The sequence below is a fragment of the Alnus glutinosa genome, chromosome 6 (genome assembly GCF_958979055.1).
Source record: "Alnus glutinosa chromosome 6, dhAlnGlut1.1, whole genome shotgun sequence".
NCBI classification, from domain to species: Eukaryota; Viridiplantae; Streptophyta; class Magnoliopsida; order Fagales; family Betulaceae; genus Alnus; species Alnus glutinosa.
This window is the reverse complement of record NC_084891.1, coordinates 11,827,302-11,952,157: the sequence shown is the minus strand read 5'-3', so window position 1 is coordinate 11,952,157 and position 124,856 is coordinate 11,827,302. Positions and strand designations below refer to the sequence as shown.

General features: G+C 38.4%; 3 protein-coding genes across 6 annotated transcripts; all 3 read right to left on the bottom strand.

Moving 5' to 3' along the window:
* Positions 1 to 60,890: 60,890 nt before the first annotated feature.
* LOC133871746 (uncharacterized) lies at positions 60,891 to 70,248 on the bottom strand. Its single transcript, XM_062309159.1, has 6 exons — positions 70,007 to 70,248; positions 69,470 to 69,597; positions 69,050 to 69,153; positions 68,824 to 68,911; positions 68,482 to 68,543; positions 60,891 to 61,458 (listed from the first exon to the last, which is right to left on the bottom strand). The coding sequence occupies exons 1-6, from the start codon at positions 70,117 to 70,119 to the stop codon at positions 61,306 to 61,308; spliced, it is 648 nt and encodes a 215-aa protein (XP_062165143.1). The 5' UTR covers positions 70,120 to 70,248; the 3' UTR covers positions 60,891 to 61,305.
* Positions 70,249 to 86,263: 16,015 nt separating this feature from the next.
* Positions 86,264 to 88,845, bottom strand: LOC133871301 (uncharacterized). 2 transcript variants are annotated; one of them, XR_009900842.1, is made up of 4 exons: positions 88,656 to 88,795; positions 88,380 to 88,486; positions 87,303 to 87,375; positions 86,264 to 86,690 (listed from the first exon to the last, which is right to left on the bottom strand). XR_009900842.1 is itself a non-coding variant. In XM_062308718.1 (4 exons), exons 1-4 carry the CDS (start codon positions 88,828 to 88,830, stop codon positions 86,630 to 86,632), a joined length of 405 nt encoding a protein of 134 aa, XP_062164702.1. In that variant the 5' UTR covers positions 88,831 to 88,845; the 3' UTR covers positions 86,264 to 86,629. The 2 variants fall into 2 exon arrangements, 1 of the variants encoding a protein (XP_062164702.1); XM_062308718.1 differs by having other exon boundaries at positions 88,380 to 88,475; positions 88,656 to 88,845.
* Positions 88,846 to 100,634: 11,789 nt separating this feature from the next.
* Positions 100,635 to 106,290, bottom strand: LOC133871954 (sulfite exporter TauE/SafE family protein 3-like). Of its 3 annotated transcripts, XM_062309432.1 has the most exons (12): positions 105,648 to 106,290; positions 105,132 to 105,291; positions 104,409 to 104,609; positions 104,210 to 104,274; positions 103,453 to 103,480; positions 103,219 to 103,301; positions 103,061 to 103,147; positions 102,899 to 102,949; positions 101,778 to 101,999; positions 101,276 to 101,369; positions 100,992 to 101,132; positions 100,635 to 100,875 (listed from the first exon to the last, which is right to left on the bottom strand). In XM_062309432.1, the coding sequence occupies exons 1-12, from the start codon at positions 105,858 to 105,860 to the stop codon at positions 100,790 to 100,792; spliced, it is 1,431 nt and encodes a 476-aa protein (XP_062165416.1). In that variant the 5' UTR covers positions 105,861 to 106,290; the 3' UTR covers positions 100,635 to 100,789. The 3 variants fall into 3 exon arrangements, with proteins under 3 accessions (XP_062165416.1, XP_062165417.1, XP_062165418.1); XM_062309433.1 differs by lacking the exon at positions 104,409 to 104,609; XM_062309434.1 differs by lacking the exon at positions 105,132 to 105,291 and having other exon boundaries at positions 105,648 to 105,825.
* Between the last annotated feature and the right edge of the window lie 18,566 nt (positions 106,291 to 124,856).

Here is a 124,856-nt window from a genome sequence, read left to right as displayed (position 1 = left end):
TATGCCTGCGGACTTCGTCCATCTTCATAGCAGCGGACAAAACGGTTCTCTGAAACAACTACGTGTTAGGTTGTGATTGGCTACATTCTGATTGGACAAAATCACTTATATGTAAAGATATTTTTTAACAGGGTTTCCGCTATTCAGAAGTGCTTCAGAAGATTCTGCACTGTTTGCAAGTCAGAGATTTCGATTCCATGCCAGCCGTCCGGACGCCCAGCTGTCCAAAGCTTCAGCCGTCCGGACGCTCATTTGTTCATAATTCCCAGCCGTCCGAACGACGTGACATACCGTCCAGACGTCCTTCAGACTAAAACATCATCCGTCCGGACGATGTGGTTTTTCGTCCGGACACTCCTCTGTATCGAAAAGCTTCTGTTCCAGCTTCAATCCGTCTGGACGTTTCAACAGCCCGTTCGGACGACCCTCAGTGTTCGATCAAGCTTCAGATTTTCTTTCCAAAAGCAAATATGGGAAGATTGCTGCAACTGTCCGGATGACGTGGATTCTAGTCCGAACGCGCTACTCCTTAAGGCAAGTTCGCAATTCAAACTCAACCGTCCGGACACCGGTCTTCCATGGCTTGGACGAGCGTATGACAGATATGGAAATTGCGTGCAGCAGATCACTCATCCGGATATCCATCCTCCTGGTCTGGACGCGTGAAGTCTTTATAAGGAAATTACTTGCAGCGGACGTGCGACCGTCCGAATGACAATGCCTCACCGTCCGAACGCGGCTCTCAAACAGGAAAGATTTTCATCGAAAATTTTAGAATTTTGGTCGTACAGTTGTCTGTCCGGACGGCCCATGACCACCGTCCGGACGGCGCCCAGCTTTATCAAGCCAGACGCTCATTTGAGTCCTCAGCCTATAAATAGAGGCCCCTGTGCTTGAGAACTGCAAGAATTCGGTATTGAATTCCACTTGAGCTTAGAGAGTTATTTTGTAAGGTTATTGAGTTGATTTGTTCTCTCTGAAGTCGTTGTTGTGTGTGCTGTTGCTGCGCTTAAACTGAAGTCTATCTTAGGGGTCGGCCCTAAGGTAAAGGATTCTATTGAAGACCCCTTCAGGTATGAGACCTGGTTGGGAGGTATTCGTGTTGGGTTACACGTTAGAGAGCAATGTACGACCACTACATCAGGGGTATGTGAGTGTTACTATCTTGTATCTACTCTTGTCTTATGAATAGTGGATATCCTGGGTTTGGCTGCCCCAGAGTGGTTTTTTCTCATCTTGAGTTTCCACTTCATTAACAAAAAACTTGTGTTATTTATTTTCCGTATTATTTTGTTAACACATTGTGCGCACACACCTGTTATTTATTTTAGAAGTCAATTTCATTTTTCAATTGGTATCAGAGCTTGGTACACTTTGAGAAGATGAATTTCTTGAGTGTTATTTTTTTGACTTCTATCATGTTTGATTTGAGTGTGGATAAAGTTGCTTCTATTTCTCATGCTATGTCTGTTCATAGAACTATGTTCATCAAGCCTAGCATGTCTCATAATCATACTCAAGATAAAGGGGCAAGTCATTCTGTACCTACATGTCACCACTGCAGTGTAAATGGTCCTATTTGCCCCAATTGCTTCCATATTCATTCTCAAAAACCTTTGAATAAATCTCATGCTCCTAGAAAAGATGAACCAGGTTTTGAAGAACAAGTAAAGAAGTTAAGTAATCAAGTTAAACTCATTAGTGAAAAGTTAGCTTACCTCTCCCCTAATGAACAAAGATATGTCCTGGTTAATAATCATAAGAAAGCTTCCAAACAAGTCTGGGTCAAAAAGGAAGATAATCTGTGTTTAGTTTCTCATACTGCACTAAAAGTTCTTGATACTTGTTTGTGGTATTTGGATAGTGGCTGTTCTAAACACATGACAGGTGACAAGACTTTATTGAAAGAGATTCAGATGGGCAAGGGTGGACGGATCACCTATGGAGATGGGAGCCAATCCAAAGTCATTGGAAAAAGAATCATCGACATTCCAGGTCTCAGAACATCTCAGGAAGCTTTGTATGTAGAGGGGCTTAAGGCAAATCTCCTCAGCATCAGCTAATTTTGTGACAATGATTTGGTGGTGCAATTCTCCAAGAAGGAATGCAATATATTTGACAGCAGTGGCAAATGGCTTATGTGGGGAGAAAGAACTGCTGACAATTGCTATGGTCTTCCCGGTCTTACTACAGATCCTCAAATTTTCTGCAACAAGGGAACCATAGATGACAGTGAACTGTGGCACCAAAGGTTAGGGCATCTAAATTTCTCCGACATGTTAAAGATTTCAGGCAAAGACATTGTTAAAGATTTGCCCAAAATGGAGAAGACTGGAAAAGGAATCTGTGGTTCTTGCCAACTAGGGAAACAGACTCGAGCCGCTCATAAGAAGACCTCAGGTTTTCAAACTTCCAGAAATTTAGAATTACTGCACATGGATCTCATGGGTTCCACTAGAACTGCTAGTCTAGGTGGGAAAAGGTATATACTGGTAATTGTGGATGATTTCTCTCGATATACATAGGCTATTCCTCTTCGGGAAAAATCTGATGCTTTTGATGCAGCTCAGCACTTATTCAAGAAGATTCAGGTTGAGCAAAATTGCCAAATTATGAGAATCCGCAGTGATCATGGAAGAGAATTCGAAAATTCCAAGTTCGAAGAATTTTGTCTCTCGTATGGAATCAAGCAAGAATTTTCTTCTCCTATCACTCCTCAGCAAAATGGAGTTTTCGAAAGAAAGAATAGGGTAATTCAGGAGATGGCTCGTGTGATGATCCACTCAAAGAATCTTGCTCAACACTTCTGGGGAGAAGCAGTAAACACTGCGTGGCATATTATTAACAGGGTCTACTTGAGGCCTGAAACAAGCAAGACTCCTATGAAATTTGGCGAGGTAAAAAGCCCACGATAAAGTACTTTAGAACTTTTGGAAGTAAATGCTATATCCTTCGTGACAAGAAGAATCTTGGGAAATTTGATCCAAAAAGCGATGAAGGCATATTTTTGGGATATTCCTCAACCAGTCGTGCTTACAGGGTTTTCAATAAAAGAACAGAGACTGTGATGGAATCCATAAATGTTGTCATTGATGATGAAGAGGTTGAAAGACCAAGTAGCGGGGAAGAAAATCAGCTCGTTTCAGTTGAAGTTACAGACGGATCAACTGATAATATGAAGGCTTCTCCAAGTGTGTCTCCGGATGAGCCTCCTTCCCCTCCCACAGCTTCGGATACAACTTCCAGTGCTTCCGAAGATGAAGATACTCCTGCAGATCCTCCCAGGCGGTCATGGGTGAAGCACAATCCTCCTCCTCAGCAGCTTCTTGGTACCATAGATGTAGGGTGTAGGCTAAGAAGCAGAGTCATTCAGCCTACCAGTGAAGCAGCTAATCAAGTTTCCTACAAACTGCTACCTTGCACAAACAGAGCCCAAGAAAGTTGATGAAGCACTTCAAGATGAGGGCTGGGTTTCTGCCATGCATGAAGAGCTCCATCAATTCACCAGAAATGATGTTTGGACCTTGGTTCCCCATTCTGCAGAACAGAATATCATTGGTACCAAGTGGATCTTCAAGAACAAAACTGATGAGCATGGTACTGTGGTCCGAAATAAAGCTCGTCTTGTTGCCCAGGAATATACTCAGATAGAGAGAGTAGACTTTGATGAAATATTTGCCCCGGTTGCCAGGTTAGAATCTGTCCGAATTCTTCTCTCCATTGCTTGCCATCTTGGGTTCAAGTTGTATCAGATGGATGTAAAGAGTGCATTTCTGAACGGTGTTCTTCAAGAAGAGGTTTATGTAGAACAACCGAAAGGATTCCAAGATCCTCATCATCCCCATCATGTGTACAAGCTGAAAAAGGCTCTATATGGGCTTAAGCAGGCTCCTCGGGCATGGTATGAGCGTCTCACCACTTATCTCCTGGTTAAGGGATTCGTAAGGGGACAAGCTGATTGAACCTTGTTCATCAGAATACAAGGTACTCACAAACTCATTGCTCAAATATGTGTGGATGACATCATTTTTGGAGCTACCTTAGACTCTCTTGCCCATGAGTTTTTAAAGAAATGAAGCAGGAATTTGAGATGAGCATGATTGGGGAGTTGAACTATTTTCTTAGCCTTCAAGTCAAGCAAACTGCTGAAGGCATTTTCATCCCCCAGTCCAAGTATGCTAAGGATCTGGTCAAACGGTTTGGTTTGGATGGGAAGAGTCGTGCCCGAACCCCTATGAGCACCAGTGTCAAGATTAGTAGTGATCTTGCAGGAAAATTCGTTGACCCATCCCTTTACAGGAGTATGATAGGGAGTCTCCCATATCTTACAGCCAGCGACCGGACATTGCCTTCAATGTGGGAGTTTGTGCTCCCTTTCAGGCAAATCCTAAGGAATCTCATCTCACTGCAGTCAAGCGTATCATCAGGTATGTAAATGGTACCCTTCCTTATGGCATTTGGTATTCTAGAGAAACAAATCTTGTTGTTGCAGGATACTCTGATGCAGACTGGGCTGGAAATGCTGATGATAGAAAGAGCACCTCAGGAGGATGTTTCTATGTGGGAAACAATCTTGTAGCTTGGATGAGCAAGAAACAAGCCTCTATATCTCTCTCCACTGCTGAGGCTGAATATATTGCTGCGGGTAGCTGTTGTACCCAATTACTGTGGATGAAGACACTACTAGGCGACTACGGATTCTCTCAAGATACTATGATTATCAACTGTGATAATACTAGTGCTATCAACATCTCCAAGAATCAAGTTCAGCACTCTCGGACCAAGTACATCGATATCAGACATCACTTCCTGCGTGATCTTGTGGAATCCGAGGTAGTATCTCTCTCTTTCATCCCCACTAACAACCAATTGGCTGACATTCTTACCAAACCTCTAGATGGTAGCAGGTTTGAGTCCCTCCAGAAAGCCATTGGTGTTTGTGCCATGTCCTAGACATGATTTTCCATGCTAGGATGAGATTTTTGTCTTGTCCTCTGATAGCATGATGTTGCTTTTGTATTATTAAAAAAAAAAAAAAAAATTGGGTTTTTGTAGCAGGTTGGTCCTTTCTAAGGTATGTCAGCTATCTCATGTATTTTATTTGGGTTTTTTAGTTCATTATGCATTGACGAATTATTCTTACATATGGTTGAGAACATAAGTCTGACATATGCAAAGTTTTCCTACTCATTTGTAATGATTGATAGTTCCTTTTCTCATGCAATGAAAATGTGCACTATCTACGACTCCCCTAAAGGTACATCTTTCCTTCTCTGACTTTTTGTTTCAAGAGTTTTTGGATAAGAGAAAAGGTCTTTGATAAGATAGCCAAATTGACCACATGCTAGTTGAACCTAGAACCTAAAAACTCTGGCATTCTTTCTAGGTTGCAGCACCATAAGAATCAAGCAGTAAGACTTATGAATTCTGCGCTCTCATTTGTGTATTCACTGCTTATGTGCTGATTTTGCAATATGCCTTGCCCTCTATGTGTAAGTAAAAATTTACCTTGTCCTTCATGGTACAAGTAAAACAATTGTGTGCTGCATCTTAGGGTAGTGTATCAGATGAGGGTGACTAGGCCCTAGTAAGTTATAAGGTTTGACTTTTGACTTATCTGTCATTGATTTTCTCTCTTGTTTAGAAAATCTGGTTGCTCTTTGTCATATCAGTGATAGTCATACCTTATGGAAAAAGTCTTCACACACCCACACATTGCATGAGCTGAGAAAGCTATTTTCATTATTATGTTTGCAAGGGAATCTTTGCCTATCTTATCCTTGTCTATCGACTATATGTTTGCATAATTCTGACATGCTCTTTGACTATTTTCTCAAGACAAGGATACATGCGTGTGCTATTATACTTGTGAAGGACCTAACCATGCTGCTCTTCTTTCTATAGTTCAGCTTGATGTTTCCTTATTTTAGTCCTTTTCTTTGTTTTTAAAACTTGTGGACTTTATTACTCTGTTTACCCTGGCCCTTCTGAGACCGTTAGGGGGAGTAATTTTTGTTATGGTTGGTTTTCTTTACTCTATTTTACCCTTTGTCCCTTTGTGACAAAAAATGGGGAGTAATTTTTATTTTTGGACCGGGAATGTATTTTCAAACCGGTCAAGTATTTTTGTCCCAGAATGGCCAAAGGGGGAGTTTGTTAGGTTGTGATTGGCTACATTCTGATTGGACAAAATCACTTATATGTAAAGATGCTTTTTAACAGGGTTTCCGCTATTCAGAAGTGCTTCAGAAGATTCTGCACTGTTTGCAAGTCAGAGATTTCGGTTCCCTGCCAACCGTCCGGACGACCTGTCATCCTGTCCGGACGCCCAGCTATTCAAAGCTTCAGCCATCCGGACGACGTGTCTTCCCATCCGGACGACGTGACATACCATCCAGACATCCTTCAGACTAAAGCATCATCCGTCTAGACGATGTAGTTTTCCGTCCGTACACTCCTCTGTATCGAGAAGCTTATGTTCCAGCTTGCATCCGTCCGGATGTTTCAGCAGCCCGTCCGGACGACTCTCAGTGTTCGATCAAGCTTCAGATTTTCTTTCCAAAAGCAAATATGGGAAGATTACTGCAACCGTCCGGACGACGAGGATTCCTGTCCGGACGTGCTACTTCTTAAGGCAAGTTCGCAATTCAAACTCAACCGTCCGGACTCCGGTCTTCCACGGCCCGAACTCGCGTATGACAGATATTGAAATTGCGTGCCGCAAATCACTAGTCCAGACAGCCATCCTCCTGGTCTAGATGCGCAAAGTCTTTATAAGGAAATTAGTTGCAGCGGACGTGCGACCGTCCGGACGACAATGCCTCACCGTCCGGACGCGGCTCTCAAACAGGAAAGATTTTCAGCGAAAATCTCAAAATTTTGGTCGCACAGTTGTCCGTCCGGATGGCCCATGGCCACCGTCCGGACGGTGCCCAGCTTTATCAAGCCAGACGCTCATTTGAGTCCTTAGCCTATAAATAGAGGCCCTTGTGCTTGAGAACTGCAAGAATTCGGTATTGAATTCCACTAGAGCTTAGAGAGTTATTTTGTGAGGTTATTGATCTGATTTGTTCTCTTTGAAGTTGTTGCTGTGTGTGCTGTTGCTGCGCTTAAACTGAAGTCTATCTTAGGGGTCGGCCCTAAGGTAAAGGATTCCATTGAAGACCCCTTCAGGTAGGAGACCTGGTTGGGAGGCGTTCGTGTTGGGTTACACGTTAGAGAGCAAGGTACGACCATTGCATCAGGGGTATGTGAGTGTTACTATCTTGTATCTAGTCTCGTCTTCTGAATAGAGGATATCCTGGGTTTGGCTGCCCCGGAGTGGTTTTTCTCATCTTGAGTTTGCACTTCGTTAACAAAAATCTTGTGTTATTTATTTTTCGCATTATTTTGTTAACACATTGTGCTCACACACCTGTTATTTATTTTAGAAGTCAATTTCATTTTTTACTACGGCATCCCTTCATCGGTACGTCTCCACTTCCCCAGCGCAAACTCCAATGCTATCCCAAATCCAAGATCTGGGGATGTCTGCATCTATGAGCATATGCTTCCCTCTAGCTTGAACTTCCCGTTCCAAGATATTGTCCGGGAGTTGCTCTGCTACCTTCGAATGACTCCGTTCCAGATAATGCCTAATGGGTGGAGGTACTTTCTCGCTACATATCTGTTATGGCCGACGATGAATCCCGGGCACCAGATGGCTATCCCAGAGTTTTTTGCCATCTACCACTCTCGATAAAAAAGAACTGTAAGTATTCACTGCTTTGTCTATCCTCAGTTTGTCATTTCAATTGCCTTTGTTCTTCTAACTTTCTTGGTTCTTCTTTGCAGAGGAAAAATATCCTGATTTGACCCGGGAACAGAGGAAAAGGGTCAAGACAATGCTCAGGTTATACCTGCTTCTAAGAACATGATGAAGATGGATTTCGATGCCATCGTCACGGATCATGCTCTCCAAGAGAGTTTTGGCTATGATATTCCTGAGGAGAATGTCCTCCTGGATAGGAGGGGGAAACCAAATAAGGCTCTTAAGAGTAAGGTTGTCAGGCCTTCAAAACAGAAGACTCCCGGAATTGTCCCCACAAAAAGGGCACCAGAAAAGGAGCGGGCAAGGAAGATAATTCCAACCTCAAGGGAGGATGTTCCAATAGAATCCTTCGAAGTTGCTCTTGCGGCCTAGGCAGTTCCTTCTTCTGCCTCAGGCTCGGGTGGTGAAGTTTTTGAGGCACCTCGGGCGATGGGACCTTCTGCGCAACAAGAGGAAGCTGCACAACCCACTTCTGAGGTTTTTGTGGAACCCTGGTCCGACAGCAAGCGATTGATGGGAGATGCCATCTGAGCTGCTGGAGGAGATATTGAAAGCTCGTCCCTGGCGGTCGAACCTTATCCAACCAAGAAGCGCAAAGCAGATAAGAGGAGGGCTAAGGTAGAGGAGACTTCAAAGAAGCCCTGAATCAAAGCAAAAGGGAGGCAACTCCTGAGCTTCCTAGGGAACTCCATCACTTCCTTCCCCACATTGAGGGAAGTTGTTCAAACCATCACCCCCCCATTCGACAGAGGAAGTTTTGCATGTGGCCCCGGTGTCCACTCTTTACTGCATCTTAGATGATTCCAAGCCTGAGGAGCCTATCCTAGTGACTACCTCGGAGCCAAATGCAGGAGAGTCTATTGAATTCCCGGTAACTACTGCGAAGCTAAATGCAAACAAGTCTACTAAAGTCTCAGTAACTACCGTAGACCCCTTGAGGGGTTTTCTCTCTTCTTTCGGGCCTTCCAGGGCTTTCATGCCACAATTGACCGCGCCCTCGAGTTCTGTTTATAAGGTCCCCTTATAATGGGTCCTTCCAGGAGGAGGGTTCCTCTGATCAGATCCCTTAGAAACAGTCTTAAAGGGCATCCTCTTAAGGCAATTTCTAAGCTCCTTCTTGAAAATTACACCAAAGGGGTGGGGAGAACCATGCCCAAGTGGTTCGTGGACATCCTTATCCACCATCACTACTGGTAAGTTTTTCTGATCCTTCTTAATTCCTTTTTGAATTTGCCCTTAACTTTGTTTTAGTTTTTAGTCCTCAGTTACAATGGCAAGCCTGTATGGCGAATTCCTCGAGGGGTTGAAGGGATACCCCTCAGAGGTAGTGGAGCTCCAGCGTATGCTTCGGAGAGTGGATGCTGAGGTGGAGAACCTAAACAAACTTATGGAAGCAAAAGCCTGAGAGCTTCTAGAGAGCAAGCAGAGGCAATCTGAGATGGAGGAGAAGATTGCCAAGGTTGATGAACTGGCCGCCTTGCTATATGAGGGTGAGACTAGGGCTGTAAACAAGCTGAGTTCGGGCAAGTAGTGCCTGCCCGAACTTGGATCATTAAAAATTTTCACTAGCTCGAGCTCGTGACAAGTACATTTGAGCTCGGCTCGGCTCAGCTCGCCAAGGAGAATTCCTTGTGCGACCTCGAGCTCAAGCTCGACTGCTAGGCAAGCTGAGTACTCGAAACTAGGTTCGCCCAGCTTGACTAATTAAGAATTTATAGATTTTTTTTTTTAAAAAAAATATTTAACTTAAAAAGCTCATCTTCCTAACCATCAAATTAGATAAATTGAATTAAATAACATTAGTAAAAAAATTTAACTTCCCAACCATCAAATTGAGGACAACTTTGTAATTAAAATTCAAAATTACTTTTTTTGGCATGCGTGATGACACACATGGCTTGGTTCAAAAGGAGAGACTTGCATTCCTTTTTATAGATTACTTGGGCAATGAATTCTCCCTGTTTTTTCCATGTGGGACAACCGAAGCCTTGGCTTAACAAGAGAGGCTTGCATCCCTTTTATAGATTACTTAGGTGAGGAATTCTCATTGCTTTTTCCATGTGGGACAACCGGACAAGCTAACTATTCTTGTGAGGGGTATGTGTTTGCTTTTATTTTATTGGTGTGGGACACTTGTGAGCAAGCAAATACAAGGAAAATCCAAAAGAGTTTACTCTTAAAAGTAGCAAAAAAAAAAAAAAAAAAGGTTTTAATATACATGGTTAATATATAAAATTGACTTTGACATTGAGATTTAACCAAAACACAACCATACCCCTGTTTTAAATTTTGAATATTTTACTACTTTCTTTGCTCTACTTATTTATGGACCAAAAGCACGTGACATATGCACGATAAGAACATTGTTCAATGTTCATAGTGTTTAGTGTTGTATAAGGTGGGATAACTTATTGTCTTCTTTAATGAAAATTGTAGCAGTGGTGGTGTAAGTTGACAACTTGTGTTGATGGATTATCCATACACACCGTTTTTGTCTTTTTCACTTTTTGAAAATTGAAATCTTGGATTAAAAGTTAAATTTTGATACTTGATTAGTTTTTTTATATTATTAACCTATTAAACCACAAAAATTTAAAATTAGATTTTATAAATGTCCTCTTATGCTGATTTTTTGAACAACTTATAAACATAAAAATTGTTTAGGTGTAGTTTTTTTACCTTAAACTTAGGTTTTATGGGCACTCATACGTATAATAATCAAAATTATGTAAACTATAAATTATGAATTAGATGATTAATATTAATAAAATTATGTAAACTCATACGTATAATATACTAATAATAATGTGATTATGTGAACTCAAACTTATAGCTTAATTTCTAATTTTATATATATATGAATTATGATATAACAATTCTTAATATATATACCTACATACTTAATATATATCTAATTATCCTATCATGTGATCATATAATCAAACAATTCATATGATCTTTAATCTTAGATCATGTCATCTAATGTGTTAGTTTGAGATTGGCTGCATTCTGTTTGACAAAATTATTTTTATGTAATGTTGCTACATATTCAGGGATGCTGTTTATATTCAAAGTCTTCAATTTAGATATGTGCTTCAAAAAGATTATGTGTAGATTTCAAGACAGAGAAGTCGGATCCCAAGCATCCGTCCAGACGGCCCAGTATAACGTTCGGACGCTCATCGGCCAGCAACATCTGTCCGAACGACGTGGCAATACTGTCCGGTCGCCCAGTGTCCAGAAGTTTCGAACTGTTCAAGGTCGCATCTGTTTGGACGTCTCAGCAACACGTCTGAACACTATTCAGTGTTCAACAAGTAAAATGGTTTCCTTTGCAGACACATATATGGGAAGACAGCTGCAACTGTCCGAACGACAAGTCTACACCGTCCGGACGCTATCCTTGATAAGGCAAGACGTGGAGAAGATTTGAAACCGTCCATACGTTAGGTCTACACCGTCCGGACGCCAGTCGTTATTATGGAAATTATGTGCAGCAGAAGTGCAACCGTCCGGACGCTAGGACAACATCGTCTGTACGCTGTCTTTGGAAAGCCAATTGCACAGTTGTCTGTCCGGATGGCCTTAGCTTGAGTCCGGATGCTGCCTAGAGAAAATTGTATCAAACTCGTTTTAGGTCTTCTGTAGCCTATAAATAGTGAAAATAAAATATGATTTCTAAACAACCAAGTGTGTGTTTGTGTGCAACAAAATATCTTAAATGCGGAAAATAAAAGAGACAAGATATTTTGACGAAGTGGAAACTCTGTGAAGAAAAAAACCACTCTGGCAGCCAAACCCAGGAAATTCACTATCCAAAGACAAAGCAAGTTACAAAGCACTCGTCCTCACAAAAACTATTGCAGTAGTCATATCTTTAACTATAACATGAAGCCCATCGTGAACACTTTCCAACCAAGTCTCTTACTTGAAGGGGTCTTTGATGAATTCCTTTAACTTAGGGCCGACCCCTAAGATAGACTTCACACGAACAAAGGTAGCACACACCGGCAACGGCTAGAGAGCTAGCGGATCTTCAATTCTCCCTAAACACCCTCTCTAAGCACTATGAAATTCTTTACTAAATTCTTACAAATAACAAGCCTAGAGCCCTCTTTATATAAGCTTTAGAAAACCTAATTTTAGACAAATTCGGACTCTGGCTGTGGAGCGTCCGGACGGAAGATAGCCTCGTCTGGACGGTCTTCTGCTACCGTTTTTCCAGAATAGCACCACATCCTTGGCCGAGCGTCCGGATGGTCTTCACTGTAACTCATTTTTGCACTCGTAAAGGAAACCTGAAATATTCTGGAATGCTGGATATCGTCCAGACAAGTTGCCACGTCGTCCGGACATCTTGCAGAAACTTCCCAAATAAGTGTCGACTGACATCCAACTCTAAGTAGAAATTGGAGAAGCTTGACCTAGAGTCCGAATTGTGTTGCCCTGACTTCCGGACGTCTTCAACGCTGAAGCTTCTAGACACTACGGGGCATCCGGACACCTTCAAAGGCCCGTCTAGACGGTTGCACAGGAACCAGCTAGCTGACTTGGAATTTGCATGGAATCTTCATGAACATCTTCTAGAAAACTTGTGTCAAGGCACAAGGCATGAAATAAACACTATCTGTTAGTATATTGGCTACATTTTGGATAACAAAAAACACTTTATGTAATGGTTGCGAATTAACAGGATGGTCGGTTCTCAATTCAGAATTTTCATGTATTCAGATAGTGTTCAAATTAAAGCATGTGATTGATCACAAGCTTCTAGAAAATGTCCATGAAGAGTCCTTGCAAATTCCAAGCCAAATCAACCGGTTCTTGTGCAACCGTCTGGACGAGCCTTTAAAGGCGTCCAGATGCCCCTAGTGTCCAATAGTTTTGTTTTGAAGATGTCCAGATGAGAGCAACACCGTCCGGACGGTTAGGTCAATCAGTATTCAACACGGAGTTGGATTTCAGAAGTCGACACTGTTAGGGAAGTCTCTGCAAGTCCTCTGGACGACGTGGCAACACGTCCGGACATTGTCCAGCATTTCAGAATATTTCAGTGTTCCGTTCGAACGCAAAAAGGAGTTATAGCGAAGATTGTCCGGACACTTGGCCAAGTTGTCCGGACATGGACCTAATAAAGATAGATTTGCGCTATTTCTGAAAGGATATCACAGAAGACCGTCCGGACGTGGCTAACTTCTGTCTGGACGCTCGACAGCCAGAGCCTGAATCTCAGCAGTTTTAGGTTTTTTGTAAGCCTATAAATAGAGGGCCCTAGGCTTGTCAATGGTACATGATTCGGTGTTGAATTCTCTTAGCTTTGAGAGGGTATTTAGGGAGAATCGAAGATCCGCTAGCTTTCAAGCCGTTGCCGGTGTGTGCTCAACAGTTCGTGTGAAGTCTATCTTAGGGGTCGGCCATAAGGTAAAGGAATCTATCAAAAACCCCTTCAGGTAGGAGATCTGGTTGGGAAGCGTTCACGATAAGCTTCGTGTCAGAGTTAAAGGTATGACTACTGCATAAGGGTATGTGAGCATGAGTGTCTTGTAACTAACTTTGTTTTTGGATAGTAGAGTTCCTGGGTTTGGCTGCCCCAGAGTGGTTTTTCTTTACACAGAGTTTCCACTTCGTAACAAATATCTTGTCTTATTTAAATTCCGCATTGAAGATATTTTGTTGCACACAAACACACACACTTGGTTAAATTAGAAGTCATTATTTATTTTCAATTGGTATCAGTGCTTGGTACACTTTGTTTTAGATTTATTTCTTGAGTATAATCTCTTGACTTCTATTTTGTTTATTTTTATAAATGTCTCAAAATCTTAATTCTGTTCCGCCCTTTGATGGGACGAACTATGGCTATTGGAAAGCCCGCATGCGCTTCTTTTTAAAATCAATTGACGTCTGGAAAATTGTTGAAACTGGTTGGATTAAACCAGAAGAAACAGACAAAATTACTATTACTCAAACAAGCGCACAGCTCTCCAATGATAAAGCCCTCCATGCACTATGTCAAGCACTTTCACCATCTGAATTCGCAAGAATTTCAAATTGTGAAGTTGCTAAAGATGCATGGCAAATTCTAGAAACAACATATGAAGTCACAAAACTGGTAGGAAGAAATTAAATTTGAAAAATCTGCCAAGCTTCAAATGTTGATTTCTAAATTTGAAGAAATTAAGATGCTAGGAAGAAGAGACCTTCGGAGTGTTCTACACCAAGTTTAGCGACCTAAGAAACTCGATGGTGAGTCTTGGGAAACAAATCTCGGATGTAAAACTCATCCAAAAAATACTAAGATCTTTGCCTGAGTGTTTCAGGATTAAGGTGACAACTATAGAAGAAAGCAAAGATCTGGAGGAGATGAAGATCGAAGTGCTGGTAGGATCTCTTCAGACATATGAATACTCCTTACCTCCAATTAGAAAGGCAAAGACATCTGCCCTCAAAGCATCTAAGGCACCTAAGAAGAAATCCAGAGTCTCATCTAACGAAGACTCTGATGTTGATGAAGACGCAGTGGCAATGTTAGCCAAGAACTTCGAGCGGTTCATAGTTCTCTGACAGACTAAGAAAGGCTCTTCACACAGCTAAGTCAGAAGAAGTAGAGAAGAAAGATCCGAGGGGTCCATAATGCTTTGAATGTTCAGGTTTTGGGCACATCAGGATTGAATGTGCAAATCTGAAGAAATTAAAAGGGAAAGCCTTTAATGCAACTCTAAGCGATGAGTCTGAGAAGGAAATAGAAACTCCTGAGGAAGAAAAATTCTTGGCCTTCGTGTCCCCACATGAAGAAAATGAGGATTCTCAATCTTACTACTCTGAGAATAGTGAAGAAGAAGATATGCTGTCAGCCTATCAACTTCAATATGTAGAGTTCTTAAAACTGAGGGAGAAATACAAGCAACAAGTACTAAAGCTTAACAGCCACAGGACTGAGAAGACCGCCATGCTCATAAAGATCAATAATCTAGAAGAGAGGCTTCTGGAGACACAGTTACAACTAGAGAGAGTCTTAGACGAGAAGCTAATTCACATGCTCTCTATTCAGAAGTGCCCAACCAACAAGACCAGATTCGGGTATGTTCCTCCTTCTACTTCTGATACTCCTTCTACCTCCTAGACTATTTTTGTGAAGCCGGCTATTCCCGAGTCTCCACCCTCAATCGTGGATAAGGGAAAAACTTTTATGGATGGGGAAGTACCAGTCATCCCTCATCCTCCGGCCAAGCTTCCTATCAGAAGAAAGCCTCCTACATGCCAACATTGTGGCGAGCCAGGGCACATCAGACCTAAATGCCCACATCAGCAAGTTCAGAGGAAGAAAAAGTGGCAGGCTCCTAAAACTCCCATGTATCACCAATGTGGAGTTAGCAGTAATATCAGACCTAGGTGTCCTCCACCTAAGCCACCCAGGCATCATAGATCTCCACCCAAAAATCATGTTCCATGGCATCAGCAGCTGCAGAAGCCTACTCAAGCAAGAAAGACTTGGGTCCCCAATAAACTGTATATGAGGAACAAAAGACTGTAGGAAGGGAAATCTCATATGAAGGAACATCTTTCGTCAGTTCCTTCATGCAAGATCTGATCAGATTTTTGGCATTACAGCTAAAGAAGGAAGGACAGGACAAGAAAGAGGACATCCAACCCCCAAGGGGGAGCAGACCTACCCAGTAGGTGAGGTCACACATGCCTAGGATTTTGGTTCCTAAATCCTAAAGCATGACAGGTACACTTGCATAGCATTTTTATAGCATCATATGAAATCTTTGCATGTTGTTATAGAACCATCTTTTCTATCCCTATATTCCCTCTTGTTTGTCTTAAGGAAATTCTGCAGGTATTAAATAGGGATGATAGAAAAAGCACGTCGAGTGGCTGCTCTTCTATCATGATTCTGTCAAATCTCTCTCCCTAAGATCATGTTTGCTTTTATCTTACATGCTTGTACTATACTATCCTCTTTATTATGAAGCATGTTTTTGTTTTCTTTTTAATAAAAAAAATAAAAAATAAAAAAAGCGAAAAAGGATGCAGAGTTTTTGTTGTTCCATTTTATAGCTTCCAGATATCTTATGTATGTTTAATTGATGCCTCAATTTTTGATGCATTTATTCTTTTGCCTTTATATAACTGAGAGTTTTTCTTGATATCTGCAAAGTTTCCCAGTTGCATCCATACTAGATAGTTGCTTTTCTCATGTGATGAAATTTGTGCACTTTTCAAGACTCCCCTAAGGTATTTTTTCTCTCTCCTCTGACTTTTAGCTTCTGAAAATTCTATATGAGAGAGATTTTTTTTTGCTAAGATGGTCAAATTGATCAACTCACTAGTTGAACCTAGAACCCATAAATTCTGGCATTCTTTCTAGGTTGCAGTACTAAGTGATAAAAAACATTCAAATTTGAACAAATATGGGTAAATAAAAAAATCCACTACTTATATGCTATAAATCTGTTCTTGAAATTTGTCCCTATAGAAACAGTCAGTGACCAAATCATTACGGAAATAGACAGTCAATAAAGGACGATGTAAAAGAAAAAGTGCTGCAGCTTAGGGGGAGTGTATCAAATGAGGGTGGCTAGGCCCTAGTAAAATAAGATTTGACTTTTGACTAATCTAACATTGATTTTCTCTCTTCTCTAAAAAATCCGGGTGATTTAAGTCATATAAGTGAAATTCATACTTTTTTTGAGAAAGCCTTCACACACACACGCATTTCTTGAGTTAAGTTTACTATTGAAAAATGTCTTTCTGCAGGGAAATTTTTGTTCTTATTGACTCTTAACTCTCAATTATATCTTAGTATATTTTTGAATTGCTAATTGAACTGGGATATCAGCTTTATATACATGCGTGTTCTGGAAATTATTTGGAAAATATTTTTCTGCTATTTTTCCTCTCTTTTTCAGATTTTTTAGTGAAGCGTCAGGACGGTGGTTCTAGCTGTCCGGACGGGCATGTTTTTGCAATCTCTTACGTGGCACTACGTCCAGATGTCACTTAAGTTCCGTCCGGACGGCGAACCCTTTAGGGTTATATCGCATTCCCCCCGTGCCGCAGCCGCCTCATATCATTTTTTTTTTGGCTTCTTTTGTCGTTTTGTGCCTTTTGTTGTGCTTTTTATGCATATTTCTCACGTTCACGTGTCATTTGCAATCTATCTCCAACCCAGGTATGTTTTTATACCCTTTTACTGATTTATTTTAAGTTTTTATGCTTAAAATAGTTTTTTTTTTTTGGGTTTCTCTTATTTTGAGTTTAATATGTATTATTGCTCAAAAATTCTTTATTGATTGGGATGAGATTTTGCATATTTGGTATCTTGTTATTGTTTGGGTTGAGTTTTATGTAGTTGTAATCTTTGGGATAGTCCATTTTACAGCCGTCATAATGCCCAATTTGTTTTTTGGACTAACAGGAATTAATGCTTTCAAGGATTTGTTTCTATGATTTTTTTTAGCCCAGGAAATATGTCTTCAGATGACTTTCCTCCTCGAGTCAGGCAAAGAACTGAAGAGTCAGTTGCTGACAGGCTGCACCGCATGCAATCGCGGCAGGTCCTTTCAGAGCGGAATCTTCTCCGTACAGATCTGAGGGATCCCGTTCTACTCCCCATTGCTCAGATGCTTCTGGAGAACCAATGGGAGTACCTGTACAATTGTGCCTGCCTGACCTTTCCCAGACTGGTACGAGAATTTTATGGCAACATGATCATCATCCAGGATGATGATAGATGACTGATTATGCAGACCATGGTCAGAGGACAGCTGATTCAGATTGATCCACAGCTTATCAGTGTTGTGATTGGAGTTCCTAATTTACCAGTCTCAGGCGTTCCTTTCCCAGCTGGTGATGAGGCACCTAGCATTGACTTTTTACATGATTTCTTTGGGACGAGACCATAGAGAGAGGACAAGTCCCACTCCCAGATCAACATCTGTGCTTTTGCTCCTATGCACTGATTTTTAACAAAGGTTGTTGTGACAAACCTTTGGCCTCAAGCTCATCGGAGTGAGCTTACTCTCAAGAAGGCCACCATTCTCTATGCCATAGTGATGCAGACTCCTTTTTGCTTGTGCAAGCACATCTTGTACATTATGCTAGAGGTTCAAGACGAGAAGAACACGAGTCTGTCTTTTGGGTGTTTAATCACTCAAATTTGTCTTCAGGTCGTGACAGATATTTCAGACTCTGAGCCCAGATCACGGATTCTAGATCCTCTTGGCATTCAGACCTTCATGAAGTCGAATGCGCAGTTGCGACATGAGGCTCAAGCCGGTGTTCCTCAGCCTCCACCAGTTCCCTCACCAGTAGCTGCATCATAATCATCACAGGCTGTGCCCCCTTCATTTGATTTAGAAGCTACATTTACTCAGCTTATGTCATCCATGGGAGCTCTCTAGCGTGAAGTTAATCTTATTGGCGAGTGTGTTGAACAGTGTCATATTGACATCAGGGAGTGCCTGCTATATCATCACCCCAAGCCTGATGATGAGGACTGATTTGTTTTACTTATTATTGTTTTGTTTTAAAACAATTTTAAATTTGTGATGACTTTTTGTATTTCATTAAACATTTATGTTTTTATTAATACTCTGTTTACCCTTTGTCATTGTGTGACAAAAAGGGAGAGTATTTTTTGGATGGATTATGTTTTCGTATTTAGACCGGGCATGTATTTCCAAACCGATCAAGTGTTTTTGTCCTAGAAAGGCCAAACGGGGAGTTTGTTACTATATTGGCTACATTCTGGATAACAAAAAACACTTTATGTAATGGTTGCGAATTAACAGAATGGTCAGTTCTCAATTCAGAATCTTCATGTATTTAGACAGTGTTCAAATCAAAGCATGTGATTGATCACAAGCTTCTAAAAGATGTCCATGAAGAGTCCTTGCAAATTCCAAGCCAAATCAACCGGTTCCTGTGCAACTGTCCAGACGCCCCGTAGTGTCCAATAGTTTTGTTTTGAAGACTTCCGAATGACCGAGCAACACCGTCCGGACGGCTAGGTCAATCAGTATTCAACATGGAGTTGGATTTCAGAAGTCGACACTGTTAGGGAAGTCTCTGTAAGTCGTCGAGACGACGTGGCAACACGTCGGGACGCTATCCAACATTTCAGAATATTCCAGTGTTCCGTTCGAACGCAAAAAGGAGTTATAGCGAAGACCGTCTGGACGCTCGGCCAAGCTGTCCTGACATGGACCTGATAAAGATAGATTTGCCTTGTTTCTGAAATGATATCACAGAAGACCGTCCGGACGTGGCTAACTTCCATCCAGACGCTCGACAACCAGAGTCTGAATCTCAGCAGTTTTAGGTTTTCTGTAAGCCTATAAATATAGGGCCCTAGGCTTGTCAATGGTACAGAATTCGATATTGAATTCTCTTAGCTTTGAGAGGGTGTTTAGGGAGAATCGAAGATCCGCTAGCTCTCAAGCCGTTGTCGGTGTGTGCTCAATAGTTCGTGTGAAGTCTATCTTAGGGGTCGGCCTTAAGGTAAAGGAATCCATCAAAAACCCCTTCAGGTAGGAGATCTGGTTGGGAAGCGTTCACGATAGGTTTAGTGTCAGAGTTAAAGGTATGACTACTGCATAAGGGTATGTGAGTACGAGTGTCTTGTAACTATCTTTGTTTTTGGATAGTGGAGTTCCTGGGTTTGGCGGTCCCAGAGTGGTTTTTTCTTTTCACAGAGTTTCCACTTCGTAACAAATATCTTGTCTTATTTAAATTCCGCATTGAAGATATTTTGTTACACATAAACACACACACTTGGTTAAATTAGATTCATTATTTATTTTCACTATCCATAAAACTTGAAGATTCTGAATAAAACCGATAATCCTGTTTAAATAGCAACCATTACATAAAATATTTTTGTTATCCAGAATGTAAATACTAACAAATAGAGGCCTTTAGGCTTGTACAATTTACAGAATTCGGTATTGAATTCTTTAGAGCTTAGAGAGTATATTTTAGGAGATATTGTGCTGAACCGCTTGCTCTCAAGCCGTTGCCGTTGTGTGTTATAGTTGTGTTCGGCAATTAAAGTCTATCTTAGGGAGGAAGCCTAAGGTAAAGGAATCCATAGAAGACCCTTTCAAGTAGGAGATTTGGTTAGGAGGCGTTTACGTTGGGTTACGTGTCAGAGTGCTAGATACGATCGTTGCATCGGGTATGTGAGTGTTACTTTCTATGTACTAGCTTTGTCTTTTGATATTGGATTTCCTAGGTTTTGCTGTCCTTGAGTAGTTTTTCTCTTAATTGAGTTTCCATTTCCTTAACAAAATAATTGTGTTATTTAAATTCCACATTTACATTATTTTGTTATACGTTGCACACGCACACGGTTAAAATAGAAGTCATCTATTTTTCAATTGGTATCTGAGCTTGGTACACTCTGTTTAGATTTATTTCTTGAGTGTTTATCCTTTTGACTTCTATTTTATCTTGCCATGTCTCAAAATCTTATGACTGTTCCTGCCTTTGATGACACAAACTATGGCTATTGGAAAGCTCATATGCGTTTCTTTTTAAAATCCATTGATTGTTGGAAAACTGTTGAAATTGGTTGGACTCAGCTAAAGGATACAAATATTGAGCTTGTTACTGAAAAAAAAAAAAAAAAAAAAAAAAAAAAAAAAGACCCACGACTTGCCAATGATAAAGCCCTCCATTCTCTATGACAAGCTCTTTCACCATCTGAATTTACAAAAATTTCAAAATGTGGAACCACTCTAGAAGCATGGCAAATCTTAGAAACAACATATGAATGCACAAAACTTGTTAAATCTGTCAAACTTCAAATGTTGATTTCTAGATTTGAAGAGATTAAGATGCTTGAAGATGAGACATTCAGAGAGTTTTACTCTAAGATGAGCGACCTAAGAAACTCGATGGTGAGTCTTAGGAAGTCCGTCTCGGATGTAAATCCCATCCAAAAAATTCTAAGATCTTTGTATGAGTGTTTCAAAATTAAGGTGACTACCATTGAAGAAAGCAAAGATTTAGAAGAGAAGAAGATTGAAGAGTTGGTGGGATCTCTTCAAACCTATGAGCTTTCCCTGCCTCCAGTCAAGAAGGTGAAGACTATTGCCCTCAAGGCATCTAAGAAGAAAGCCAAAGTCTCATCTGAGGAAGACTCAGAGAATGAAGAAGATGCAGTGGCAATGCTAGCAAAAAATTTCGAGAAATTAATGAAGAATGATAAATTCAAGAAGAAATTCTTCGAAAGAGCGAAGAAGGCCCCCAGAGAGTCTAAACCTAAAGAAGCTGAGAAGAAAGACCGAAAAGGCCCCAGATGTTTTGAATGCTCAGGCTTTGGGCATATACAGGCTTACTATGGGAATCTCAAGCAAGGTACAGGGAAGGCCTACAATGCGACTCTCAGTGATGAGTCCGAAGAAGAAGAAACTCCTGCTCAAGATCAATTTCTAGCCTTTGTGGCTCCACATGAAGACAATGAGGTTTCTTACTACTCTGAGCACAGTGATGAAGACGGGGAAGAACTCAAAGAGGCCTATAAAATCCTCTATGTAGAGTTCGAGAAGTTGAGGGAGACTCGTAAGCAGCACATCCATGAATTGAATAGTTTACAAACTGAGAAGAGTTCGTTCCAGGTCAAGATACAGGATCTAGAGGAGAAGCTACTGGAGACACAACTACAGTTGGAAAGGGTCATCAATGAGAAGCTAACCCATATGTTTTCAATCCAAAAGAGTCCAACAGACAAGACCGGACTCGGGTATGTAGCTTCTTCCTTTGATATCCCCTATACTTTTAGGATTGTTTTTGTCAAGCCCACAGTCCTCGAGCCTCCAACCACCGTCAAGGATAAAAGAAAGGAAGTTATTGGTGGAGATATTCCAACTATTACAGAGGCCACTCAGAGGCTCCCTACCATTAGACGGCCTCCTATATGCCACCACTATGGTTTAAGTGGTCACATCAGACCCCAGTGCTCCCTTCTCAAAGCTCAGAGATCACAGGTCAAGAAAAAGTTACCTAGACAAGCTACATTAGGCACTAGACCTCTGGCCCGACATTAGGCTCCCCAGTATCAGGCTCCATAGCATCAAGCTCCCCTGCATTAGGCCCCATGACATCAGTCTCCTCAGCATCAGCGGCATCAACAATGATTTGTTTCTGCCAATCAGAATGGCAAACCTAAGACTAACAAATCAAGGCACTACATGAAGAAGCCGCAGAAACTTGAGGATGATCAATTCTATATGGTGCTGCCTATATGGATGCAGCGTATGATACGGTGGATGGATCACCAAATGAAGTCCATTCACCCCTTAAAGGGGAATGGACTCACCTAGTTGGTAAGGGTACATATGCCTAGGATTTGGTTCCTAATCCTAGAGCATCAAGTTTGATTGCATTGCATTATTACCTGACAAATCTTTGTTTGCTTTGCAATCCAAGAACCATTTTTATTTTTCCCCTATTTCTCTTGTTGTTTTTGAGAAAATTTTGCAAGTACTATTTGGGGATGACAGAAAAAGCATGTCGGGTGGCTGCTTTTCTGTATTGGTAATTTTAGTCCTTTCTCTTTATGGCCAGGTTTGATCTTGCCACATATGCTAGGTTTAGTTTTATTTTCTTTACCGTTGAAGCATGTTTTTGTTGTTTTCCATTAAAAGAAAAAAAAAATTGGCGGAGAAGATGCAGAATTTTTAAAATAGCTTTTTAGATATTGCATGCGTTTTTTCCTGATATCTCAGTTCATTGTGCGTTAATTGAATATGCTTATATATGATTGAGAGTGTATGCCTAATATCTACCAAGTTTTCCTGTGCATCTTAATGGTAGATAGTTACTTTTCTCATGCGATGATTTTGTGCACTATCCAAAGCTCTCCTAAGGTACATTTTTTTTCTCTCTCTGAATTTTTGCTTCTGGAAATTTTGATGAGAGAGATTTTTTTGCTAAGATGGTCAAATTGACCAACTTGCTAGTTGAACCTAGAACCTAAAAATTCTTGCATTCTCTCTAGGTTGCAGCACCAAGTGATAAAAAACATTCAAAAATCAATAAATATGGATAAATAAAAAGATCCACTGCTTATTGTACTATAAATCTATTCTTGAACTTGTCACTAAAGAAACAGTCAGTGATTAAATCATTGTGGAAATAGACGGTCATTAAAGGACTAAGTAAAAGAAAAGTGCTGCATCTTAGGAGGAGTATATCAGATTAGGGTGGCTAGGCTCTAGTGAAATAAGGTTTGACTTTTGACTGATCTATCATGATTTTCTCTCTTGTTTAGAAAATTCAGTTGCTTTAAGTCATATCAACGAACTTCATACCTTATTGAGAAAGTCTTCACACACACACACACACATTGCATGAGTTAAGTAATCTGTTTAAAATTTCTATCTATAGGAAAATTTGTGCTAATTGAACTCTTAGTTCTCAATTATGTTTTTTCATATTTTTGAAATGCTATTTGACTGCTATATCAATTGATTATACATGCGTGTTTTGAAGCTAACTTTAGGAAAAATAATATTTCTGCAAATTTTCCTTCAATTTTTGTTTTTGAGTCCGGACAGGTGCGGTTCAGACGGCCGGACGGTCATGTGACACGTCCGGACGCTTGCGGTTCTACCGTATGCTTATGTGGCACCCCGCATCTAGATGGCTTAAGTGATGCATATGGACGGGTACCCTACAGGTGTAAGAACGCATTCTTTACTCCCTAGCCTCTGCACCTCTTCTTTTTCCATCTTGTTTTTGTCGACTTTTGGTGTGATTTTCTCGTGTTTTCTCATGAGTTCTTAGTTCGTTTTGTCCTTTTATGCATTTTCTCTCCATTTCAGGTACTTTATTAGTTTCTTTTATATTATTTTCAGTGTTTTATTAATTGTTAGAATATTGGATCTTTTGTGGAACAAGTTTGAGATGGAGTTTGCATAGTATTGATTAATTTATCTACTGCTGAGATTGGGATATTTGTTCTGTCATTTATTTGGATTGTTTTGGGGATATTAGTGTGTATGTAATCTTTAGGAAGTCTATTTTACTGCCGTTATAATGCCAAAATTTTTGGGGACCAATCAAATTTCTTTGGAATTATTTTTTTTGGAAATATTTTTGAAAATATTTTTGCTTATTCTTTGCAAAACCATGTCTACTGGCAGTTCACAGCATAGTGTCAGACAGAGGATAGAGGAAGGCATTGTTGCCTTCAGAGCCAGAATTGCAAATTGGCCAGCTATTCCAAAGTGGAATGTGGTTCGAGCTGATGTCTTAGTGGCACCTCTGGATGTTATTGATGACATCATTCAGACTTATCACTAGGGCTGCCTTTACAATTGTACTTGCATTGTGCTCCCCAAGCTGGTGAGAGAATTCTATGCGCATCTGGAGGTTGTACAGGATGAAGACAGTGGCATTGTCCTTCAGTCCACTGTAGAAGGGCATGTATTTCAGATTGATCCACATGTCATCATCAGGATTCTTGGTGTACCAGTGCTACATATTTCAGCCAATCCCTTCAATGAGGTTGTAGAGCCTCCTACTTTGGAGGTGCTTAGGGAGTTCTTTCATGCTGTACCAAAGGGTGAGGAGCGAGCTCAAACGAACATCAGAATTGGTGCCTTTTCTCCCCCACATTGCATGCTCGCGAAGATTGTTCGGTACAATTTATGGCCCACTGTTCGTAAGAGTGACTTGATTTTGAAGAGGGCTCAGTTTTTATACGCTATTGTCATGAGGTTTCCATTTTCCCTGTGCAAGCACATCCTCAATATTATGCTAGAGGCCAGAGATGAGCATACTACAGGGCGTCCTTTTGCATGCTTGGTTAAAAAAATTATCCTTCAGTCTGGGATAGACATCTATGGAGAGCCTAAGATGAAGATACAAGATCCACTTGGCAATTAGACCCTGATGAAATCAAATGCCCAGCTGAGGCATGAAGGCTAAGATGAAGCTCCTCAGCCTCCTCTTGTTCATGTTGAGCTGCCTATTGGAGCGTCCTCTTCTTGGACTACTCCTCTGCCTCCACAGTTTGATGTAGGTTTTGCTCAGATTCTAGTTGCTTTAGAGTCTCTTCACGGAGATATGAGTTCTATGCAGTGGGAGGTACACTCTATCAACCTCCGAGTGGAGCAGTGCCAGCTTGACATCGAGGAGTGTCTCAAGCACCATCATCTGTCCCCTAATGATGAGGATCATCCATCCCTTGGTGATGAGGATTGATTTGTTTTGATGTTGTGTTGGTTTTTATTTCGAGACGTTTTTATTTTCCTGTTTCGGATAAATTGTAAAACTTTATAACTCTGGATTTTATTTACTTTATTTAACTTTATCCTGTTGAGACTTTAAGGGGGAGTAATTTTTTTGTTAGTTTTTCTCTACTCTATTTTACCCTTTGTCCTTTTGAGAGAAAAAGGAGGAGTATTTTTTTTTCTTTTTGTTTTGGATTGGGATTGTATTTTTAAACCAGTCATTTGATTTTTGTCCTAAAATGGCCAAAGGAAAAGTTTGTTAGTTTGAGATTGGCTGCATTCTGTTTGACAAAATCACTTTTATGTAATGTTGCTACATATTTAGGGATGCTGTTTATATTTAGAGTCTTCTATTCAGATATGTGCTTCAAGAAGATTCTGTGCAAATTTCAAGACAGAGAAGTCGGATCCCAAGCATCCGTTCGGACGGCCCAGTATAACATTCGGACACTCATCGGTCAGCAACATCCGTCTAGACGACGTGGCAATACCGTCCAAACCCCCATCAATGTCTAGAAGTTTCGAACTGTTCAAGGTTGCATCCGTTTGGACGTCTCAGCAACACGTTTAGACGTTATTCAATGTTCAACAAGTAAATGGATTTCCTTTGCAGACACGTATATGGAAAGACAGCTACAACCATCCAGACAATAGGTCTACACCATCCGGACGCTATCCTTGTTAAGGCAAGACGTGGAGAAGATTTGAAACCATCCAGACATCAGGTCTACACTATCAAGACGCCAGTCCTTATTATGGAAATTACGTGTAGCAAATGTGCAATTGTTTGGACACTAAGGTAACATCGTTCGGACACAGTCTTATTTAGGAAAGATTTTCAACGCTGTTTGGAAAGCCGATTGCACAGTTGTCCGTTGGGACGGCCTTAGCTTGCGTCTGGACGCCGCCTAGAGAAAGTCGTATCAGACTCGTTTTAGGTCTTCTCTAGCCTATAAATAGAGGCCTCTAGGCATGTACAATTTACAGAATTCGGTATTGAATTCTTTAGAGCTTAGAGAATATATTTTAGGAGATATTGTGCTGATCTGCTTGCTCTCAAGTAGTTGTTGTTGCCGTTGTGTGCTATTGCTATGCTCGTTAATTAAAGTTTGTCTTAGGTAGGAGCCTTGAGGTAAAGGAATCCATAGAACACCCCTTCAAGTAGGAGACTTGGTTGGGAGGCGTTCACGTTGGGTTACGTGTCAGAGTGCTAGATATGATCGTTGCATCGGGTATATGAGTGTTATTGTCTATATACTAGCTTTGTCTTCTGATAGTGGATTTCCTGGGTTTGGTTACCCCGGAGTAGTTTTTTATTAATTGAGTTTCCACTTCGTAAACAAAATAATTATGTTATTTAAATTCCGCATTTACATTATTTTGTTACACGTTGCACACGCACACAGTTAAAATAGAAGTCATCTATTTTTCGTAATGATTCCTAACTATTATCACATGGTTATATGATCTAACAATTCATGTGATCTTAGATAATGTGATCTAATGATAATACTTTGATCATATGATCATATGCATATGACTAGTGATTATATGATCATATGGTAATATGTATCTAATGGTAATCCTTATATCATATGATCTATTAATTATATGGCACAATGTTAGATTATATGGTCATATGATCTTGTGATCTAAATTATAATGATAATACATATGATCATATGATCTAAATTATAATGATAATTCTTAAATTGTGATTATAAAAAACACATTGTTGATCCCAGTGCTAATAATCTAAGTTGTTATTATATTGATCACATTGTCATTGTATATAAACAATATGATTAAGTATCAAAATCATCATTAGATCATATGATATAACATATACTTAATCATACTTATAAAATATAACACATAGCATTATAGCATATATTTATATTATAAACTTATAACATATAACATATAACATAAATTATTGAATATACTTATATCATTTACTTATATGCTTATAGTATGTGGTTGTGTGTGTGTGTGTGTGTGTGTGTGTATAACCAATTAATTATTGTTACTTAATACATATAAACTATTGTTATTTAATTTATGCTTTGATATTTATAATATATATAATTAATATATAATTGATTATTGATACTTGATAAGTAATGGACCATATAAGCTATTTTTATTAATATATATGTAAATATTAATTAATATATACAAGTCGAGCCGATTTTTAAACGAGTATGTGTCGTTTAATAATTGAGCACAGTTTTGTGTTCACGAGTAGCCCATTTAATAATCAAACCGAGCGCAAGCCGATCTTAATTGAGTCGAGCCCGAGGGAGTTCACGAATAGCTTTGTTCATTTACAGCCTTAGGCGAGAGACATAATCGGGAGCTGGTGGCTCGTGCCACCAAGATTGATTCCCTGGCCGTCCGGGCTGCTGAGGAAGATGCCCAGGTCCTCAATGAGTTGCAGCAAGCGAGAAGAGCCTCGGAGGACTCACAGAAGTTCTCAGAGGACTTGAAGGCCCGACTAGAGGACTCATGAAAATTCTCAAAGTACTTGAAGGCTTGACTCGAGGACTCACAGAAGTTCTTAGAGGACTTGGAGGCCCAGCTTGCACAACCCAAGGAGAGAAAGAAAGATGCTCAGAAATCTATGTCCACTGCCACTACTATGCTTAAGGAGTCTGAGGAGAAGTGTGGGAAGCTTCAGAAGAAGTATTGACACTGGAAGGCTAGATCCCTCAGGTATCTAAAGGAACTTTCCTGTGCGCCTTGGCTCTGAGACCAAGTCTGGGTCCAGGGTTTTCAATATGGTTTTGAGAACTTTAGGACCTTCATCCTGCATCCCGAGAGGTTTCAGATCAACTCAAAAATCGTTCTCTTAGATTACTTAAGTCTTCTAGTGAGGGTTGTTGATGAGATGCTGGAGATAGGGGTAGACCTCCTGCTGATGCCCCCGAGGAAAATGAGCACTATCTTTATCCTGTGGATGCTGACCTGCCTGCCTTGACTTTAGATTCCGATGAGCCTTTTGAAAATGAAGCTATTGAGGGTGATGCTCCTCAGTAGATTCTATAGGAAATACTTGTAAAAATATTTGTTTCTTAAACTTTTGTAATATTTTCCCTGTAGTGGACAAAAGAACTTTTTTTCTTCAATTTCTTCCAAAATTGTGTCATGCCTTTGTATTTTCTACAATCAAACTTATTAATACCTAATATAATACATGTATCCCCACGACTAGGGCTAAATCCTGGTTTAGTCGCGGGTATAGATGAAACTTGAAAGCTTGAAATCTGAGGGTGAAATCTGACTCTTCCTTCAAGACTTGGTTTTGAAAAAACAAAGTTAAAATCTGAAACCGGAAAACCTGAAATTCGAGGGTGAAATTCGACCCTCTCTTCAAGACTTGGTGTTGAAAAACCCAAGTCAAAATCTAAAACCTGAAAACTGGAAATCTAAAGGTCAAATCTGACCCTTCCTTCAAGACTTGGTTTTGAAAAAAACAATTTAAAATTTGAAATTCGACCCTCTCTTCAAGACTTGGTGTTGAAAAAACCAAATCAAAATCTGAAACCTGAAAACTGGAAATCTGATGGTCAAATCTGACCCTTCCTTCGAGACTTGGTTTTGAAAAAACCAATTTAAAATCTGAAACCAGAAAACCGAAAATACGAGGGTCAAATCTCACCATTCCTTCAAGACTTGGTTTTGAAAAAACCAAGTTAAAATTTGAAATCGGAAAACCAAAAATCCAAGGGTGAAATCTGACCTTCCCTTCAAGACTTGGTTTTGAAAAAACCAAGTCAAAATTTGAAACTTGAAAACCTAAAATTTGAGGGTGAAATCTGATAATTCCTTCAAGACTTGGTTTTGAAAAAGCCAAATTAAAATCTGAAACTTTAGAATCTGAAAACCTAGGTTGAAATCAGACCCTCCCTTCAAGACTTGGTTTTGAAAAAACCAAGTTAAAATCTGAAACCTGAGAACCTGAAATCCGAGGGTGAAATCCAACCCTTCTTGCTTTCTTGTTTTTTCTCAGGTAGTAGTGCCTTAGATTTTTCTTCATGCCTTGTTTTTCCTTTGGGTTTTCTCCCTGGATTTACCTTAGGATTTTCTCCTTGTCCCCAAGGGTAGCTCCATGTTTTCTTGTTTTTCCTCAGGGTTTTCTCCATGTCCTTCCTTCCTATAAAAGAAACGGCATCAACGAATCCCCGGTCTCTAGACCGAGGACACTCTGATGCTTAAGTCAATTTTATCATTTTATTAAGAATATCTGTATTCCCAGAATCTTGAGAATTTTCTGTCTTTATTAAAATAAATCTGGATTATTGGAATATAATAACATAGTTAATGAAAATAGACGGAAAGAAAAATACTTAGAGATACTACTGGTAGTATCTTTTCAGGTGCTCTGCATTTCATGGCCTTGGTAGGGGTCTTCCTCTGCTGGTCAGAGGTGATAGGCGCCCTGCCTATGATTCTTGATGACCTGGTAGGGTTCTTCCCATGTAGGTCCCAGCTTCACTCCATTGGGGTCTCGGGTAGCTATAGTTACCTTCCTCAAAACGCAATCTCCAAGCTTGAAGTCTCGGTGTCTGACCTTCATGTTGAAATATTGCGCAGCTTTCCTCTGGTATGTTGTCACCGTAATTTGGGCTTCATCCATTTTTTTTCTTTTTTGCAACAAATCTAGATGTAGCTACATCCCTTCATCATTCAATCACAGGTTGTAGTGCTCAACCCAGTAACTCAGAGACCCTACCGCAACTGGCATTACGACCTCGGTTCCGAAGGCTAAAGCAAAAGGAATTTCCCTAGTAGGGGTCCTAGTTGTTGTTTTGTAGGACCACAACACATCTGGGAGTAACTCTATCTAAGCTCCCTTCTTGTCTTCAAGCTTCTTCTTCAAAGTCTTCATTAGGGTCTTGTTAGTTGCTTCCACTTGCCCATTTGCCTGAGGCTGTCCTAATGAAGAAAAGTAGTTTATGATGTATAGCTTTGCACACCACTTCTAGAATGGCTCACAGTGAAATTGCTTGCCATTACCTATTACAAATGCATGAGGAATTCCGTAGTGACATACCACTGACTTCCATAAGAAATTCCTAATATTCCTGGTGGTAATGGTTGCGATAGCTTCAATCTCGGCCCATTTTGTGAAGTAATCCACTGCAACCACCAAGAATTTGAAGCCTCCTTTTCCTAGGGGTAATGGGCCAACAATGTCTACCCCCATTACGCGAAAAGCCACAGTGCCGAGATTAGACTTAACTTTTCTAGGGGATTCTTCATTACCTTGTCAAACCTCTGGCACTTGTCGCAGTTCCATTCAATTTTAGTGGAATCTTTATTCATCTGAGGCTAGTAGTAGCTAGCTCTGACCGACTTGTGAGCCAACATTCGACTCCTTGTATAACTGCCTCAGATTTGGAAATACATTTAAGAAGAGGCAGTGTGTAACCTCTCCGGAAAAGAGTATCACCGATCAGCCTATACCTGGTAGACTATATCCGCACTTGCCGGGATTTCTTCTTATCCTTGGGGAGCTTCCCTTCCTTCAGATACTGAATGATCTCCTTTGCCCAATTTGGGGCTTCAACACCTTCTTCTATCTGCAAGACTTTTGTTGGTGGTATAATTGAAGGCTCGATTAGGATCTATATTTGTTGATCCGAGGCTTTAATTTCATCTTTAGTCCTTGATTCGAGGCACGCCAATGAATCCACCTGTGCATTGTCTTCCTAGGGCACTCTTGTCAACACCATTTTGTCGAAGAAAACTTGGAGTTATTGCACTCTTGCCAGGTACCGCTTCATTTTCTCTCCCCGGGATTCATAGTCTCCTCGGATATGCCCCACTATTACCTGGGAGTCACTCTCACTTCTAGGTTTTTGGTTCCCATATCTCGAGCCATACCAATTTTGGCAATAATAGCTTCATATTCTGCTTCATTGTTCGTGGTTGTGAAGGCTAACTGTAATACAAACTCAAGATTCTCTCCTTTTGGACTGACCAACACAATTCCCGCACCACTTCTTTTATGAGTAGATGGCCTGTCCACATATGCCACCCGAGTCTCCCTTTCAGGAAGCTCATATAGTTTTGAGAAACCCCAGAATTCTACCAAAAAATAGCCAGCATTGTCCTTTGATGGCTGCCCTCAGGTGGAATTCAATGTCAAATTCCTAGAGCTCTATTGCCTAGTTAACCAGCATGCCCGAAATATTTGGTTTCCGCAAGACCTTCTTCAGTGGATATTCCGTGAGGACTCTGATGGTGTGTGATTGAAATTATAGTCTTAGCCTCATTGATGAGACTATCAAAGAAAAGGCTAGCTTCTCTATCCGAGGATACCGCTCATCTACTCTGTGGAGAGCTCTACTAGTGAAGCATATTGGCTTCTGAACTTCTTGATCTTCTCGTATCAAAGCTAAACTCACAGTCGAAGGTGACATTGCTATGTAAAGGAAAAATATCTCTCCCTTGGTTGCTCTGCTGAGTAGTGGGGGACCTCCCAACTGTTCTTCAATTGATTGAAGGCTTCTTCAGATTCTTCATCCCAGGTGAAGGCATTCCCCAGATCTTGAAGAATGGTAGGCACTTATCTGAGGACCAAGAGATAAACCGGTTTAGGGCCGCAATCCTCCGGTAAGCTGCTATAATTGTTTAATGTTCCGAGGTGCTTGAATATCCAACACCGCCTTCACCTTCTCATTTAGAGGGGTTTAGTTTCATACTGCAGCACCTTAATGTCTAGAACGTCTCAGTTAAGTCATTGATGTGTTTGGCTAACTGTATGCTTTTTACCAGCATGTCATCCACGTAGACCTCTATGTTTATGCCTATTTGTTCCTGGAACATCTTGTTGGTTAGTCATTGGTATGTAGCCCCGATATTCTTCAAACCGAAAGGCATCACCTTATAGCAGTACAACTAGGCATGTATACGAGCCAAGCTCAGACGAGTAGTGGTTACCCAAGCTTGGCTTGTTAAGAATGTTTATGAGCTCGAACTCGTGACGGGTATTAAATATGGATCTCAGCTCAGCTCGCCAAGTATAAAATCATGTCCAAGCTCGACCTCGATTGTGATTTTTTGATGAGTTGAGTGCCATATCAGGCACTTAGCTCACTTGGCTCGTGAGGACAAAAATCAAGCCTCAAAATCTCAATACCCGCAAGAACAAAAGCCTCAAAATCTCAACATAAATCAAGTCTAAGAAAATTCTACAGAATTAACATGATTTTCAAGTTCTACTCATGGTGGGTACATCGAAATCGTAAGTAAGAGCTTGAGATTTACTTTTCTTGATCCGATGACAGATTCTCACACATTGTTTCACCATCTTCTTCTTCTTCTTGATCTCTCACTGCCCCTGGTCTCTCTCTTGGGTTTTCTTTCTCTCAATCTTTGAATCTCTCTCTCACGTTCAAGTCTGGCCGTAGGAGGAACGAAAATGAGAAGAAAAGAAATGGGAGAGAATAGAGAGTGGGAGAAATAAGAGAAATGTGGTGTGCCATTTGCGTGTGTTGTTGGAGTAAGAACTAAGAAGTATGCAAGAAAGAAAAGAAAGAGGAAAGGAATGGGGTGCTCTGTGTGACTGTGTAGTGAGTGAATGGAAAAGGTGATGGGTTACATGGATAAATGGAAAAGGTGACTGCTGATGTGTGTTTTAATGAGTACTCGCAAGCGCGCGAATCGTTTGCAATATAGTGTGTGCAAGTGCGAGGTCGAATCCACAGGGAAATGGTCAAATATTGGTGTCTTGTTTAATCAACTTCATTTTAACCTAATTCCAAAGGTTTGATGATTGATTCAAGAGTAAAAGACTAAATAAAAGAGATGGAATGAAATATGCAAATTAAAAGGAACTAAGGCTAAGGAATCTACCAAACCAAATCCAACAACTCATATTCTTGGTTTCCACTTGAACACCCAAAGAACATTAAGCTTAGGGTGTCATTCAAGTTTCTCAACCACATACTCTAGAACCATTAAATGAATCCAACTCAAAGATAAATCACAAAGAGTACCCATTTAAAATCAAATCATCCAATGTATCCATTCAATGAACAAATCACAATGGATATCATCATTCAAACCGATAAAACAATGTATCCATCGGTTGAAACACATTAAATGTCCTATATCTACCAACAACCACATTCATTGCAAAAGATAAAGCATTTAAATGAATGGAACTTGAATAACAAATATGATATATCATCAAATGTGCAAGTATTATAACAAGAGTGTGAGTGTCATCAATGGAAAGGTTCCATCCTCAACCTTAGTTGAGGTTACTAGCCTTCCATGACTAAGAACACCACAAGAAAATGAAGAACAACCATGGAAATAAAAGGAAAGCTTTTCAAAAAGAAAGTGTCTAAGAACAAAAGCTACTGGAATACACTACAAAATGCACGAAATCAAAACCTATCTACTGTTCTCTAAACTCTCTCAACAAGGAGGTATGGCTATGGCTTTTATAGAGGGAAATTAGGGCTAGAAACCTATGTAAAATGACTCCTCTAACCCCCTCTAGGGTTCCTCTCTTGCTAGAGACAACCAAGGTCATGCAACCAGCGTGTTCTGCTGCGAAAATCAGAGGGAGAACTGCTTTTTGTCATGGAGAAGCTCCTGATTGGGTGTTCTGGCGCGCTTCTGCAAAAGTAAGTTCTGGGAAATTTCGATCGATCGACTTCGGGTAAAGTTCGATCGATCGACTTTTAAGTTCGATCAATCGAGTTCTTCAGAACTTCCGAATTTTCCAAGCAATTCCACATGAATTTTGCCATTCCTCACTTATTAACCTACAAAACATAAAAACACAAAAACTAACCAAAGCATCAGAAAATAACAAGGCTAAAGGTCTAACTTATGTAAATCAAGGGGTCCAAATAGACAATATTTGGCACTCATCAACTGCTGTTATCACATGGGTAGCCTGCGACTCTGCATCACGCACGCGAGTCCAAAAACAAGAAATAATCTTGTACACGTTACTTGCCTTTGATCAGATATAGCGACGCGATAAACAAATCTTGGGCGTTGACATCAATTAGCTATTGAATGATTCAATAATAGTCGTTGAATTTGATGAATAGCGTGCGTGCGAAATACTGAATAATTTCTAGTGTTAGTCGTGCTCAGCTGGAATGCACATTAGCCATCCAACGACTTAAATTGATTAACAAGCAAATCTAACAGTCCTTTTAATTAGTTAATATGATGATTCCAAGTATCAAAAAAAAAAAAAAAATCTACTGACTTTTGGTGAAAAACGCACCGTTTTCTCATTTCTGCAATAACTTTTAACTTTATAAATTATAAGGTCTATATTTATCAGTTAATTAAAAATTTTAAAAATTATTATTCATACATAAAAATAATTAATTCTAACTTAAACGTTACATATTGTCATATTCATATAATTATACATTTATATTTAATTAGTTAATCTGTTAAATGTTAATCATAAATCCATAATTAGTAATTACACATTTACACAAATTACACTTAATCATAATTCATAGGCTCAAGAGTTAAAGCCTACAAATTATTAATTATATCTAAACTATAATAATAATAATAATAATAATAATAAATTAATAATCATATTTAATCATTATTTTATACTTAAGCTAGAAGTATCAAGTATGTATCAAAATTATCTAAGTAACTAGATACTTAATCATAATAATTTACACTAATTACTTAATGTGAATTATATACTTACGAGTTATGAACTTATAAATCATGAGTCATGACTTATATAGTTATGTAACTATGTCATTATGTGGCTATAATAATTTATTGGTATAGCTTAATTTTTAATTATACATAGTTATGAATTATAATTCATATTATATGATATGAGATTATTTATAATATGATACGAAAATTATGAATGATACTTAGCCTAACTTCCTTAGTATCTAATAATAACATTTATATGATATAATATAACTAAATAAGCATTATCATTATAATTTAGATACATAGGAGATAGGACTATAGGACTATTTGATTCTATAATAAATATACATTGTGCCATGTGATATGAGATTTAATATCATATAAATTGTTAAATCATACTTAAATTTAATCAAATGAATTATTAGATCATATCACCTATTATTGTTAGATCATACATTGTTAGAACTTAGATCACACTTAATTATACAATGATATAAAATAAGTATTGTTGATATAATTCTTGCATTATATAATAAAGATATAATGTGTCATATAAATTGTTAGATCATATGCAATTCATATATATTCTAGTGATTATAGATATGAGCATATAATCTATTGATATGAATTATAATGATTATACTTAATTTGTGATTATAAGAAACACATTGATTTTAATGCTAATATTTTGATTTGAGATTATACCAATTACATTGTCATTATATATGATATGATTATTTGAATAATATGATTAAGTATCAAGATTTTCATTAAATCATATGATTAGCAGTTTATTGTTAATTCAACAAGCATTAGATACTTAAGTATTAGACTTAGAGTTTTAGTCTCTTAGATCATATAAGATATAACCATCTTAATTATTTTTTATCATTAAATTATATATTATATAGATACTTATAGATATAATTAATAATGATATACTAAATAAGTTTTATATATATGTGTGTGTGTGTGTGTGTGTGTGCGCGCGCGCGTGTGTATTAATAAACATATATGAGTCGCACTGATAAGCAAGCCGAGCCTTTTACGAGTATGTTTGCGAACTTTAAACAAGCGAGTCGGGTTTTACAGGTATATATCATTTAATAATCGAGTATAGTTTTATGTCCACGAATGGCTCTTTTAATAACCAAGTCGCACACAAGCCGAGCCCGAGCGAGCTCACGGGTAGCTTTGCTTCGTTTACATCCCTAAGTACAGCCCCTGATCGGTGATGAAGGTTGTCTTCTCCTGATCCCCTTCATGCATACATATTTGATTATATCCCAAGAAGACATCCATGAAACTGAGGATTTCAAGGCCCGAAGTTGAGTCCACCAAAAGACCTATCCGAGGCAGGGGAAAGTTGTCTTTCGGACAGGCCTTGTTGAGGTCAGTGAAGTCAAATACGCATCCTCCACTTGCCATTAGACTTCTTCACCATTACTATATTTTCCAACCATTTCGGGTAATGCACTTCCCTGATAAACCATGCATGGAGTAGTTTTTCCACTTCATTCGCAACTACTTGATTTCTCTCGGGAGCATAGCTTCTTCTCTTCTACTTCACTGCCTTGTGGTCCGGATCCGCATTCAGCTTGTGGACCATTACCAAGGGATCTGTCCCTGTCATGTCTTCATAGCTCCACGCAAACGCATTGTCATTGTCTCGAAGGAAAGCCACCAACTCTTCCTTTACCTTCCAAGACAGCTGTGATCCAATTCTAACCTTCCTACCAAAGTCACTGATCAAGAATTCCTCCAACTATTCAACCAGCTCTCTGTCCTGTAGCTGCTATTTCTCTTCTTCTTTACACCTTGTCTCGAGACTAGCCTTGTCGGACAGGCCTTTCAAGGTCACATTGTAACACTGACGAGCCGTCCACTGATTTCCTCTAACTTTCCCCACCCCACTTTCTATTGGAAACTTCATCTTCAGATGTCAGGTTGAAGTTATTGCTCTGTGCTCGTTAAAAGTTGTCCTACCAATGATGGCATTGCATGCTGAGGGTCGGTCTATCAACAAAAACTTTACCATAATTGTCACCTTCCTGGGAACGTTGTTTGCTGTTACAGGGAGTTCAATTGAGCCTACCGGCTAAACTTACTCACCCGTGAATCCCATTAATGGGAACTAAGTTGGAACTATCTTCTCTCGGCCTAGATTCAATTGCTCGAATACTGACCGGTACAGGATGTCAGCCGAATTGCCATTATTGACTAGGATACGATGAACATTGTGATTCGCTATGGCTAGGGTGACAACCAAAGCATCATTATGGGGAAATGAGACTTCTGCGTAATCTTCATCCAAGAATCCTATCACCGGGAGTTCCTTCTTCTAGAATTTCAAAGGCCTTTCGACCGTGTAGACCTCCCGACTCTTCGCTTGCAGGGCATAGGCTTTCCTTGCTAAACTGGACTCTCCTCCACCAACAAACCCCCCGAATTTCAGCTATGACCTCCTGATTCCCTAGTTCTCTCCGTCGTCAACTCCTGTTTCGCTCCTACCTCTGGTCATCCCTTCTTTCCATATTCTCTTGGAGACCATTCGCCCAACCTTTAAAATCTTGGTGAGGTCGCTCTCAGGGGCAGTAATCCCGAGGCTGATTGTCCCGGGGCTAATATTCGTGACGACTCTGTTTCGGTTACCTCGATCATTCTCTGGTTGATTCCTTTACTCTCCTGTAAACTGAACTAGCTTTTCATTCTTGATGAACTTCTCGATTAGCAACCTTTGGGGGATTACCTGGTATCTTCGGTAGTTTGTGAAAATCAGGGTCTTTCTTGATCCCCATGAGGACCTCTGATATCCCGAAATTCAGAGATGTGAAGTCGTAGTTGATGAGTGCCAAATATTGCATATGTGGACTCCTTAATTTGCATTTACTAAACCTTTAGCTTTGTTATTTTCTAATGTTTTTGGTTAGTTTTGGTATTTTAGTATTTTGCAAGTCATTGAGAGAAAACAATAGCTTTAAGGTGACAAATGCAAAGTTTGAAAGAAAGCACACTTTGAGAAGACCTAGATGATGTGATTATGTTCAACCAAATCAAGGAGAGGACTAAATTGGAATTTCTCTAATTGGAGTCAAAATCGGATTAGAATTCAGATTCTGCATATATTATAGTATTTTGGCCATAACTTTCCACTCAAGTATTGGATTAAGGTGAAATTAGCGGCATTGGAAACTTAACTCAAAATACTACAAATAATTGTGAAATATAATTTTCCTAATTCGGATGTCTAATGTGCTAAAAGTGTCCCGCAATATAAGAACGCAAATTTGGACAAATTCTATTCCGATTTGTACTATGATTGCTTCTAAATTTGACTAAGAGATTGAAGTCCAATTTTTTTAGAAATTCTAGGGCTTCTAGGGTTTGTTTTCTTCCTATAAATAGACCTCTAAGCCTCAAGAAGAAGGAAGGTGAAGCTAGAAACAAAATATATTTTCTTCTTTTTAGTTTAGTTTTAGGGTAGGTTTTTATTTTCAATAATCATGTGTAGCTAGATTTTCAACTAAGGTTGAGGATGAAGCCTCATCAATGAAGAACAACAGCACTTTCATGTAAGTTTTTATTATCCGATTTTATTGGGTTTTATATTTCAATTGTTTTACTTCTTTTCAATTTGTGGAATGATTTTTGGATATCTTTTGTGATTCAATGATACATTTGATGATTTGAGATAATTTCACATAATTGATTGCTTGATTTTTATTTACAAAACAATTGGATATCCCTTGTGATTTATTCTACAGATACATTTGATGATTTGATTTAAACCGGATATCTTTTGTGATTTGTGTAAAGAATGGATACATGAGATGTTTTGATTAACTGTTTGAAGCATTGTAAAACATACCTACGATTTTAATTGTGAGAACTTTGAATTAATATTGATGAACATGGAGTATGTTGTTATGATTCGGTGAGTGTGGATTCCAAAGCCTTAGTACTTTTGTTTTGTTTTATTTTATTTATGTTTTCTTTTATTCACCAAAATCAAACCTTTTTTTGGAACTAGGTTAGGATTTGATTAATTTAGTCATAAATTTGTTTTCAAAAACACAATTCCCTGTGGGATCGACCACGCACTTGCAATCCATTAACTGCAAACAATTCGTGCACTTGCGAGTACAATTAAAATTCACATCAGTAGTCCTTAAACTTCTTTGCCGGCTTATGTTTATCTCTTTCAGCTTTCCTGAACTATTTTCTCCTCTTTTTCAGGACTATCTCCTAAAGTTGTCTCGAACTGACCATAGCCTTCAAAGTCTCCTCCTGGTTGATAAATTCCTCTATTTTATCCATTAGTTAGAGTAACCGGTTGCTTCCAAGCCAACTTCTTCATCAGAGCCCCAAGAGTGACAGGCCCTGATAAAGGGCAGCAAAAATCATATCATCGGTTGGATCATCAACCACCATCTTCTCCAGGTTGAATTGGGCTATGAATTCTGAAAATAATTATTGACTTCTAACAACCAAGTGTGTGTGTTTGTGTGCAACAAAATATCTTAAAATGCAGAATTTAAAGGACAAGATATTTGTTGACGAAGTGGAAACTCTGTGAAGAGAAAAACCACTTCGGGGCAGCCAAACCTAGGATATCCACTATACCGAAAACAAAGCTAGTTACAAGACACTCGTACTCACATACCCTTATACAGTAGTCATACCTTTAACTCTGACACGAAGCCCATCGTGAACGCTTCCCAACCAAATCTTCCACCTGAAAGAGTTTTTTATGGATTCCTTTACCTTGTTAGTATTTTGGCCTTATTCTGTGTTTGGACAAAATCACTTATATGTAATGATGCGGTAAATAGGGATTCCACTTTCAGAGTGATGTCGGAAGATTCTGCCTGCGAGTCAGAAGAATTTCAAGTTCCCTGTCAGCCATCCAGACGATGTGTCATCCCGTCCGGACGCCCATCTGTCTACTGTTCCATCCGTCCGGACGACTTGTCATTCCGTTTGGACATCAGACAAACAAGCATCATCTGTCCGGACGACGTGTTTCTTCCGTCCAGACACCTACATCGTATCGAGAAGCTTCTGTGCCAGCTTGCTCCGTCCAGACGTTTCAGCAGCTCGTCCGGACGCCTATCAATTCTCGAACGGTTCACTGATTCTTTCCAAGTTCAAGAAAGGGAAGATCAATCAACCGTCCGGACGATGTGGTATCCCGTTCGGACGCGTATCTCCGTAAGGCAAGAATCGCAGTTCAAAATGAATCGTCCGGACATCTGACAGCTGTGGTCCGGATTCTGGTGCATCGTATATGGTAACTGCCGATTCGACTTCAATCGTCTGGACGTCTCCCCCTCATGGTCCGGACGCACGCGCATCAGATATGGAAATTGTGTGTTGAAGTTTAGCCATCCGGACGCTCCTGCCCCATGGTCCGAACGCGCGAAGCCTGTTATGGAAATTACTTGCAACGGACGTGCGTCCGTCCGGACGATCGAGCCATCCCGTCCGGACGATGTTCTTATACAGGAAAGATTTCTCTGCGAAAATTTTGAAAAATCCTGTTGCACAGTTGTCCGTCCGGACGGCTCCCAGGCATATTTTGCCTGACGCCCATTTTGACCCCCAGCCTATAAATAGGGGCCCCTGGGCACTTAGAGCTGCAAGAATTCGATGTGAATTCCATTAGTGCTCAGAGACGTGATATCTCATCTGAAGCCGTTTTTCAAGTGTGCTGTGCTGTAAACCGAAGTCTATCTTAGAGGTCGGCTCTAAGGTAAGGAGTTCCATTGAAGACCACTTCAGGTAGGTGAACCTGGTTGGGAAGCGTTCGTGTTGGGTTACACGTCAAAGATCAAGGTACGACCACTGCATCGGTACATGTGAGTGTTACTGTCTTGTATCTAGCTTTGTCTTCTGAATAGTGGAATTCCTGGGTTTGGCTGCCCCGGAGTGGTTTTTCTCTTAACTGAGTTTCCACTTCGTCAACAAAAATCTTTGTGTCATTTACTTTCCGCTATGCTTTAATTTTTGTTGACACTTGTTGCACACACTTTACTTTTAGATGTCATTTCAATTTTTCAATTGGTATCAGAGCTTGGTACACTCTGAGAAGATTAATTTCTTGAGTGTTTTTATATTTGACTTCTATCCTTATTATGTCTCAAACTCTTAATTATGTTCCTGCCTTTGATGGCTCGAACTATGGCTATTGGAAGGCACGTATGTGTTTCTTTTTGAAATCTATTGACTGTTGGGGTATTGTTGAGACTAGTTGGACTAAACCAGAGGATACAACACCTGAACTACTCCCTCAAAAGAATGCTCGTCTTTCAAATGACAAAGCCCTCCATGCTCTATGCCAAGACTTTCTCCGTCTGAATTCGCCAAAATTTCAAATTGCGAATCAGCCAAAGCAGCATGGCAAATTTTGGAAACAACATATGAAGGCACAAAACTTGTAAAATCTGCCAAACTTCAGATGTTGATTTCAAAATTTGAAGAAATTAAGATGTTAGAGGAAGAGACATTTGGAGAGTTTTACTCCACAATATGTGACCTGAGGAACTCCATGGTGAGTCTTGGGAAACCTATCTCGGATATAAAACTCATCCGAAAAATTCTCAGATCTTTGCCCGAGCGTTTCAGGATCAAGGTAACAACTATTGAGGAAAATAAGGATCTTGAAGAGATGAAGATTGAAGAGCTGGTTAGATCTCTTCAAACATACGAGCTGTCTCTGCCCCCGGTCAAGAAATTAAAGACCATTGCTCTTAAGGCTTCCAAAAAGAAGGTAGAAGCCTCCTCTGAAGAAGAATCTGAGGATGAAGAAAAGGCTATGGCGATGCTAGCCAAAAATTTCAGAAGACTAATGAAAGATGATCGGTTCAAGAAGAAGTTTTCTGAAAAAGCTAAGAAACCTCTCAGAGAAGCTGAACCAGAGGATGACGAGAAGAAAGATCCCAGAGGACCCCGATGTTTTGAATGCTCAGGCTATGGGCATATCTGGGCCGATTGCGGGAATCTCAAGAAGGGCAAGGGGAAGGCTTACAATGTGACTCTCAGTGATGAGTCCGAAAAAGATGCTTTAGAGTCTGACAAATTTCTGGCTTTTGTGGCCCCTTATATTGAAGAAGAAGACTCATATTATTCGAAGCATAGTGAGAATGAGGTAGAGCTCAAGGAAGCATACAAAACTCTCTACAAAGAGTTTGAGAAGCAGAGGGAAGGCCGAAAGCAGCAAGTTAATGATCTGAACAGTCTGCATACTGAGAAGAGTTCATTGCTACTCAAGATACAGGAGCTCGAGGAAAAGCTACTTGAGACACAGCTCCAGCTAGAGAGAGTCACTGATGAGAAGCTGACTCGTATGCTGTCCATCCAGAAGAGCCCACATGACAAGACTGGTCTCGGGTATGTAGCTTCCTCTTCTGATATTCCTTCTTTCTCAAAACTGTGTTTGTGCCTCCTACAGTCCCAGAGCTTCCTCCAGTTATTGAAGATAAACAGAAGGAAAAGGTCAATGATGATGTTCCAGGCACTCAACTGCCTCATTCCATCAGAAGACCTCTTATTTGCCATCACTGCGGTCTCAGTGGGCATATACGGCCTCAGTGCTCCCTCTTGAAAGCACAAAAGGCCAAAGCCAAGAAAGAAGTTGTAACGTCCGAGATATTTTGTAGAAATTAAAATACAAAATTTAGGTAAATAATTAATAGAAGTTAATGTAATGTTATTATAATGCAAAGAAAACATAAAATAGAAAAATAAAGAAATAGAAAAGGAAAATAAATAAATAAAATAATGTTATTTATCTAAATACAAAATTTAGGTAAATAATTGATAGAAGCTAATTTAATGTTATTAGAATGCAAATAAAATAGAAAATAGAAAAATAAATAAATAACAAAAAAAGAGGAAAATAAATAAATAAAATTTAAATAATATATATATATATATATATATATATATATATATGGTGGGGCGCACACAAAAGAAAAGAGAAGGGCCATGCGGCCCTTCTCAAAAGAAAAGAAAAAAAATATAATATAAAAAAAAGAAAGAAGGTGAGGCGCCAGTGCGCCTCACCTTAAAGAAAAAAAGAAAGGAAACAGAGAAGGGCGAACGATCTTCTCAGTAAAAGAAGAAAAGAAAGAAAGAGAGAAGAGAGGAGAAGATTTTTAAGGGTTTTCCAAATCTAAGGAGATCTAAGCTCTCAATCTGAAAGCTAACTTCAGAAACGTGATCTACACGCGTGGATCTACGTTTTGACCGATTGTTTTGAGGTAAATTACTAAATCTATATTTTTGGATTTTTGAGTAAAACCTCATAAAATGTGAGCTTAATCCTATTGTTCTTTAGGTATTTGGCTACTAGAAGGTTGTTTAAGGCTACCCAAACCTCGGATTTTGGTTTGGTGAACTTTGGGTAAGATTTCTCTAACCCTAACTTTTAGGTATAACCATTTAAGTAGTGTTTTATGTGATTAACTCTATGTGAATACCTATGAGATAATATTATTGCGGGTAGATTAGCATATTTAAATTATGAGTATAATCCTAGAATTTTATGGGTAATTTACGACATAGCCTTTGAGTGATTCAAAGTACTACTTAGTGCAATTAATAAAAAAATGAAGCTAAATTAGTGCAATATATTGTGTTTTTAGTGGTACTTTGCGAGTTAAACCTAAAGTCGTCGGAATTGGTGTGCGAACAGCCTAAGGTGAGTATTCTACTCACTGAGGAATCCTAGGAACTTAGATTTACGTATTGTTGCATTTGTTTGCGTTTATGATTATAGAATTTGTTGGTGAAGATATATGTAATTGAATTGTGAGTTATTGGATTGGGAATTAAAATGATAAGTTGATATTGATAATGATTGGTTATATTTATGATTATGAAATTTATTGAGAAAATTGTTTATGATTGAGTTGAGATATATTGGTTTGTAATTGTGTGGATAAATGGATATTGAGGAATCTTGGTTGTTTATGATTATGGAACTTATTGAGAAAATTGTTTATGATTGATATGGGATATATTGGTTTGTAATTGTATGGATAAATGGATGTTGATGAATCTTGGTTGTTTATGATTATGGAACTTATTGAGAAAATTGTTTATGATTGATATGGGATATATTTGTTTGTAATTGTATGGATAAATGGATGTTGATGAATCTTGGTTGTTTATGATTATGGAATTTATTGAGAAAATTATTCATGATTGAGTTGAAATATATTGAATTGTAATTGTACTGATAAATGGATGTTGACGAATCTTAGTTGTATATGGTTATGGAATTTAGATGAAGATATGTATTGATGATTGAGTTGTAAAGTGTTGAATTAAGAATTATGTTGAGATGGTTGAGATTAATATGCGGGAATTATTGAGGATTGAATGACATGATGTTGAATATATATATAGGGTGGAATTGTGGATGCGTGTAGATGGAAAAATTGTTTGGACATACATGTGTAACAATAGGGGTATGATAAGGTAATTTGGATTTATGAGAACTCGGTAGTTGATAGATGGTAAGTCCAGTGTTGTAGTGTCTGGCACAGTGGTAGGTCATAGTGTAGCAGCTCTTGGCTGAGATGAGTGGTAGGCCAGAGGGTAGCAGCTCTTGGCTGAGATGTGTGGTAAGCCTAGCATTGAAGTGCTAGCATTAGTGAGATATGTGGTAAGCCTAGTATTGAAGTGCTAGTTCACGTGAGATGTATGTCCTGCGGGTTGTAGCTTTACGGGCAGTGTTGATGGTAAGCCTAGCATTGAAGTGCTAGCACTTGTGAGATGTGTGGTAAGCCTAGCATTGAAGTGCTAGCACACGTGAGATGAATGCCCTGCGGGTCGTAACTTTACAGGCCGAGTTGACGGTAAGCCTAGCATTGATGTGCTAGCACTTGTGAGATGTGTGAAATATTTTTATGGTATGCGTGGAATATTATTAGTAGAAACCGTGATAATATATAAGTGTGTGAAGAACAACGTGACTTGTACCTGATAATGTGTAGTGGTGTGAACTTAATGATTTGTGAATGACACTGTTGAACCTTGTATGTAATTATGTTTGTGTATAGTGTATACTTAGTGAGTTTTATACAACTGAGGCCTCGGCACTTCTTATTGAGGTGGTGAACTCACACTTTCACCTATACGGATGTGGCTACTACCACAACCGTATAGATGGAGCTTCTTTGGATGCAGGTATTGATGATGCGGAGGAGGACTCCATTGCACACTATGTAGAGTACTACAACTAAGCACGTTGCTTGAGTCGTAGGAGTGTCGGATTCGGATAGTCCCTTTTGTGTATTTTGTATATGGCTAGTGTGACTTATAACACGTAGATGTAGCCATTCTTTTGTATGCATAATTTATGCTTAAGTTCCCTTTGTGTATTTTGTATATGGCTAGTGTGACTTGTAACTCGTAGATGTAGCCATTCTTTTGTATGCATAACTTATGCTCAAGCCTTAAACAGATAGACATTAACAGGCTCTTTTGTGTAATGAACAGTTTACGATTATAATGTTGACTTCCGCAGTTAGACTTTGTATTTCACTGCATATATTATGTAACTCTGATATATCAGGTATATGTTAAGGAATGTGCACTATGAGTTGGCTTGGTGACACGTAGTCATGCCACTGTGATGACTCATTGTATGTTTTCAAAAAAAAAAAAAAAATGGGTCGTCACAGAAGTGCCTAGACAAGCTCAGTATGGCACTGTACCTGCAGCTCAGCATCAGACTCCTTGGCATCAGGCATCCTATCAAGCAACATGGGGACAAGCACCAAGACATTAGTTCCAAGCCCCTTGGTTTCATGCTCCTCAGCGTCAGCGGCCTCAACAGCGGTTTGTACCAGCCAATCAGAGTGGCACTTACAAGAGCAAACCCAGGCAATTGAGAAGGCCTCAAGAGCAATACACCGGTGAGCCTCCTGTTTGGATGCAAAACATGGATTGGATGATGCAGTCTTGTCAGCAACCACCCACTGGAAGGCAGACTTGGGCTGAGAAGGACAGTTACACCAGGAGGGGGAACCGACGCACCTAGCAAGTTCGAGTGTTCATGCCTAGGATTCTGTTCCTAATCCTATGGCATCAGGTTTGAATGCTCATTGTATTTGTTATATTATATGCAATCTAGGAACAAGTTATGTTTGCCCCCTTGTGTTTTCTTGAGAAAACTTTGCAGGTATTTTTGGGGAAGACAGAAAAAGCAGGTCGAGCGACTGTTTTTCTGTAATGGCATCATTGAGCGTACACAGGTTTGATCGTGCCTTAGCATATGATGTCTTTTCCATATTGCTTGTTGTTTTTTTTTTTTTTTTTTTTTGGGAGAATTTGCAGGATTTTTTTTTTCTCTTGGCTTATTAGATATTGCATGTATTCTTACCTGATATCTCAATTCGTTGTGCATTGATTAAATATGCTTAGATATAATTGAGAGTTTTGACAATATTGGCCAAGTGTTTTTCCTGTTTATGCAAAAGTAGGATAGCTTCTTTCCTCATGCGATGAAAAAGTGCACTATCCCGGGCCCCCCCCTAAAGGTACATCTTTCCTTCTCTGACTCTTTGCTTTTGGAAATTTTGAATAAGAGAAGAAGTCCTTGATAAGATGGCCAAATTGACCACAGGCTAGTTGAACCTAGCATCTATAAACTCTGGCACTCCTTACAGTTTGCAGTTCTATAAGATTCGAGCAGTATCTCATAAAAAGTGTTGTGCTTTAAATCTGTTTAATCACTGCTTATGTGCTTAAATTCACCTTGCCCCTTATGAGCAAGTAAAATTTTATCTTGTCCTATATGGTACAAGTAAAACAAACTATGTGCTATATCTTAGGGAGAGTGTATCAGATGAGGGTGTCTAGGCCCTAGCAAGTTATAAGGTTTGACTTTTGGCTAATCTGTCTTTGATTTTCTCTCATGTCTAGAAAATCTAGTTGCTATTTGTCATGTCTTGGAAAGTCTTACCTGGTGGGAAAAGAGTCTCCACACACACACGCATTGCTTGAGTTGAGTTGCCTATTTGATTTTTATATGATTAGGAAAAATTATTTGTGCTAATTGAAATCTCAACTTCCTTTTATATCTCTGTTTATTTTTTAGATGCGTTCTGATTGTGTTATCAGTTGATTATGTATGCGTATTCTAACACTGACTTGAGAAAATTTGATCTCTGTAAATTCTTCTCAGTTTTTCTGGTGTTTCAGTGTGGACTGTCTGGACGGTATTCCTTGGAGTCCGGACGGGTGTAGCATGGTAGTCCGGACGGTATTCTCTGGAAGTCCGGACATGTGCAGTGCCTCGTCGTCCAGACAGGTCTTGTTGTTCGTCCGAACTCACGTGCGCTGTCACCATCGTTGGGACGGGTAATTTATTTCGTCCGGACGAGCATGACCGTTTCGCACGTTCCCGAGGCCCACGAGTCCAGACATCTTGAAAACTCCGTCCGAACGGGTGACCTACAGAGGCTATAAATAGCCCAGTTCGACCATTTTCTCCATACCCCACAAAATATACTTTTTGACTTTTTTTCCCAACGCCGGGTCCGTCAGAGGACAGAAGCAAAGCAAAATGAAATACAAGCGAAGATTATGGACCGGACTGTCATTGCTGAACGGAACGTGGTCCGTGTAGATATCATGGTGCCTCCGCTAAACAGTATCCATGAGACTATCCAGCATTATCAGTGGACCTACCTCTATACCTATGCCTGCGTCGTCCTCACCAAGCTGGTCCGACTTTTTTATGCAAACTTGGAGGTTGCTCAGGATGATGAGCGTGGGACGGTACTGCAGTCCACTGTTGACGGACACATAATCACTGTTGATCCCCAGATCATCAGCCAGTTTATCGGGGTACCTGTTCTCGATCTACCTGCCAGTCCATTCAACGAGGTGGTGCTTCCTCCTTCTATGGATGAGCTCCGAGAGTTTTTCCATGCTGTTCCACAAGATGAGGGGCATCAAACCTCCATCAAGATTGGTGCTCTAGGTCCAGCTCATCGTATGTTGGCCAAAATTATTCTGTACAATCTGTGGCCGGTTACTAGGTGCAGTAATCTGATATTGAAAAAGGCCCAGTTTGTTTATGCTGTTCACTTTCGCTTTCCTTTCTGTCTCTGCAAGCATATTCTGGGAGTCATGCTCGAGGCTCGTGATGAGGGCACTGCCGGTCTTCCTTTTGGCTGCCTCCTTACTCAGATCATCCTGCAATCCGGTATCAATGTAGATGGTGAGCCTAGGATGAAGATGAAACAGCCCCTCAGCAAACAGACTTTGCTGAAGTCAAATGCGCAGCTGCCGAGAGAGGATTCTGATGAGGATATGCCTGCTGCGATGCATGTTGCTTTTCCGGACGTAGCTTCATCCTCTCACACTGTCCCGCCTTCTGAACCAGAGGTCAATGTTTCTCAGATTTTGGAGGCTCTTGCTGCTCTTCAGGGGGGGATGAGCAATATGCAAGTGTCGATGTCTTCCATGCAGCAATCTGTGTCCTCCATGCAGCAGGAAATGCGGTCCATCAGCAAGAGAGTGGAGCAGACCCACTTGGACCTTAAGGAGTGTCTCCAAGTCCATCATCCAGAGAGCAGTGATGATGAGGCTGCTGCACCAAAGGCTGCACGTCGGACTCCCAGAGCTACACCTCTGGCAGAGGATGTTTGATTCCCTCGTGTTTCTTTGTTGACTTTTTATTGTTTTTTTAGTTATTTTGAGACAATTTGTTGTTTATTATAACTCTTGGATTTATATTACTCTGTTTCCTGGGTCCTTCTGAGACCGTTAGGGGGAGTAATTTTTATTTCAGTTGGTTGTTTTATTACTCTGTTTACCCTTTGTCCCTTTGTGACAAAAAGGGGGAGTAATTTTTATTTTGGACCGGGAATGTATTTCCAAACCGGTCAAGTGATTTTTGTCCCAGAATGGCCAAAGGGGGAGTTTGTTAGTATTTTGGCCTTATTCTGTGTTTGGACAAAATCACTTATGTGTAATGATGCGGTAAACAGGGATTCCACTTTCAGAGTGATGTCAGAAGATTCTGCCTGCGAGTCAAAAGAATTTCAAGTTCCCTGTCAGCCGTCCGGACGATGTGTCATCCCGTCCGGACGCCCATCTATCTACTGTTCCATCCTTCCGGACGACGAGTCATTCCGTCCGGACATCAGACAGACAAGCATCATCTGTCCTGACGACGTGTTTCTTCCATCCGGACACCTACATCGTATCGAGAAGCTTCTGTGCCAGCTTGCTCCGTCCAGACGTTTCAGCAGCATGTCCGGACGCCTATCAGTTCTCGAACGGTTCGCTGATTCTTTCCAAGTTCAAGAAAGGGAAGATCAATCAACCGTCCGGACGATGTGGTATCCCGTCCAGATGCGTATCTCCGTAAGGCAAGAATCGCAGTTCAAAATGAACCGTCCGAACATCTGACAGCTGTGGTCCGGACGCTGGTGCATCGTATATGGTAACTGCCGATTCGACTTCAACCGTCCGGACGACTCCCCCTCATGGTCCGGACGCACGCGCATCAGATATGGAAATTGCGTGTTGAAGTTTAGCCATCCGGACGCTCCTGCCCCATGGTCCGGACTCGAGAAGCCTGTTATGGAAATTACTTGCAACGGACGTGCGTCCGTCCGGACGATCGAGCCATCCCGTCCGGACGATGTTCTTATACAGGAAAGATTTCTCCTCAAAAATTTCGGAAAATCCTGTCGCACAGTTGTCCGTCCGGACGGCCATGGTTCACCGTCCGGACGGCTCCCAGGCATATTTTGTCTGACGCCCATTCTGACCCCCAGCCTATAAATAGGGGCCCCTGGGCACTTAGAGCTACAAGAATTCGGTGTGAATTCCATTAGTGCTCAGAGACGTGATATCTCCTCTGAAGCCGTTTTTCAAGTGTGCTGTGCTGTAAACCGAAGTCTATCTTAGAGGTCGGCTTTAAGGTAAGGAGTTCCATTGAAGACCCCTTCAGGTAGGTGAACCTGGTTGGGAAGCGTTCGTGTTGGGTTACACGTCAGAGATCAAGGTACGACCACTGCATCGGTACATGTGAGTGTTACTGTCTTGTATCTAGCTTTGTCTTCTGAATAGTGAAATTCCTGGGTTTGGCTGCCCCGGAGTGGTTTTTCTCTTAACTGAGTTTCCACTTCGTCAACAAAAATCTTTGTGTCATTTACTTTCCGCTGTGCTTTAATTTTTGTTGACACTTGTTGCACACACTTTACTTTTAGAAGTCATTTCAATTTTGCATTTACCTTAGGGCCGATCCCTAAGATAGACTTCACACAAACTGTTGAGCACACACCGGCAACGGCTTGAGAGCTAATGGTGTTCGCTATAACTCCTTTCTGCATTCAAAAGGAACACTGGAATATTCTGAAATGCTGGACAGCGTCCGGACGTGTTTCCACGTCGTCCAGACGACTTGCAGAGACTTCTTTAACAGTGTCGACTTCTGAAATCCAACTCAGTGTAGAATAATGATTGACCTAGCGTCCAGACGGTGTTGCTCTGTCGTCCGGACATCTTCAACTCAATCTGCTGGACACTGCGGGGCGTCCGGAAGCCTTCAAAGGCTCGTCCGGACGGTTGTACAGGAACCGGTTGATTTGGCTTGGAATTTGCAAGGAATCTTTGTAGACATCTTCTAGAAACTTGTGATCAGTCACATACTTTGAAATGAACACTGTCCGAATACATGAAGACTCTAAATAAGAACCGATCATCCTGTTAATTTACAACCATTACATAAAGTGTTTTTTGTCATCCAAAATGTAGCCAACATAAAATACTAACAAACTCTCCATTTGACCATTCTGGGACAAAAACACTTGACCGGTTTGGAAGTACATTCCCAACCCAATAAACAAAAAAATACTCCCCCTTTTTGTCACACAAGGACAAAGGGTAAACAGAGTATTAAGAAAAACCATAGCCAAAAATAAGAGAAAAGAGCAAGGTTAAGGCTTCAACAAGAAATCAGCACACACATGTATCTAAACCTGAGAAAATAGTCAAATAGCTCGTCAAAAATACCCAAACATATAAAGCAGAGTCAAGTAATCAATGAGCATAAATTTCCTTGTAGACAGAAATTTTTCAATAGTCAACTAAACTCATGCAATGCGTGTGTGTGTGTGTGTGTGAAGACTTTCTCAATAAGGTATGAAGTTCACTGATATGACTTAAATTACTTGGATTTTCTAAATGAGAGAGAAAATCAATGTTAGATCAGTCAAAGGTCAAACCTTATTTTACTAGGGCCTAGCCACCCTCATCTGATACACTCCCCCTAAGGTGCAGCACTTTTCTTTTACTTCACCCTTTAGTGACCGTCTATTTTCGCAATGATTTGGTCACTGACTGTTTCTATATGGGCAAGTTCAAAAACAGATTTATAGCACAAAAGTAGTGGATCTTTTTATTTATCTAGATTTATTCAAATTTGAATGCTTTTTATCACTTGGTGCTGCAACCTAGAAAGAATGCCAGAATTTATGGGTTCTAGGTTCAACTAGCGAGTTGGTCAATTTGACCATCTTAGCAAAAAAAAAAATCTCTCATTTAGAATTTCCAGAAGCTAAAAGTCAGAGAGGAAAAAAAATGTACCTTAGAGGAGCCTTGGATAGTGCACATTTTTCATCGCATGAGAAAAGCAACTATCTAGTAAAGATGCAGCAGGAAAACTCAGCACATATTAGATTTAGAATCTTAACCATATAAATGTATATTCTATCAAGACACAGAGAACTGTCAAAACAAATAAATATACATGAGATAGCTGAAAACTTTAGAAGAAACCTTGCATCAAATCCCCCTTTTCTTTTTTCTTTTCTTTTTTATTAAAAACAAATCAACATGCATAAAAGAAAAAGAAAAGACAATCAGTCCAAGCATATAGGGTAAGGACAAACCTGACCTCACAGAGAGAGGTTTACCTATACCAAGATAGAAAAGTAGTCGTCCGACGTGCTTTGTCTATCATCCCTATGAAATACCTGCGGAAATTTCTCAAGACAATAAGAGAAACTATATACGGATAAAAAAAAAATGGCTCCATAGCATGCACAAGATATGACAATATAAAAGATGCAATGCAAGTGTACCTGACATGCACTAGGATTTAGGAACCTCATTCCTAGGCATGTGTGACCTCACCTACTAGGTGGGTCTGTTCCCCCTAGGGAAGTGAGTGTCCCTATCCTGTCCTCCATCCTTTGGCTGCAGATCCATATATTTGATCAAGCTCCACATAAAGCTGCCAGCAATGGGCAATTCTTCATAGGATGGATCCTTTTTAGGCTTTTGCGGCTTTTCCTCATGATGCTGAGATTTGTTCTTCTTTGGCAACCAGGCCTGTTTTACAGAAACGAACCTTTGTTGTTGTCGCTGATGCCTTTGAGCATGATATCTTGCATGAGGTCCAGACTTTCTAGGTGGGTATTTTTGAGGCTGAGGACCCCTGGGTCTGACATGACTATTAACTCCACATTGGTGACATATGGGAGTTTTGTGCACTGGTGGAGCATACCTTGATAATTTCCTCTGAGCCTGATGCTTCCTAGGAGGTGTGGTTCTAGCAGAATCTTTCTTTGGCAACTCCTTCTTCACTTTAGACCTCTAAACAAGTACTTGGGGGCACTTGGGTCGGATGTGACCGCTCAACCCACAGTGATGGCAAATAGGGATAAACTTTTGAGTGGGTTGTCTCTTATGTGGAGGAACATATTTTGTCTTGGAATGTTCTTCAACATCTTTTTCCTTCTTAGGAGCATCCTTCTTATTCCAAGTTCTTGGGAATTTTAACTGATCACAATTTGGTCTAATATGTCCCACCATCCCACAATGATGACATGTAGGTAGGCTTCTCTCTGTATAATGCTCACACTTTGCAGGAGTAGTATTATCATTCTCACAAGAAACCATAATAGTCTTACCTTTGTCATTCTAAGGCTCTGAACCTGAGGGCTTCAAAAACACAATTTTGGAAGTAGAAGCAATGTTGGAGGAATTAGTAGCTACATACCCGAGACCAGTTTTGTCAGATGAGCACTTCTGATCTGTCAGCATCTGAGCTATCTTGTTGTCTGAGAACTTCTCCAACTGTAACTGTGCATCCATCAGTTTATCTTCCAAGTCCGTGATCTTTTGAAGTAATGTGTCTTTCTTTGTCTTCATCGTGTTCAGCTTTATCACCTTCTTCTGATTGAACTCTCTCAGCTTCATGAGTTCCATGTACATGACACAATATTCCTCTTTTAGTTCTTCATCACCATGCTCAGAGTAGTAAAGATCGTCCTAGTTTTCACGTGGAGCCACACGTGTTAAAGACTTCTCAGGAGATTCTTCTTCTTTCTCAAACTCATTGCTGAGAGTTGCAATGTAGGCCTTCCCTTTAGCCTGCTTAAGATTTGCACATTCAGTTCTCATGTGCCCAAAGTCAGAGCACTCACAACATCTCTAACCTCTTGGATCTTCTTCTGGCTCGGCTTCACTGGGAGTTTCCCCGGCCAACTCTTCTTCATTGTCTGAGTCTTCATCTGATGAGACTTTGCTTTTAGTTGCTTTAAAGGTCATCCCTTTTGCTTTCTTGACTGGGGGTAGGGAATACTCATAAGTTTGAAGAGATCCCACCAACTCTTCAATCTTTATAGAATCTAAGTCCTTGCTTTCTTCAATGGAAGTTGCTTTAATCCTGAAACGCTCTGGCAAAGACCTTAGAATCTTTTTGATGAGTTTTGCATCAGAGACCTTCTTCCTAAGACTCACCATCGAGTTTCTCAAGTCGTTGATCCTGGTGTAAAACTCACCGAATGCCTCATTCTCTAACATCTTAATTTCTTCAAATCTAGAAATCAACATCTGGAGCTTGGCAAATCTAACAAGTTTGGTGCCCTCATATGTTGTTTCTAAGATTTGCCATGCTTCTTTAGCGGATTCACAATTTGAAATTCTTACGAATTCAGATGGGAAAGCGCTTAACATAGAGCATGGATGGCTTTATCATTGGAAAGTTGTGCACTATTTTGAGCAACAGATAGTTCGGCAGTTGTAGCCTTTGGCTTAATCCAACCAGTTTCTACAATTTGCCAAACATCAAAAGATTTTAAAAAGAAGCACATACAAGCTTTCTAATACCCATAATTCGTGCCATCAAAGGCAGGAATGCAATGAAGAGATTGAGACATTATATAAAAAAAAATTAAAGTCAAAAAGATCACACTCTAGAAATAAATCTTAAACAGAGTGTACCAAGCTTGATACCAATTGAAAATAAATATTGACTTCTAACAACCAAGTGTGTGTGTTTGTGTACAACAAAATATCTTAAAATGCAGAATTTAAAAGACAAGATATTTGTTGACGAAGTGGAAATTCTGTGAAGAGAAAAACCACTCCGGGGCAGCCAAACCCAAGATATCCACTATACCAAAAACAAAGCTAGTTACAAGACACTCGTACTCACATACCCTTATGCAGTAGTCATACCTTTAACTCTGACACAAAGCCCATCGTGAACGCTTCCCAACCAAATTTTCCACCTGAAGGGGTTTTTGATGGATTCGTTTACCTTAAGGCCGATCCCTAAGATAGACTTCACACAAACTGTTGAGCACACACCGGCAACAGCTTGAGAGCTAACGGATCTTCGATTCTCCCTAAACACCCTCTCTAAGCACTATGGAATTCATTACAGAATTCTTACAATTTACAAGTCTAGAGCCCTCTATTTATAGGCTTAAAGAAACCCTAAATCTGCACAAATTCGAACTCTGACTGTCGAGTGTCCGGACGGAAGCTAGCCACGTCCGGACGGTCTTCTGCGATTGCCTTTCAGAAACTGCGCAATTCTATCCTTATCAGGTCCACGTTCGAACGGTCTTCGCTATAACTCCTTTCTGCATTCGAACGGAACACTGGAATATTCTGAAATGCTGGACAGCGCCCGGACATGTTGCCACATCGTCCGGACGACTTGCAAAGACTTCTTTAACAGTGTCGACTTTTGAAATCCAACTCAATGTAGAATAATGATTGACCTAGCGTCCGGACGGTGTTGCTCTGTCATCCAGACGTCTTCAACTCAATCTGCTGGACACTGCGGGGCATCCGAACGGTTGCACAGGAACCGGTTGATTTGGCTTTGAATTTGCAAGGAATCTTCGTGGACATCTTCTAGAAACTTGTGATCAGTCACATGCTTTGAAATGAACACTGTCTGAATACATGAAGACTCTGAATAAGAACCGATCATCCTGTTAATTTGCAACCATTACATAAAGTGTTTTTTATCATCCAGAATGTAGCCAACATAAAATACTAACAAATTCCTTAAGAGTTTCATTACTGCGCTGCTGCAATGTTAGCAAGTATCCCAATGACCTCTTCCGTGTCTGCGAAGCCAGAAATCGTGTCAAGAATACCCTGCCCAAATCCTCGAACTTATCAACGGGATTTGAGGGCAAGTTCCTAAACCAGTCTCGGGCACTCCCAGAGAGAGTAAGAGGAAAAGCCCGACACGCCACTTCATCGAGCATCCCATGAAGGGCAAGGATAGCTCGAAAATTCTCTAAGTGTTCAATAGGATCTCCAATTTCAACATAACTTAGGATCTGAGGGACCTTGAACTTCTCGGGTAGCCTGTAGTTTTCTACCAGTTTGGTGAAGGGTAATCTAGTACCCAACAAGAGCTTGTCCACTATCATGGTTTTGCTTTTGTCCCTCATTTCTATCTCCTAAGCCATGTACGTGCATCTCCTCTCCAAATTATTGACAATCCTACTCAAATCTCATGCATTCTCCGGCCGATCCATACGGAAATTATACCCTCTATTCTCATATTCCCGGCAGTTATCCTCTTAGTGATCGTGCTCCTAAAAGCTGTCCTCCTGGTGATCATCCTCCTGATAATCACAACAGTTGGCATGGTTATTGCGCTTCTCCTCTTCGTGCTCATCTCGAATCATCTCGAGGTGGGATTGTTCCGGGATTCAAAGTAGCAACTCTGCATTTTGTTGTGCTAAGACTTCGATCTCGGCTTCTAAAGCTGCTATGCGGTTTTGATCTCCGCCGCCCAAGGGATGGAACGGTGGAGGTGGTGGATTGTTTTGAACTTCTGGGGTCGGGTTAGGCTAAATAATTGTCTTCGGCTGGTATCTTCCTTCTTGGTTGGCTTGGCTGCTAGAACCCGTGTTCACCACCATGACAGATTATTATTATTATTATTATTATTATTATTATTATTATTATTATTATTATTATTATTATGATAAAACGAATAATCGTTCCCACAAACGGCGTCAAACTGTTAGAACAGTTTTCAGTACGATATGAACGACACGTTCTCACGATTGCTGCAAAACAACTAAAATCAAAGAGAACTCGTTGGAGTGCCAATGGGGTCTCACTCCAATGTCTAAGTAAGGGTCTGTTTGGGTTTGTGATTTAAAATAACGATTTTAAAATGTGCAATTTGAAAAATTGATTTTTAAAAACGCAGTTACGCATTTAAAAAAATCGCAGTTTAGTCTTTAAAATCGTAAATTAACCTTTAAAATTATGTGTTTTCAAAAAAGCACAATCTTACCCGCGATTTGAAAAGACAGATTTTCTGTGTTCTCAAACAGCAATTTTTAAAAACACAATTCCCAAACAATTTATGTTCTGCGATTTGATTTAAAATCACACTTATTGTCTACAAAATCGCAATCCCAAATGCACCCTAAGTCTCTAAGAGAAAAGTATTTCCAAAGCACAATAATTCAATCTAGGGTTCTTACCTGGTATAAAGCCTATTTATAGGTTATGATGTGGAGTCAGACTTGAATTAGGTCTTCTACTCCAACTTGACCTAGGAGTGGGATGCAAGGAATCCAACTTGGGCCGGGAATCATATTAGGGTAGGCCCACTCAGGGGTCTTGCTATCTTGGTTTGGGGCTCACAATTCTTCATGGGCCGGTTTTGGCCTTAAGGCCCAGGACTCTTCAATTGGGCCGGTGCTGGCCTTGAGGCTCGGGGCTTCTCATATGGGCTGGTTTGAGTGGGATTATTCCCAACAAATATTGTTATATATACTTCCATTCCCCCCCCCCCCCCCCCCTTAATTTTTCTTTAAAAAAAAAAAAAAAAAACAAACAAACAAAATAAAAGGTGCGAGTTTCTTTAATTTATTTCAAGTATTTGATCAAATCTCGAGATTCTAAAAAAAAAATTATTTCGAGGTAAAAATGACACAAAATAAACCCATTTTCTGTTGTGATAAGCCCTCGGAGGCTGGAATGTATAGTGAGAAGTAGGGGTGTACAAGAGAGTGGTTATTAACCGTCTAATAACCGCTAACCGTATAATCGTTTTTGTAGGAGGTTGGAAAAAATGCTAAACGCCTAGGGCGTGAAGGTTAGTAGTTCTAAGGGTAGGCGAATGCGGTTAATAACCGCTAACCGCCTACCCTTATAATAATAATAATACACAAAACGATGTCGTTTTGGTGCGTTTGATATAAGATTTTCGTTTTGAGTTTAATGAAATTGATCTTTATTCATAAAATAATAATAATATTCTTGAATTTTGCTATAAACCCTTCTAATTATTTATAAATGCTCAAAACCATCTAAAATATATTGTAAAAAGAGGTTCAAAGAAGGCAAAAAATGCTCATTTCTAAAAGCAGTTATTTATGAGTTTTAATAACCGCTAACTATCTAAAGCAATTGCAGTTAGAAACAATAACTGAAAACCCCTAATGAAAAGTGTAGAGCATCGAAACGAGGAGATCAATATGCTTTTAATGGAGACAAACCAAAGTCTTTCCAAGATATGCAAAACATGCGCAGCTGAATAGAAAGATCTTTTGCACCCAATGTCCAGAAATCTACAATGCTGGCAAGTATGGATCCAGCTTCAATGTTGTAGTTAAAAACTACAACACATCTACTGTTAAAAAATGAAGGGTCCGGATTTCACTCAACTTAAAAGTTGTTGTTTGAGTCCCACAGCAAAACAAATGTCTGACGCCATTTAGATGTGTTGTTTGGAATCAGGATCCCCTCAAATTCTCAGCCCGAATTTGAGAGAATTCAGGCAGGTGATTGTGAGAGAGCACATATGGAGCCCACTTGACCAAATAAAATTTGGGCTGCCCAACTACTTATCCAGTCAGGTGGGTCCCATAAGTGCTCTATCACAATCAGCTGCCCAAATTCTCTCAAATTCGGGCAAAGAATTTGAGGGGATACTTATCCAGTTGTTTGAGTCCTGGAAAAAATAAATAAAAAATTGTGTTTGTCCCTCTCTCACATACTTTTTTCTCTCTACTCTCACTCTAACCTGAACCAGATATCTCTCTCTCTCTCTCTTGCTTGGTTTCTCTCCTCTTGGAAAATGACAACATGGTGCAAAGGGCTGGGCTTCGGATTGGCAGGGTCATCGTCGTTGGGTCAGTGACGACATAGAAGTAGCCATCAGGGCCACCAACTACATTCCTGCCAAAACCAATGCCACAGTCTGCAGGACGCTTGCGGTTTTTGTGCCAGTTGGAGTCATAACGCCAGCAGTCATCAATGGGATTGCCGGTTCTGCATAAGAAGAACCCCAACTTCCTCCTCTCAGTGCTGTTGCGGATGCTCCTGCCACATGCCCACATCAATCACATAGTTGCCATTAACGTCATAGTTTTAAGCATAGGAGGCAAATTTGTGTCTTACTCATCAATTTGTTAGTTATTGTGTACCCAGTTGAAGATAACTATGGAAATTCAATTATTTGTTCATACCCATTACTATACTCTTTGTAACAAAATTATTCTAGTGTGAAAGACTATCAATTCCTGTGAGATGCATGGAGGCAGCATACACCGACGAAAAACCAAAGGGTCTGTATATTAGAGAGGACAATTGGGTTGTTTACAGTAAAACACATAATTTTTTACTGGTCATGGAATAGAAGCAAAACAGAGCCTTTCTTGGTTTTGTTTACCTAAAAGAGAAACCAAGCAAGAGAGGAGGAACAAAACAACGTTGAAAATGACGAAATAAGAGTATACATGTTGAAATCAGATTGGAGAAACAAAGAGAGAGTTGAAAAAGTGAGTAGAACTTTAGAGTTCAGGTTTACGTTATATAGTGTAAGAACGACATAGACAACTCAGATAAGAGAGTGATTTACCCTTATTTTTTAGCAGCAAGTATGCTGTAATTTTAACTACAGTACTAAAGCCGGATCAGTCAAGTATAGGACCTCTTAAACTACTCTCAACCGGAGTTCGAAACTTCTTGAAGATATGTTTTGTTTGGTGCAAAAGAATCAGCTACTTTGGTTTTAATTGTAAATGGTAACCAATTGAAGCTCGCGCTTTTATGGACAAAGGTTTAGGTCATCACTCGAACTCCTTGAAGATATGTTTTGTTTGGTGCAAAAGAATCAGCTACTTTGGTTTTAATTGTAAATGGAAACCAATTGAAGCTTGCGCTTTTATGGACAAAAGTTTAGGTCGTCACTCTTGCTTTATTCTACTAATAAGACTGTAAAGACTGCAAAGCCATATTTTTATTTTATATATATAGATGTTTTGATAATGGATACCACATTATCACAATCAGTAAGAGCACTAATAGCATATGCCCTATAAGTAGTTATATTCCCTAAAATAGAGAAAATTTGAAAAAAGTCACAAAAAATCAAGCCACAACAGTTACCCTATTTTAGACGATCACCCTTGGGAAGCTACATTGCTTCCCAACGTTGGGAAGCAATGTAGCTTCCCAACAAGTTATTATAATCCAAAAATAAAGACGGTCTCTCTCCTCTCTCCTCTCACGATTCCCAATCGCCTCCCTTCTTCCTCCTCGCGCATCTCTCTCTCATGTTCTCTGCTCTCTCATTCTCCGGTAGAACTATTGGAGAACATAAATATAATCAAACCAAGCAAATTAATTAGAACTCCCTGTACAAACGACAACAATCCTCAATCTTATGAGAAATGCCAAAAATCAAACAAAATCACTACAACCCAAACAAACAAATAAACTCAAAGCAGATACCCAAGACTCTATCTCTCTCTCTCTCTCTCGGATAATCGTGCGACTCCTCCCTCTCTCTCAAGCACGCTTTCGCCGGATCTCGGCCACCTGCTGCCCTGCGCTTCCTCTCCAACCTCTCCTTCGCCACCAACCAGCTCTCCAGGCCATCCCAGGCGAGCTCTCGTAGGGCTCCGTCCTCCGCTTTGTCTATTTAATCTCTTGACGCTCCCCGAGCTCTGAATCAATTTGGGAGGTGGGCTGTGCGTGAGGGGAGAGAGATTAGGTGGAGAAGAGAGGGGGTGAGCTGGGGGATCATTAAATGAGAAAATCTGAGAGAGAACTAGAAGAGGAAAAAAAAGTCTCAGAGAGAAAAAGAAGAATAAGAGGAAAGTGAAATCTGGAATATGAGCGGATGCTTCTGAATCTGCAATGAAGTTAAAAAGAAGAAGAAAAAAAAAAAAAAAAAAAAAAAAAAAAAAAGAAGAAGAAAAAGAAAAAAGAGTAAAAGATAAAAAAAAAAATATATATATATATATATATAGGGAAAGATAAAGAGAAGCTGCTGGAAGGTGTTTTTGTATAGGAAAAAATAAAAATTGGTTTGGTTTCCTAAATTTTTCCCTAAAGTAAGAAAAATGATTGAAAATCTGCTGCTAGTGCTCTAATAGGTAAGAATACAATGCAATCCCTTAACTGTTGAGTACATTGTTGGGAGGCCTGCTCATTAGAAATTTAGAAACGAGGACAAACATCATCACAATATCCTCAAAATAAATAAATTATTTTTAAAAATAAAATCTAGCTTTGGTTGGTTACCCCTGTTTTCTTCCAATATTCTCTCATACTGCTGCACCACCAATTCAAACCTAGTAGCAGCAATAAAGAACATGCAATTCTTGCTTTTGTAATATATACAACGATTTTACAAGGGCACCAATTATAAGTGGGACAAGGACTCCATTCCCACTCGACCCATTATTTTCAACAGCAAGTGATCATCATATAACATATGCCTGTCTGCATGCATGAGTTAACATAAATAAATGAGACAATCTGAACCTAATGCAAACTCTAAACAAACTAGAAATACATGTACATATATATATATATATATATATATATATATATATATATATATATATATATATATATATATATATATTATAGCAAGTTTTGTTTTTAACGTTGACAGCAATAGCACAGGTTTATCACCCATTATCCCAATGCAGATGCAAATTAAGTTTATCCTCATCATCCAATTATACATATGGAAAGGAAAGTAAAAGGAGATTTCACCACCCACCACCCACCTAGGCCTTCTTCCTTCTTCCCTTCTCTCCCCACTTCTGTTAACACTGCAGATGCTCTCTCTTTTATTAAAATCCACAGGAAAACAGACTTGGGAATCAGTTATTCAATCACAAGGGAAATAAAGTTGAGGCCTAGAGGCTAGAATCACAACCTGAATGACTAACACCTTCTTGTAGGCCGGGCCCATTGACTTTGGCAGCTACAGACATCTACTGAACATTTAAACAAATTATGCGTTCACATGAAGTCTTCTTCCAGTTCCTGCAACGACTTGCTTGTGGCTGCAATCTGTTTATTGGATGTCATGTTTTCAGAGACCATTAAACCCTTGTAGCTCCTAAGCTCTGCTTGTCTCTCCTTTTCAAGCCTATCCATCTCCTCACGTCGTTTCTGCAAACACAAATGTGAATCACTTGCATTATTAAATGAAGATTCCAATTAAAATTTTATATTACATTAAAACCAAGATAGATTTTGTTAGGAACTCAAAACAAAGGAATAAAATTGCTTTACAATCTAATCTAACCCAAAAATGTAACCAAAGATTTTAATTAAAAAAAAAAAAACCAGATGCATCATCAAAAAAAAAAAAAAAATTGCCTCATTGTTGATCAAATATAAAATTAACAACTTTTGGTGCATTGTTTGTCCTTGATAAAAACACTAACAGAACTGCAAAAGATTGGCAAAGGCACAAAACAGTCTAAGAATTAATTATTAAGTTGCTATTTTAAAAAATTAAAATAAATAGGTTTTTTTTTTTTTTTTTTTTGGGGGGGGGGGGGGGGGGTTGGTTTACAACTCGAGCTTGGGAGAAGTAAACAAAAAGAAACGAACCCACTAATAACCTTAAATCGAGCAATGGATTGAATCTAGAGCAACTAAAGCTTATGAAATTGAACCTCTACACCATCAAAGGATTGACTATTCCCACAATACATCACTCAATTGTCATCTAAATATTACAAATAAGAAAAGGCACTCCAAGTTCTGCAATTTAAAACATCCACTCTACATCACACAAAGTACCCTAAAGTATTTGACAAGATTGCAGAAGACGACAAGATGAACAAGCTGACCGTGATGACTGATGACATGCTACAGGAGGAAAATAAAACTTGGATTGAAAATTTTGTGCACTTTATATAACTGGAAGTCTGGAAATGCGTAGTGAATTTCAAATTTAGAAAAAGGATAAGGCTTGAACAGATTCTTTGTTTTTTCCAAATTGATATGTATCACAAATGGCACAACCTAGGTATACTGAAAATAATTTAGGGGTGACAATTCGTGTCTGTGTGTCAGGTTCAGGTCATGTCGAAGCATGTGTATAAGATTATATAGGTAAACTTTAACCCCATTAAATTAAACGGGTTTGACCCTTCAACTTTAACCTCCTAATTTCGAATTAGGTTCACGGGTCATGTCAAAAAATTTCAGCCCTAAATATCGGATTTTGGTCGTGTCAAGGCATGAGAATAAGACTATATAGGTCAACCCTAACCAAACTCATTTAATTAAACGGGTAAGACTCTTCAATCCCAACCAGCGATTTCATGTCAGGTTCACAAATTGTATCAAAAATTGCTAACCCTAAAAAATATACACCCCCCTCCCCTCGACGGGGGAAGAAGAGCAGCTAATTGCTTTTCAAATTTTGTAATCTGAAAAGCATCATGGGGATCAAAAAGTTTCCAGTAAACCTTGTGCAAAAACCCTACTTAAGAAAATTAAAAAAAAAAAAAAAAAAAAAAAAAAAAAAAAAATTTTGAGAGCTCCCTGGTGCTATTAAAATTACCAGAGAGGATGTCATCCAAGTTTAGTCATGATATGGGTGGGCAAGGATCTAATAGAAAAGCCAAACACTGTGCTTATCCTGTACCAGAATAGCATTTTTTAGATGCAATTTTTTTTTTTTTACAGCAATGAAATGGTTGTCCATGTGCAAGGGTGAAATGAAAACCACCAACCATAACATGATAACTAAGAAACAAAATTAATTTAGCAAAAGAACCTTGTTTTATTGAGGGCTTTCCACCCCTTCCCACCCTCTTTTCATTCTCTCTCTACTTATTTTTTATTTTTATTTTTATAAGTAATCGAGATATCATTAAAAGCGTAAAGCGCCCCAAAGTACACAGAAAGTATCCATGAAAAACACAATGCTAAAAGGAGAAAACAAAAAACAAAGGAATCATGATAACTAATCACTAGGAAAAACAAAAGCCGCTAGTCAAAAATATAGAGTACAGAAAAATAACGACTTCATCTCCTCCAAAGTCCTTTCACAGTCCTCAAAACTTCTATCATTCATTTCCCTTGAGAGAGACCACAAAAGGCACGAAGGCACAATCTTATACGCAACAGCATTCCAAGCGGTACCAGCAGTCCACCAACACAGGCATAACCCAAGATAGACCAAATCGATTGGAAAAAAAGGATATAAGGCACCAACAACTTCACAATGGAGAAGAAAATAGTCTACGGGCTCCCCATTCCTTTTACACATATAGCACCTATGACATGTTTCCTTATATTGTCCATGGTAAGGATCTTTCCTAGGGCCACCGGCTAAGTAAAAAAGACCTCAAAGGAACCTTAGTTCAACAAATACTCTTCCATGGGAAGCGAAAGCCATCAATGCGAACCAAGACAATGTAGAATGACCTAACAACGAACAAAGCTCTTTTGAAGGGGATCCACCAAAGCTTGTCTTCACCTTCTCATCTCACTTTAGCTTAATACAACACCCTGAAGAATAAGGCAAAGACATCCACATTCCAATCATGAGCTGCTCTAGTAAAGCTTACATTCCATTGAGTGGAGCCGCCCAAAAGCTTCAAGTGAGCAGCAACAAAAGCATCCTTCACACAAGCAATGCCAAATAAATCTGGAAAGGCTTCCTTAAAGGGCCAAATCCTCACACCACAAATCATGCTAGAAACTAAACTTGGAGCCATCTTTCACCTCAAATCTAGTATACCTAGAGAATTTCCCCCGACACCGCCTAATATTTTTTCATAAACCCACCCCGTATGTCCCAAGAGGCTCATTAGAGCATCCCTAACAGCTTCCCTACTACATATAGGGAAAATGTCAAAAAAAATATATAAAAACAACCCCCAACAAATTCCCTAAGCATTAAGAATACTACAGTTCTACCCAATGTGTAGGGAATCAAAAGAGCTTCCCTATCCATTATTTTAATACAAAATATTCATCTTTCCTCTCTCATCTCTTCGCCTTTTATTAGGGATTATGTTGTAACTTTATGAAAAATGTGAGGGTATGTAGGAAATTATATTTGTAAGGAAATAATATTTAATTGATATAGAGAAAGATAAACGAAACTATTCTGAAGTGTATTTGGATAAGGAAGCAAAAAAAAATTTTATTCCCTAAATTTAGGGAAAATCAAAGAAAAGCTGCTGTGAATGCTCTTAGAACACCACCCACCCCACGAACTGCCAAATTTAGATTCCTTCAGAACTCTCTACCAAGCCTCTCTCTCATGCACAAAGCACCTCAGTCATTTCCCTAAGAGAGCTCGATTGAACATCAGCATGTTCCGAACCCCCAATCTCCTTCAAAGATTGGAGAACAAACCTTGGACCAGCTTACCAAATGATATTTGAACTTTTTGCCAAGCCCACCCCATAAGAAATGACATAAATTGCCAACTTCTAATAGTGACATGTGAGAAGCACATATTTTTTTAATTACATGTACTTCTCACATGCTTTTTTAATAGCTTAAATGACACGTCGCTTTTAAAAATTAGTTTATATAGTTTGTAGGAAATTTCTGTTCCATAAGAAATCACGTTAAAGCTTATCAATGCACTTTGCCACTTGCAGGGACAAGAAAGAGGGACATGAAGTACATAGGTAAATTGGAAGGTGTACTCATAATAAGGGTAACACTACCACTCTTAGACAAGTACATCATTTTCTAACCAGCCAACTGATGCTCTATCTTCTCAATAACGCCGCGTTCCAAATAGACTTGGCCTTGTAGGAGACCTCCAATGGAATACCAAGATACTTCAAAGGCAAAGAAACCCCACAACCCATGATACCTATCAATCCATCCACATTAGCAACATCACCCATAGGAACCAATTATGAGTTAGCCAAGTTAACCTTAAAGCTTGAGACAACTTCAAAGTATAAAAACAAGCACCGCAGATGATGTAGATGATCTGGGTCAACCCCACTGAAAATCAAAGTATCATCCACAAACAAAAGGTGAGAGATATCAATCATTGTCCCTACAGAGAAGCCAGATAACAGTACCCTACTCACTGCAACAAAAATCATCCTACACAATGCCTACACCACAATGACAAATAGCAGAGGAGACAGGGGGTCCCCTTGGCTCAAACCATGGGAGCTAATAAAAAAAACAATGGGAGTACCACTCACCAAAACTGAGAACCGCACTGTGGAAACACAATGAGCAATCCAGGAGCACCACTTCCCACGAAAACCACCTCCTCAACATGTTGATAAGGTAATCCCAAATAACATGATCATAGGCTTTTTCTAAGTCCAGCTTGCAAGGTAGACAACTTCCTTGATCCTATTCTCCTATCAAGGCATTCATTGACAATAAGAACAGAATCAAGGATCCGCCTACCCTAGATAAAAGCATTCTGCGACTTAAAGATAATCTTCTTCAACACCATCTTCAACCTGTTAGCTAAAATCTTAGCAATAATTTTTTAAATGACACTCACAAGGCTAATCGGGTGGAAGTCTTTAGGATCAACCACTCCTGGATTCTTCAGAATGAGGGCAATGAATGTAGCATTAAGGCTCCTTAGTCCATCAAACTTACCTCTAGCATGGAAGTCACGAAAGACTATCATAATGTCTTCTTTCAACACAACCCATTAAGCTTGGAAGAACACCATAGAGTAGCCGTCAAGTCCCGGTGCCTTGTCACCATTCATTGCTTTCACTACCTCCAGCACCTCCCTTTTCTTAAAAACTCTCTAACCAAATAGCCGCAGCCTCACCAATAGAATCAAAGGAAAAACCATCCAACAAAAGCCGCCAGCTAAATTGATTGTATACAACTTTTTATAAAACTGGACAATGTGCTCATAGATCTCCCCACCCAATTAGTAGAAAGTGTGCCATCAATAAACAAGGTGTCAATGGACATCTTGTTGTAATTAGCCACTGTAGAAAAACTTCGTGCATTTCTCCCCCTTTCTTAACAATAAAACCCTAAATTTCTACTGCCAACTCACCTCCTCCATGAGAGTGGATCTCTCTAACTTGCTTAAAGCTTCTACCTTCTTCATTCTCTCATCATCGCCTAATGTACTCTCTTCTTCAATGGTATCAAAAGCACATAACTCTTCCTAGAAGATCCTTTTCTTTTTCCTTACACACCAAACACCTCATTCCATTTCTTTAAATCAACTTTCAAAGCCTTGAGATTGCCAGCCATAATAAGGCTCTGTGATAAGAGTCTCACCACTATTTCACCCTATCCACAAAACCCTCCGACTTTAGCCACATGTTCTCAAATTTAAAGTACCTACTACCCCTATGAAAGTCACCACAGTCAAGAAGAATCGGCAAATGGTCCGAGCATAGCCTAGGAAGCCGTATCTAGGACAAATCCGGAAACTGAGCTTCCAAAGCCGGAGATACATGAAATCTGTCAATCCTGGACCAAGAGGGAGACTCCAAAACACCTTCGAGCCCCCCCTCTCGCAACAGCTCTTCTATGGTGGCAAGCAACCACCGACTATCAACTCTATCCAAGAAAACAGCAAACAACGCCCCGACAACTCTCAAAAATCCAAACCCCAGAAGAATTTCCCTCCACCACAAACATTTTGGATTCAACTGAGCACCATCACGCAACCCCATAACTCAAGAGACCAAAGCAACACAAAACTCTGACTCAACGGACACGCCATAATGGTCCAAAAGAACCTTGTACAGGCCCACATACTATGGAATGATGAAAACCATCAGAATACTTTCTTGAACAGCATGCCCCCTTCAAAAAAAAAAAAAAAGCACCGATCCCTAAGGGGCCCCTATCTTATAAGGAAACAAAAAAAATCTCAATTTTACGAAAAATCTGGTCCAATGTCTGTTCTCCACTAACCACAATAGGGGCTCTATATTCTATATTTGGTGCCATTAACGGAGTGATTGGCACATGCTTCGCAAAACTGATTCATATGGAATTAGCACAACCAGAGATCATATTCTTGGTGGGAATCATCAACTTTATAATGTTTCGATAACAACTCATGCTTTTTCAATGATCTTTTTTTATGATTACACCCATGATAGGTGGATCTGGTGAACTCAAGCACAATTTCATGGTAAAATGAGGAGACACTTCAAGCAATAGAACTGAAAACTGGACAAGCTCAGTACCTCACAACTCCATTAAAAGGGTTGTTGGCATCTTACTTCAAGCAAACAAGCTCTTTTGTGTAAAGATGGAATCAACATGCCTTCTGCATATGGTGATCGACAATCAATACATACCATGCACATTAAAGTATTACTAGTCATCAAATTCCAGGAAGAGGAATCATATTCCCTCCCTAAAGCCAGCCTATGAAATCAAATGGAAGGGCTACAAATAATTGGATAATTAGTTGGAATTTTTGGACTTCAACTCCACCGGAGGTCTGTCCAAAAGTACGCTGCAAGCATGCTAGAGAAGCAATAACTGAAAGATCTGATATCTGGACGTAGAGAAGTAATAACTAAAAGACCTGATATCTGAGTGTTAGGCTTTAAGTGGAAGGAAGATGACATTGACAGTCAAACATGATCTTCCAGAGGAAAACATATTTGAAATGGAAGAGATCTTCAGCACAATCAACCCACAAAACCGTAGTGGTTTTTGTTCTTTTTTTTTTATGATGAATTTTGTTAAGATTTAAACCTTAGACCTACCAGAACCCCAACCCCGTCCCTTGCCACTTGAGCCAAAGCCCAAGTAGCACCATAGCAGTAATTTGCACATCTTAAAAACCATACGAATCTGTTGTTAATAGGCAGCCAAAGTGAATTTGAGCTCTATATGGGCTACAAGAGCAAAGCGTAAGCATCTCATTAAATATTTTCCCAAAACAAGGTTACACCAACAGGAAACACATATGCCAAAATTCTACCATCCAAAACCTCAATTTGAGTTAAATTGCAAAATGCATCTTCAAGGCTATTCCTTTGATACATGTAAAATTCAGAAGTGTATGCCAGAACAGGTTTTAATAGAACAGTATACTTATGTTACCATAAGCTCTATGAGGCTACTATTGGCTATTCAGGTCCTGTGTTCACCCAAATAGTAAAGGTCTCTTGATCTTAGTGACCTCATATGGGCCAATGAAGGCAAACAATCATCAACAGAATATATGGTACTTACTTTATCTCTCAGCTGTTGTTTCCTTTCCGCTCTTTCTGCTGCACTAACCGCTTCCCGCTCGGCTGCAGTTACATGATATAAATAAGAGACATCATGACAGGATAATAGAAGATGAAGATTAAAGTAAGACTTAAAATCAGAATAATTCATATCTAAATTCCATGCATATAAATAAATTTAAAAAATAAAATAAAATAAAAAGTGATACAGGAGAAAATTGCTAAATATCATAATGGGGAAGAAGACCCAAAAGTTGCACCCCGTGTTCATCCACAAAGAGCAACTAGAGTACTAGCTTTAGAATAAAAGAATCCTGAAAGGACACAGAGATCATAATTGTACCTTTCAAATCAGGTTTCCTTTCCACTTTTGTCCTGTTCAACCTATTAACTACCTCATTAATCCGCTTCTCCACTCTCACAGTCCGAACCTATATGCAGCATCAAATCAGAGAAAGATCTATTTCTCATGCATGCTCAACCAAAAAAGATTAAAAAAAAATAATCCACAAAGGAAACTAGCATCCCAAATAACATATGCACATGCTACAAAAAAGGGGGGAGCCCACCATTTTTGTATTGTGAAAACCAACTTGACCAACATCCATGGAAGCAGTTTTCTTCAAATTGGACCAGGGAGTGTAAACAACATCAATATTGTTCACCTTGTTGCCTGCCATACAATCAGAAAAAAGTAACTCATCTATAACACCACAAAAGTATAACTCAAATTGGAAGAATGATTGATAACCATCTATAGTGTTAGCTAATTTTAAAGTATATATCTCTGCATTGTCTGGTAGGGGATCTTATTACATCCGTGTGAACTTTTTATTTCTATACACAAAAGCTCATCAAGTATCAAAATACCCACTTCATATTGATGAGGTAATCAGTAATTTTTCGATAACATATAATAAAAGTAAACACACAATTAAATGAACTGTTTCATAAAAACAGGAAGAATCTGAATCTGGTTTAGATTTTGCCTTGGATGGAATTTGCTTTGACAAGCTGAGCACAATCCTCCAGTAACCCTTCACTTATACCATCAATAGTCTGACCTTTGTGCAGTCTCACATAAACATGGGCTGAAGACATTTTATCCACATGGAACCTGCAACAAAGAAACCCTGCTAAGAAAAAGGTTCATAAGCTGAAAATGCAATAACCCTACAAACTTATAAGCCAGGTAAAGATCAGACAAGATTTAGAAAACCTAATTATGCACGTCTGTCAAAAAAGAAAAACCAAAACTGTTAGCTGTGTGGACATGACCTAAACGAAACAAATACGCACGTACATGTTGAACACTTCATTCTTCTTCATTTTCCACAATTTGTTAAAATATATATATATATATATATATATATATATATATATATATATATATATATATATATATATATATATATATATATATATATATATATATATATCCCTTCAGTTGCATAAATCGAAATCAAAATAAAATATATGAACAACAAATTGGGGAAAATAAGAAACAGAAATATGTGGAAGGGTACCAAATGTCTTCGGGAAAGCCGTATTTGATGAGCTCCTCGTTCTCGAACTTGTCGAGGCCCATGAAAATGGTGTAATCGCCGACCTCTGAGCGGGCTTTGAAGTAGAACACCATGGTTGGGATGCCTTCTCTTTTTGCCCTTTCCGGAGTGAGCGAGCGAGCGAGATTCGCGAGTTAGGGCTTCACGAGTTTTTATTGAGAGACAGAGAGAGAGAGAGAGAGACCTCAGAAACTCGTTCAGGTTTAGAGATGTGTTTGACGAGACTAGTGGATGTCCACGTGGAAAAATGTAAAGCCAAACTGGCATGGACTTTGGACCGAAACGCTGGTTGGGATTGCGTTTTCTTTACGCATTCACTTTTTCAGGTTCTCTTTTTCTGTTTTTTACTTTCTGTTTTTTTCTTGTTTAGGCTCTTACTTTTGACTAAAAATAATTTTTGAGATAAAAAAATGTTTTCAATCAAACATTTAAGGACAAATTTTTCAAAAACCTATTTTCCGTGGGATTTATATTCAAAAAAGTGTTGCCCATATGGTACTCAATTTAAGGGTATAAACAAGCTAAGTTACTCGTGAACTTATTTAAGATCGGCTCGAATAAACTCGACTCGTGCTCGAATCGATTATTAAATGAGTTACTCGTGAACAATAAATCAAACTCGATTATTAAACGATGCAAACTCGTATAAACTTGGTTCGACTCGATTAAAACTCGTGAACCCGTTCATATAAAGATTGACTCTTTATGAAGGCTCGACTCATATATATATAGTATAGTAATAAATAATATACTATATGTAAGCATAAATTAAGTAACAAATATCTATTGGTCAATATATATGAATTGGTTATATGTATATAAAATAGTAAAAGTGAATAATATTAATATTTAATTGCTAGTCATATGATATAATGACAATCAATATACTTAATCATATTATTCATGTAATATAATATGACTATATGATAATATAATAATATAACATTGTGACATATGACATGTAATCACTTTATTATATGTTATAAGTATTATTATTAGATATTTAGTAATCATTACATCATGTAATCAAATATCTAAGATCATACGGATTGTTAGATCATGTTAATATGTTATCATATGATAGTACTTAGATCGTATGATCATATGATATTAGTATTATTAGTAGATAGTTTATGAATCATAATAATTATGATTTATGACTCATAATGATAATACATATCATAGATTCGTAGATAATCTAATAAATCAAGTGATATGATATGATTCATAATTAATAGTTATATATATATATATATGTGGTGGGTGACTAGAAGAAACAACTGTGTTATCTTCCTTTACCCATTCTCCCTTAGTGACAGTTTGTACCTTGTTTTCAACAGGGTAAAACTCTTCAACAAAATCGAGATAGAAGATTTCTGTCTCGGTTTGTATAACATGTTTCTTGAAATGACTCAGGATTTCCTTCTTTTGCTCAAGGTTGAACCTTTCGCGATAAACTTTTCTTTTTCAATGTTGGCTTCAGATATAAGATCATTATTGATCTTATCCCAATCTAGCTTGAAAATGTTTCCTTAGGGTACTTAGTTGAGGGTCTACGACATTTTCAACTATAAAGTCAGATTCCGTAGGGGAAGCATTTCCTCCTGGGGATTCTTCGTCTTCAAGTTGGCTTCCTGCCTTGTAGCAAGGGTGGCTCACTTGAGAACTTGTTTGAACTCCCTTTAACTTAAGGTTTCGTAATTCTTTTTCCAACTCTAGATCTCTTCGTTTTAATATATATATATATATATAAAAATTTATAAGCATAAATTATAGCTACATAATGTCAAATAAGTATACAAATTCATACTAATACAATGATTTAAAATTTTAAGTATTTAATAATTATTAGTAATATTTATACGGTTCAGAAGTTTCCGAATGAGAATCATTGGGTCGAGGGATACAATGACTAGGTATATAGATTACATACGTAAGTTAATAAGTATGAATTTACATTAATCATATGATATAATGGCACTTCTGAAACTTAATCATATTATTCATATTTAATAACAATGTGATTCATATAATCCCAAACTAAGTTATTAGGATTGGAATCGATCACTAATATATTAATTGTAATCACAAGTTAGGTATTAACCGTATGATCATTAGAATTTAGATAATATGATCTAATATTGTGATATATAAGTATATAACCGTTAAATAAGATCTAATTACTATTATCAATAGACTTAAAAAAAAAAAAAAAAAGTTCTGGTGTATTACTCCGATCGATCCTAGTGCATTAGTTTAATCGATCGTGATACGATCAAATGTGAAACAATTAAAGATTTGATCAAATATCTAATTCATCCTAGTGCATCGGTCCGATCTACTGTGATACAAATGTCCGATCAATCAAACTTGAAACAGTGAATGTTCGATCTAACGTGCGATTGATCTTAATTAAGTATTAGACAGATCAATCATGACAAGATCATAGGATCGATAGAAAATCTTATCGATCCAAGTGTATTACTCAAATCGATCAAACATCCAATCGAATCTATTGCATTAGTCTAATTAATCATGGTAGAGTTCGATCGATCAGACTTGACATAATGAAGGTTCGATCGAACGTCTGATCGATCCTCATTGAGAATCCTATTCGAGTTCATAAACTAACAGTATATGTATAATGTGGGTAAGCAGTAAGTCTAATATATTTTATATAACTAAGTAACTGTAGTATAAGTATAATATATATATATATATATATAATTTTTATTAATTAACCATGTATGATGTGATATATATGTTTATACTAATTAATATATTAGTTTAACATACTATACAAATATTATTATCAACATATTATAATTAATATACACACACACACACACACACAATATCTTTTATAAAAAAAAAAAAAACTGATTAAAAAATAAAATTTGTCCCGTCCACGCCACACCCCAAAAATTTCCAAATTTTTTTTTTCCTTCTAGAAATACCCCAAATCTCTCTCTTGTTAGTACTTTTTGTCTCTTTTAGTCTCTCTAATCTCTCCATCACTCTCTCATTTCAGATTTTTTTTTTTTTTTTTGAAAATCATCTTCTCTTAACTAACATGCCATTAACAAAAAAAAAAAAAAAAAAAAAAAAAACTGACATGCCATTAACTGACGCACTGCCCAATGCCCCAAAAAAACACTTCCTCTAGAATTCTTATCCCTTCTCTAATGTGTTGATAGCTTAGCTGTCCTCAAAACTTCAACACACACTGCCCCACGTTTGAAACACACAACTTCAAATCACCACCTCCTGCTACCAACTGGCGTTCCCCAAACACTAGGTACTATCAACACTTCTTCTGAAACAACCCACTTTCTCTTCTCATATCTGGACTGTCCAGTTACCCATTTAATTTTCAGTTACTTGCACAACATCCTTCTCTCTACACTTCATCACTTTTGCTAAGAGCTGTCAAAACCGGGAGACACAACGATCCACAACTCTGAAAAAAGGACTTGCTCCAAAATCATTTCTTTCCCAACTTTCAAGATTGAGAATGGCGCTTCTGGCTTCGATTCCATCAGGTTTGCACTCTATTTTCTTGTCCTTTGCTTTTTTGAATTTTGTGAATAGGATTTGTTGGTTGATTATAGGGTTTTGATTTTAGGGTTCTTGATCTTGTTTTTGTACTAGGTTTTTTTTTTTTTTTTTTTTTTTTTTTTTTTTTTTTTTTTTCACTCGAGTCGAGTACTTGAGCTTGGGATCGGCCAAAATGATCAAGCTCGATCGGTAATTCTTCCTTAGCGAGCCGATCTCACACACCAAATTTAGGCTCGTGTCGAGCTCGCTTCACTGTTATATAAATGAGCCGATCCCGAATAGCCAATACCCGCTCAGGATCGGCTCGTTTACACCCCTAGTTCTCATATAACAGTTATAAAGGTAAGAAAAGTTTTATAAAAATATTTTTATTTTTATTTTAAAAGAATATTTTATAATTTGTTTTCAAAATTATTTTAGTGGTTGGGTAACATCTAAAAACCCTTATCTTAAAATATATTTTAATTTTTAAAAACCAAAATTAATTTTACGGGCGTGTACCACAACGCAACTAACTTTTTTTTTTTTTTTTTTAAAAGTGAATGATCCCTTTCAATAGATAGAAACGAAACCAAATTGGTCTAATGTTCAGGGTTACAAAGATTCCCTAATAAATTAAGTCAGAGGCACAGTGACAGAATATCCTCCACCCAGGCAAGGTCAGACTTACACCACCAATACAAACCACAGCTACTACAAAATAACATAGACGACAGAAAATGCATCTACGTATACATAAGCCTCTACTTGATCGAGGAGAAGGCACACATTCTGAACTATACAATAGCTTTTACAGACTAGGTTTGATCTAAAAATATAGAGCAACTGCCTTACAATATTACAACAAGACTGAAACAAAAATAACAGGGAGCAACGACAAAATCGGAACAAAATTAGGGCCACGCCATCAAACTGTCCAAAAGAATCCGGACCCAAACTCTCGGCAAATTCGCCCCCACGAGCACACCCGAAAGAAACCCATATACCCAAAAAAATACGCCCTTTGTGCAAGGAAACGGTTACCTAGGGAAAATAACTGTCACCCGAACTAACGGTCCAATGCCGACAAGACCATCGAGAAAAACAAACAGGGGCATCATCAGGAAAAGTCGCCGGAGTGGTAAATCGCCAGGTTCGGCACCGGTATCCACCAAACGAAATTAGAAATCCAAGAAATAAAGCCATTCCCTTCAACAACGCACCCAAAGCACACCCATAAAGAAAAACACCCTGGACCCAAAAAAGAAGGCCCCTTTTGCAAGAAAATGGTAACCCAGAGAAGGGAGTCGTCACCCGAACCACCAATCTGTCGCCTGCGAGGCCATCTAGAACAACAGGGCAACTTCAGGCATAGCCGCCGATATGGAAAAACCTCCAGATCTCAAATCCAAAGTCAGCACCGGTGGCCACGAAACAGTCCCAATCGACCGCCGTTAACCCCAACAAACCAACAAAACAAACCTCCTCAACCCAAAAAAGGGTAAGGGACCAAATCCTTTCACCTCTAGGATGCCGACGACGCCCAAAGAGAGAAAAACTTTTATTTAGATACAAAGCCTAAACAAACAAACGGGCGAGAAGGGAAGCGTAGGGCTTCCCTCCTTCAAAACACGGTCAAAATGTGGACGAAGCCCTCAGAGGAAGAGAACTCTCGAAATTGCCAAGAGAGAGATGGACTTTGGAGTTGCAACGCAACTAACTTAATTGTAGTACAAATTTTAGCCAAACAATTAAATAAGAAAAAAATAAATTAGAGGGCTCTTTATTAGTTACAATGTCATTTTTATCTCCAATAAAAAAAAAAAATAAATAAAATTGATGGTCCAGATTTAACAAGATTTTTTATTTTTTTTTTATTTTTATTTTAAGTAACAACAGTTTGTTTTAACGTTGAATATAGAGACAAAACATTGAAAGAAATCGTTTCAAGGGAAGGGAAAAATAGGTCCATGTACCAACTTCCATGGTCACGTCATCCTCTTCTTCTTCATGGTTGTTGGATTCATGCGGGACCTTCAAACTCTAAATACAAACCCATGCATCTTTCATAGTCTCAAAAGATTTGGGACTTGTCTTTGTTGCTTCATAGCTCATGAGGTTGTATGCCCCGTGTTAGTTTTATGTCTTGACTACATTCATGTGACAAACGCTTATTTATTTGTTGAGAAGAATGGTCTCAAAATGCTTTCAGAATTTTCTCCTATCCGGACAACCAAAAACTGTGTCCAGACATGATTTACACAAAGTCTATATTTCTTCATGTGTCCGGACAACCAGAAGCCGTGTCCGGACACGAATTACAGAAAGTTCAGAATTGTTCATGTGTCCGGAAGCCAGAAGTCGTGTCCAGACAGAACTTACAGAAAGTTTGTTTTTCTACTTGTGTTTGGACAGATGGTTTCCCTGTCCGGTCCGATGTTATAGAAAGTTGGCTTTCTTTATTGTGTCCGGACATGGTATTAACCTGTCCGGATGCCGCAGCCTAGAAATCTGTTCATGACTTGTATTAGGATTTATAAAGCCTATTTAAATAGGTTTCTAGGCAAAAGTTTATTAAGAATTCTACTCTGGAATTCTATGTGCTAAAAGAGGGTATTAGACCTGGATTGATTTATGTTGTATCTTTCTTAGAGTTTTTAGTTCAAACATCAACCTTAAAAAATTGAAGCCAACTGAAGTTCTAGTTAAGGAAGATCAATAAGAAGAACTCTCCACAGGTTTTGGGAGAGAAGCAGATAAGCGGGTAACTTGTTATAATTCAAGAGTGTGACAAAAGGATTTGTAAGTATGAACATCTTGTAATTCGTTGTTTCTTCGTATTAATTGATTTATTAGGTTTGGCTGCCCTAAAGTGGTTTTTCTCTTTGAGTTCAAAGAGTTTTCACTTCGTAACCAAATATCTGTGTTAATTACTTTACTGCTTTACATATTTGGTAAATGATCCTAGACTCATTTCTAAGATGTCTCTATCTCTTAATTATGTTCCTCCTTTTGATGGATCTAATTATGGCTATTGGAAATCTCGCATAAGATTTTTTAAAAAAATCAATAGACGTTTGGTATATTGTCGAATCTGGATGGATAACACTGGATACGACAATAGCTGAATGGACTGTTCTCCAAAAACAAACTCGTGTTGCGAATTGATGAGTGCCAAATATTGTCTATTTGGACCCATTGATTTACATAAGTTAGACCTTTAGCCTTGTTATTTTCTGATGCTTTGGTTAGTTTTTGTGTTTTTATGTTTTGTAGGTTAATAAGTGAGAAATGGCAAAATTTATGTGGAATTGCTTGAAAAATTCGGAAGTTCTGAAGAACTCGATCGATCGAACTTAAAAGTCGATCGATCGAATTTTGCCCGAAGTCGATCGATCGAATAAAAGTCGATCGATCGAAATTTCCCAGAACTTACTTTTGCAGAAGCGTGCCAGAAAACACCCAATCAGGAGCTTCTCCATGACAAAAAGCAGTTCTCCCTCTGATTTTCGCAGCAGAACACGCTGGTTGCATGACCTTGGTTGTCTCTAGCAAGAGAAGAACCCTAGAGGGGGTTAGAGGAGTCATTTTACATGGGTTTCTAGCCATAATTTCCCTCTATAAAAGCCATAGCCATACCTCCTTGTTGAGAGAGTTGAGAGAACAGTAGCTAGGTTTAATTTCGTACATTTTGTAGTGTATTCCAGTAGCTTTTGTTCTTAGACACTTTCTTTTTGTAAAGCTTTCCTTTTATTTCCATGGTTGTTCTTCATTTTCTTGTGGTGTTCTTAGTCATGGAAGGCTAGTAATCTCAGCTAAGGTTGAAGATGAAACCTTTCCATTGATGACACTCACACTCTTATTATAATATTTGCACATTTGATGATATATCATATTTGTTATTCAAGTTCCATTCATTTAAATGCTTTATCTTTTGCAATGAATGTGGTTGTTGGTAGATATAAGACATTTAATGTGTTTCAACCGATGGATACATTGTTTTATCGGTTTGAATGATGATATCCATTGTGATTTGTTCATTGAATAGATATATTGGATGATTTGATTTCAAATGGGTACTCTTTGTGATTTATCTTTGAGTTGGATTCATTTAATGGTTCTAGGGTATGTGGTTGAGAAACTTGAATGACACCCTAAGCTTAATGTTCTTTGGGTGTTCAAGTGGAAACCAAGAGTGTGAGTTGTTGGATTTGGTTTGATAGATTCCTTAGCCTTAGTTCCTTTTAATTTGCACATTTCATTTCATCTCTTTTGTTTAGTCTTTTACTCTTGAATCAATCCTCAAACCTTTGGAACTAGGTTAAAATGAAATTGATTAAACAAGACACCAATATTTGACCATTTCCCTGTGGATTCGACCTCGCACTTGCACACACTATATTGCAAACGATTCGTGCGCTTGCGAGTACTTATTAAAACACACATCACGAATGACAGAGCTATGAATAGTGGCAGCGCCAGGATTTTTGTTCAGGGGGTCAAGAATTTTTGTTATGAATAAAAAAAATTAAAGTTGAACAAAAATTAATTAAAAAATATATAAAAAAATTGATTATGTGCACTATTGCGAGCCCCCACATGATTTTATAACTTCTCTTAATATTTTATTTTTGTTTTGTTTTTTTCTAATTTTTAAATCCTTATGTAATAAACGAGTCTCCACCTACTTGATTTCTAGTGTCTGGTATGTAAAGATAACAAAACAAGCAATACGCATCATCTTTTGAAATGTTGTCTTCCAACCAATCATCATATTCTTTGAATCATGCTAATTTAATACAATGCCATGTTTTTTCAAATTGTGTTTGTGAAAAATTATGGTTAATTTGTTGGCAATGTCCATATTTTGTAGATATGCTATTCAAATTTGATCTAGATCACTACGATGGTAATCATAAGCCTTTTTTTTTTTTCCTTAAACAAGGATCTGCTGGCAAATTTATTGAATTTACATCACACGAACTCGTTTAGAATTTGATTGAAGTTCAATATAATCATTGCTCTCCATAATATTAGGTAACTACAATTATATATTTTATACAATTAAAATATGAAGCAAAAACTATATATATTCATAAATAATTAAATTAAAACAATGATAAAAAAGAGCAATCTAAATATAAAAAATATTAATTTAAAAAAACAATTCAAATATAAAAACAAATCACTACAAAAGTTTATTACATACGTAAATGCTGAAATTTTTAAAGAAGAAATTGTGCCTTATGAATTTTATTGAACCATTCAATTTTTTTTGTGCCTTATCACTTTGCAAATGAAACTATCAGAGTTTAGAAGAAGACAAAAAACTATCTGAGACTGAGAGTTTAGATGTGGCTTGTTGGCTTTTTTCATCGTAAGTTGTGCATTATAAGTTTGGGCCTTCAAGAGCTTTGTTTAAATGAGCGTTTCAACATTGCAACTTAGTTAAATGGCACGTTTTGAAGACAAAACAAAAAAAGTGAAAAAAAACCCTCTTTGTCTTCAACTTTCACCCTTCTTCAACGTCTATAATTTTCTTTGACCTAATTACTGAAACATGAATTTGTGACAGAAAAAATCACGGTAGAGGGTGGGCAAATTTGCCCCTTGATGAATTTCTATGGGGGAGGGGAGGGGGGGGGGGGGGGGGGGGGGGAACTTAGACATAGAGAGAAATTTTACCAAAGGTATGGAGAATTTGTAGGAGGTGAGGGGGGGCATTTGACCCCCCTCGACCCCCCCCCCCCCCCCCCGCACTTTCACCATCAGAATTTTCAAGAATTTCTCATTATGAAATTGCTCAAGAAGTATGGGAGATCCTAAAAACTACATATGAAGGAATAAAACTGCAAAACTTCAAATGTTAGTTTCTCAATTTGAATGAATTAGAATGTTGGAAGATGAGACATTTAATGAATTTTAAGCCAAAACAAGTGATATTCGTAATTCTATGATTAATCTTGGAAAAAGGGTTTCAGATGCTAAATTTATCAAGAAAATTTTACGATCCCTTCTTGAAAGATTCGGGATCAAAGTAACTACTATTGAGGAAATCAAAAATCTAGACACCATGAAAATTGAAGAGCTAGTTGGTTCGCTTCAAACCTTGAATTTTATTTGCCTCATCTCAAGAAAAATAAGTCCATTGCTCTCAAGGTAGCTAAAAAAAAAAATCCAATGACTCCTCTAATGAGGAATCAGCTGATGATGATGGTTTTGCCATGTTTGCTAGAAGTTTTAGGAAGATGATCAACTCTAGTAGAGGAAAATCTAGGAGCAAGAATGTTAAATTTTTTGAAAAACCTAAAGGTGATTTCAAAGGGAAAAATGAATCTAACAAAAAGGATCCCCGTGGTCCTAGATGTCATGAGTGTTCAGGGTATGGTCATATTTGAGTTGATTCTGGTAACCTAAAACAGTCCAAAGGTAGAGCTTTTAAAATAGTGGTTAAGGTTTTTTAATTCCTTGTTGCTGCTGGTGGATTGTAGTTCGGTGAGTATGGCCCTAGTCCCGCTGACCAGTCACAAGATACAGTCATAGGTACCCCTGTGGCATCCAAACAGTGCATGTCTCATGGTGAACTGTAGTCATCACTCTGTCACCCATATAATGGAGTAGCTCCCATCTAAGTGCTCAACCCACTAAACGCTACCAATCAATTGAACCAATTAAGTTGTGACTTAGCCCGCACTTCAACAACTAAGTCAAAACACCATAATATCCTCTCTATTCCTATGCTCAGATCAACAAGTGTGGTCTGCAGAGTCGAATGCTCTAATACTATACTTTACGCTCCCAAAATTAAATAATTAAAATGCTTAACTTGGAGTGTTCCTTGTAGTGTATTTATACTAATTAATTGTCGATTAGCTGAAATCACTATACAATTAATCTATCAAAGTATATTATAGCAGAAAGCGGAAAGAAATTATCTGAGACAAACTAAAATATATGTAAACAGTATCATTTATCATCAATACAGACTCAGAGGATCCAAATAAAAATATTATAACAAAACTACTACCGAACAGTGCGGGTCATTCGCTTAGCCTCTTCATCCCAGTGAAATGCTCACTTTACAGCTTGACAACCTGTTCATCTGCAAAACATCGAGATGTTTCACAAATGGAAGAATAATTGCATAAGTCCACGACTTAGTAAGTAAATTGTTATGAAACTTGTTTTATGCAATGAACATTTGGTAACAAATCAAATTTCTCAAACTTAAGTAACAAACAATGCTATGGATGTTATAAAATGGATCAGTGTTGCCGTCATTATTATGCCGATTTGAAAATTGGTTTGGTTTAAAGTAAGGTATGCATAATTCTGATAACAAATCATTTATATTTTAATGCAAGAAAAATGTATAATCTGTAGATTATATTTAATAGTCATAGCTATCCTCCATATGATCTATCCAAGCCTTTAACCCCCTTCTTGGTAGGGTTGATGTTATTCTGAGGGACCAGTAGTACAATACTGATGCCCTGGATATTGCTATGTATCGTTATTTTTAGTGGCCCAACCGAGTCCAAACCTAAGTGATCCACGTCACTAACAATGTCATAGTTGTGACCCCATCCGTACATGATGTGCTAGTCACCTATAAAACTATTGGATCCAAGGCCAAACATAAAAGTAAATATCTTGACCATAACGCTGGGCCCATATATGTGTTTGTCATCCGAACATGATGATCTACACCATACATTCAATTATTATAAACCATATAACAACTAAATATTCATTTGAAGCATTTATAAACATTTGATAAATAAAAAAGACTCATGGCATATTTCCATACTGAAACATGGAATGGTAGTATGCTTAGTTCGTAAACATATCGCATAGTGAAAAAGAACAGTTTTGAAATCATTTACTTACGTCGGACGATTCTCCTCACTCTTAGACATCTTATCCTCCACGTCACTACAATCATACTTTAGTATTATACACAACCCGTACTAGAACCTTAGTATAGTACGCAAAACTCTAGTCACGTAATAAAACCCTAACCATGTATATTAGTGCTTTTGTCAAACGTTCGGCATCAATCCTTGTTCGTTTGATCCTGAGACTGGAACGTTCGATGATTCCCATAATGCATGAACAACTTAGATCTCCTACACAAACCTACTACCCAGCTCAACCATAACTCCTAATGATCCTAAAAGGCCAAATATACAGTAATGACACGTTACAAACACATCCAACCATACCCATGTTATACCCTTGTTTGATTAAACATAAATCCTTAAGATGGTAAACTCAGATGCTTTAAATCTACATGATGCTTGTTAAATCATAAAAACAGTAACTTACAAGAAAGAGATTTGGCTTAAGGGTACCTCATCTTGAAGATGAAGTCATCCAAGGGTCATCTTCTCTCTCAAGAACTCTCTCTCTCTCTCTCTCTCTCTCTCTCTCTCTCTCTCTCTCTCTCTCTCTAGGTTATGGTGTGCGAAATATGGCGAAAATGGGACTTAGGGTTTATCTTAGGCCCTTAAATAGGACACAAGGTCGCACAAGAAGATAAAACTCTTTTAACATTTTCATGCAGACTGACATCAATCATTCGATAGGAATGGTTGAATATTCAGGAAGAAAGTCCGTTCGTTCGAGATGAAAGTCGAACGCTTGGGCGGAAACCTAGATCGTTCAGGACGAAAGTTGAACATTAGAAAAATAAGGATTTTTCTTCAAAACATATATTTTGCTAAAATATTGATGAGGGTTTTAATTAGAGGATGATTATAAACACTTTATTAGAAATCATTTCTATGTGATTTAAAACTAAGAGTCTTTTAGTTTTGTAAATTACCATTATTGTTTAAATAAATGCATTTATTTTCGAGTTATACAATGACTTAGTAAGTAACTTGTTAAAAGAACTTAGCCCATACAGTGAGTCTGGTTTAGTTGGAAATAAATAATAAGATTGAGCATTTTAGATATGTTATGATCTCTGAGTAAATTGGTGAGTGTTCTCTCTTTTATCACGCCATTAGAGAAAAATAGTGCATTTGCAAAGCAGTTAGGGCATAATTTCGAGGACAACACACATATAGTAGTTCAATGCAGAAAATCATGTTGATAAAGTGTGCAATATAATATTCAAAATCATTACAGTCCATAATCATTCCCACGTTGTCTATCCGTACGTTTTAACTCTATTATTGTGAGGTTTTTGCGTCCCATGTGACCTCTGGTACAAGACCAGTACCTTAGTGAGATACATAGATAGCCACCCCTAGTAATCAGACCAGATCTAACCCAGGTGATCCACACCACTAGTGATGCCGTAGGGTGTGACCGCCATCCGTGGATGGTTGCACTAGTCACTCTGGCCAATGGATCCAAGACATCCTAAATCTACTAACTCTGGGTCATAGGGTCAAGTCTATATAATAGTGTGTACGTATTCGAGATTCAGCACCTCTTTTTCCCATGGTGGTACAACCTACAATAATTTATAAATAACTAATTGAAAGGTATAATTTAGCTCATGGTAAACAATAAATAACAATGCCGTATTAAATCATTCCTTATAAAATGTTAGGCTCACGACATAATTTTACGGAAGGCATGATATCAAAATGCACAATTTATGGATAAAATATTCATGTTCAATGACAAGACATTTTTGGTGTTTTCATGGACGATTATTTATCTCGAATGCTCAAATCCAACCTCTGATGTACCAAAAGGTTAAGCTTCTCGTATCTATAAGTCATACTCCAATATTAGTCAAAACACTAAGCAAAACCCTAATCTTGCACTTAAAACCTTAATCATGTACATTCTGCCCAGAAAGATCAATCTTTTCTCGAGGACCGTTCGATTGTTCCTTAAGATTGTTCGATTGTTATGACCATAACGTATTTTTCCCCATTTCATCCTACTATATTTGGATATATCTCTTACCCAAGACTCCTAGGAATTACAGCACTCCTAAAGGATACCATACAACATGTATAAACTTTTAAAACAACCTAAGTCACAAACACAACTTAAAAACTTCAAAGATCCTAACTTTCTTCCTATAGTCACATCTCCCTTGTTAAATAACTAAGGAAATGCTCCAAAGTGTTGAAAAGGTAGGTGCTTTAACATTGCTTTTAATTAATTATTATTATTATTATTATTATTATTATTTTTAAAAACTAGTCTAAAAAGTTCACACATTTCATGCAATGGTCAATCTTATCTACTTAAAAGACTTAACTTTAAGTCATTATCCAAGGAAAGACAACTAGCATGCGACGTAACACGTAAAACACAACTTAATCATATATTGTTCGATCGTTAGGTATCGATCGTTTTAAAGCAATGATCGATCACTCTACACAATCATTGCACTATTCGATTGTTCTAAAGCAACGATCAATCATTATGGTTGAAAACCCTAAAGACAAGTGTATTGAAAACAACAATTTACTACTTCTTCAAACCGGGCATATTAAACACCTTAAAACTTGTTTGGGCGTTTTTACAAATCCTCAAATGATCAATTTACCCATGTATGAAAATAGGGTATATAAAAATACGTGAATATTTGTGTGTTTAAAGTAGCATGCACATGTGTCGTTTAAGGACCATATTACCATTACGAGCTTAAATCGGTGATTTGTAAAATATTTGTCATGTATTTGGGTAGGGTGTTACAGTATCAGATGCTTTACAAGTGATATTATCGCTTATCTTTGTAGATTCAACATCAAGAGTACGATACAAGATTTTGTATCTAGTTTATTAGCTTATAGGACATATGAATACAAATCTGAGGATATTATGTGTATCTACACGTCATTTTATTGTATACCTCTTTTTAGTGGCCGATGTTTCTTAAATCACATACTAACAGATGTCAAAAGTTGTACATGTAGCATTACTCTTATACCAAATAGGCCATTGTGGTTTCAAGAGTACCCTAAAGGTCCCTAGGGTTTTTAGACTGTCCAAACTAGTCGCTGCCATCCAAAGGCTTGACAAAAACGTTAGACATTGATGTGGCTCCGACCACGTTATAGCCAATCAGATGGTTTGAAAACCCCATGGACTTTTAGAAACTTTTGAAACCATAGGGACCAGCTTGGTATAAGACCAAACCGCAATGACCAAAAATGATATTTTTCTCTAAATACTATGGTAGAATTCTAATAAAATAATAAATAAATAAAAAAGATCCCCAAAAATAAGTTGAGAATAGTAACTAAACAAACAAAATAGTCTTTGAGCCTCCTATCGGATACACGAGTTAATTATCAAACAAAAGAAAACAGACAGATGAGTTACTTCAAATTTCATAATTGAGTATTGTTATCATTTTATTCGCAGAAGTCTTTTCTGGTTTGACTTACTGTGGGTGGACAACTGGAGATTGTTCAGGCCCATTTGGTAAGGTGTTTTGTTGTAAATTTTTTGTTTGAATAGTAATACGAGTTATTGAGTGATATAAATGTGAAAGGAGATTTAAATTTTTTATGAAAGAAGATTTGAATTTTTTGTGAAAGAAAAGTGAAAAAAATTGTTTGGTAATAAGAAAAAAAGAAGTCGACTTTTTTTGAGAGAAAGAAAGAAGAAGGGAGGAGCGCATTGCCAATGATCAAGTAATTCTACACATACAGCTATTTTATAATTCTTTTTTATAACTTTTGACACATGTTAACATGTAATTGAAGACATATTTGCCACAGGAAAGAAATAATTTTAATATCCTCTAATCAAATGTTGACACATGTCAAAAGTTATAAAAAAAAGAAAGTAAAATAACCGGAAGTCTAGCATTTTTTTTAGAGATTCGAGTAATACTACAAGTACAACAATTTAAAAAAATGTTAAATGTACAACCCATCTATAACTCTTTTACAACTTGCTTATGTATATTGGTATGTGATTGGAATGTTCTATTTATTTATTTCTTTACTAAGTGGCTTACGTTGCTCTAATCACATGTTGATACGTGTTTATAATTTGTAAAAGAGTTGTGAAAGAGTTGCTTAAACTATTTTACAACTTTTGACGTGTTATCATACGATTGAGATATGTCCGCCACGAAAAAAAAAAAAAATTTTAACATTCTTCAATCACATATCAAACATTGTAAAATAGTTGGTAGTCTAGCATTTTCAGTAGAGATTAGAGTAATACTCCACATATAACCATTTTACAACTTTTGATAGGTGTAGGTATGTGAATAGAGACACATCAGCCACCGAAAAGTAAAAAATTTATCATTTTCCAATCATATGTTGACACATGTCAAAAGTCGTATAAGGAATTGTAAACTAGTTGAAAGTCAACATTTTTCTTGATACAAAGCCAAACCACACGGACCAGAAGTGATATACTTTCCCAAGTATTTATGTTTTTTTTTTTTTTTTTTACTTACATTGCTTGAGATGATCTTTTTGTACTTTTCCAAACTTGTTTCTCAATTGTATAAGTGAAAATTGAGTTTAAAATAAATACATAACAAGAAATTCCTATTCGAATTCGGACTCAAAATCAGATTCGAATCTTTAATTGAATTCAAAAACAAATGCAGTATTTTAAGATCCTTCAGCTTTGGGTTCGCATTCAGATAAAAGTTTCAAAAACTGCACTTGAGTCCGCGTTCATTTCAACCCATTGACAGCCCTAACTAGAGGCAACTTCAGAAATCGACCAAGAAAATAAAAGGCATAGCAGAAAATTCTTACAAGAAGAAACATGATTTGACAACATTATTGTATGACCTCATCTGTCTCGTGGGCAGCCAAATGCAACAAAAATTTCTCATCAAACGATGTTATGACAATGAAAGCAAAAATAACAAGATTCCACGCAATACAAAGAGGGAATAGACATCTTTCATCCAGTGTACCCAAGAAATAATATAAAGCAGAACCAAGATTTTGTAGCCTTAGGATATGCTATAACACCAGGAAATCTTACACCTAGGAATCAGGAAAGAGAAAAGAGGAAAAGAAAAACAAAAGGGAATTTGAAGAAAGAAAGAACGAAAGGAACACTCAATGCATTGTGTACTAGAAAAGGTTCTCAAATCCCATGTATTTGTGCTGCTGAATCCTGCCAATCATGTTTGATATGCACACCCCACCTAAAATATAGGCACAAAAACATTATTAAGGATTCAATTCACCAACTTTAATTGCAGAGAACAATAATTATCATTTTCCCCTGGCATATGAGTAGAAAGTACAGAAGAATCATCTGTGAATAGAACAGAGGCAAACACAACAAGAGCTAATCTGAACCTAGAGTCCAAGACTCTCTTATGAATGACATTCCAACCCATTCAGGCAAAAATTGACACTATCAAGTGATTTGCTTGTACAGATTAATAAGCCCTGGACGACTTTAGTTGTACGAACATGAAATAACTAACAAGCTTCTTCAAGCTCGTTTTTATCATTTTTATCTATGCTTTATTTTCTTCAACTACTTCTAAGGTAGCAAAATGGTTATTATCAAAAGACAGTATCAATATTCATCATGCTGAACCAACATGAACTGAACACCAGAATCTACAATCATCAAATCCCAATCACGACATATGCTTTGCAAATAATTCCATAAAGAATGAAAGAAAGTCATCACATATAAAGCTGCAACAAAAACTAGCATTAGGCGAATAAGCAACAGTAACCAAGTGCAAAGCGACTAATTTGTGAAGTGGTAGTTATGCTAACAGAAAAGGTTCATTGGTTACCTCTTGCAGAACTCAGTTACAGATCGCGATCCATTGTAAAGAATGAACCACATCAAGACGATCACCAAAGTATCTGGTAAAAGATTTAGGAACTCAAGTGCAATATCATATAAGCATATTACGGAGGAAAGTCACTTCCTGTTGAGAGGTGGCAGGTGAAACCAACAAGACCAGAAAAATCACTTTTGTTTTTTTTACCTCATTAGATAACTATTTGTTAAGAGTACACTAGGAGTATTGCAAGCAAATTGACTAAAGGTTCACAAACTAAATTGTAAACGAAACTGTTAGAACATTAACTAAATCATTAAAATCACAATTTCTTATCAGGCTAAATTTTTGGAATAACTCGTAATTAAATGATTAAAAATTAGGAACTCAAGTGCAATATTATACAAGCATACAACGGGGGGAAATTACTTTCTGTTGAGAGGTGGCAGGTGAAACCAACAAGACCAGAAAACTCCTAGTAAACCAAGGCCTCAAATTCACTTTTACCTTTTGCCTCATTAGATAACTATTTGTCAGGATTACACTAGGAGTATTGCAAACAAATTGACAAAAGGTTCACAAACTAAATTGTAAACAAAACTGTTAGAATATTAATTAAATTATTAAGATCCTTATTTTCGATTAGTACAAGCTTGTGGGATAACTGGTAATTGATATGGTATAAGAGCAATGATCTTGATTTTAAACCCTAACTCACGAAGAGTTCGAGCTCATATCTGAAAAGAGAGCGTTACAATATTATCTAAATGATTAAATCCATAATTTCCTATCAGCTTAATCTTTTGAGCCAAACTTCCACTTAAAAACCTGGTTCTTACTCAAGCAGCTCATTCGATGAAAGTTGATACCAAATCGTTAAAGCAACCATAATCACCAAATAGCACCTGCAAATTTTTTTTAATTTTTTTTTTTTGGCAAATGGACAAATTTGTAAAAGTGACCCAAATTTGAACATCGTAAATTCCACAGGTGCACTATTTATGAGCATACAACACTACATCACAATCTAAGAGGCACATATGAAGCAAACCAGAAGATTGGAGAAAGGGAAGCAATAGAGGATACTGAAAAGATAGCGCTCCCACCAATCCAACATGTAGAGCCCAAAAGTGACATTGTAAAGATAGATCTTGCGCTGAATCCAGTTCATAACTTCGAAGCCTAAGAACCCACTAATCGTATAATCAAAAATCAAGATCAGAAACACACGAACAAGGCTGGATGATTCATAAAAATATACAGACATATATTTTTTTACAAAATAATTAATTGTACAATTAAAGAGGATAGCATGATCTCAAATCTCGCAATTATCTATAGGAGTGCAAGAACGGGGAGTACCTATTGAGAGAGGGAGAGAGGAGCCGAGGAGTCGTCTGGCAGATGGGCAAGTCGTCTGTGTCCAGCTCAAAACGGCACCGTGCGTGTGGTCAACCGTATTTGAGAGGAAGAAAATGGGCGAAAGTTCAGGGCCAGAAGAAAATAAGTGAGATGAGAACAAAGAAAAGTAATTCATACTAGGGGTAAAATCGTAATTATGGTGTTTTTGTATTTGATTTCCAGAGCTGCATAGGAGGACAACGCAGGCTACACTACAAAGCTGAAAAAACTCTACTGTACTGTGTTTGGAAACAAGTTTTTCCTCTCCTTTTCTAATTGTCTAAAAAAAAAAAAGTACACCTTCTTTATTTTTCTGTCACAAAAATTACACTTTCTTTATTGTTAATATTTTTTTAATAAAAATTTAAATAAAGCCTTGCCAAATACAAAGGAAGTTACAAGGAATAAGACAAAAAAGGAAATTAAAAAGTTTAAAAAATAAAATAAAAAAGTTGTGAGCAACAGCCCCTTAACAACAATAAAGTTTGCTTTCCTTCCCACTTTGCAGCTTCTCAAACCGACAAGAAAATAATAAAATAAAATGTATCTATATTATGATTTGAGGTTGATGCATGATTCTTTATTTTTAAAGTATCTAGTCTTTTAGAAATTTCTTCTAATAAGTTTCTATTATTATTTTTTTAAAGAAAATTATAAATTTGGAGGGGTTTCATAAGGTATAAATAAAGGTCTTTCAATTTCTTTTTCTTGATTTTTTATTGTTAAAGGATTTACCTAATTTTCTATTCTTTCTAATTTTTCGCCAAGAACTTTTATATAAGTGTTAGTAAAATTATTTTATTGTATAATATTATCCATATTTTTATTATCATCGCTAAGATTTACTTTTTTAAGAGGAGAAGCAATTATTTGCGATCCTCTATGTGAAAAGGTAATAGATTCATAAGGGGGATATTCTTCATGAACAACGTCATTAGTTTGTACTTTCATCCAATTATTCTTAGCTCTACTGACTGTATTAACCTTGCTAATGTTAATTTTGGCATAATTACATTCAAACCAAGGGAAGAAATACATATCCGTTTTAGTTTCATTCATATCATTATACCATCTAGTTCTTATTTGATTTTGTAAATATTTTGAAAATGTATTAAAAAATCATGTTCTCTTATCATCATATTCAGGAGACATAAAGTCTTTTCGTAATTTTTCTTTATTTATCTCATAATTTTCATAATTTCTAGTTATCATCATAATTTGTGGATCTTCCATTTGAGATTGAGTTGGAGAGTTTGGATTATTCATTTCATTAATACTGGCTGCTAAGGCTACAGAGTAAAAAGGAGTATCTACAAATTTTCCTTTGTTAATTCCTTGTAGATTTGTTTCTAATTGACTTAAATTATACCTAGGAGGGTAAACAAGTTTATCTATTATTTCATTATACGAAGTTGGAATTCTTGAGTCAGAAGCTCTTGAGTATGATTTTGATTTTCTATAAGGCTGTAAATTTAATCCTATAGTACCATCTCTTGTTTGAGTAACATAATCCAAATCTGTAACATTATTCTCTATTTTTGGTAATGGAACTAAATTTTCTAAAGTCCACTTATTCGGTAAGACTATATCATCCCAACAAATTTGTTTAGGTATACAAATTGTAGAATTTTGTGTATTACATTGTAATAATAAAGTTTGACCTTTTGGACTTTCTAATAATGCTTGAGGTTCTAAAGTTGTTTTCATAAGCTTATAATAAATTCTATATACAATATTCAAAGGTACAGCATTTTTCATCATACTATAACCATCAGTTTTAACATTCAATTCTAAGGCATGTAAAAGAGTAGGGTCGAATAATAATAATGAAAAATTCGGGTAACAATTGAAATATACAGGGCCTTCATATAAAGATGATTCTATTGATCCTAATAATGAGTCTTTAAATCTTAAATGTCTACCATCTCTTAAACATAATAATACACTATTATTCAATCATTGTCTTGTTAATGGTTTAACAGCTACTTGTACTAATCCTATATGTATAAAAGAATATTTTTCCTTATGCTTTTCAATTCTGTCTTTTGAAAATAATTTAATAGTTTCATATTCATTATTCAAAGAAACTGTTCTTTCCATAGTTTTGATTGTATAATCTGATAAAAAAGATAGATTTGAAAAAGTTGATTGCTTATAAATATTTTTTGTAGGGACAGAAGGTAACTTCCATTCTTGAAGATTTAATTCTTGATCCATAATACAAATTTCTTCATTATTAATGACATTATCACTACTATCAGAAGAAGAAAGGATATGAGATCTAGAGGAAGAGCTCATAAAGAACGAATTCATAATATGCTTTAAAACTCTAAGTTTTCAATAATCAGTTTCGAACTCTATCGGGACCACTGCCGGGACCACCCTAAACGCTCTCCTGGCAACCGGGCTGACCAACGGACTCACGCTAAACCAACGCTAGCAGTTTGGACTTATCTTTGCAGAAACAAAATCCTTTTTCATTTTCTTCACTTGAATCAGAATATTCATCTTGGGATGTAGTATTGTTATCATCAATTTGTAATAATTCTTCATATTCTGTATCAGATTCAGATAATATATTTAAAAGTTGAGATTTTAATTTATCATCAATATTAAGTTCTTTAATTTTATCTTTTACTTTGCAATTATTCTTATAATGACCAGTTTGACCACATTTATAACATACATGTTGTTTTTTATTATGCTTAAATTTATTTGGTTGAAAACTTTTAGAGTTTTTTGATTCATAATATTTCTTATAGGGTTTATATGATTTCATTTTCTTATTACTATATTTTTTATGCTTATGTTTAGTGGATGATGCTATCAAAGGGGGAAAACCATATTGTTCACAAAAAGATCCTAATTCTTGTTTGGCATATTTCATATCCTTTTTTAATTGATTTGTTAATCTTAAATCATTACACAAATTCAATTCTATATGTTTGATTGCATTAATAATTTCTCCATATGTAAGATTTGTATAATCATTATGACCATCATTATTTAATTTTTTTCTAACCTTATGGGCAAAATATTTGGGTAATCCTCCTATAAATTTTTTTTTTTCAATAGGGGGCTCTATTATCCGTTCTGATTAATACTCTTGAAAGAAAGACATCCTTATACCACCTAAAATCCGTTAAAGTAGGGCATTTTAAATGTTCTAAACTATCATAAATATTTTCTCTATATACTGATGGATTTCCTGCAAAATGTTTTGTGATTGCAAATATTAAAGTATTAACAGCATCTTCTATAAGTTGCTTATGCTCATTTTTTATAATATTCCCAGCAACATCAGTTTTATAAGCTATTTTTAAAAATGATCTTTGTTCTTCTGTTAATGTATTATCCTACCATCCTTTTAATTGACCTGTAAATCCTGTTATTAAACTACTTGCTACTTGATGATCTGATCTATTAGCACATTTATAAACATTTGCTACCATCATCATTTCATGTAAGACATTCAAAATTTCATATTCTGATAAACCATCTATATTTCACTCATACAAAGCATCAGCTGTGTAAGCAGCTCTTATTCCTAATTCTCTTTCTTCAAATTGTATATCTGGAGGTGTGGGTTTAGGATACCAATTACGAGTTACAGAAGTATGTGTTGCATAATTTCCTTTGTAATTATTCCTAGGTGTTCTTCCTGGACCATTATTTAAATCTAAATTTTTGAATTGAGATTGTAATTCGTCAATGTAAGATTCAGTATCATTATTTTTTGTTTCTTTATGTGAATTTTTTATAGTTAAAATTTCTGCAAAGATAAGAATATGTGTACCTGTAGAAAAGAAATAAATACTTTAACAAGAGAAGAAAAGAATAATATTAGAACTAATAGATCAAATTGAAGATCCAGAAACAAAAATAAAATATTCATCACAAATTAGTCAAAAGGAAAAAATTATTACTAATGGCATAAATTATAATTTTACTGATGTTTCTAATAGATTTAAAAAAGAAAAACGTCCTATTACTATACAAGATTTACAATCAGAAATAAGTAACATAAAACAAGAAATAAAAGAATTAAAATTTAATTTTAATATTTCTAATGAACAATTAGTACAAGAAATTATAACACTAAAATCAGAAACACAACAAACAAGTAAAATCTTGAAGAATGATAGTGAAATTAAACCTGAAGAAATAATATTGCAGAATGATAGTGAAATTAAAATGGAAGAAATTCAAAGTGATAATAAAGCTAATTCTGATAATAATAATTTATTCATTAATCTTATAGATAAAATAATCTTTCAAAAATGGTATGTTAAAATAACATTAATAATTAATGCTGAATTTCTTCAAATTACAACTGTAGCTTTGATAGATTCAGGTGCAGATATGAATTATATCCAAGAAGGAATTATACCCACAAAATATTATGAAAAGACAACTGAAAAATTGCATCAGGCTAGTGGAGCAAGATTAAATATAGAGCATAAAATATCTAATGCTCATGTTTGTAATAATGGAATATGTTTTAAGACTACATTTATTTTAGTAAAAAATATTAACTATAAGATAATATTAGGAACTCTATTTTTAGCATTACTTGACCCTTTTATAAAAACAGAAGAATGAATTAGCACTGGAATTATGGAAAGAAAATTTTATTCAAATTTATTCTATCTCCTATAGCTAAAGATATTAACATGTTAAAAAATATTTCCATATTCCAAGAAATTAATATTATTTCCAAACAAATAGAAGATGTAGAAAATCATGAATCAAATTATTCTAATTCTATTCCTTTTACCAATTTCTCTTCAAATGATGATCATGAATCAAATTATTTTAATTCTATTCCTTTTACCAGTTTCTCTTCAAATGATGTTTTAATCTTCTCAAAATATATTCGAATAATAGCTTCATTTATTGGAATAAAGGTATTCTGCAAATTTTTAGAAAGTCTGAATTTTATAACTAACACTTTCAATGACAAGTATTTAACCTTGCAGATTTATAAGTTCTTTGTATCAGGAATAATGACATATAGAAGAATTCAAAATCCTAAGCACTTTACTTCAGCGGAGAAAAGAAAGGCTAAGGTGAATGAGAATGAAGAATTTCCAGCGGAAATTCAACAGAAAATTCCTAAACGGATTGAGTTTCTTAATCCGGATAATTCTAATAGTATCATCCTGGAAGAAGTTCTTCAAACTTCTGCCAAATTTTTAGGGGGTAATTCCAATTACCCTTTTCATACTCAGATACTATTGGATAATCTAACTCGAGATTTCATTAAAAAATACAGAAATTTTCATATAAAATCCATGAAAGCCCTCGAGTATCATTTAATCTGCAATGAGATTTTGTTACAATCCATTGCTTCTCATAATAATCATCCAGCGACAAAGATTATTAATCGGGCCAGATCTCTCACTGAGATCTACCAGATCCAAAGAATTAGTCTTAAGGAAATGGGAAAAGCTGTCAAAAGATTCTTGACCTTCTTGGGAAGATCCAAAATCTTATTTTTCATAATCCTTTATACACTGAACATTTTGATAAATGGATTCAGAGGACGATGCTATTTGTCAATAGAGAAGATATAGAATATTCAAAGCATGATATAGAATATTCAAAGCATCATTCATCTCCTTCTCCTTTTAATATATTTCCCCCTAAATCTTATTTCTTCCTTCATTTCAATATTTCTTGGATCATGTCTTGGAATTATAATTTCTTTTCCCCAGAAGCAAATGTGTATACTCCCCAGTATTCTTATGATAGTATTATTACAAAAGTCACCAAATTATGTACAAATAAGTTTTTAGCCCCGAATCAGTTTCTTTTAAAGAAAAGTATTAATCAAGCAAAAATAGCTTCATCCAGTTCCAAGCAAGAACTCAGAAAGCATTTGTTGGAAAAACTATCACAATTATCAGATGATGAAAAAGAAGATGAATCAGTGCTACAAGGGTATTCTCGGGATCCTTACCCAGATCTAGAATGATGATAAAAAGAATAATGAAGAATCACTGATCTTTGAAAGTAGACATGCCAGAAGACTTTATGATTATATGAAGATGCATTATGATAGACTTAATAATGACACAAGACTTTTGAAGAAGCGCATTATGACATGAAGACTTCGTGAAGATGCATTATGACAAATGACAGATGATGACAAGAAAGCATTTATGAAGATATAAAGACTTTATGAATTATCAGCTACTCGCCGACGCAAAAGACAAAATAGAATTATTGCTGCATTCGCCGACGCAAAAGACAAAATAGAATTATTACTACTCAGAAGACTGAAGAATTATTGCTGCTTTTACTGTTCAGAAATCATGACCGAATATTGAATTATTGCTACCTTTACTGTTCAAACGAATATGCGGAATATTTACTACTGTTTATATTTGTAGTTTTCCTTTTCTTTTAGCCTATAAAAGGCATGTAAGTTATGTTAGAAGGTAAAAGCCATTTAAGAGGAAACTTGTAAGCCATCTTGAGTGCCTATCTCGCCTATCAGCCTTTCTATCTTTTCTATCCTTTGTATCCAGTACTATTTCCCTTTCCCTTTCCTTGTATCTTGAATCTTGTATCCTTCAAGCCTCTGCATCAAGGCTTTGTATCTATTTCAACTTTGAATCAATACATCCAAGTAAGAATTTTTATTACATCGTCTTTCTCTTAACTTAATGATTCTCCTTTGTATTATGTTTTTGAATTATTTTAAATCATTACTTTAAATTATCTTTCATTACTTTCTTCATTTTCTTTCTCTATCTTTCATAATACTTCTTTATCTTCATTATTATACTGTACTGCATCATTACTATCACCTGGTCAGTTTATGGTATCAATCTAAAATAAGAGAAGAATTGTTGATAGCCACAGTAACAATCAAAGAATTCCCTTCATGTCGAGAAGAAAGTTGGCATAGGAAGTCACTATTACTGGTGTTTTTATTACTTGCTCCATAAATAAAAAGATACGGTCTAAAAAAATAAAGGATAATGCTATTTAATAGGTTATTATATAATTAATAAAAAAGTGAAATGATATAATATGAAAACTTTTAAACTAATAATAACTTGTAAAAATAAGGCTCATTGTTTTGGATCCGGCTTTCATGCGGTAAAAAAAAACTACCGGACATCTGCTGTAAAAAAAAGTAACGGTCTCGATTCATTTGAACATATTTTTACTCACACGACGTCGTGGAAAAGCGTTCGATGAAAAACACCTTAACGCCGTTTCAAATGGAAGGAAAAAAACACATTCACAATTTCTCCCTCTTGATTTGCTCCATCATGCCCACCTTTATCACCTTCACTTTCGATCTCCACCACCTTCATCGCCACGGCCCACACCACGCTCTTCCCGGTCTGCAAGTTCCTAGCGTAGTACACTTCGCAAAAATACTGTGACCCAGAAGCCGACAACTTTCAATGCATGTCTAAGCGTCAAGGTAGCTCTTTTAGTTATCCTTTAAAACTCACAAAAAGTAGAAACAGACAATCGTGGTTGGCTCTCAGGCCTATGCTCCCAAACCAAGTCTGAATGAATTTGCTCTCAATTTTTTTTACTCCACTCTCTCAATCCCTCAAAAACAACAACCTCATCTCTCTCTGCTGACTGGCCTCAAAGCGCTCCCAAACCAAGACTTTATGTTGGTCTACGATCCCACTTGTCTCCATAGAGATCCAAGAGATAGGAGTTGACCATGACCTGTCCAAGCCAAGCAAGATTCAAATCCAACCTGTCCCATTTCTTGAACCAGACCCTAAACCCAGTTCGCGAAATTAAAAGGCAAGCCCTGCTGCCACTACATCTTTTACCCGGATTGACAAGGGACGTGAAGCAGGAAGCTCCAGCTTCATGGGGTGACCTCTGTTTAGATTGTGAAGAAAAGGGGAGAACAAAGCGAAGGTTGTGGAAGGAGGCAACGTGGATGTGTTTTTTTAACTTCCTTTGAAATAGTGTTAAGGTGTTTTTCATCAAAACGTTTTTCCATGACGTCGTTTGAGTTAAAATATATTAAGATGAATCTGGACCGTTACTTTTTTCTGTTGCAGATGTCCGGTAATTTTCTTTACCGCATGGAAGCCGGATCCGATTTTTTTTAACTTTCAGAACCTTTAGAGAGTTTTGAATTTGCAATTTTAATCATTCGGCCATTAAAACAAGCACACAACCCAATGATTTAACAATCGGTAACAAAAGTAAACCAAAATATTACAACCTTAAACCTTCAACAAAACCAAAAAAATCAAACACAAGAATCACATAAAACTCAAAACACATTATCATAAGGAAAAAAAAAATGTAAAATTAGTCATGGTGGTTGATCTGATTTATAAATCACTTTGTGGTATATAAATTAGCTAAGAGATCCTTATAGTAGGTGAAATTGACAAATTACTTCCTGAATTCAATTTTCGTCCACTAATTTGACAGAAATCGTTAGATTGTTACACCATGTCCAAATAAAAACGAGACATGTATCAATCTTAATAAAAAAATTTATATATTAAAAATTAAAACTTAAAACTTAAAATATTATTAATATTTTTTTTAAAAAAAAAATACAAAAGAACAAGAAAAACAAAGGAAGTTTGAGAGTGGCTGCCACAATTTGGGGAGTGGGTGGCCTGTGAGCCATCCCAGAGTTAGGGGTGAGCTTTAAGCCACCTTAGCCTATGGGGTTGCCTCGCGGCCATCTCCATGGGTTGGGGGTGGCTTGTGCGCCACCCTAAGCCCTATATGTCATCTATAGTGTTTTGTGCGCCATCTTAGAGCGAGGTGGTGGCTCGCAGGCCACCCCCTTTCCCGGTGGCAACCACCCTGAAAGCTTCATTTTTTTTTTATTTTTTTCCTTCTCTTTTTTTATTTTTTTTAACAGAATAATAATAATATTTTTAATTTTTAATTTTTTTTTATTAAGAGTGAAATATGTCACGTTTTTATTGGGCATGACGTAGCAACTTAACGGTTTTTGTCAAATAGTAGATAAAAATTGACTTCAGGGATTAATTTGTCAATTTCGCTTGTCACATGTATTTCTCAGTTAATTTTTATACTACATGACTAATTTGTAAATTAGACCAACCACAAAAACTAATTTTGCTTTTTTTTCCTTAGATGATGAAACACCATCCGGCCAATCTAAGAGACACCCAATTTGGTCAGGGCTCAACAACCAGAAGAAAATCGAAATCAAGCCCCCTCATCACCTGTTCAACGTTTTCCAACAGAAAACAAGAGACACTAAAAAATTTCTTCTCCATTCATCCACTCAGTTCCAGCTTAAAATTAACCAAACCAAAAAACAACATCTCCAACCCCCTGCCCATTCGGTCATTCTTTGTACAGAAACCACACAAAATCCACAATAAACCCAAGAAAACATGATGAAAGCAAGAAAGGAAATCATCTACCCAAACTGAATTTCTCCTTGATTGGATACCGAGAAAATCATAAGGGCCCAAATCGAGTGGCTCTAAGCTCACCGGCATTAGGCCCGTGGCCCATTAGCCTAGGTGTTGCTTCACTGCCCTAAACAGTGGCTAGCTCGTGCCTCAACCTTGTCTCCTACTCTCTCTCGCTCTCTAGTAGGGGTGGGATCGGGACGAATTTTCAAAATTTTTGTCCCTGCCTCGCATCCTTATGGGTTGAGAATTTCTCACCCACAGTCCGCATAAAAAAAGTGGAATCCTTTGCGGAGCGGGGGCTACGGGTTCAATAGGGTAGGGCGGGGAGTGAAGAAGATGAAGATCTATTGCTGCTTTCCACTAAGGTTTCGCAACTTGATAACCAAAAACACACTCAAAGTCAAAATCAACCACAAAAACCTAGTAAAACTGAAACAATTCAAAAGTTCTGTTTTGCCGCTAAGAATGGCGAAGAAAATTGATAATAACGTATATCCCCTCAAACTATCCCATCAAACTACTACCTTATTGTCAATGTCTTCCCTTAAAAAAAATCACCAATTGTGTCAATGTCTTTCATAAAATACTAAAAATTGTTAATATCACCCAAAAAGACAAAAAGACCCCTTATAAAATTATAAAAAAAAAAAAAAATTAAAATTGGGTTTTCAATATATATATATATATATATATATATATATATATATATTTTTTTTTTTAAATACTAGATTTTTATAACTTTCAAAGTTTGATGTTGCAATTTTGCCTGAAGCTTAGATTCTCAGGCAAGATTATAACGACAATGACGGTAGTTTTTTTTAAAGTACAACAGAGTCATAATACCAAAAAATAAAAATAAAAATCAAGGAAGCCGAAAAAGGGAAAGAAGAATCCATTTTTAAAACAGGGAGGAATGGTTGAAGAACTAAAAGAAAAAGAAGAGGTGAAAATGCAGCTAGAGTTGAATTTAGTCGCAGTCCAATTTGCCACATTGTGAGCACATAAGTTTATACTTTGGTTAATATTATTAGCTGAACAACTAGCGGTGGAAGGGATGGTAGCTGAAAAATCCAAGATAATTGACGAGATACGCCGATCCTATGTGATCGTCGGATTATTGATTACAAGGTTGACTGTGAGAAAGTCACCTTCAAAAGTGACTTGAGACAGCCGCAATGACAAACAGTGTTGAGCAGCTAGTAGAGCTGTTGTTGCTTCTCCATATAATGGGGTGCAAGGTGGACTAATCCTTGAAAAAGATTGAATAATAGCTCCAGTAGAATCCCGAAGAATAGCTACTTGCGCTGAAAAATTGCTTCTGATTGCTGTATCATAATTGATCTTAAAATAATGAGATTCCAATTTTTTCCAAACCTGCCGAACAGAAGCAGTTTTGTTTGTCCAAGTTGAAAAGTGGATTCGAGATGTATGATTAACGGCCGCAGATATAGATAAAGCATTAGGAATCCAACCATCATGATGAGCTTTGTTGCGAGAGCACCATATGTGATAGATTATCCACGGGGGCTCCACATGTCTTGGAATGTTTTAAATGAAGAATTGCAACAACAATAACTTGGCCCAAAAATGACAAAATTTGGAAGAAAAAAACCAAAACAAAGCTTATTATGACCGACAGAAATACCAAAAACCAAGTAATGTATATACAAACATATAGTTCCAATGACCGACAGAAATCCTGGTCCACCTGGACAGACTAATCCCAAACTGGACCAGATCATAGGTACGTACGTGTTGCATATTTTTAAATGCCATTTTTTTTTACATACACATAAGAGGAGAAGAGGATTCGAACTAGTGACTTCCGCTTAATAAGGCGTGGTTCCCAACCAATTGAACTATCTCTTGAAGACTTTAAATGCCATTATTAAATTAGAGTTTTATCCCATTTAATAATATTACTTTACGGTAAAATGTAAAAAAACCCCACTAAACTAACCGTTGATTTTAAAATAGTCCATTGAGTTTTTAAGTGCGGTAAAGTGATTTATCAAACAACTAAAGTCTGCAAAAAAGCCACTTTTTTTTCGATAATACATTTATTCTCTTAAAAACTAAAATACGAAATTAATAAAAAAAATTATTTTTTAGGCAAAAAAAAAAAAAAAAAAAAAAACCTAGAGGATAAAATAAAAACAAAAAAAAAAAAAGAAAAAAGAAAAAAGAAAAAAGGAAAAAAAAAAAATACCAAATTAGTTCCTCGGATTTACAATTAACTCTTTGTGATATCAAAATGAACTCAAAGGTCTATGTGGTATGCCAAAAATATAATTCATTCCCTCTAGTCAAATTCTGTTAAAACATTTGACATATTTCATTAGCATGCCACATCAGCACCAATAAAATGATTACACGTGTCACGCCCAACCGGCAGCCACCCCTTTCCTCCTTTTCTAATTTTTTTTTAATTAAAAAATTTTAAATTTTTTGTTGATTGTGTAGCCTACTAAAGAAACCTTCTACTCATCTGTGTCTCCCGCAGCCAAATTTCTCATGAACAGACTTAATAACATGTGAACAAAAGGATTTTGAAGAACTGAAAACAAGCGAGGGTCATCTTTCATCTTCAGAACCAGTTTACAAGGAGGAAGGCATTTAATACATAGCCTTCTGGGTGGGTGGATTGGAGGGTAAGGAAAAGGAAATATGGTAAAGAAAAGAAACACGCTATGCATCATAGTTGCAGAGGTTCTCAAATCCCATGTATTCGTGCTGTTGAATCTTCATAATCATGTTTGATATGCCAACCCCACCTAACAAACAGAAAAATCTTTTGAGAAGTCCAGTTCACATATTTTGAAGTTTATTGGAGAAGCGTAATTCAAAAATAAAGTTTATGGACCAAGTAAAAGGGAACAATGATGCTCACCAAGTGAAATTGCACTAATAAATATAGTGAAGGCAAGAATAAAGATGATTAGAGATGCTCTTCCACATAAAATGATCAACTTTCTCACAATATGCTGCCCTACTAAGGCTGCAATAGTAGCCACGACAATGAAGTAGAGAGCTGCCACAAAAGTTGCAAATGATCAAGAATCAGAAATTTAGACGAATCAAAGTCCCTTTGCCTTGTGAAGATGTTAGTTGATCAAAAGAATGAGAAAGCACAACTAAAGAGAATTAAGTGGGTGTTGTGTGGTACTGAATTACCATAAGGGACAGGAAAACGTTTCAGAAGGTAGTATTCCACAACGGACATAGATGAAGAGAAGGTCATTCCAAAGGTGGCACTGGCACTTGAGACCTGCACAGAAGAAATCAAGAAGTTATAGATGATATAATTGTAAACAACGAGATTCTTGTTCATCTTTATTTTCTATTATTTGCCCAAGTAGATATGCATGCATCTTAGAATAATAGCAATTCTACATCTATATACGTTTTCAGTTTTGAGGTTCCTTGAGACCCCAATTATCCAAAAAGCTTTAACTTTCTAAGTTTGTCCAGCATACTCAACCTTCCCCCCCTCCCCCCCCCCCCCAAACGACCTGCTTAGGCTTTTTCTTTTTTCTTTTTCCTAAGTAAGAAGGCGATGAGTAAATTTCTATTTGCTTAGCTATTAGTTTGCAAAATAATCACAACTTCCGGATAATTCCTAAAACAACCTGTACATGAATGATTTTGTGTATTTCAATGAAAACCACAAACTCACCTGAGGGGGAACTCCCAGCTCCAAAAATAGTGGACCCATAATAAAGCCTCCACCTAGTCCAAGCAGCCCACCAACTACCCCTGCCATTACACCCAAGATGCAATAGATAACCAGCTGATGGACTCGAAAATTTGTCCCTTCATCTCCCGCCGATGCAATTACTTTGTGTCCCTTGTAAAGACCAACTGCCTCATACAAAGATACCCCACAAGAAACAGGGATCTGTAGATGGTGTGAGGTACATGTGCTCAACAAGTAACACGGCCAAAAAAAAAAAAAAAAATACTTATATATATACAGAGAGGAAAAGAACATAGGCTGCCTGAGATTCTTATTGGAGGTGAGGATTTGGCTGTTTGGCACTCTCCCAATGGTGCTTATTCTTGTGCAGCTACTTGGGATCAATTGCGAGTAAAACTCCCGGTTGTTGCGTGGTGGAAATTGGTTTGGCACCCTCTAGCCATCCCTCGGCATTCTTTCTTTCTATGGTTGGTATTTAGAGAGGCTATATTGACTAAATACCGGATGAGTAGTTGGGGGTATACTGGCAATGTGCTTTGCTTGTTTTGTGTCATGAAAGTCAGGAGCATCTGTTTTTTTAGTGCGGATTTAGTTTGAGGATATGGAGGACTTTGATGCCTGCGTGCCTCTTTACTGACATTCCGTCTGAATGGGAAAAGGTTATGACCTGGAGCATTGCTACACTCCAGGGGAAAGGTTTACAAGCTAGTCTTGGTAAACTTTGTTTAGGTGCATGCATTTATCATCTTTGGCAACAAAGAAATGCTTTGGTGCACAATAGCAATTTGAGAACTGAGGAAGCTATGGTTAAACAGATTACATGGGAAGTTCGTACTCGAATCCTTGGTAAGGGATTTTTTAAGAATCTAGATAAATGTATAGAGCTTGTAATTAGTTGGAATTTACAAAAGTTGTTGATATAGGTTTGTTGCTTTCCTGTAGTAATGACTGTATAGGTCGTTCTGGATAGTGTCCTCTACTTGAGGTTTTTAGGCTAGTGTTTACTAGCGTGTATAGTTGGTTGAGCTTTATAAAATTTTTTGATTCATCCAAAAAAAAAAAAAAAAAACATAAGAGACCTTTAGTGTCAATAGAAATACCTGCAACAAGTTCCATACCCAGTATGCTGTTGAACAAGTAGTTGTATGACTCTGTTGTCAATGGGAGTTGATTATTTAACAACGAGCCATTGATGGTTCATAATCAAGGAAAGATTGAATGATATAAATTTTTTGGCAGGATAGAACAATAGAATAGATAACCTTGGCGATCTGAATGGCAAGGAATGCGACCCAAACAAAAACGAGAAGTCCAAGTTCCTTCCAATAAACATTCTCCAGAATAGTAACCTGCAATGTTTATATTGATTTAGCTTCTAGAATTCTGTGGTACTGATAACTGATTACCAAGGTATTCTTACCTCTAGTCCTTTGGTGTCCTTTTGAATGCCATTGCTTGGGCCACTAGGAAGAGGCTTGTATTCCACTTCTGCACCACCAGAACCTGATAGACACACAAAACTAAAAGCTGATTTCACAAATCAACTCCAAGCAATGCTAACACAATGATTTTTTTTTTAATATATATATATATATATATATATATATATATATATATATTTTATAATAATTAGAGGAATAGTGGATCAACTCACCATTTGACTCCAGTCGCTTAGCAGCCTCCTAAAATTTGAAAAATCGATTCAATGGTAAGCCATTAATTTTAGTACTAATAACAGAAAAACAAAGAGGGCATTTTAACCAAATGTGAAAATGAATGGCTTCCTCATGGTTTTTCAGCACACCATGAGGCTATGAAGGCACAATTCCACTTATAACGTAATTTTTAAGAATTTAAAGTTATCATTAAATATAATATTCTAGAGAAGACACATTCCAACATTTGTTAATGTTTTTTAGAGGGTTATTTTTGTTTTTTGTTTGAAAGAGTGTTCTCATATGAATAAAGGTGAAAGTAGTTTTTAATTATTTTGTGAGTGTTTTGTGTTTATGGTTGTTTGTTAATGTTTTTGTTTTGGAAAGAGAAACAAAAAGGAGAAAGAAAGAGTGTGATCAAACAAAGCTTAGAGCTTTGTTGCAATCCTTAAATTATCTTAAACATGGAACAAAATTTATGAGGAAGGGGAATCTATCAAGGCTTTTGGCTCGCAATAAAGCTAGGGTCCTGATTGAGCAACTAGTAGTCCTATCTATCAACCTCTCCATCCTTTCCCTATGGTCAAGCTCTTTCACTCCTTAGCACAAGCGCTAAGCGATAATAATACCTTGAAATAAAGTCTCACCCATAGACTTAGAGTGCTTGAAGCAATCAACACTATCAGATTTTGCTTTCATCGGATATAACCAAGTATTTCTTTCATGTATCTCTGTGTAAGAACTTTATGCAATTACCTTTTTCATAATGGTTTCCTTTTTCCATGTTTCAACACCCTTAAAGAATGCCTTTGTTGATGTGCCTGCAAGCCGCTAGAATCAATCAGGGTATTGTCAGAGTAAAATGCCTAGCAAGGGAAACTATAGCTCAACTAATCAATACCTATAAAGAACTCACGACAACACAACCAAAAAAAAAAAAAGAAAAAAAAAATACCTATAAAGAGAATGATAAGCAAAACTGTGACCATCCAATCAGCAAATAAAACATTGAAAGACACTCCTATGCTAATGCCCAGCATGAGCATTGGCTGGATGAGCAGTACCAAATTGTAGTCAATGATGGGCATATCAAGTGTAGGATGCCTTAGCTTAAGGTTGTAGTAAACAGTTGAGACTGCTGCACCCATGATCATACCTGACACAAACAGATGGAATTCATGACTTTGTCAATTACACTATAGTTTAATGTCATAGTGGATTCCTTCAGTGGTTCAATTTAGTTTGTGAAGGCATTTTACAAGGAAGCAACCATGCGAACAGCTAAATAATGCCTTCCACACTCAAAAGTCAGCTAACTCCAAAATTCAAAACTCAAATTAACTAAAAATGCCATGACAAATTTAAGGTTTCAAGATGGTGAGTAACCAGTTTCTATCTCTGGTCAGTAGTCTTTTCCTTTTGAAAAGCCAAAAAGTAACTGTAGAAAAATTCTGTATCTCCGGACAAACTGACCTTATAATCATTCTAAAGAATGCAACATGTTCCCTTTTACTTTCTTTTCATATTTTTTTTTTAATAAATTATGGTTCCTCTCTTCTACCATTCTCTATCTTAGGATTCAATAAGATGAGGTATTTTTAATCTGCACCGGCTTCGAACAGATTTAAGAATATGGATTTTTGAGAAAAAGAGTACTACAAAATAAACCTTCTCTTACATTTTGACATAGCTGTTGCCGACTTTGGATCAAACCCAATAATTAGGTTAAGCATAGGAACAAAAATGCCACCACCACCAACGCCACCAACACTCCCAAATGCTGCTCCACAGAATCCAATTATAGTACCCACCACAATTTGCCACCCAAATTTCATCTCCTGTTGAGCAAAATTCACAGTGACTCATGTTTAAACTACCCCATGTCATTTTAAGACAACTCATTTATATCATAAGATTCATTACACATACTATTCCTAACACCAAAGTATTCTTAAGTTCACAACACATAATCCAAAATGTGTAGTACTTACCCACATGCACACCCACTACCCACCTAAAACAAATAATTAAAAAGGCATGATCATACTGTTAAAGACAATCTTGGCTTTCTTTTTCTTCTTCATACAGATTAAGTAAACATGTGAATATATTGGAGAATCAAAAAGTAATAAAATATTAATTGAAAAAAGGCTTATTTTGAGGCAAGTAGAAAAAGTAAAAATTGGAAAATTACCGGCCAAACGTGTTGATAACCTGACTGGTCGGGTTGCCATAAGAAATTTACGGCTCTGAGAAGGTAATTAGTGGATTCAGTTGCATTGAATGTTGAAGCTCCTAGTCTCAGATCCCTTTCCGCCGAAACAAACACCAAAGCCACGAGAAAATTCAACAACACCATCCACACCGATCTCAAACCCCACCACCATTTCGCTGCAAACTCAGTCATCCGATTCTGATTCTACCACCTTTTATACACACATGCACACACAAACACACACTCTCTGTGTTTGAATCTTACAAGTTAAGAATCTTAATCTCCACCAACCTGAGAAAATCGCTTTCTATACAAAAACATAATCACAACCACAGGGCTAAAACCTTCAAAGTCAAATTCTGGTCAGCACCCAAGTGCAGTTAGGCTTCGTTTGGTTGCCCAGACAAGAAGCCGGAGATTTTGAATGTTTTTTTTTTGATTGAGATCCCTGGGACTGTGACTGAGAAAAGCCGTGTGGATACCGCAAAACAGCCAACAAGCAAGAGAGGCAGAGAGGCGCAAAAGGCGTGCTATAAAGGAAACTAAAAAATGTGCGAGAACGATCCTGCTATTGACCATTAAGGCCAAGAAATAATACATGTCTCTCTCGTTGTTAACGAAACATGTATTACGAGTTACACGACACGTTATAAATGCAGTTGTTGGGATACAATTTATTGAAGAGAGGATAGAGAAGTCAATTTCGAGTTTGAACCGGTTCTTTATAAAATAAGGATAAAATTGTTTAAAAAATATGAAATGACACTTTTACCCTTTTTTTTTTACGAGAACCAAGTGGTTTATTTTTTATTTTTTTCCTAGTCAATTCATAAACTATAAAGAGAATAACAAAAAATATTCCAAGCTGTCACTAGATTTTTAACTGGTTTGGTACTTGGATCAACTATTGATCTCAAATGTTCACCAAACTTGGCCTTTCGAACCACTTAAAAAGATAAAGCTCTCTCATTCAATGCAATGTAACGTTAGTCAAAGCAATTACATAACTTTTTTTTTTCTTCATTAGTATAACATTTTAGTAATATTGTTGAGCTTGTGTGGCCCTCAAATGGGTCTTGCTAGTTGGTTTAAAATTTGCATAGGGATTCTAATCTTGAATATCAGCTATTGCAGATAGAGAAATGATATTTTTACACTTTTTATATATTTTTTTGTATATCTTATTTTTAAATTTATATTTGAATTTATGAGACCCACATTAAACTTCACAAATTCAATAGTAGATTTAAAATTTGGTTGAATGTAGATGTACAAAAGATGTATAGAAGATATAAGTGTATCTGTTGGGGATAAAATTAACCCCGAGGACACGTGGATCCTAATCTTGAATCATCTCGGTGTTACATCTCGGACATTTGTTACGACCCAACAGAGGAAGATCGTCTAGGTATAATGACGTCTCGGTCTTATCAAATTCGGTAACGGTATGAAATATCCCGAGATCTCCTAGTTTGATCGGAGCGAACATATCTCGGATATTTATGCCTCGGAGATTTGATAGAAGCTACGAGACCATTCGGGAAGTTGAATCACAACCCGGTATACAAAGATTGCCTCGGTATGATAACACCTTGAATAAGATGGCCTCGGTATAATAACACCTCGGATCTTTCACAACCTTGTTACGGTGTGGCAATATTCCGAGATCTCCTAATCCTTTCGGAGCGAACATGTCTCAGATATTATCACCTTGGGGGTTGGTCCATGTGTGTTACAATTGTCTTAGAGTGAGATAAGGTCAGTATCCCGGAAGATCAGGGATAAGCCTTTACCCCATTATTAACGGGATAAGATGGCTAGTAACGTAGAAATTAAGATTAAAGAGGTACGAATGCAATTCAATTTGGACTCTGTAGCCTTATTCAAATTCCCTGAAGATAAGGTTAAGGTTCAACCAGACTAGGACTCAAACTCCTAGTTCAACTGGGCTTTAAGAATTCCAGTAGGACTGCAACTACCAGCCTATAAATGAGACCATCACACTAGGTACTAGATAGATTCTCTCTGAGCTTTTGAGATTACAGATACTTTCCAGGAAATTGATTTGCACTGACTTAGGCATCGGAGTGGGCGTAGTCGGCACCCCCGACTAGTTGTTTGTTGTTTTACAGGAATCAAGGTTGTACGTTTGCGGGAAGCAGCGAATCAATTGATGACACGTCACCATACCGAAAACTGTACCAACAGTTTGGCGCCGTCTGTGGGAACGAAGAATTGTTCTTACGAAAAATAAATCCGTGTTGGTGACTACGAGACGTTCTAATCCGGTTCAAAACGAAACCCAAGAAGAAGCGCTACGCCCTAATCAAGATGATGTCCGCGGAGAAGCAGAGTCTACCGGTCCAGAGGCCAGAATAACCCAGTTGAGCCAACAGCTGGCTCAGGCGTAGAAGAATGTGGAGGACTTGCTGGCTCAGAATGCTTTGCTGATAGCTGCTCACACTCCACCACCATTGAATCACGATGCAGTTGAAGGAACAAATCCTAATGGAAACTCGGAAGAGTCAGGGGAGAGAGTTGAGCCGTGGATCGAGGACCCTGTGGAGCCTATTAATCCGGTTCCACCTCCACCAACAGACTCTGAAAGAAGGCTGCAGCAGATGGTCCTGGACTTGGGCATAAAGTATGATGCACTATCAAGAACTATGGATCAGAAGCGAGATGGGAAGGAGTCTTTCGTGGACAACCTCTTTCAGTATAAGGAGTCTATATTTACCGAAGAAGTATCCAACTTCGACCTGCCCGGAAGGTTTAAGGTACCCGATATCCATGTTTTTTCAGGTGGTGAAGATCTGGTGGAGCATTTGGATAATTTCCAATCTCACGTGTCCTTGCACAAGACACCTGACGTTGTGGCGTGCCAAGCTTTTCCCCTCACCTTGTCATGAAAGGCCCGAGACTGGCTCAGGAACCTTCCCCCAAGGTCGATTGATAATTTCGACACCTTTGGAAGGAAATTCTTGGCCCAGTTTGTGTCCGGAAGAGCCAGAAGGAAACCCAGAGGGTATCTACTCTCTGTGCAGCAGGGACCAAACGAGTCTTTAAAGGATTATTTATGGAGATTCAACCAGGAAAAGTTGGAGACAGAAAGTGCACCAGATGACTTTATTTATGGTGCAATTTTCCAAGGATTGAAGAAAGACGGACTGTTGATGGCGGACTTGGCGTTAAAACCACCGAAGGATCTTCATACCTTTATGGTAAAAATGGACAGGTACATTAATCAAGAGGAAACACTCCGAGCCCTTCTCGGCAATTCCTAGCAGCAACAACAGCCTTCCACCGAGAAGCCCAAGAAGAAGAAGAATCCCGAGCCCACATAGGATGCCGGTCCCGGGGAGTACAAGAAGGCGAAGAAGAATTTCAGAGATTACAAGTGGACTCCATTAAATGCCTCTCTCATCGAGGTGCTTATGGAACTCAAAAAAGATCCGAATTACCAGAGGCCGAGACTCATTCTAGGAGATCCGCCTCCACACCTGGCTCATAAATACTGTGTCTTCCATGATTCATATGGTCACCTGACCGAGCAGTGTGTATCACTGAGACAGTTGAATGAGAAATTTATCGAGAATGGAAAGCTAGTCCGATTTCTCGTTAATGAGAGAAACCAACAGGAGCGGGACCAATATCCGCGACCTAGAAGAGAAGAAGATCGGAATGAAAGGAGAAACTATAGACCGAGGCAGGAAGAAAGAAGAGGTAGAAGCAGAGAACCAGCACCTCGGCCTCGAGGAGAAGAAAGAAGAGAAAGGAGCAGGAGTAGAGCTCGGGTGGAGCAGCAAGGCAACCTTCCTATCATCCACACCATCTCGGGAGGATTTGGAGGAGGAGGCGAGTCCAATTCGGCTCGGAAGGCATATGCCGGGCAGTTGGATGATTTCGAAGTATATTCAGTCCAAAAGCCCCCAAAGTCTCAGAAATATAACCCTCTGATTATAGGGTTCTCGGATGATGATTATGCTGGAGTCTCACTTCCGCACACAGACGCACTTGTGGTCACCCTAACAATAGCAAATTATCAGACTCGACGGATCCTTGTTGACACAGGGAGCTCGGTTGATACTCTGTTTAAGTCAGTCTTTGATCACATGGGAGTCCCACAGGAGAAGGTGGTCCCGGTCTCATGCCAATTACAGGGTTTCGCTGGAGAAAAGGTGCTGCCTCTCGGTTCTATCAATCTCCCTGTGACGGCGGGGACTTATCCGAGGCAAAAGGTCATCATGGTGAAATTCTTGATAGTTGACAGAGTTTTGGCCTATAATGCCATTATCGGAAGGACAACTCTCAACGACTTAAAAGCTGTGACCTCAACACCGCATCTCAGTATGAAGTTTTCGACAGAAGAAGGAGTTGGAGTGGTTAAGGGAGACCAGAAGGAGGCTAGGCGTTGTTACAATTTATCCTTGAAAGACACCTCGAGGTAGCACAATCTGGGTGAGAAAGCTAAGGAGGACGGGAAATAGCAGTCACCATAAGGGGAGCCTGTGGAAGGCTTGGAGGAGTTCAAAATAGGTGATTCGGGAAAGAAAGTTCATATAGGCTCACAACTCCCCCAACTCGTGAAGGAAGATCTGGTGGCGTTCTTAAGGCGCAATAGTGATGTATTCGCCTGGAGCCATGAAGATATGCTAGGGATTGATCCCTCGGTCATTGTCCATAAGCTGAATGTGGACCTCAATCATCGGCCAGTGAAGCAGAGAAGAAGGACTTTTGCTGTCAAACGAAATCAAGCTGTTGTAGAAGAAGTAGAGAAGTTATTGAAAGCCGAATTTATTCGGGAGGTGGATTACCCCGAGTGGTTGGCCAATGTGGTACTGGTGAAGAAGTCTAATGGCAAGTGGAGGATGTGTGTAGATTTCACTGACTTGAATAAAGCATGCCCGAAGGATAGTTTTCCTTTACCTCGGATCGACTTGTTGGTCGACTCAACGTCTGGATACGAGCTCCTAAGCTTTATGGATGCTTTCTCGGGATACAACCAGATCTACATGGAAGAAGTAGAACCGAGGACTCTACTGTTATAAGATGATGCCCTTCGGTTTGAAGAATGCGGGAGCCACTTATCAGAGATTGGTGAACATGATGGTTTGGAATCAAATTGGCAGAAACGTTGAGGTATACGTAGACGATATGCTGGTTAAAAGCATTCGGGCAACCAAACCCATAGAAGACCTTCGAGAAACTTTCCGGACTTTGAGAAAATACAAGATGAAGCTTAACCCTATGAAGTGTGCCTTCGGAGTTTCTTCAGGAAAATTTTTGGGGTTCATGGTATCACAGAAGGGCATCGAAGCAAACCCAGAGAAGGTCAAGGCTGTCATCGAGATGGAGGCACCGAGAACAACAAAACAACTCCAACGGCTGACAGGAAGGATTGCGGCCCTAAACCGTTTCATATCACGGTCAACAGATAAGTGCCTTCCCTTCTTTAAAATTTTGAGAAAAGCAATTATGTGGAGTGAGGAATGTGAGGAAGCTTTCGGAAAGTTGAAGGAATACTTAACGAACCCTCCCTTGTTGAGCCGCCCTACTGAAGGGGAGATACTCTATCTCTATTTGGCAGTATCCCCCTCGGCGGTAAGTTCGACACTAGTCAGAGAAGATTCGGGAATTCAGAAACCTGTTTACTTCACGAGTAAAGCACTTCATGGAGCAGAGGAAAGATATCCCCGGATCGAGAAATTGCCGTTCGCTTTGGTTATCTTAGCCAGAAGATTGAGGCCATACTTTCAGGCTCATGCTATTAGAGTCTTAACCGAATATCCGATGAAGAAGGTTCTGCAAAAGCTTGACCTCTCGGGAAGGTTAGTCAACTGGGTAATGGAACTCGGACAATTTGATATCGATTTTCATCCTCGGACGGCTATCAAAGGACAGGTTCTGGCAGATTTCTTGGTGGAGTTTTGCAACATCCCCGAAGTGGAAGAACTTCCAAAAGAATTAACCTGGGTCGTGTTTGTGGATGGCTCCTCAGCACATGGCAGAAGTGGGGTAGGTGTTCTCCTCAGGAATCCTGAAGGTCAAGAGTTAGGTTTTGCTGTAAAACTAGACTTTGTCACAACAAATAATGAAGCTGAATATGAAGCCATAATAGCAGGTTTGGCATTGTCCCGAGAGATGGGAGCAACTCATGTTGAAATTCGAAGTGACTCTCAAGTAGTGGTGGGCCAAGTTCAAGGACAATTTGAAACACTGAAACACAAGAAGATCGAATGGCCAGATATTTGGAACAGGTGCGCCGATTCCAATCTTATTTCGAAAGGGTCATCATCACGAAGATACCTCGGGATGAAAATATCCGAGCCGATGAATTCTCGAAGATTGCATCGGGAACAGATGAAGAGATTGAAGCATCTAGAAGGCAGATTATTGTTTTGACCGAGCCATCGATAACCCCGAGGACTGATGTCATGGAAGCAGATCCAACACAGGATGAACCAGAATGGGCTATGGAGATTATTCAGTTCTTGAGAAATGGGTTGCTGCCCGAAGACAAGGTTGCGGCCCGGAAGGTAAAGATACAAGCAACACGGTTTTGCCTCCTCAGAGAAGTGCTATATAAAAGAGGATACTCTGAACCCCTGCTCAAATGCCTCTCTAAGACCGAGGCGGATTATGTTCTCAAGGAAATCCATGAAGGTGTGTGCGGAGACCATTCGGATGGAAGGATGCTGGCACAAAAAACCATCCGAGCAGGTTATTATTGGCCTACGATCAGAAAGGATTCGGCTCTTCTTGTCAAGACTTGTGACAAATGCCAGAGGTTCTCAAGAATTATGAAAGCAAGTCCCGAGAAGCTTACTCCTCTCACTTCTCCATGGCCATTTGTGAAATGGGGGGTAGATATTGTAGGCCCAATGCCTATAAGGAAAGGGGGTCGGAAGTTCTTAGTTGTAGCTGTAGACTATTTTACTAAATGGGCAGAAGCAGAAGCATTAGCAGTTATAACCACAACAAATATCACAAGTTTCCTTTGGAAATCGGTGGTGTGTCAGTTCGGGATCCCTCATGCTTTTGTCACAGACAATGGGAAGCAGTTTGACTGTGAACCATTCCGGAGGTGGTATTCAGAACTTCGTATCCGAAACTATTATGCCTCGGTACTTTATCCAAAGGCGAATGGTCAAGTAGAGGCGACAAATAAGACCCTGGTAAGGACATTGAAAAAAAAGCTCGATAAGAAGAAAAGAGCATGGGTTGAATATGTTCTAGAGGTGCTTTGGTCGTACCGAACCACAAGAAGAACTCCAACAGGCGAGACGCCATTCTCACTTACATACGGGGCCGAGGCTGTGATACCAGTCGAAGTGGGATCCTCGAGCTTTCGTGTAGCTTACTACAATCTTGGGCTTAACGACGAAGAGGCCAAGGTATATCTAGATCCTTTGCAGGAGAAAAGAGATGATGCTCAAGTTACATGGGCAGCGTATCAGAGTCGAACAGCTCGGTATTTTAATAAACAGGTGGTCCCTAAAAAGTTCCAGCTCGGAGATTAGGTACTCAGGAAAGTGAGCTTAATGACGAAAGATCCAATGGAAGGCAAAATGGGACCCAATGGGAAGGCCCCTATAAGGTAGTAGGATGCCATCAGAAAGGGGCTTATCGCCTGATGACCGAGACAGGAAAGATACTCCCGAGATCATGGAACGCCGAGCACTTGAAGAAATATTATATGTAATTCTTTGTTTTTCTCCGCAATTTTATATTCAATAAAGAAGATCTCTTTTCAATTCATATCAACAATTGTAGATGTCTAAGAACTAGCCCGATATCCCCCTCGAACGACTCGAAAGAGTTATGGGGAGATACCCAGAAAAGAATCCACCTGCATCTTTTCCTCGGACAACCCGAAAGGGTTATGGAAAGGATGCAGAGGGAGAAACCCCTCATTTAGGGGTTACTAAAAGTATAACGCTAAGAATGCCCGATCCCTTTCCTCGAACGACCCGAAAGGGTTATGGGAAGGATATCATAGCAAGAAATTTCTCTGTTATTCCAACACCGAGAGCAAGGAAGAACAGATAGCCCCCAGGTATCGATTGATCTCTACTAAGAGTAAAGCAGCAGTTCGAGACAGAATGAAAGCACTTCTTCATCAAACTTCTCCAAAGATGATCAAGCTACATCAACGTCCACCCGACTCCTCACCTCGAATGACTCGAAAGAGTTATGGTGGGGATGCATAGGGAAGAATCCGCCCGAATCCTTTCCTCGAACAACCCGAAAGGGTCATGGCAAGGATTCAATGGGAAGAAACCTCTCGGTTGGGGGTTTCCGAAGGGATGAGGACTAGAATCTGCCCGATTCCTTTCCTCAAACAACCCGAAAGGGTCATGGAAAGGATACAAAGGGTTGAAACCTCCCGGTTGGGGGTTTTCGAAGGATAAGGTTTTGGATATCCCGATTAGAATTTGCCCGAATCCTTTCCTCGAACAAACTGAAAGGGTCATGGAAAGGATACAAAGGGTTCAAACCTCCCGGTTGGGGGTTTCCGAAGGATAAGGTTAAGGATATCCCGAATCCTTTCCTCGAACGACCCGAAAGGGTTATGGAAAGGATACGACGGCGGGATTGGAGGTTTCCGGAAGGACAAGAACATCCAAGATAGAATCGGCCCAAATCTCTTCCTCAGACGACCCGAAAGGGTTATGGAAATGACACCAAGACAAGAAACCCCTCGGTTGGGGATCTCCAGATGCTATGAATATGGATCATTGAAATTCAGAAATGAGGAAATTGAAAGGTTAAGATCTCAATTCAGTAATTTCATTTCAGTAATATATAAAGTCTTTTACAGGTTACAAAGATTTCATAAATAAAGAAAAAATTCAGGCCCGAGAACGACCCTTAGCTTGCAGCTTCTTCAAGAGGATCCTCTCTGGGATCCGGTGTGTCAGCATCCCAACTCGGAACGTCTGGCATGAATTCTATACCAAATTCTTCCATTTCCTGGACTGCTTCGTCAGGAAATCCTACCAGTTGCGGCCCAACAGTTTCGGGGTCAAACTTATATTTAGGGTTCGTCACCAAAGTTTGAAAGTTTTCGAACCCCCAGTTGAATCCACGAGCCTAGCTCTAGTCTCGAAGGAATGGCACATAACTTAGCTGCTTCAGATAGCGCTTTAGTTTCTCCTGGCCCGCGTCATATCTAGCTCTGAGCCTGATCAAAAGACTCTTCGAACGGTCCTGTGCTTTAATAGCTTTGTCCCTCTCAGCCTCGAGTCTTTCAACTTCAGCCTTCAGCTTCTCATTTTCTGCTTCGGCATTTTCGACATTCTTGCACGCTTCGGAGCACTCGTTCTGCTCGGCCGACAGGCGAGAGGCTAGTTGATCTGTACTGTCAAGTTCAGCAGAAAGACTCGCGACAGAGCGAGTATACCGCTCATTTGCCTTAAGTACTTCCTTTTTTAAACGAGCATTGGCAGAACGCTCCTCGGATATAATTAGGTCTCGGGAAGCAAGCTCTTCATCTCTAGATTGAAGGAGAGCTTTCAAAGTAGCCACTTCCTTCTCTAGGCCCGAGATTCGAGCTTGCACTTTGGGAGCTGGAGCAGTAGGCTGCACTTGACGATTTTCATATCTTTGCCAGAGGGCTGTCATCTTCACCAGAAGCTATACAGAGGAAGGTAGGCAAATTTAAAATGAAGTGCTAAAAATTGGTTAAAACAAAGGTTTGTTTTCGGAAACTAAAACTCACCTGGTAATGGGAAATAAGAATGCCTTGAGCAATTTTCTCGAGGGAGGAAACCCCTGCATTTCCCAGGAACCCTTCGGGGATTAGATTTTTTATGGCCTCCATTGGATGACCAAGAAGGCCTCTGCCCAAGACTTCAAAACCCGCTGAAACTCTAGAAGAAGAGCTAGGGCCCACAGAAGGAGCAGCTTCCGTATTCGGGGCTGCCTCAGATTCATTTGGCCTTAATTCAGAAGTGCTGGCCTCAGTATAGGATCTGTCCCTATCAGAAGCTTCGGGATGCAAATCTGCCTTGGGAGTGGAGGCCTCGGTATTGACCTTATGTCCTTCAGGCTCTCCGAGATGTTGGCTCGCTTCAAATTGATCCACATTTCTTACTTCAAGACTAGCACCCAGTGTATCCTGAACACCCACTTGTCGAGAACTTCCTGGCTCTTCGGTATTTACCCTCTTGGTTGTTCCCATTTGGGCTCAGTTTGGTCAGGAGCTATACACGGTTCTTGGGGGGTAGCGTGCCCCATTTCGCAGTCACAGCTGGGAGGTGGTGGAGTTCCAGGACGCTTTAATGAAGGAGTCCGAGGAGTTCCTTCTTCCACCAAGTCTTCGACGAAAGCTTCATCTCGGGGGGTGCTAACGTCCTCATCCCTTTCTTCAACAAATTCTTCACCCGAAGGGGTAGACTCTTGCCGTACCTCCTCGGCATCAGAAGGCCTTATGACCGGCTTACCCCACATCCGCTCAGCCTCTGAAATTATTTCAACCAGACGATCTCGGACACTGAATTTCTTTTTCCTCGCCAGATGCTTCACCCGACGTGTGACTTGCACGTTGTGGGCCTCAAGAATCGGTTCACCCTCCTCTTCAGATCTCTCTAGTACCGGACTTGTTACTGTGGAAGCTCCAGCATTGGTTTCCTCAAGAGGAGTATCTGGGCCCTGGTATGATGCCTTAGAACCAGACTCATCTCTTAAGACAAAAGGGGGCGTAGAACCAGCTTCTTGTGTAGGGGAGACTTCCGGAACGGAACCCTGAAAGCTTGTTGATCCCTCTTCGGTGTTGGTTCCAGCCATGGACACCCTCGGAGGGGTTCTCTTCACACCTGAGGCGGCCAGAGGGATTTTCTGCTTCTTCCTTCAAAGGAACATCCTCAAGAATTTCTTCAGCTCGGCCAGAAGGTCTCTTCTTGATGACAGGCCTCAAAGATGGAGGCGCATCATTTCTTTTCTTGACCGCCCCTCTTTTGGTGATCGTCCTCTTGTCTCTCGGAATATTGTATCCAAGAAATTACCCCAGATTCTCCTCGGTCACAAGGTTGTCGAAATCAACTTCATCAAACTTCTCGGCTTTAACCCTGACTGCAGACCAATCGCTTATCTTCTTGACATCTTCCTGGTCAGATGTGCTAAGTGAAGGGGGTTCACTTCGGTCAGGCCGCAACAATTTCCAAGTCTGAGACATCCTACGGTTCTCGGGCAAAAGAGTACCTTTGGGGCATTCCCATTCTCCAGACAGTCGAAAGAATTGCTGCTCCCAGAATTTATTATTTGTCAACCCACTCTTAAGTTTGATGAAAATAGGGGGGTGGCTGACGCACAATTCGATCATTCCCTCCGAAGTCTGCCTCGGACTGTAAATGTTCAAGAATTGGAGAATCTTCATCTCTTTTTTCAACACAAGCCTCCAAAGGATATATGAAGCGAACAGATATCTCCAGGCGTTGGGCATGATTTGACTGGGAGCAACCATTAGAAAGAGGATGAAATCCCGGGCAATCTCCGGAAAAGGTAGCCGGAGTCCCACCAAGAACATCCTTTCAAACAGAGTGATGTCGCCACCATCAATAAGTCGAGCTCCAGGGGTTTGATAAAACATCCTCACTGTCGGAGGAATGTCGTAGTTCAGACGCAGAACACCTTCATGCCTTTCAAAGAGGGTAGTTTCCACCCTGCTCTCCAGGGGAGAAAGGTCTACGTAGCCATCGGCCCTTTTGGTTCGAGCCCGAGAGGTGGGAGGAATATTTGAGGTGGTATTCTTGGGAGTCATTTCAGAAAGAGAAAGGAAGAGTAGAAGTTTCAGAGAAAGAAAAGAAACTCAGGAAGATGGCGACAATGGAGGATAAAGAAAGAATATGAGAATATGTCAAAGGATGAATAGTGAAAGTAGTCCAAACATTAAATACTCCCACCACGCGTCCGAAATATGAAGAGGCGCCATCATTTCAATATCTCTGAAAACCGAAGGGGCGTACGGTTCAGATCTAGAAATTAAATGATATAACCTCGAGAATATCGCGTCATGATTATAAAGGAATAACACGGCGTCAGGGCTTACGTCATTAGCAGAAAAAGAAGAGGTAAGATTCAAACATTCAAACTGTTGAAAAGACGCGCCATTTATGACAAAAGCAATAGCAGGTACAGGTTGGCAGGCGATAAATAATTCCCTTAATTTCAATTTATTTTTGAAATTAGAGAATTAGGGGGGTAACTGTTGGAGATAAAATTAACCCCGAGGACATGTGGATCCTAATCTTGAATCATCTCGGTGTTACATCTCGGACATTTGTTACGACCCAGCAGAGGAAGATCGTCTAGGTATAATGACGTCTCGGTCTTATCAAACCCGGTAACGGTATGAAATATCCCGAGATCTCCTAGTCTGATCAGAGCGAACATATCTCGGATATTTATGCCTCGGAGATTCGATAGAAGCTACGAGACCATTCAGGAAGTTGAATCACAACCCGGTATACAAAGATTTACTTGGTATGATAACACCTCGAATAAGATGGCCTCGGTATGATAACACCTCGGATCTTCCACAACCCTGTTATGGTGCGGCAATATTTCGAGATCTCCTAATCCTTTCGGAGCGAACATGTCTTGGATATATCACCTCGGGGGTTGGTCGAAGTGTGTTACAATTGTCTTAGAGTGAGATAAGGCCAGTATCCCGGAAGGTCAGGAATAAGCTAAGATCAGGGATAAGCCTTTACCCCATTATTAACGGTATAAGATGGCTAGTAACGTGAAAATTAAGATTAAAGAGGTACGAATGCAATTCAATTTGGACTCTGTAGCCTTATTCAAATTCCCTGAAGATAAGGTTAAGGTTCAACCAGACTAGGACTCAAACTCCTAGTTCAACTTGGCTTTAAGAATTCCAGTAGGATTGCAACTACCAACCTATAAATAAGACCATCACACCAGGTACTAGATAGATTCTCTCTAAGCTTTTGAGATTACAGATACTTTCCAGGAAATTGATTTGCACTGACTTAGGCATTGGAGTGGGCGTAGTCGGCACCCCCGACTAGTTGTTTGTTGTTTTACAGGAATCAAGGTCGTACGTTTGCGGGAAGCAGCGAATCAATTGGCGACATGTCACCATACCTGAAACTGTACCAACAGTATCATTTCTTATTACAGATAAAGCATCTTTAGCAAGAATGACTATTTTAGCTACTTAAAATACATTTTTTTTTTCTATTTTAACTACTAATTTTTCGATATCAACTTATCTATTATATTATCTAATTTATTGAAATATTATTTTTTTTTCTTCCTCTCTCTCCACCTTTTTTTTTTTTTTTTTTTTTTCAATGTACTTTTTGTTTCATGCACACATCCTCTCTCCCCTTTCTTTTTTTCTTCCACACCCCCTTCCTTTCAACATAGCAACGAGAGAGAATAGAGAGAGCGAGATAAATTTGGTCTCGCAGGCAAATTGTCGGGGATAAATTCCACACAACCCGATCCGAGGAGGATATAGATATTTAGCAACTACTCCAAAGAAATCAGGTATCAGTTATCTCAGTAAATTCGGATTAGGACTCTACTCCAAAGTTGAATTGAAGTAAGTAGTCATAATCCGATCAGTACTGATCTTATCCCCAAGGGAATTGGGATAGGACTCATGGTCCAATTAGATAAGAAGAATGAATGATCAGATCAGAAGTCTAATTAGATATCAGATTAGAAGTCTAATCAAGGATCAAAGTCTAATTAGAACTCTGACACCAGTTCTAGATCAACAAGGAGCAGGAATCCTAATTCAGGTTTGACTCTACCTTTTTGCCTATAAATAGGCTCATACCCCAGGTATAAATGGGGACTCAATATTTTATGCATAGGGCATTATTTTCTTACAGAAGCTAATTTAGGCATCGGAGAGGACCCCCGGAAGGGTCCCTTAGTTTTTTTTGTTTTGCAGAATTATTGAGAAGCGTGAAGAACATCAGAAGAACGTGCAGATTCACACTATACCGAAAACTGTACCAACAGTTTGGCGCCGTCTATGAGAAACTATTATTTGTTCCTCATAAAAGAAAAAGAAGATCCAGCATGGTGATGAACACACGTTCCGGAAGCCAGACCAACCGACAGCTTAGAGCCCCACTGGAACCGGTATTCAGAATAATCCACAGCCCCCACCGCCTGATGGAGACCAGGATCGCATAACATCATTAGAAGCTCAGATTGAAGACTTAAATACAGAATTGCTGCGCAAAAGGCTGGGATAGTCCAATCCCGAGATGAACAGGGATGAGTATGAGGAAGAAGATTGCAACAGCTACACTAATCCTCGGAGGGAGGATAATCGCCAAGGAGATTTGAGCAGAGTTATTGCGGACTTGGAGAGAAGGTGCACAGACATGGAGATGGAAAGGAAGGACAAAAGCAGATCCATAGTTGTGGATAAGCTCTTAAGGGGTATAGACTCACCCTTCACCAGACGAGTAGCAGACTATCTGCTACCCGAGAAGTTTAAGGTACCCGAAATTCTAAGTTATGCTAGAGACGAAGATCTTCTAGATCACCTAGAGAATTTTTGAGCTCATCTAGACCTTCATGGGACACCCGATGAAGTAGCGTGTCGGGCCTTCCCCTTTACTCTTTGGGGGAATGCTCGGGACTAGTTCAGGAAGATGCCCTCGAATTCTGTTGATCAGTTCAAGGAGTTGTCCAAAATATTCCTAACGGAATTTCTAGTTTTCCAGACAAAGAAGAAGCCTTCAGGATATTTACTATCGTTGCACCAGCAAAGCAGTGAGAGTCTTAAAGGAGTTTATGGCCCGGTTCAACTGAGAGAAGGTTACAGTTGAAGATCAGACCGAGGATATGATCTTTGCTGCCATTTATCAGTGAATTTCACCTGATGAGCCTTTGATGTAGAAGTTGGTCCGGAAGCAACCGAGTACCTTGCAGGGCCTGATGGATAAGGTAGAATAATTCATCAATCATGAAGAGATGCTGAAGTCTATGGCCAGTTCTAAGCTACCCTGAGAGACAGCCCTGGAAAAGAAAAGGAAAGAATTCAGAAAAGCCGATGGGGAAGAGCAGAGGCTGGTAAAGAAGTTTAAAGATTACAACTTTACACCTCTTAATGCCGAGATATACGAAGTCCTTATGGAGATAAAGAAAGACCCAGCGTTTCGGGAACCACAAAAGATACCAGGTAATCCTCCTTACAGGAATGCAGACAAGTATTGTGATTTCATAAACAAGCAGGTCATTACACAAAGGGGTGCGTAACCCTAAAGTTGTTAATAGAAGAATTCATAAAGAATGGCAAGCTGGTTCGGTTCTTGGGAGAGCAATGGAGCCAACCAGGAAATAACAGGCCTCGGATTCATCGAGACTATCAGCCTCAAGATCAGCAGCCACGGGATTACTATCCCTGAGACTGTCCTTAGCTAGACGAGAGGCATCAGGAGAATGATCCCTGAGATGACATAGAAAGAAGAGAGGATTGAGGAAGCAGAAGCCCACGGCATTGAGAGCCGAGGCAACGGCAGAATCTGCTCGTGATCATGTAGAAAGGACTCTCGAGAATTTCAGGCTAGACTTTTATTTTTAGCCTTTATGTTTGCAAAGAACTAAACTTTTATTTTTACCTCAGACTAGTTATAATAAAAGACAGAAAATTCCCCAGATTTTGGGAATGGGAATAAGTATTTTCAGAATAAAAGAATAGAGCTGACTTAAGCATCGGAGTGTTCTCGGTCTAGGGACCGGGAACCTGTTGATGTCGCTTCTTTTGCAGGCAAAAGCCTCTCGGATCAGTCCTAGCCGAGAGCAAGGCGAGGCCTCTAGGATCAGTCCTAGCCAAGAGCAACAAGCAAAGCCTCTCGGATCAGTCCTAGCCGAGAGCAAGAAGAGGCCTCTAGGATCAGTCCTAGTCGAGAGCAATAAGAAAGCCTCACGGATCAGTCCTAGCCGAGAGCAAGAAGCAAAGCCTCTCGGATCAGTCCTAGCCGAGAGCAAGAAGAAAGCCTCTCGGATCAGTCCTAGCAGAGAGCAAGGCAAAGCCTCTCGGATCAGTCCTAGCCGAGAGTAAGAAGAAAAACTCTTGGATCGGTCCTTGCCGAGAGCAACAAGAAAGCATCTTGGATCAGTCCTTGCCGAGAGAAAGAAAGAAAGAGAGATAGGGGGTCAGATTTAACCCTCAGGTTTTGCAGGTTTTTCAGGGGTTAGCTATTCCAAGAGACAGGGAGAAAACCCTAAGGAAAAACAAGAAGGTAATGGGGGGTAAGATTTAACCTTCAGGTTTTGCAGGTTAGCAGGTTTTTAGAATGAGACAAAGCTCGGGTTTCCTTAGACATAGAATTCCCATTATTCAAGCAAGCTTCGGATAAGGGAATTGGGGGCGTAACTGTTGGAGATAAATTCCACTCAACCCGATCCAAGGAGGAGATAGACATTTAGCAACTACTCTAGAGAAATCAGGTATCAGTTATCTCAGTAAATTTGGATTAGGACTCTACTCCAAGTTGAATTGAAGTAAGTAGTCATAATCCAATCAGTACGTATCCTATCCCCAAGGGAATTGGGATAGGACTCATGGTCCAATCAGATAAGAAGAATGATCATATCAAAAGTCTAATAAGATATCAGATTAGAAGTCTAATCAAGGATTAAAGTCCAATTAGAACTCTGACACCAGTTCTAGATCAACAAGGAGTAGGAATCCTAATTCAGGTCTGACTCTACCTCTTTGCCTATAAATAGGCTCATACCCCAGGTATAAACGAAGACTCAATATATTATGCATAGAGCATTATTTTCTTATAGAAGCTAATTTAGGCACCAGAGAGGACCCCCGAAAGGGTCCCTTAGTTTTTGTTGTTTTGCAGAATTATTGAAAAGCGTAAAGAACATCAGAAGAATGTGCAGATTCACACCATACCGGAAACTGTACCAACACAGATGGGGGACGCCATTGTTGTGTAACTTGTGTGGGCGAGAGATAAAGAGGGGAGAGAAAAAAAAATAATAAAACAAATTTTTATAGTGTGAACAGAGCATAGTCACTATTCATTCTACAAGAAAAATCTACAAATTAGCTTTCTCTTGGAGAGAAAAATGGTTGATAATAGTCAAATTTGACTAAGCTGTTGAAGATGCTCTTATAGGGAATCAAGAATTAGTTTGATTAGGGCCAATTGACCTTTTTAGGTTTTTATTAGCTAGGTGCCAAATAGCTCAAAAATTGGTTTGAAATCCCATTGTAAAAATAATTTTCAAACCAATGGCAAGGCCTGGCCCCTACTAGCCCTCCTTCACCTGCCTCTGACAAGGGGTTTTTCTTGTTCTCAATCAATGATTAAGATAAGGACGGCTAAAGTTTGTATTACGTACTTTAAGGATATAAATTAATTTATATTAAATAATATATATGTAAATTATATGCTTTAAAAACAAATGTCAATTTAATTGTTTGAATTAGAAATTTTTTGCCCAAGTCAATTTTTTTTTTTTTTTTTTCAAAAAAAAACTTTATCCAATAAAGACTAAAGGTCTTTAGGAATGTTTAGTATCAACTTATAAAAAGTGGCCATTCCATGATGCACGATTGCTTCAACCCTTATCTGTTGCTCGGCTTATCAAGCAATGCATGAAGAGAAATGATAAAATTCATTTTCCTCCTACAATTTTCTCATACAAAAGAGTCTAATATTAGGTCTTTAAATAGAAAACCAGAGTTAATAGGCTGTGGCGACCGGACGCCCTCCTATCCGTACGGACTTCCTTAGGGTTCAAAACTTTAATACCTTACCTGTCCAGACATACCATCACACCGTCCGGACACACTCGAAAATAGGCACTCTCTAGAACTTCCTTCCGGACAAGGTAAACTACCTGTCCGGATACCCTTTGAAACTCGCATTTTTTGAAACTCATGTCTGGACAAAATAAACTATCCGTCCGGACACTCTTTAAAACAAGTGTTCCCTTGAGCTCCTGTCCAGAAAAAATTGTCTTGCCTGTCCGGACAGTCTCCATAAACTAACAAGAAGGAGAGTATCTCTACCTTGGGCTTAATGTGAAAGTCAAAAAAGAATTGAGTCTGTCTTTTTTCTTTTTTTTAAGTGAGGTGAAAACAAAATCAATGGAAATTGAAGAAAACAAGAAAATGAAGTTGCCATGTGTTGGTACAGCTTTAGGTATGGTGACGTGTCAGCTCTTGATCAGTCTTCTCGAGGCTAATGTAGGGACCCACTCCTCTCGATTAATCGACCGATTAATGACCTGCAAAATAGCAAAGGTGCTGAGGGTTGGCCGACGAAGCCTCCTTCAATGATGGTTAAGTTAGTGAGAGCTCTTATAAATATGAATAAGAGATGCAATCATCTCCCTTTACCAGCTCTTTTATCATCTATTTATACCTCCCTTTGAACTAGTTGACAACTGACGTATGGAAGATCCTTTATTTTTCAAGATTCCTGACCCTTGATAAGAGATGTATAGCGGCTTGGTACAGTGCGAACAGTGACTGGACCTATCGTCCAACCTACCCTCTGACCAGATCTGACTCTGTTGAGTACTTGGGTTCATAAATGTTGTAGATTCTAATAAATGCTAAAGATTCTATCCATAAAATCTCTACATTCGTCGGGACAGACGACATTCCCGATCTGGCTGCCCGTCTCTGGTTGCCGAGAATGCGTGCTTGATAAGATGATTGGTAGACCTCCTTAGATACAAAGTCTTGTATCCAGGCTGTTGTCTATCTGACCACTCCGCCATGGTTAAAGTGGGTTTAATCCGATTCAATTCGTCCGTAGCCCATTTGGGCTTGGGAATGATAATTCCCCAACAGTTACCCCTCAATTCTCTTATCTTAAGTTGGAGATGAAGAGAATTAAACACCAAATCTTTCAGAGGATTAATCTCTCGGCTGTGACCATTTCTAAAGCATTTAAAGTTGATGATGATTTGGTTTTTGAGTCGCTGGGCTCGAGGGCTCGCATTGATGACGGGCGCTTTATTTGGTGATGCGAAGTGCGACGACCGAGATTCCTATGGGGTGCCCGTTCGATTCTTGTGCTCGCATGACCACCTAGCGCATTAATTGCTTCGTAATCCGCAAATGCATTAATGGCTATTTCCTTATAAATACCATTCTCTCCCTTTAGTTTTGTCAAACTCCTTTCCAGCAAGTTTTTTTTTTTTTTTTAGTATATCGCA

Bases quoted from the DNA above. Each gene is read 5' to 3' on its own strand.
- LOC133871954 (XM_062309432.1), bottom strand. From the start codon at position 105,860: ATGACTGAGTTTGCAGCGAAATGGTGGTGGGGTTTGAGATCGGTGTGG. The intron at 101,133-101,275 runs GTAATTCAGTAC...CTTTTGTGGCAG, and splicing joins ACGTTTTCCTGTCCCTTATG to CTCTCTACTTCATTGTCGTG. The intron at 100,876-100,991 runs GTGAGCATCATT...TCTGTTTGTTAG, and splicing joins TATTAGTGCAATTTCACTTG to GTGGGGTTGGCATATCAAAC.
- LOC133871746 (XM_062309159.1), bottom strand. From the start codon at position 70,119: ATGGTGTTCTACTTCAAAGCCCGCTCAGAGGTCGGCGATTACACCATT. The intron at 69,154-69,469 runs GCAAAATCTAAA...ATTGTATGGCAG, and splicing joins CAAAGCAAATTCCATCCAAG to GCAACAAGGTGAACAATATT. The intron at 68,544-68,823 runs GTACAATTATGA...ATGTAACTGCAG, and splicing joins AAGGAAACCTGATTTGAAAG to CCGAGCGGGAAGCGGTTAGT.
- LOC133871301 (XM_062308718.1), bottom strand. From the start codon at position 88,830: ATGAATTACTTTTCTTTGTTCTCATCTCACTTATTTTCTTCTGGCCCT. The intron at 88,476-88,655 runs GTACTCCCCGTT...GTGGGTTCTTAG, and splicing joins CTCTCTCCCTCTCTCAATAG to GCTTCGAAGTTATGAACTGG. The intron at 87,376-88,379 runs GTATCCTCTATT...ATCTTTTACCAG, and splicing joins GTGGGAGCGCTATCTTTTCA to ATACTTTGGTGATCGTCTTG.